Here is a 120,703-nt window from a genome sequence, read left to right as displayed (position 1 = left end):
GGGTGCAGGGGAAGACAGGGCGGGGGGAAGAGAGGGGGAGACCAGGGAGAGGGCGCCTCCCACAACCCGAGCCCCGGGAGCCGCCCCGGATCCCGGCCCCGCCCTGGACCGCCCACAGCGCGGGGGGGAGGGGGCAGTGGCGAGGCGCGGGGCTGAGTGGTAGAAAGGGGAAACTGGTGCTCACGCGCACGGGCGGGGACTGAGCACCGCCGAGCGACCTGCGGTCGAGACAGCTGGAAACTGGGGTAGGGGTGAAGAGCCGCGAATCAAAGAAAGGGGAGCTGGCGCTGAGACTGGAAGCTTAGGATGAAGGTGGAGAAAGACGGTTGCACAAAGAGAAGGCGACGCTGGATCCTGGCGAGAGGATAGAAGACGAGGCCAAGGGCCAGGAGGAGAAGTGAGACCAAGGGAGAGAAAGGAGAAGCCTGGGTCAGAAAGGATGCCGGGGACGAAGCGGGGCATCGGGAGCCAACTAAGCGCGAAAAGAGTTGGGTGGGGAAGAGAACTGGGAAACCAGAGCGACTCCATGGTACAACAGCGTTGCTGGTACTCAGCCTGCCTGCTCCGTGAAGGGAAACACGGGGCAGATTGGAGGGGGACATCAAGGAGAGAAAGTGAAATAGAGAAAAGCGGGAGGCGGGGGATCATGAGAAAAGGAACCTCCAGATGGGCAGAAGCCAGTATTCTCTACTCCAACAGGGCCTGGCAATCAGTAATTCTTGTCTAAGGTCCAATTGGAAGCTCTAAAGATGGTAGGGGAGTGCAGGCCTTTTGACAGCTCCTGAGGCTCCAGGCTGTTGTATGATAGTGAAGACGTGTGCAGTGTTGTTATGGTCGGGGTTGTTGATGGGTATGGACCTGAATTTGGGCAGAGTGGAGGGAAAAAAAAAGGAGAAAGAAAGAAAGAAAGCTTTCTGGCTGAATAATGAGAGACTGACCAGAACGTAGAACCCAGGCTCTCAACCTTCAACCTTTTTTTATAAGTATTTTGTAATGACCTCCTCCCATCATTAATTCAAATTCATAGATGGTATAACTTCCCTATATACATGACTTTTTAAAAAAAATCACGGTGCTTCTCTGGCTGAAATATAAAGGGGGACCAAAAGAACAGTTACTTGTAATAAAATAACAAACAGTATTTTAATATGTGAGTGCTGGGACTCAGCTTCACTAGATCCAGGGGGATGCTTGCACCCATCCATAGACTCTTGGAGATGTGACTGCTACCAACACAAGCTAATACAGGTGCAGAGACGGTGACTCAACTACCTCCAGCATGTTGCCATCAATGAAAAGACTTAATGAAATGTTGAGCAACTCTTGGTAGCGAAGTCAATCTTCTCTACATTCACACAGAACTGTAATTGCATTCCTAGAAAGTTCACTTATATTTAGATCTTTTTTTTTTTAAATTGTATTAAGTTCTAGGCTCAGATAATTAAACACAAGTTTTTACCTACATGAATGTCCTAGGAGATTTCTAAGAATTTGGATGAAGGACAACTCTTCATTGTGCAAACTGTACATTGAAAAATAGCTTATGCCCCTGCCCTGCCTATAAATGCCAATAGTGCCCCCCATCCACCATTGTAATTACAGAAAGGAAATGTTCTCTAGGGAGAGGTTGAGAGTCATTGAACTAGAAAAGAGCAGAAGAGAGTGGGAAGGATTTCTACTTGAAATGATAGCCACCCTCCTCTGAGTGGCCTGTCCTCTCAGCAGAACAGAACCAAAGAAATGAAGTTATCAACTAAGTTAAAATTATTAACACCAGGAAAAATGTCATGAAGATGAGAAGTTTCCCATGTGCTTGGGGAAGTTTCCTGACTGCTCACTCCGCATGCTGATCTGTCTGTCTGGCAGTACACCATTCCTCAGTGCTCCTGTGGGCTCAGTACCCGCTTCCTAGCCCAACAGGGTCCTTCTACAGGGGAGTATCTGAGCATGTGAACTCTCAGGAGCCACAAACCAGCTCTCAAGATCCTTATCTAGACAGGCACAGTGTTACACACCTGTAATCCCACACTTGGGAGACTGAGGCAGGAGTATCACAAGTTCAAGACCAGCCTGGGTAACTTAGACCTTGTCTTAAAATTAAAAAAGAAATAAAAGTCTAGGAATGTAGCCCAGTAGTAGAGTGTCCCTGGGTTCCACCCCCAATATCACAAACACACACAAAATCCTGATCTAGTCATTCATTCTTGCAACTTGATCTGGCTTCCCTGAAGTCCTGCCTGGAATGAGGGGTATAGAAAAGAATCCCCCTTGGAAAGAGAGTCCATGAAATTGAAAGTTCAGTGATATTCATTGCCATACTGCTGTTGCTAAATCAGAAAAGGAGACAACTTTAATGTCTAAATCACAAACGTTGACTCCATAATTAGAATGTGTCTATTCAAATGAACAGTTATGAAAACATGTCTGAAAGATGTCAAATGATATTGACATGAGGAAGTATGAGAATCTGAGGGGGAAAAAGATAAGATATGGGACGTGTACAACTGTGATAAATACAAATGTTAAAAAGCTGGAAGAGGGTTTTGGTGGAGAGGATCCAAGATGGCGAACTAGAGGGAAGCTGCATTCCTTGTCCCTCCATAACTCGGGTTTCAGGCAGAGGATATCTGTTTCTTGGTGAGGCAGTCTTTGCTGCTTATCAATCCCCTGCTATTTACCCTATTTATCCATTGTGATCACCTGCAGTCTGCCAGCATATCAACTACTTTTCGAGTCCAGTTTGCTCACTGACTGGCACCTATCATCCACCATTTGCTTGCCTCCTGCCTGCCACCTGCCTTTCACCTGCCCACCACCCTCCACCCCAGGTCCACTTTCAATCCTCCACTAGTAACCAGCAGACTGACTGCAGATGGTCAGTGGATCACCAGCTGCTTGCTGTTGCCTGGAAATCCACTGTCACAGAACCTGCAGGTTTGGTTACACGCAGCTGCTGCCATTTTGAGACAACAGCCAGGACCTGGAGGACACCTAGCCAGACTGACCAAGCCCCATCTCCAGGACCCCTCAGCTCAACCAACCACACCCCAAGCTGCAGCTCCCCATTTGCCAACATATTTGGAAGCCAGAGCAGTCATCTTGGATTATCCTGGAAGCAGAAGCTCCCATCTTTAGGTGGGGCAAATCCCATCCTGAGCTGCCTGCTGGAGACTGGAAGCTCACTGTCAGGTACCTCTCATGCATCCGGCTACTGAAGACTGGGAGGTTTGAATACTAAATGACTGTTAAGAGTGTAGATTTTTTTTTTCTTTTTTTTTTTTTTTTTTTCTCCTTTTTGAAAATTTTTAAGTTTTTAATTTCTCTACTTTTCTTGCTCTATTTTCTTTTTGTTTACCTGTTTCCTCAGAATCTTTTCTCATGCTAACAACCAACTTCTTTTGATTACACTTTCACTCTTTCTACAATCTAGAGCTTCTGTATACTCTTTTCCTATCCCACTAACAGCTACATCCTACACCCTTCTGCATCCTCTTTGTCCTCCATTAGAAACTGCAGACCTTATTGCAAATCTGTTTGTTATATTGTAGATAATTGAACTCCTCCTTAAAGAAGAGGTTTTGGAAACCTATAGGGTCACTATAAGCCTATAGGAGGGAAACTGCAATACCCCAGATCTGCACTGTTAGAGGGAAAGATATGTGAACAACATGAAAAAACAAGGGAAGAAAATGATCCAAACAAACCTAGATTCTATATTAATAGAACCCAATGACAGCATGGTATAAGAAATGTCAGAAAAGGAGTTCAGAATATACATAATTAAAATGATTCATGAAGCAAAGGATGAGATAAGAGAGCAAATGCAGGCAATGAATGATCACTCCAATAAGCAGTTGAAAGAGCAACTTCAGGAAGCAAAAGATCATTTCAACAAAGAGACAGATTTTCAAAAAAACAAACAAACAGAAATCCTTGAAATGAAGGAAACAATAAACCAAATAAAAATTCAATGGAAAGCATCACCAACAGAATAGATCACTTGGAAGGCAGAACTTTAGACAATGAAGATGAAATATTTAATCTTGAAAATAAAGTTGACCAAACAGAGAAGATGGTAATAAATCATGAAAAAAGCCTCCAAGAACTATGGAACATCATGAAAAGACCAAATTTAAGAATTATTGGGATTGAGGAAGGCTCAGAGATACAAACCAAAGGAATAAAAAGCTGGAAGAAAATATATCATTGCCTCTGGATCATGAATTATTTTGTTAACATTTTTGTGAAATTTTTGTTCAAAATTTTCACAAGTCTGAAAACGTCTAAATTTTTAAAAAAAATATTTTTTAAATTTTAAAACCTTCCCAAGCAAGGTGAATCATTGTAATCAAAATCTGTTATTCATTGGGACAGAGGCATCTGAAAGGCAGACAGGGACTCCAATTATGTTCACTGTACAAACTGCAAATCCACTAATAGCTGTAATTTTCTCCTTTCACACTTCTTCATCCTCCAATTTGGCGTCCAGGATTAGGGCATTTATTGAGGTCTTCTCCACCACCACCACCACCATATTACTTCAGTATACTATCTCCACCCTCCCCAAAGACAATTTGATTTTGGGGGGGATGGTGCTAGAGATGGAACCCAGGGCCTCTAACAACTAGGCAAGCGTTCTTCTACTGAGCTATACATCCAGTCCTCCACTTCCTTCATTTCATTCACATCAAACAAAACTGTTTTCCTCTATAAAGTTCCCTGGGCCTGATCCTATCCTTCTTCCCTCAATTGTGTGTATTTGCATTTGGCAGTGCCATCTGCTTTTACAGTTTTTGACTGTGGTGCATGGAAATGGTGGAGTTCCTACTAAGACTACTTGAGAATGGCTAATCTTGTTCATTTTATTTCCCATACTTTCCTTCTACTTTCTTTCCTGTTTTCTGTCTAATCTTCTGCGAATCCCTGAGAGCATATAGCCCAGAAATTAACATTGCAGAAGCCCTGAAAATATATTAACCAAAGTAGCTCAACATATTGATGATCAGCTAGATACTAGGTGCTCTTCAGGGACTATCTAATTTAATTTTCACACAAAGTAGATATTCATGTGCTGATTTTGGAGCTGAGTAAACTATAATTTAGAGAAAGAGGCAAATCAGAAGTTACACAGCTATTAAGTTGACAGACCCAATACCCAACCTCAAGTATATTAATCTATTTCTAAATTCTTTCCACTGAATTCAGAGATTTAATTTTAATACTCTCCTTTCACCCAATACCCACTGTTCTCTATCAAAGGTCATACTACTGTCTATACTTCCTGCTGCTTTCTCACTGGAGGTAACAGTGGCCAGTTTGTGAAAAGAAGATATACGTGTCCTCTTCTTTTGGGGCTCCTGTCTTCAGAAAGAGTTTTCTATCCTACTCAGCAACCACCATATGCACAACATGCTGGAGATCAAACCCAGGGTCTTGTGCATATTAGGCAGGCGTTCTACCACTGGGCAACATTCCCAGCTCTCCCACACAGCTCTTGCTATTTAGAAAAATGTATGAGGCAATGTGTTAGAGTCAAACATTGAGCCAATCCCAGAGTCTCAGGAAGCTGAGGCAGGAGAATCTCAAATTCAAAGCTAACCTAACAAATTAGCAAGGCCCTATCTCAAAATAAAGGGTTGGAGATGTAGCTCAGTGGTAGGGGTTCTAACCCCAGTACTGCAAAAAAAAAAAAAAAAAAAAAAAAAAAAAAAGAACACTGAGGTTATTAAGACTCCAGGTCACTCTGGCTTTATAATAAGGACTTGAACTCTTTGCATCATACTTTACTATCAATAACACTTTCCTGTTTAACCCTTCCCTCATTTTTCATTTGTGTGTTTTCTTTCTTCCTGTTTTGAAAGAAGTAGGCAGTCAGAATGACTGACCAGAAGAATGAAAGGAATTGAGGAAAATCCTTACCAAATCCTCTCAATTGCTCTTCATGCACAATTCTAGTTTGGTTGTTGTCTTGTTTGGTTGTTATCTTAAGTCTCTTTGGGTCACTATAACAAAATGCCTTAGATTGGGTATCTTAAACAACAGAAATTTATTGCTGACATTTCTAGATCAAGGCACCAGCAGATTCTGTCTGGTGAGGGTCCACTGCCTCAGATGGTGCCTTTTAACTCTATCCTCACAGGTGGAAGGGCCCACAAGCTCCCAGGGGCCTCTTTATAAGGGCACTGGTCACCTCCCCAATGCCCCACCTATTAATACCATCTCATTGGGAATTGGGTTTCGACATATTAATTTGGGGGATAGACACAAACATTCAAAGCATAGCAGATGTACACAAGGAGGTATCTATAATAATTGTTCATTTGTTCGATGTGCACTTTTGGCCTTGGTTCTTTATGCTAGTATAGGGAACAGGAAGTTACAAAGTTATTGCTATTATGTTTGTATGGGCATATAAAGGAGAACTTTGTCTGAAATTCACAAAATAAAAAAGCCACATTGTGAATACCTGTTCTAACAGTGACCTTCCCCCACTGACAAAATGCCCTGAGTTGGCAGGGATACTGTCACCATCTCAAGAGTACTCTGAGCTAATAACCAGATGGCAAAGTTGACCCTGAATTGCCTGTATAATTAATTTCTCCATAAGTAAATTTATTTATTTATTTATTTATTTACTTATTTGACACTGGGGCTGGCAGTGAACTTGCAATCCTCCCACCTCAGTGGCCCAAGTCCCTGGGATTATAGGTATATGCCACTGAGCCCAGCCATGAGTAAGCCCTTATATAATAAGTGAATGAACATAATGTAATTAAATGCTAGACTAACCTAAGCAATAAAAAGGAAAATAGAAAGCTTGTTTGTCTCTTCTTCTACAATGTATATGAGGTCAAGTTAACAGGAAAGGTTTAATTCTTACAAACAAAAATTAAGTGAATATTGCTACTCCAGGAACTATGAAAAATTAGATTATTTTAAGAATTCAAAATAAAAAAGTATTATGTTTAATTAAATAATTAATTATATTTAGATATAAATATACATAATTTTTCATGCCAATCTGAAAAGCATATGCATCATAGCAGGTGCAATTGGCTGGTAGACTTTTCATTTGTTTATTTTACTATAACAGATTTGTCTCTTTCATTGTGTTCAATGGAGGTATCTATAATAATTGTTCATTTGTTCAATGCACACTAGGCAAATAATAGCAAAAAGATTACTTTTACTAATTAAACAGATGCATCACCCAGATTTTTCTATGAGAAGCTTACAGGATGCTGAAAATCCATCATTTAATATAGGTATACAGATCTGAAGCCCACAATAAGCACAATTATATTTCTGTATTAAAGGCAAGACTTTTGGTGTACACAAAGACTGCAGTAGCTTCACATTTGGTTTTGCCACAAAAATCAGTGCAAGTTAGGCCAGGTTTTGTCACCAAATGAATTATAAACAAAACTTCTCCATTTAATTTTGAAATAGTTGACATATGGAGTTGGGTTTCTATATAGCTTAAGGTGATTCATTTCTAATGTAATAAATCATGCAGGAAACCCACTCTGTATGATTTCAATTTTTAAAAAGTAATAGAAATGCTTTTATATTGATTGTATTGGTTACAAACATGTCAAGACTGATTAAATTGCATACTTTAAATATGTTCATTTTATTGAAATTCAATTTTACCTCAATAAACCTATGGGAAAAAATACTTAGTTTTCAGCATATTGAGAATTTTAGAATTGCAGAAAAGGATGTGTGGACTGGGTGTGGTGACCTATCCCTGTAATTCCAGTTACTCCTGAGGCTGAGGCAGGAGTATCTAAACTTTCAGGCCAGCTTGGGCAATTTAGGAAGAACCTGTCTCAAAATAAACTCAAAAGGATTGAGGAAGTAGCTAAGCTAAGTAAAGCACTTACTTAGCATGTGCAAGGTCCTAGGTTCAATCCCCAGTACTGAAAAAAAAAAAAAAGTGTGGAACTAAGTTTACAAACATGAGAAGATATTTACAGATCAACACTTAGGCGTCAAATGAACAAATTTGAGGCAAAAGACTGGAAATTCTATTCATGAAAACCCCATAAAACTGCCAGCAAGGATTCCCTCAGGCCTTAAATGCAAATCTGTTTGCATCCATACCCATGACCCTATTACAACAGGGCAGATGGGTCCTGCACTATCCCAAAGAATAACATTAACTCCTCGGCCTATACCCAAAGGACTTAAAATCAGCATACTACAGAGATACAGCCACATCAATGTTCATAGCTGCTCAATTCACAATAGCCAGATTGTGGAACCAAACTAGATGTTCTTCAATTGATGAATAGATAAAGAAACTGTGGTATATATATACAATGGAATATTACTTAGCTATAAAGAATAATAAAATTATGGCATTTGCAGGCAAATGGATGAAATTGGAGAATATCATGCTAAGTGAGATAAGCCAATCTCAAAAAACCAAAGGACAAATGATCTCACTGATAAGCGGATGATGACACATAATGGGGCATGGGAGGGGGACAAGAACGGAGGAAGGAGGGACTGTATAGAGGGAAAAGAAGGGTGGGAGGGGTGTGGAGGGAGGAAAAAATATAAGAATGAATCAAACACCATTATCCTATGTAAATGTATGATTACACAAATGGTATGCCTTTACTCCATGTCCAAACAGAAACAACATGTGTCCCATTTGTTTACAATAAAAATAAAAAAAAGAATAACATAAACCATTCGAATTCTAGCAGAACAGAAAGCCAGGAACAGATGTGAAGCAAGGGCTGCTTCTAGCAATTGAGAGTAAACAAACACCTGCTGAATTTACTCTTCCTTCACTATCTTTCCAAACCATCACTCTGAAATTCTAAAAAGTCTGCATGACTCATACACACCTTCAGATGCTTTCAGTATTTGTTACACTTAGATCTGCACAGAAACAGAATACCTTAATGGTGCATAATTTACAAAGAACACTCACATTCTCCTCCTAATTGCTTCAGCTGTTTCTGTATGGTAATCTCCATTTTTCAGTCAAGAAGGCTAAAACTCAGAAAATTTAAAGGACATACCCAAGCTCCCACAGCCAATAAAATAGCAGAGCTGGATCTCAAAACCAGGTCTCCTCTGTCATTGTCCCCTTCATTGGCAATGGTCTAGCCATACTGGCCTGATTGCAGATTGTTTGTGTGTTTGCTGGGGTTTGAACCCAGAGGCATTCTACCACTAAGCTGCATCTCCATTCTTTTTCATTTCATATTTTGAGAGGTGTCACTAAATTGCCCAGGATGGTCCGGAACTTGTGAACCTCCTGCCTCAACCTTCCCCTAATCGCTGGGATTAGAGGTGTGTGCTACCAGGCCTGGCCTGATTGCAGTTCATTAGACTGGCTCAAATACTTTCAACTCAACAACCAAGCACTCTAGTTCTCTCTGTCTGGATATGCCCTCCTCAGCCTTCCCTCAGCCCATCTTCACGTTACTAATGGCTTAAATGCCACCTTCCCTGAATTCTCCAGGGAATTAGACCCCTGTTACCCCATATCTTTCTAGCCACCCTCCTAGTACATTGCTTTCATTGCTCAAAGCCTTTGTCTCAGGGAACAGGGATGTAGTTCAGTAGAATAGAGCACTTGCCCAGCAGGCACAAGGCCCTGGGTTTGATCCCCAGCATTACAAAAAAGCAAACAAACCAAAAAACTTATCTCAGTGGTTATTATAATAATTATAGAATAATTTATTTACTATCTTTCCTCCTGACTGGTGCTGAGTTCCACGAGGGCAAGAACTCTAGAACTAGCAAGAACTAGCAAGAACTGTGTGTTATCTGTCACCTGGTTAGAAGCTTAATAAAAGATCAACCAACCAATATGCTTTCAGACTCAAAGATGAGTTTTCACACCACTTTCCCAAACTATTAGCCTCCTATTAAACTTTCCGAGCTTTTGTATTCTTGTGTGACAAGTGGAGAAAGAGTTGAAAGAATTACAAGAGAAAATGAGAGAGTTCTTTGTAAATTATGCACCATTAAAGTATTTTGTTTCTGTGCAAATCTGCATGTAACAAATGCTACAACCAGGTAGTTCTTTGTCAGAGTTATTGTTTGTCAAAGTCCCATTAGGTGTTAGTGAAATGGAAAGCTTTGTTCTAAGGTCCTTAATAGTGACATATTCTGCATAAATTTAAGTCATTCTACCCTACAAGATACAATATAAAAATAATAAAATTTATTTTGCCATAACCTGTTTGGAGTTGTGTAGATTATTGTCTGACTCCTTATAACATTCTCTGACATCGATATTATTATTTCCATTTTATAAGTGGGTAGAATTGAACTCAACACGTTTAATAATCTGCCCTATGTCTTACATATAATAAGCAGAGATGAAGACACTGACTCCAGAGATCCTGCTTAGCCCAAAGGGCAGCTGTGGGAAGCATCCCAAAGTCATCCAGGGGGTCTGTCTTCCCAAGAGTCCTCTGTGTATATTCGATGCTGCTGTGGATGAATACACTGGGGTAATCATTACCTGGGTAAGAGTTTTGTTGGGAATAGATTCACCTGGCCATAGAGTAGGGACTTTGGCTGGGCTGCAGACAGACTCCTCTTCAGAAAGACTTCAGCATTTATCTGCATGTTCCTTTTAGCAATATCTTTAATTATTCACCCTATTTGTAGGTGCTGTCATTTTGCTGTCAATGATGTTCATATGCCCAATATCCTTAACTCAGCAAACGGAAGCTTCCTCACCAGCATTAGGCCCAGCAGGAATTCTGTGCATTCCCCACTGCCCATGAGTCCCCTGATAGCAATGCAGGTAAGATTTCTGGTGCATGCACAAGTTCTATTCCGTATGGCAACAGTAATGGTAACATAAGTTGGGCTACTAGTACAGCAAAATGTTACCAGGAAGAGGGCCTTATCACTCTTCTTGCTCTCTTAAAGTGTCCATCCAAGGACACCAAGCTCCTTGATCTTTTTTTTTTTTTTTTTAAGCTCCTTGATCTTTATCCCAAGATCCTACTATGAAATTGGGGACGCAAGTAGAGAATTTCCACCTGTGTCTAGAGCCAACCTTTATTCTGTCCGGGTAATTACAAGTAGGATAATGAATACAAAAAAGAAGGAGATCATAATCTGATGGACCATAAAAGGACTAGTTACCCTCTTGTCTCTGGTTGCTATCAAGTCACCAGAAAGGCAGGCTGGACAAGGAGTCTTCTTTCATCCTCTTCCTCTGCTCCCTACCCTGAGTCATAAAACTGAAGTCTCCCTCCCTATGCCTGACCCAAGTGAAGCCACCAAGGGGAAAACATAAAACAGCAGGGGGAATATACCAAGCAAGTGTCCCTGAAAGTGTTAGCTTCTTACCAACATTTTCCTAAGGAGATTGAGGGGTAATGTTGCCCCTAATTCTTGAGGCCTATGTCTCAAGAATATAAAGTGAGCTGAGGTTGGTGTGTAGGAGGGAGAATGACTGAGCACATGAGGGCAGAGAATGAAAACATTTCAAACTGCAATAAGCAGGCCTTCTGAAACTATTCTTAATTTTAACTCCTGAGTGGTTTTTCTCCTTCAGGCACTAAGGGGTCACACTATCTCCAAGTTCTATCTTGAAGTTATTTTGGTCTTAAAGAAGAAAAAGTTTGGGACTTTTTTCAGAGAATTAGTTTGCTTTTAATTTGGGGGTGGGATGGGATGTGTCTTTGAGTGAGCTCAATAAATGTTAGAATTTATTATAATAAAATAGAATTGCTTTATTTCAGAAAGATTTATAATAGAATAAATTCAGACTTAAGTTTTATCAGATGAGGTGTGGATTATTCAGTTTATAAAAACATAGTTTATAAGAACATTTTTATACCATATGGTAAGGTACACCTAGTCTATCCTATGTATTTAGAAATAGTCTTTTTCACATGTGTTTTGGGTGGAGAAGCGGAGTGCTGAGGGTTGTGTTTCCTTACTTGTAGGGGAGGTGGATGAACAACGGGTTACTGTCAGGTTCACTTTTCTCAGTTATGAGATTGTTTCATAGACAATGTAACTTAGGTAATTCTTCTAGAAGAATAAAAAATATCGGAGGGCTGCAGGAATAGCTCAGTGGTAGAGCACTTGCCTGGCATGATTGATATTCTGGGTTTGATCTGCAGCACCACAAAACAAACAAGCAAGCAAGCAAGCAAACAAACAAAACTAAGATTTAAAAATAAATAAATAAATAAATAAATAAATAAGGACCGGGGTTGTGGCTCATGGAGGAGCGCTTGCCTAGCATGTGTGAGGCACTGGGTTCGATTCTTGGCACCACATACAAAAAAATAAAGGTCCATCAACAACTAAAAAATATTTTAAAAAATAAAAATAAATAAATAAAAATAAAAACTAAAATCAGCTAGACAGAGTGGCACAGGCCTTGAATCTCAACAACTCAGGAGGCAGAGGTAGGAGGATCACAAGATTGAGGAACTTAGTGAGACCCTGTCTCAAAAAAGGGACTGGCAGGCAGTGCCCAGGGACGCAGCTCAGTGGTAAAGCACCTCTGGGTTCAATCCCCAGTACAAAAAACAGAACAAAATAAAACAAACAGACAAAAAAATCTATTAGAATCAAGTCTGCAACAGTTTCCTAGGAGCATTAGTCACTGTGAGTGAGCAACTTACTCTCTCTGATTCTCAGTTTCCTTACCTATTAAAAAATAAAAAAGACCAGGCCAAATGTCGCCTGCCTGTAACTGCATCTACTGGGAGTCTGAGGGGAGGCTGATGCTTATGCTGGAGGGTTGCAAATTCAAGGCCAGCCTGGGCAACTTAGCAAGACCCTATCTCAAAATAAAAAGTCCTGAGGGTATCATTCAGTAGCAAAGTATTGCCTTGGGTTCCATCCCCAGTGCCAAAAAAATAAAAATAAAAATAAAAAGTCCAATATCACAAGCCTTAACCACACAAGAAACACTGAAAAAATATTAGTACATTTTTATGGGAAAGAAATTCATAAAAGATGATCCAGGCCTCTAAGACACAAGGAAACCAAGAAAAAAAAAGTTTGTGTATGGTGTTACAAGTGTAAGAGGCACTCACTGAATTTTTATGGTTGGTTTAGAAACAGAAACATGGAGTCTATCAAATTTTCCAGCTTAGAATATATATTGTCTCACTTCCTTCCACCAATAACCAGGATGTCAGAAGGAGCAAGCTGAGAGATGCTGCCCCTTTTTCCTTCAGGAGCTTCTGCTCTAAATCCTTCACTCAGACTCTTGGGTCTTCACTATCTCTGAACCTGCTCCTGACCCCAGTGCTGTAATAGTCAAGAAGTACCCCAATACCAGCACTCCAAGATCTACCAAGTATTGCTTAGCCTCTCTGTGCCTCACTTTCCCCATTCTTAAATAGAAATAATGATCTATCCTTTCTGGTATTGCTGTAGGGATTACAGGAGATACTCATGTATGTAAACGTACCTAGCCCACAGAGGCTCTCAAAAATTGTTAGCTCTGACAAAATAAATGGGATACTATTTTACCAACTAAAGGTTTGCAAAATAAAATAAATCTGATAAAATCAAGTGTTGCAATGAGTTCTGATATATATGCTGTTAACATGAATATATATTAGTGCAACCATTCTGGGAAAGAAATTCACATTATAGTGCAGAGTTTAAATAAGGAAAAAATAGTTAAATCCCCTTCCCCTTGGATGAGTCTCTGGCACCTCACAATAGATATAGAAGAGATGTCCTATAGCAGAAACACCTGGAAAAGCAGGCCAGTCAGGTAAGCTTGGGTTCTGGATCTTGCCATAACAGTAATCACCTGGCTGACCTTAAACTCATTACATCCCCTCTGACCTTGGTTTTGTCTTGGTTTCTTAAAGTGAGAATAAAATTAGTTTATCTGATTATCTAACATACTGCTGTGAGAAACAGATACAATGGTAGAAACATGCTTTAAGAATATAAAAATTTGGGGCTGGGGAGATAGCTCAGTTGGTAGAGTGCTTGCCTCATAAGCATAAGGCCCTGGGTTCAATCCCCAGCAGCAAAAAGAAAAAAAAAAAAAAAAAGGAATGTAAAAATTCCAAATGAACAAACTACTAATTAGTACTCCTTCTACTGACAGGCATTCAAATGGTATGTTTTACCATCAAGTCTTTGGATGTCCTTGGAGGTGAAATAGTTGGTGTGTTACTATTTTAGTAATTATAAACTATGTACAATTTTAGGGAGTGATTTTTGTATGCTGTGTCTCCCCCTCCCCTTTGGCATATCACTGTTGAACTTTCTAGCATCCATCCTTCCCTGTGCCTGGGGACCAACTTCAGAGCAATAACTTAGCTTGACCATTAGATGGCACTAGTTACAAGGGAAGCTTAAGATCTCTGCTGAAATTGACCATTTCTAGGAGCAAATGCTTTTTCAAGTTTGTTTGTTTGTTTTAAAATAATTATTATAAAGGCCATATGTTCACTGTGAAAATGTATCAAGCAATGAATACAACAAAGAACTCCAGTTCTGGTGAGCCTCAAGGCAGTTTCCTGGCCTTGATTTGATTTGATTATAATAGTATACAGCCCTGAGTAACCTCAATTAGGCAGAAAACTGTGCTGGGCTAGTTGAAATGCCTGTAAACGTCTTAAGGCCACCCCAGAAAGATAACCATAACCAATTCAAAGTTATTATGCCCACCCCTAAACACCCACATAGCCACATCCAGCTCCATCCTCAAATTTTAAGATTTTGATCCCTTTAGAGTGTACCAAGCTCCTTACAAAGTTCTCCTGCATCTCTGAGTGACAATAGTAACAGACTAAACCAGTTCAAGCCTTATGGTATTACTACACCAGTAGCTGATCAACAGTGCCAAGAAACATATTAACAATCTTACAGGTAAGTATATGTTAACATAATAGAGGTTTTTCTGTCATCCACAAGAATTTTTCTGGGATAAACCTGTAACTACATGTCAGTTTTCTGTTTGTTTGTTTGTTTTTAAGAGGTTCTAGGGACCGAACCCAGGGCTTCATGCATGCTAGCCAGTGCTCTACCACAGGAATACATCCCCAACTTTTTAAATTTTGAGACACAGTCTCACAAAGTTGCCCAGGCTGGTCTGGAACTTGCCATTTTCTTGTGTCAGCCTCTAGAGTGGCTGGGACTACAGGTGTACCCCACCATAACTAGTTACACTCACATGCCTTCTTTATCCAATGACTTGGCAACACCAACCATTCAGAATGCTGCAGAGAATCAAGGGCAAATGGAAACCAAATTACTCTGGTTAATCAAAATGGCCAGTGTGAAGAATGACTAAGGGTGATTCAACTTGGTTGTGTTCAATTTTTAAAAATCTGAACCTCAGTTTTCTTGTCTGACACTGGGAAAATTATTGAGCAGCCCCCAGAGCTGGGTGCTGCAGGTCCAGAAGCATATAACAGATATAAAGAGATGATGGATTGCCACCAATGAAAAAAATTAATGTGTCCTCTTGGTGGAACAGAAAGGAAAATGACACAGGGAGAAGGATTCAGGTCCTGGCTTGTTAGAGTCTTAGAAGCTGTGGTGGTAGACATGAGTAATAACACTGAGGGAAAGGGAAAATAAGGAAAGATGGAGGAAAGGCATTAACTCAGCCAGTCACAGTGGCACACACCTATAATCCCAGCAACTCAGGAGGCAGAGGCAGGAGGACTCCAAGTTCGAGGTCAGACTAAGTTGCCCTAAGCAACTTAGCAAGACCCCATCTCAGAATAAAAAGGGCTGGGGATGTAGCACCCCTGGGTTAAATCCTCAGTGGGGGCGGGGGGGTGGGAGTCACTTTCTGACCTCTGAAAAGCAACCAAAGTTGTTTTATTGTGGTTCTCTCCTGACTCTTCAATAGCTCTCCAGAGGACTGGAGATATAGTTCAGTGGTAGAGCCCTTGCCATGCCAGAGTGAGGCCCTGCGTTTGAATCTCAGTACTAGGGAAAAAGAAAACTTTTGTACATACCTGAAGTTGCTCATTAGGTCTTAGAGTTCTTAATCAAGAATCAAGTGAAAAGTACAAACCTGACAGCTAACAGATTAGTGTGATCTAGATCAAGTGAAAGTGTAAATATTGACCTAGGGGCTCAGTGTTAGAGTGCTTGCCTAGCATTTGAGAGGCCCTGGATTCCAAACAATTAATACATATTGACCTCAAGGTGTTAGAATACAAGAAGATACCTGCTGGCAAAACCACAACATAGAGATTCAAAGGTGTAGGTTTTAATTTGTCATTCATTCTTTTAACAGACTATGCTATGTATCCCTCATTATTTTCATTATTCTATACCTGACAAGACATATGTATGCTTTTTGGGCTAACAGTCTATGCACAGTTTCTGTACAATAGGTGTTTTTTGCTTGCTTTGTTTGTTTTGGAGAATCAGACACAGGTCTGTGCACTTTATGTACCTCAACTCATTGAAACACTGAAATCTCATGAACAGAGTGAGTGGTATAATTCCCTTTTTAAAGAAATTGAGATTTCTTTAAACTATCTGCAGAAGTTCACCAGACTTTTTACAGGAGAGCTAATTAGTGTTCCTCCATCATCTAGGAAAGGGTGGAGCTGGTATTTGCATCTGAGCATTCCAGGCTATTATTCTATTATATAGGCAGATACCAGGTCCTCCATATTCTGAAATAAGGATATTGAGTCTTGAAAGAGCTCTAGAAATTCTAGATTACATAGTTGATCCCTTCATATAGTTTTCTCAGCTAGGGGGAAAAAAAACAAAAACAAAAACAAAAAAACCAAATGTGATTGCCAGGCTCCAAGATGATAAGAAAACGACAGTTGCGCAAAATGGCCACTACTGAACTCTCCTCGTGTCCGAGGGACTTCTAGTGACAGAAAGGGTCATTACTAAGTGGGTACTCCTCCCAGACTGGACTAGGGTGCCAAAATGGCCACCTGAGTCTTCCTGTTCCAATACTACAGGATCCAGGCTTCCTAGGTCCGGGTCGGATTAAAAGGGAGAAGGAAGTAGACAGCGGCGGAAAGGCCTGTAACCAAGGGCAGAGGGCATGAAGCAAAAGGAAAGGCTTTTCCTGCAGGAACTGAGGTCCTAGCGCCGCGCACAGGCACCTCACTCGAGCGGGTTTGCAATCGCCGCGTTCTTCTCCACCCCGGGCTCGGGGCAGCCTATTACTGCTGGTGAAGTTGTGACGTCAGCAGCCGCTGGGCGGACTTAGGGCACCTTCTCGTCCCTTACCTGCAAGATCCAGCAGTCGAAGTGGCGAAAAGTGAAGATGGCAGGGAAACGGAAAGGAGGCATGGAGGGGCAGAAAAAGAAGAGAAAGGATAAAAGCTCAGGGTATTCTAGACAAACTTCTTTCTGTTCTATGCTGGCGGGAACATCCAGGAATGGGAAGCTCACTCCTGAAGTCCATTCCCACTTTGGACAGCTCTGGTGGAGAAAGGCGGCTTTGGATTGGGCTGAAATTTGCCTTCCCGGCCTTCTCATATCCAACTGTTCTTCCCCCACGGGGACCTACAGAACAACCTAATGCCTCTTCCACACGAATTCCCATAGCCCTGGGGTTAAAATCCGCAAGACTTCATTCCCATTTACGGAGTAGAGGTGGGGAGGGAAGCAAACTGACTTCACCAGACTTATAACAAGCTGAACTCTTTTCCCTTGAAAATATGAAAATATTGATGAATTTCAGAATAATAACAGGGAACACACAAAAATGAAAAAACTGCCAGACATGGCGATGCACACGCCTGTAATTCCAGCAGCTCAGGAGGCTGAAGCAGGAGGGGTTGCAAGTTCAAGGAGCTTCAATGGGACCCTATCTGAAAATGAAAATAAAAAGAGTTGGAGATATAGCTCAGCTCCAAGATGATAAGCAAAATGACAGTTGCCCAGGTTCAAAATGGATAGTTCAGTCCTCAGTAGAATTTATTTATAAAAATAAATAAGTTTTAAAAATTAAATGGGGCTGGGAATGTGGTTCAGTGGTAGAGTGCCCTGGGTTAAATGCCCAGGACCACACCACCACCAAAAAACAGTCCCTGTTCTGATTTCTCTAGCACTCCTAAAGCATCAGGCTAAATGGAGACACTTTATAGTCTGTTATTGAGTCTCAGTGGACTAATCAGAATAACTTAAGTACACAACTATTATAAAGGCAGAGTAAACTTCATGGGTATGTGACCAGGGCAGTTATATAGGGTCCCATGCCTACAAGGGGACACTAGATTAAAATGCTCTGTGGTCACAGTCACATCTTGGAATTGTTTTTTTTTTCCCCTGGCACTGGAGATTGAACCAGGGGCACTCTGCCAATCACTAAGCTATAGTCCTAGCCCTTTTTTATTGTTTATTTTTTGAGACAGATTCTCCCTAAATTGCCCAGGCTGGCCTGGAACTTACTATCCTCCTATCTCAGTCTCCCAAGTTGCTGGGATTCTAGGTATGCTCTACTGTGCCCAGCTACACCCCAGATTCCTGCTAGCTTCGTTTTGCTCATGGTTTCTCTCCCTTCCCTTGTATACATCAACTGGTTGTTTCCCAACAACCATGACATCCAAAGGATTTCTCACCACAGTTCCAGGAATCCACTCTTTTCCAGAAGATGTGAGGTATCTGAGAGCACAGACAGAAGTACAGTGAACTCATCGGGTGCCGTGTAGTGTAATGACTACAAATGCCAATGCTGGGGCTAGAAAGCCTGGCTTGAAATCCCAATTCTGTTGCTCCCTAGTTGAGCAAGTTTCTTTACCTCTTCTGTTTCTCAATTTTTTAAGGAACAAAATATTTTAACATTTATTTTACTGTTATGAGGATTAAATGAGTTAATGTATATAAATTGATGGAAGCATTCAGTAAAATGGTTGGATTTTTGGTTTTGATTTTTTTCAGATATGTTGTGATTTCTCCAAAATGGTTTTGATTGACTTGCTAGTTCCTGATCCACTCTGCCCACCCAAACACTCTCTTCCATTCCTCCACCCCCATCCTTATCTCCCTTCCAACTTTTGACAGCTGGCCTGGTGCTGAACCATTACAAGCACCCTACCATCCCTGCCTAGGAAAGCATCTTCTGCATGACTCACCTCCTGAATATGCATCAGGGAGGCAGAGCATCCCAGGCCACTTAGATTCTGGAAAGAGAGAATTTCCACTTGAAAGGAAGTCAGGGACACATGGTGCCTCCTGTTCACATGGAGATTCACTCCCCTGACTTTCACTTTCACCTTCATGGTTCCAAATTAGCCAAACCCTGATTGTGCCCAAACTCCAGCTACCTTTCAGGGAGAAAAAATAAGCAAGCCCCAGATTCAGCTAACTATAATCCATCCTTCTAGCCTGGTATGTTTGTGTCAGACAAAAGCAAAAATGTATGCCCCACCCATGCTTCTACCCGTTACTTCCCAGTGTTACCCTTCTCTGTGCCTGACATAACTTTTTGTGATGATGGAAATGTTCTACATTTGTGTTGTCCAGTGTGGTAACCACTAGCTATAGTGCTATGAACATTTGAAACAGCTTATGCAATCAAGGAACTGAATTTTTAAAAATTTTATTTCATTTTAATTAATTCTAATTTTAATGACTCTTTGTGGCTAGCAATTACCATATTGGACAGCTTGGTTCTAAATTGTCCACCCTGCCCCTTTTTCTTATTTGATGAGGCATTCTTGCTTTAAGATTGGGAAATAGGCCTGGGGATGTAACTCAGTGCTAAAGCACTTGCCTCACATGCTTGCAGCCCTGGATTCTGTCCCCAGATTTAAAAAAAAAAAAAAAAAAAAAAAAAAAGATGGGAACTTAGTGTCAATGCTGGTCTCACTTGTGCAGTTCTCAGTTGAGTCTGAGGTAAGAAGAAAGCTCATATTTATTCCAGACCCACAGACACCAAGGAAATCAGAGAACTGTATAAGGCTGAAGGATGTGTCCTGCATGCTGGCTCTGTCCCTGGTGCCTGTGTTGATCATCAGTTGCTGATCCTCTTCCTCCATGTTTGCTCTCTGGGTAGAGATGATCATCAGTTCCTGATGTCTCCTTATAACTTTGTCAAGCACACTCTTTGGGGGTGAAAAACTAACTAAACTCAAGAATCCTGCCCCATATCTTAAGCATAAGGAAGGGAGTTTGGATTTGTAGTAGAATAGAGGGAGTCTGACATCAAGAAAAATGACCTGGTAATGACAGTTGTGAGACAATAGAAATAGGAAGACAAGGCCAAGTAGTCTTTTCCCACCCTTCTCCTCTTCCTCCTCCTCCTGCTGATGATCCTCTTCCTTTAAAGAATCAACAATAATCACACTCTCTTGACTGATTACAGGAGATGAGGGAGATCCAAAGAACCTTACAGGCTCCATGAACAAGCCTCTTCTGAGGTCCAGTAAATGATTGATCCCACTGGCCCCTCGATGCCCTCTCTAAGGCTGGGGTCACTGGGAGGTGGTAAGGGAGGAAGGTTCAGTACCAGGCAGCCACTGCTCCATTGCTCTGAGGGGGGTGGGGAAGGCAAACCCTGGTCATTCCCTTAGTCTGTAGCCCTTTTGTGTGTGTCTGGCAAGGGTGACGTGGAGTTCTTCCTAAGAGCACAGCTGCAGCAGTGGCCTGGGTGGAGGCAGGGCCCTGGGCAGTACTGCCTCCCAGATCCTCCCTTCAAGCTTCCCAGGGGTAAGGGACATGCAGCCCAAGGGTCTTTGCTTGGCCTGACTCCATCAAGGGGACTCTCTGTCCCCAGTAACAGCAGAGATGGCAGGTTTATCAAGCGTCTCTCTACCCAGCTATGTCCTCACCCTTCTCTTCCTCCAGCTGTCTTCCAGTTATGCAGGTAAGACTTGTTTATTCCTGTTGTGTGGAGACCCAAGAACAGAAAAGGTAGTTTCTCAGGGTTCACCTTCAGTCAGCCTCAAACAGCTATATGAATTATCTTTCTAAAAACTTAGATCTACTAACACAGTTCTCCTCCTCCACAACCTCTGTGGCTCCTTTCAGAATAAAATCCAAACTTTGTATGTGTGTGCGCGTGTGTGTGCGCACGTGCTTATGTGCGTGCTCACATGCACATGTATGGTTCTGGAGATTGAGCCTGGACCTCATACATGCTAGACAAGTGTTCCACACTGAGTTACACCCCAACTCAGGCTTTGATTTTTCACCTCTCAAATGAGGATAAAATAATAACAACTTCTTCGAGTTGTTGAGTTAAATAAGATGAGATATGTAACTTGCTTATCAGTGTCTTTTTATAATAGATTCCAATAAATGTTTGTTGAGTTATAACATCTTGTTTTATTTGAGAATTTGCGCTGCAGAATTAGGCACCAATAAGTTTTCATAGGGGAACCTTTTTACCCCATGTGGAGGAGAAATAAATGAAAGAAGGGCTGCTTGCTTTGGCAGCACATACACTAAAACTGGAGGGATTGAGATTATTAGCATGGCCCCCGAGCAAGTTTAACATGCAAGTTTGTGAAGCATTCCAAAAAGAAAGAAACAGAGGGCTAGGGAAGTATCTCAATGGTAGTGTAGCTATCTGGGACGCACAAGGTCCTAGGTTCAATTCCCAGCACCACAAAAGAAAAAATTCTGTTTTGGGGCTAAGGATGTAGTTCAGTGGCAGAGCACCTACCTAGTATTCATGAGGCCCTGGATTTAGTCCCCAGTACCATAAAGAAACACAAGACAGAGCCCCAACCTCCGGGAGCCACCTGACTGACAGAGGAGGCCCAGTCTAGACACTTCCAGGGAAAATCTTTTAGATTTAAGCTAGAAACTAGAACGATTCCCCAGGATCTAAGGAAGAAACCAGTCTTATCTGGTAGCTCAGAGTCTAGCTTGGAAACCTTGTTTTAATAAGAAAAAGACTTGGAAGACGTTAGGCACAGGGACCAGATCTGGAGTGTGGTGGAAGGTACAGAGAGTAAAAAAGAGTGAAATAGACCCACCCCCAGAAGGTCTCAGAGAGAATTTGAGGAACAGGGTGTGAACAAGGACAGAGGGCTGAGAAGTAATGGAGAGTGACAAAAGTAAAACCTCTACGGGAAAAGGGATCAGTGTAGCCAGGACATAACAGAGAGGTCCATAGAGAACTAAACTTCAAGATACTGGACCACATTCCAAGGTAGAACCTAAGGGCTGGCTGAAGAATCAGAGACAGATGCTGCTGGCAGAAAGGTGGGCAGCAGCCGTCAAGAGGATCACGTACTAGAATATTCTGTACAAGACACTCAGGACATCTCTATGACTGGAAACTGTTTTGTTGTTGCTCATTTGTTCTGGTATATGCTCAAGTGGAAAAAATGAGCTTCTCCCTGACTTTTGAATTCCACTTAACAATTGAGCATGTTTCTCCCTTTCTTGTTTGATGCAGTTCTTCCCATGATATGCCTATTTGTCAAGGCCCCCTCTGACCCTCAGTTTCTTCTCTTTGGTGTCTTGGACAGGACAGTTCAGAGTGATAGGACCAGGGCACCCCATTCGGGCTCTGGTGGGGGATGAAGTGGAACTGCCATGTCGCATATCTCCTGGGAAGAACGCTACAGGCATGGAGGTGGGGTGGTACCGTCCCCCCTTCTCTAGGGTGGTCCATCTCTACAGAAATGGCAAAGACCAAGATGCTGAGCAGGCACCTGAATATCGGGGCCGGACAGAGCTGCTGAAAGACACTATTGGTGAAGGAAAGGTGACTCTCAGGATCCGGAATGTAAGGTTTTCAGATGAAGGAGGTTTCACCTGCTTCTTCCGAGATCACTCTTACCAAGAGGAGGCAGCAATGGAATTGAAAGTGGAAGGTGAGTCATTCAGTGAAACACCACATACACACCTTCCAAGGAATTCATTGTAATAGGATTTGATCAATTACAATGCCTTAGGAATTATGTCTCTCTTTAGAACAAATAAAAGGACACTTCAAAGCAACATAGAAAAGTTCCACTTAGATACTTAGATTAACTTGCAGATTATTTATATTTCCCTCTAGTGGCACAAAACCAACAGAATTGGGTTATTCTGGATTTTTGCTGCCTCCATTTCTCATCTTTTCTATTTTGCTTTCTTTAAAAGTTTTTTCTCTAATTTTTTTCTCTACATGTATCCACAAATGTAGAGATTATAAAGACTTTTATATTCAATGAATAAGTACAATCATATAGGTAATTATGGGTTTTTCTTTTTCTAAATTTTTAGTTGTAGATGGACACAATACCTTTACTTTATTTATTTATTTTTATGTGGCGCTGAGGATATAACCCAGTGCCTCACACGTGCCAGGCAAGCGCTCTATCACTAAGCCACAACCACAGCCCTGAGCTTTTCTCTTTTTTTTTCTTTGGTAGGGTCATACTTCTATTCTCCCGTCTCTCCTATTTTCCACCACTGTGATTCATATTAACTTTCTTGTATATATACTTTCATATGTATATGTATGAAAACATATATATTTAATATAATATATAACATTATATAACATATTCATACATACATATGCATATATATGTGTGTAAACAAACCCAGGGTCACAGGGCTTTTGTTCCCCACATTCTGTAATTTGCTTTTATCATGAAATGCCTCCAAGTATAGCTCTGAAACAATCTCTCTCTCTCTCTGTGTGTGTGTGTGTGTGTGTGTGTGTGTGTGTGTGTGTTTCATTGGGTGAGAAACATTATTTAAAGCCACATTCCTGGTAAAACATAGTACAACCAAATGAACAAGTAAAGCAGATATCTGAATTACAGAAAGAGATATCACCTATGGTTTTTACCTTATTTGCTTCAATTCTCCAGAAATCCATTTTCAGTATGTTTTCTGAGATGAATGATTTTGAAGTTAGTTAATTACTTCAATCATTCATTCCATCTTAGGAAGGTTAAAATGTGGCAAGGTGAAGTGGACAGAGGGGGAACTTTGAAGATTAGTGGCCATTTGATTGAAGAACAAAAATGTTCTGAGTGCCTGAGCCTCTGGTCCTTTCCCCTCCTTCCTCCTCCATCCCACCCCCACCTGCAGGGCAAACATCAGACAATCCATCACTTTTTTGTCTGGGCTGGGGGTGACTGTTGCAGTGTTGGGACCTGAAGATGGCATTGTGTGCTGAATAACAATGCACTATTTCTAGAGATGAATTGCAGGGACATGAAAATAGCTCTGTGTGTCACAGAATGTTCTTCAGACAGCTGTTTTTACTGGGGAATTTTTACCCACAAAGAAGTCAAATAGGAAGGATTTCGGTGGTTACAGATTTTCATCCTTCCTGCTCAACAACTTCCTAGTTCTACCAAGGAACTGCCTCCCCAACACACTCCCTGAGGCCCACCACACAAAAAAAGAAAAGGGGAGAAAAGAACTAAGAGAAAATACCCTAAAGCTTTGCCTCAGGGGAGAAAGTTTTCCTTTGAGTTGGTTTCCACATTCCAAACCCCTCCTCCCATCTTCTGGTCTGCATGCCTAAGAATCTGAAAAAAGGCTTGTTTTACAACTAACCAAGAGTCCACTTGACTGCCCTGGGGAGCCCGGAAGCTGAAACAAATTTAGAAATGAAAGGCAGTAACCATATTTTTTAAATATGAAAAACTCCTTCTCTGAAGAGTTTCCCATCTTTCTTTTTGACTTTTTTGATGTCATTTTTATGATTTTATTACAGTCTCTAATCATTTCTTTAAACTCATCATGAAAACTTAAAAATATTTACAAAAGTATAGAGAATGTCATAATGGACCTCCAAGTACTGATCTCCTGGCTCAGCAGTTATCAAACCAACTACAACCTGATTTACCTGATTCCCATTCATTGCCACTCCCTACCAACTTGCTGAAGCAAATCCCAAGCAAGCAGCCTTATCATTTCATTGCTAAGTGCTTGAGAATGTATCACTCAAATATAAGAACTTATTTTTTAAAGGAGAACAACCACAATCCTATGATCATGTCTCTAAAAATCCACAAAAATTCCTTAGTATCATCAAATAGTCTGTGTTCAAGATTTCCTTTCATAAATGTATTTTTACAATTTGGTTTGTTTGAATAAGATACAAACAGGCTTTACACATTTGTGTTTGCCTATAGGGTTTCCCGTAGTCTGAATTTGCTGACTACATTCTCACATTTATGATTAACATGCCCTGTATTTTTGGTAAACTGAGAAATCTAGAGGCAAGATCAGACCCAGGTTTGATTTATTTTGGCATGTTTCATAGAGACTGATAATGTCTGCTTTTATCTCTTTCTTTCTAGTTAAAGGGTTATAGAAAACAATATTCCTATAACACAGTTCCCCAAGAAAAATAGAGGGACCCTATGACTCTGGAAGAGGGAGGGAAGATTGGCCAAACATTAAACCTCTCCCAGTGCATTGCTGATAACAATGGGCCCTAAAGGAAAGGGGCAGATATGGAATGGCAGGCCCTAAACCTTGACCTTCCCCAAGTTAAATTAGCTCTGAATGACGATGGGCAAGATTTGAGTACTCATCCCTCCATCCCTCGGAGTCTGGTTTTAACCTGTACAACTAGCCCCTGACGGTCAAAACTGCATGTGCACAGGTTTCTAATGATTACATCATCCTCATTGTACCCTATAAAACCAAAATCCCCTCTGTAACTGATGGCCATTTTCCCCCTCCGGAAAATGGGGCCCAGTGGTGCCCGAATCTGCAAAGGAACAAAGGCTTCTCTGAATTCGTGGAGGTCTGCTTCCCATCCTTTTGCACTTAAACTAATCTTTTGTGAAGGTGTAAGAAGTATGCAAAAAAAAAAAAAAAAAAGGTTAAGGATGTAGTTCATTAGTGGATCTCCCTGGGTTCAATTCATACATCATCCTCATCATCATAATGGTGGGTGTCAATACTGAACTTGTAGAATTTTTCTTGTCATTCTTCCCTAAACAATACAGTAGAACTATTTACATACTATTTACATTGTATTAGTTATTATAAATAATCTAGAGATGACTTAAAATCTATGGTAATGCACAAACACAAGATAAATAAAGTGTATGGGAGGGAACTGGGGGCATACTTCAGTAGTAGAGCACTTACCCAGCATGATGCATAGGGCCCTAGGTTTGACCTCCTGCACGGCCAAATAAATAAAATATTTGGGAAGATGTGCATAGGTAATATGCAAATACCATGCCATGTTATATAAGGGGTTTGAACATATGTAGATTTTGACATCCAAGAGGCTTCTGGGACAATTCCCCTGTGAATTCAAAGGGATGGTTGAACCTGCTTAATTATATCGCTACAGGTAACTTTCAAAAGGAACTTAAAAGTCAAGTGTGCTGCATATTTTTTATGAAGAATACAATAATAGACAAGAGTCTTGTTCTGCATTTCTTTTTCAAGGCTAAGCTCAGGTGTCACTTCTATGTCACCTTCTTTGAATCTTGGTGATATCCGTTCCTTTATTCAAAAAAGCTTATGGAGCCCCCAGATGCTGTGTTGGGAATTGAGGATGCAGCCTGGGTAGTGTCGATTGTGCCTTTCAGATCCCTTCTACTGGATCAACCCTGGAGTGCTGGTCCTCATCGCTGTGCTGCCTGTGCTCCTTCTGCAGATCACTGTGGGCCTCGTCTTCCTCTGCCTGCAGCACAGACTGAGAGGTACAGGGCAGAGGTTGGGCCCATCAGGATCCTTCCCTGTCAGGAGCTAGCCTCTTAGAGTCAGGTCAGTTAATGTTTCCTTTTGAGAGACTTCAGAGTTCAGAATTCTACCATGATAAATTTTACATCTTACTGAATGCTTTCACTTGTAAAATAGGAGCTTGCATTTCCCTACGAGGTTAGGCTGATAGGTAATGACCTCATTTACAGAGGCGGCAACTGAGGCCAAGAGTGATTCAGTGACTCACTCAAACTGACACAGATTGTAAATGGCAGAACTCAAATCCCTGTACCGTATCCAGTAGCTTCAAGCATCAGGGAGAGTGAGCTTCAAAGTCAAGCAGGTCTAAGCTGTTAGGAGTTTTAAATAAAAATTCTGAAATGAAAGTGCCTACCACATAGTATGTGTTCAAAAACAGTTTCCCCCATTTTTCCATTCAACCCTGAGGCCTTGGCTTCAGCTTCAGTGAGGTTCTTTGTGCCCAGTACTTCCATTCTGAGCCTTCTCCCCTCACTGTTCTCTCTCCTGCCAAAGCACAAGCAAGGACTTTCACCTCTTACCCTCTCCTGCTACTAAGAGGATAAAGTAGCAAAGAGGGTTTGGAGCATCTGAGGGAGAACAGGTATTAGTGAGATTTCATGGGATCTTTTCTCTCATCTTGAATTTATCCCAGATGCTCATTTACTTCTCCCACCTGAAAAAAAGGCCTAAATGGGGGCTGGAGAGATAGCTCAGTCGGGAGAGTGCTTGCCTTGCAAGCACAAGGCCCTGAGTTCGATCGCCAGCACCGCAAAAAAAAAAAAAAAAAAAAAAAAAAAAAAAAAAAAAAGAAAAGGCCTTCATCCATCTTAGCTGAATTAGAATGAGAATGATGGAATTGGGCAGCCTGGGACTGAATTCCATCTTGGGCTGGACTATGTCTAAAATTCTTCAGTTCTCCAGGCCTGTTGCCTCATCTGTCAAGTAAATATTCTCCCTCCAAAATTGTAAGGAGGATTAAAAGGGATAATGTCATGTAAAGTACCCAATAGAGTCAGTCACAAAGTAGCTGCTCACTAAATGTCTATCTCCTCCCTTCCTCATTCAGATTTAGAATGAGGTTTAGATTTACAAAGTGACAACCCAGTTGGGTGGGGTGGCAAGGTGAACTGAGAACTCCCCAAAAAGGAACAAAGAGCAGTGGGAGAGGTAATAAAGTCCTAGGATGATTTGGGGCATTGCCATTTACTGAGGGTTCTTTTTTGAGGTGGGGTCTGGCTAAGGCTGGCCTCAAACTTGTAATCCTTCTGCCTTAGCCTTCTGAGTCACCTGGTATCAGAGGCATGCGCCACTGTGCCTGGAAAGAGGTTCTTGAGAACTTATTTGAAAGTTCTAGCAGGGAAGCATAGCTACTAATGTACCCTTGACCAAAGAATGGTCAGGGAAGGTTCTCTTTGACCAAGGGTACAGCTTTGGAGGAAAGGGACATCTACCTAGCCAGCTAGATCAGCTGAGTCAACACTGGCAATCAATGGCGTGACAGATGTTTGCCCTCACCTCCTGTTTACTGAAGTTCTGTACTAAAGAAGCCTCTTGCATTCTTTCACTATTCAATCCAGACAATAGTCAGGGAAAGGGCCAGACCCTTGGTTTCAAATCTAGTGCTTTCCTGCTTCCTAAAGATGCTCAGGACTGCAGAGGAATAGCCTGCACTAAGGGCCAGGGCACTGAGTATGGAAGGGCTCCTATCTAGTTCCAGAGCAGGAACTAAAAATGTTGCCTTTTTCTGTTTTAGGAAAACTTCGAGCAGAAATAGGTAAGTTCCAGCTACCCTTCCTCCCCAATTCCTCTTTTTTGGCCTTTTGTCATAACCCAAATTGTCATTTTCTCAGACCATCTCTGCCTCTTCCGATACCCTTCAATTGGGAAATTCACTATTTATAAAACAATAACCAGCTAAGAACTGTAGAACATCTCCTTGCTGTCCTCTGCCTTTAGCCAGGGCAGAAGTAAAATCCTGTAGCTTCCTCTCCTGGGTCAGGACTAGAACAAATTTTAAGTGATTAAATAACAAAGACTCGGAGAAGAAGGGATCTTTTTTGAGTGCCCTACTAAATCCATTTTTATTTGTTCCTCTTTCAGAGAATCTCCACCGGACTTTCGGTAAGTACAGGTGTACCATGGCCCTCCCAAGTCAACTTGGTTTTTCACTCAGGTTCCAGTCACTTGGTGGAAAAAGAACCCTTGGCTTCTGATAGATATTGCCTCCTTCCTTTTTTTTGTCTTTGAATGTCATCATTTGCATCTAGGATTGGTTAAAATAGCAAATACTCTTATACCACATGCCAGGTACTATACCACCAACAACTTTACAAATTTTTTTTTCAATATTTTTATTTTTAGTTATACATGATAGTAGAATTACTTTGGCAGAATATACATACATAAAATATAACTTATTCTATTTAGTGTGGTTGCACATGATGTGGAGTTACCCTGGTTGTGTATACAAATATAAGGCTAAGGAAAGTTATGTTCAATCAATTCTACTGTCTTTCCTATTCCTTTACAAATGTTAAGTGTTAAATCCTTATACACTTTTCTTTTGGAAATTACAAAAGAAAGATAAACACATAAGTGGTGTATAGTTGGGGACGTGAAACATACTTGAACAAACAGAACGAAATAAAACATACACAAATCATCTACCACTCTTACGTGGTAGTTACATAGCAGAGTAAATTTTCATGAGTATAGACCAAGTAACCATTCTCAAGTACTCAGGGAAGGTTTTTTTGGGGGAGTAAAGCCACCAAGCCCCAACAGAAATTTGATCCCTGGAGGATATGGTCTCTGCTTTTTTCATTTACTACAGATTGCCCTGTGCCTAAGGACAATGCCAACAACAAAAGAGCACCCAAATATTTGAGCTGAAATAAATTCTGTAGAAATTAGAAGATGGCATTAGGCAGAGCACAGACATTCCTGTGTTGAGCAGCCTTTCCTGCTATAGCAGAGGTCCTGGTGCCTCACACACTTGTGGGAGCAATAGGATTTTTATTTTGAAGGATTTCAATATCAAAGGTCTGAATTCTTTTTGTATCATTAAAGGATCCCTTCCAGAATGTTTTTCTTTCTTTTTTTTCTGCCCAGTACTGAGGTTCAGTGTTGGGAATTAAACGCAGGGCCTTGCACTAAGCAAATGCTCTACCACAAAGGTACATTCCCATCCCCAGAATGTTTTTAAACGTACACATAAAATATAACACATAGGAATACAATGAAAATCTGTGTTGGAATACAGTTACCAACATGTAAACAAACTGATATATTAACAAATGTTCCTTTAAATAACAAAAGTAATGCATAAATAAAGTAGCAGCAACTCTCAATATAAACAGCACCTGGAGATTTCTGTAATCTCCATCCTAATGGGATGGAAAACAGCTGTGATTTCCACTGGCAAGAAAGTACAGGTACTGCTGATACTGTGGTGCGAATAAAGATGTGATGCTTCGCATCCAAATTCATGGACTCCCTGGATTCTGTCCCGAGTCCTTTGGTGTTCTTGGATCAGAAGCCCAAAAAGGAAAAGGGTGGGTGAGAATGAAGGGAAATATATATTAACCGTGTTTGTTCTGATGAACAATTCAGATCCCCACTTTCTGAGGGTGCCCTGCTGGAAGATAACCCTGTTTGTAATCGTGCCAGTTCTTGGACCCCTGGTTGCCTTGATCATCTGCTACAACTGGTTGCATCGAAGACTAGCAGGTGCCGCAGCGGGGAGCAGGCAGTAAAGAGGACCACTGAGCAATGGGGGACCCAGGCAACCCTGAGTGGGAAATAGTGGAACCAGGACTTAGGATTCCAGAGCCCTGGAATTCCTCCTCTGTCCTCATGCCCATCCCCAGGCTCCTCAGTGGAGCTGTGTTACTGAGATCTGTGGGGCCTCTCAATGGAAAGGAAGGGTGGGTCACTCTGATTGTCCACAGAGAGGGTGTGAGAGGGGGCAGCCATTTTCCACTGATCACCTATTTACTTCTCTTTGTTTGCAGGGCAGTTTCTTGAAGAGCTAAGTAAGTTCTTCTCTTTCTTATAAGCTGGGAACAAAAAGTCAGAAAGAGAAACTGAAGCAAAAAGAAGGGGTTAGTGAGGACAGGAGTGGCTGGAAAGCATGGAGGAGGACTCACCCTGTGAGGGAGGAGGGAAGGAGTTAGAGTCAGGTTTACAGGTGGCAGAGAGGGAAGCTGGGCTTCTCTCACCTATTGTCTCATCTGCTCCACCCTCAGTGCCCTGAGGTAGGAATCCTCTCTGGTTGGCCTACCTTCCTATTCTCAATAGCAGCTGCCCAGTGCTTCACCTCTGAGACCAACCACCAAGGCAGCCACAGAAATAAGATAACCCCAGGGGTCTTTTAATTCCTAGGTTCAGGGGTTTCATGATAAAAACTTCTGACAAGGATTTTTCAAGTTATTTTCTCCTCCTTCTAGGAAATCCCTTCTGAGTGCTGTGGCATCTTTGACAAGGGTGGAGGCGAGCCTGGTGGGTCCAGAGACTGATCCTTGGGGATGTCTCATCCATCAAGTTGCACACTCACTGGCCACTTTGCTACGGAGACATTCCAATCCATACTTCCAGGAATACTCTGAAATTCCAAATAGAATTGATTTCCCTTCTGTCATCTACCTTTTTTCTCCCTTTCCTCAGCTCCTTCCATCCTTTGCCATTGTTTGCTTCTCATGTCTTTCTCCTCCTCTGTCCTTCACTAGGAAGCCCTCTCTGGCTAAAGCAAGGTGGGTCTCTTTTCTCCATCAGAGGACACCTGTGCTGGAGCATAGCATAAAAACTGGAGACCAAGAGTCTCCTCACTGCAAATTACAGAACATCCAATTTGCAAATGGTGGTTGTTTTCTTCCAAGACTGAGCCCTTATTGAGCAGAGCTAGAGGGTAGAAAGAATCCAAAATATCAAAGAGGAAGCTGAATGAGCTTCAGAGTGAGGATGTAGGGAGCCCTAACCAAGACCTGGAGATGGGGAGAGACCACAGAATACCAGCCAGAGCTCTACCTTGTCTCAGCAGCCTGCGGAGGGCCTCAGGAAGCAATGGAAGGGAACCAAGCAGCGCAACTGCTTTAGAATGGTTTCCCTTCTACTTCCACATCTTCTCTGCATCCCTCACACTTTCTCTTCTCTAATCTTTTTTCTCCCATCTTCATACCTATCAGAGTAGCCATGGTTTTATTCAACAAATACTACTTGATGATCTATCAGACACAAAGAAACAAGTTAGGTGCTAATTAATAATATGAGTTTCTATATGCACACTTCTTTTCCCTTTTCTTTGTTGTATTTTCTTCATCATCCATTCACCTCTCTCTCTCTACTCAAGCCTCCTGACCCTGGAGGTCAGTCCTCAGGAAAACCAAACACAAAGACCTCTGTTGGAAAGGCCATTTATTTGTTTTGAGATCCTCACTGCCTACTTTGCCTTGTCTCCTTTGCATGCCTTTTCCCATACTGCCTCTCTCCTGGGAATATGGATTCTCGAAGATCTGTTTCCTCCATGCCTCCAGTCCTTCCCAGTCATGGAGAATCATGAAAGCACCCAAGCCTCTGGCCCAGGATTACCCAGCATTTATGGGGACTGCCTAGGCACTGATCCTTGCCTTTATAGCGTCTCCAGTGATTCAGAAGGTCCTCTTTGTCCCCAAAGCAGAGGTCACAGATGGGGCAACGGTAGATCTTTTGCTTCCAGTGAGTCTGCTGGTGCTTGGCGAGCCAGAAGGATGAGCTGAAGGACTTGCCACAATGGAAGCAGGAGATCAGCTGCTCTGTGAGGTGGACCTTCTGGTGGCTAGCGAGATAGGCTTTCTTGCTAAAAGTCAAGGGACAATGTGGGCAAGAGAAGACCTTGAGTCTTGAGGGCTGCACTAGAGAAGAGCTGAATCTGGTATTCGGGCAGGAGGATCTACTGTCCCGTGCTTGTGTCCTGGTCACAGGACTCTCATTTCTAAATATGGGTTCCTGGGTCCTAGTCACTGGTGCCTGGATGGACCTCTGTCTCCTTACAATGGGCTCCCGGAATCCAGCTGTGCCTGGAACCCTCACAATATGCTCCTGGTTTCCAGCCACTGGCTCCTGGTTTTGGTGTATCTTCTGGTGGCGTTTCAGCTCAGACTTGTCCCGGAAGCACTTCCCACACTCAGGGCATGAATGGGGTCGGTAACCCAAATGAACACGGCGGTGCCGACTCAGTCCAGAAGCATCACAGTAGGTCTTGTCACAGAGTGGGCAACAGAAGGGTCTCTCCCCATGATGTTTGCGCCTGTGGTAGCTGAGGGCCTTGGGGCTCCAGAACAACTTCCCACACTGGCTACAGATGTTAGTCTGCTTAGGGTTGTGAACAAACTGGTGGTTGTGGAGGTAGGAGCTCTTGCTGAAACACCTGCCACAGGCGTGGCAGAGAAAAGGTGGCCCAGCTTGGGATGTCTGGAATACTGAGGTCCTGCCAGAGCGTGGACTCTGGCCTGTCCCTCTGTGAACAAGAGAGACTTTCTTATCATCACTAGTCCCCTCATCTCTCAGATTCTGACCTGGCTCTTGAAATTCTTCCTTCTTGCCTCCTGCAGCAAACGAGGAAGTATTGATGATACAAGAGTCACAAGGAGAAGGCCAGTGCAAGCTTTCCCTTCAGAGCGAGCCACTTCCCTTTTGCCAACCCTTTCCCACCGGTGCATTTACCCTCACCCTTGGACTTCATAGGGTGGAGACAAGAAAAACTTTAGGCTTTTCAAATTATAAGCAAATAAAAATTTAACTGGAATCTTCCAACAGTGTCAGAGATTTTATATTTTAACTTATGGTCACATTTCTTAAAATTCATTTTCTCATTCCAGTATTGTTCACACTTTCACAGACACTCCAGAGATATCCACAACCACACCATGTATAGTCATCTCCCCATATTTGTGACTTCAATTTTCATGGTTTCAGTTATCCACAATCAACCGCAGTTCAAAAATATTAAATGGAAAATTCCAGAATTTGAGAGAGAAAAAGACCGTATTCACAGAACTTTTGTAAGTGTCCTATTTTACTGTTGTTGTTTAATGTCCTACTGTGCCTAATTTATAAATTAAATTTAGCTGGGCATGGTGGTACACACTGTCTCAAAATAAATAAAAAGGACTGATGATATAGCTCAGCAATAAAGTGCCCCTAATACCATTAAAAATAAAAATAAAAATAAAGTTTATTATAGGTGTGTATGTATAGGAGTATGCACACACACACACATACAAAATATGTTCAGAGTTCAGTGCTATCTGTGGTTGTGGTTTCAGGAGTCTATTGTCCACTCCCACCCCCATACTGAGGAGTGAACCCAGAGTCATTCTGTCACTGAGCCACATCTCCAGCCCTTTTTATTTTTTTTTTTAATCTGAGACAGGGTCTTGCTAAATTGCCCAGGCTGGGTTCAAACTTGCAATCCTCCTGTCTCAGCCTCCTAAGTAGCTAGGATTACAGGCAAATGCCACTGTGCCTGGTATCCACTGGGAGCTTTGGAAGATTTCCCTGTGGATAAGGGAACACTCTATCCCCAGCCCAAGGAGCACCACTGTATCATGCAAATTGGGAGTAAAGAGGTGTTATTACTAATTAAGTTGAAAACCAGGTATGGTTGCCGAGGCATGTAATCTTAGCTACTTTGGAAGCTGAAGCAGGACAATGGCAAATTAGAGGCCAGCCTCAGCAACTTAGGGAGATCCTGTCCCAATATAAAAATAAAAAGGACTGGAGTTATAGCTCAGTGATAGAGAGCCCCCTGGGTTCAATCCCCAGTACTGCTTAATTAATCAATTAATTAAATATAATAGGAATAAAAAGGGTTAGGGATGTAGCTCGGTGGTCAAGTGCTTGCCTAGCATGCATGGAGCCCTGGTTCAATCCCTAATACCTCCAAAAGAAAAGAAAAATAATCAAGTTGGATGAAATATAAACCAGGACAGTTCTAGCAAACGGGGAGGTGTGTCAGCCTGGCTTGACATCTTCTTCACTCCTTGGTCTATTCCCAGGAACAAGTTTCCTTTCTCCAGTCCACCATCAAGCTTTTTCTCTCCTGCTTCTCTTTTGTCTTAGAAAGAACTTTTTCATCAAAGGGGTATAACTGACATAAGCTATTCACATAGGATCTTTCCTATACTGAAGACATTCATTTGTCCTGAAAGGCTTACATATTCATCATGAAGTCAAAGACACCCTTTCATGTCCAGGTCTCTTCTAGCTTCAACTCTGATCAGGCTGGAAAAATGGATGACAGGAGAGAACACAGAGAACCTTGATTCTCTCAATCAGCTCTCCATCCTTCCACGGATAGTCCTGGGCCCTTTTGATTTTCTCTTCTTTGCAATTCTTACCTGAAAGGAGGCCTTGTCTGTTTGGGTGATGGAGATCTACTCTCCTCTGTCTCTCCTCTTGCTCAAGCTTGGTGATCAGATCTGGTTTAGGCAGAAATATTCTTGCTGGTAAGAGGGAATGAAAGAAAGAGTAAAGTTGGCCCCAGGCTTGGACCCTTCACATCTGTTGGGGACAACAGGTTACTTCTAGTATGCTTGCTTTAAGAACCTTAATCTGGAGGGCTCTGCACTTGATGAACAGAATGTGTCAGGGCTAATGATGTGCCACCTTGCAAGCTCAGGCTTTAATAGATCAGTAGCTACCATTTCCTGTCCTTTGAAACATCCTGCCAGGCACTTTGGCTCACACCTGTAATTCTAGTGACTCAGGAGTCTGAGGCAATAGGATTGCAAGTTCAAAGCTAGCCTTGGCAAATTTCCAAGACCCTGTCTCAAAATTAAAAATAAAAAGGGCTGGAGTTGTGACTCAGTGGTAAAGCACCCAAGAATTAAATCCCCAGAACAAAAACAATACTAAAAATACCCATTCTTGTAACCCTGCTTCCATGCTAGAAGGGAGCTCAAGCAGCCCTGTGGAAAGTTCTACAGGAAGAGGAACTCAGGTTCCTGTCCAAGCTTCCAGTCAAAAGCTATTGTGAATATATGATTACACAAATGGTGTGACTCTACATCATGGACAACCAGAGAACAACAGTTATACCTCATTTTTGTATAGTGAATCAAAATTTAAAAAATTAAAATGAATTTATCAGTCACATGAATGAGCCTTCTTCAAAATGAATCCTCGAGCCCCAGCAGCCACTCTAGCTGTCACCATATTAGACAGAAACAAAATTTCCTGTTGAACCCTGCCCAAACTATGGATTTGTGAGCCAAATAAACAATTATTGGTTTAAGTCCTTAAAAAAATAAAAACAAAACTTTCATCTGGACACTTAGATGCAGAAACACATTCCAAAAGGCCAGCTCCTAGAAAAGTGCCTAGCTCATGAGTGACAATAAATATGTTGGATGAATAGACAAATTTGCATATTTTGAGAACACTATCATCATGTTACAATGTTATGTCTGCCTTCATGCAGATTTTCATTTCTTTCTTTTTTTGGTTGTGCTGGGGATTGAACTCAAGACCTTGTGTTTGCAAGGCAAGCACTTTACCAACTGAGCTATCTCTCCCTAGCCTAGATTTTCATTTCTTCTGCTTTTACCCCTGAGCTCAATGACCCAGATTTTTCATATCTGGAAGGTACAGAACTAGGTCAGTGAAGTTAACTGTGCCCAGGTAATGACTGAGGTAATCTCTTACCCACAGACTCCAGGTTCTTGAAGGTTTCTGACATAACACCCTGGTAAAGGGCTCTCTGACTCGCATCTAGACATTCCCACTCTTGCTGGGTGAAATTCACTGCCACGTCCTCAAAGGTGACAGGCATCTGGAAGAGCAGGACAGATTCAGAGAGTGTGTATATACACAGACCGACATCCAGTATCAATATTCAGAGAACTGAAACCTAAGAGAAAATAAAACCATGGAAGGAATAGAGAAATTAAAAAAGACAGGTACTACACCAGCAATTGTGACCTACAGAAAGGAAAGGAAGGATACAGAGAAAGGAAAAGAAGATGTGGTGGGTAAGGAAGCAGGATACACAGAATATGAATAGGAAAGCACAGCAAAGGAAAAAGGCAGCCATTCTGACAAATTTCAGGAAGCACTCCCCAAAGGATCCACAGTGGTGTGGGAGACTAAGAAAGCCTGTGGCTCTTTTTTCTGTTGTTTAGCCTAGAACAATCTGAGACTCCATTAGACCCACAGGCAGAAGAATAGGTGAAAGAGCTCCTGGAGTCTAGGGCCTGGTCCCTCCCTCTTTCTAGCTTGTTCTCCTCACTCTCACCCGCCATCTCTCTTCGCCATTTCTCTTTGTGGCTTCCTGAGGGGCTGTTGTCACCCCACCCACCCAAGAGCACCATACCTTCTCTTCTGTGGTGTCTTTTTCTAGCTTTATCCACTCCTGGCCAAGCCCCCAAGGATGACTGGACTCCTTCTTGGAGCCCTCTACCTCCCAAAAACTGGGCAGATGGAGAGGTCCCACAAAGACTTGAAGGTTTGATATGGCTTCCTGTGACAAGCGAGTCTGCTCCAAATGGCTGTCTTCTTTGTCTGTTCCGCTGTCCAAATTCTCCTCCTTCACCCTTGAGAACACCTTTGGTTCCCTCAAAGTCTGGGCTACAGAGTTCAGGGACCTGGTCACCCTTCGCTCAGCTGCCATTGTCCAGTAATGCCAGGCTGGAGGTAGGTGTCTACTTTCTGTTCCAGCCTGCTTTATGCAACTGGCTGGTGCCTACCTCTAGGAACCTGAGGTCAGAGAGAAACAAAATATATGAGGAAGAGGGAGAGTAAGAAACAACAGCTTCCTTATTTGGTCAGTGAACACCAAGAGTTAGTAACCCTCTACTCTGTGACCAGGCCAAACTCTCTGTTCCGGCGAGGGGTGAAGGGGAATTAGAAAAATAAAGACTCACACAGATTTTAAAGATTAAGCTGGGATCAGATGAACTGCTGCTCTCTGACGGAGAAGCAGATCTAAAGAGTGACGCTAAGGATCTTTATTTATATATCTTATTATCAGGTTAAAAACTATGTAAGCATTATTCTTTGTATTCAGGAAAGTTACAAAAACTAGGACATCTATGTAGCTTTTCCACATTGCAAAGTGCAATGTTAGGAGCTTTGTGTAGCTCTTGGGAAAGTCTAGTGTTAAAAGTTACTGTAAAGTAGGCAAGTTCAGGAGTAGCAGAGCTAGTGAAACACTGTGGTTGTCTAGAATAAGAATTCCTCTATTCCCAGGAACTATGTGCCTGAGATCAAGGTCAGAGCTGATAGGACTCTTGCACAGAGCCTCCTCATGCAGGGCTTTACCACAGCCGCTAAGCATCCTGTGTCCTTGCACAGAAACATTCCCAGGCAATAGGCATGCCACAGCCATGAGGTCATCAGAGACCCTCAATCTCAATCACTGCTCTCCCACCCTCTGTCACCATTTTCCACAGTACCACTGAAACCTCTCAGCAGTACCCCATGAGGTAACAATTATTCGCCCTATTTTAAGGTGTGCAAAGTATAGAGATACTGAGTAACTTGTCCAAGACACTCTCAATCCGTGGGAAAGTTAGTGTTGAAACCCTAGACTCAGTATCACTGAAAAGCATGTGTCTAGGGCATCCAGACCTGAATCTGTCACAAATCACCTTGAGTTAGTCTCTTCATTTACTCTGACTTGGTTTCATGGGAAGTTGAAAATAAGACACTAAGATCTAAGATCCTTTCCAGAATAAATACACACACACACACACACACACACACACACACACACACACACATATTTACATTTAAAATGATTCTGTGACCTAGATTTTCTTCTTTTTTTGGGGGGGTGGGGTAGGGTTGGGGGGCTGGGTCTCAAATCCAGGGCCTAGCTATATGTTAAGCAAACATTCTACCACTGACTGAGCTACAACCCCAGCCTATGACTTGGATTTTTAATACAGTTGCTCCTCTATTCACAATGGGGTTATGATGGGGTTATATTCCAATGAGTCCATCGTAAGTTGAAAGTCAGAAATGCATTTAATGCACCTAACCTACAGAATGTCTTGGCTTAACAAAGCACACTGCAGAGTATCAGTTATTCTTCTCCTGATCTTGTGCCTTACAAGAAGCTGAAGCTCACTGCCACTACATAGCATCAAGAGAATATCAGAGGCCAGGCACAGTGGTGCATGCCTGTAATCCCAGAGGCTAAGGCAGGAGGATCATGACTTCAAAGCCAGCCTCAACTTAGAGAAGTCCTAAGCAACTTAGCAAGACCGGTCTCTAAATAAAATATAAAAAAAGGTTTAGGGATGTGGTTCGGTGGTTGAGCGCCCCTGGGTTCAATACCAAAAAGAGAGAGAGAGAGAGGGAGAGAGAGAGAGAGAATATCAGAGTATTATTATAGGTATATCACTAGCCTAGAAACAAGATCCAAATTTAAAATCCAAAGTACAATCTCAACTGAATGGGTAAGGTTTTCCTACCATTGTAAAGTCAAAATACATTAGTTGAACAATCATAAGTCATTGTAAGCCAGCAAGCATCTAAACAGTCCCATTTATAAAGATTAATACTGATAACAACCCAACAGCTCTCACTTACTCAGGGGTCACAATGAGCCAAGCACTGTAGCTCCCTCCCTGCTCACTTTGAAAAGTTCTTGCTCTGATGCAAACATGGCAGTTCACCCTGTTCCTGTTGACAACCACTCACCCACATCTTCCCTCCCATCAGTTGCTGACTTTTTTTCCTTTCACTTTTTTGGAAGGGTAATGGAATTACTAATATCAACAAGGAAAAAGACTTTTGAGGAAAAGTGAATTGGGTCCCCCCCAAAGATGTCATGACAACTGCTGTCCTAGGATCTGAAGTTGATTTTCTTCTTCTTCCTCTCTCCCTTTTCCTTTCTTTCTTTCAAGACTATTCAAGATCAGCTAGGTGTGGTACTGCAGGCCTGAAATCCCAGTGACTTAGGAGGCTGAGGCAGGAGGAATCCAAGTTCAAGGTCAGCCTAGCAAGACCCTGTCTCAAAATAAAAAAAAGGGCTGGGATGTAGCTCAGTGGTAGGGTGTTCCTGGGTTCAATTCCCAGTGTCAGGGGAGATAACAAGACTATTCATGGTCATTTCATTAAGTAAAGAGATCTCTTTCCCAGCCAATTGCACTTTAAAGGGCCTCAGTAATAATGTCCATAAAGACTTGCCTTTCCATTCACCAGCATGGAAGACCTTTGCTGCCATTAGTCCTCAAGATGGTTTCTGTTGAGTGGCAGGAAGAGGTCCTTGATAAGGATTCTAACTTCTGTGAGGGTTGACTCTCTGGCGGCCTACCTTCCTCTGCCTCCCCACCCTCTGCAATTTACCTCCAAGAGTACTTTCTTTGTTCACAGGACCCCGGAGCTCAACAGGGGTCGGGGGTGGAAGGAAGCTAGATATGACTCACCAGACTTTCGGCTATTAAGGGGCTGGAGGTCACAAGCGGGTTTACCTGTACCGGTTTGTCCCCACCCTTTCAGAATGCAATTCCCCCCCCCGTAAGGAATGTGTCGCCATTTTCCAGTCCTGAGTTGAAATCAATCGCTCTCCAAACCAAAATCATCTCATAGTTTTCCAGAGGAAATTCTGAGAAGACCCCCCAAGTCCCCAGCACACCTGCAAGGCTTTGTGAGATCTGCCCTTGCAGTCCCAAACCCAGGTATTCAGCCACGTGAATATTCTGTCCTTCAGCAAACCGCCCAACACTCGTCCCTCTAACTCAGCCTTCGGGTCGCTGCTCAGGCCTTCAAGGATCCTGTCCAGCCACTGTGCCTCCCAGGCCGACCAGATCACGGTTCCTGGCGGGCGCTTGTGGCCTGGACTGCGCACTCACAGTGTTTCATAGAGCATGCATGTACGGCACCCCAGCTGGAGCCAGGGCTGTTCGGCTCACCACTGCAGCGCACAGCAGGAGCTAACACTCACTGAACCGGCTTCGGGGCGCTGAAACAGTCTCACTGACTAGGACGCCACTGACGATGCCCGTCTGCCCTGAAACTTCCTTTCTGGGATCACAACTCAACACGTGCCAGGAGTCCTTGCTTGGCGCAAGTCCCCAACGTGGCGGGAGTGGACAGTGCACCAAGTCACACACCTGGCTAAGTCAGGGATCCCAGAAGCTGGAAGTTCCCCCAAGATTAGGGTCTCAGTCCCTCCTCGCCTACCAAGGTGAAGGACAAACCCTCCATCGGCCTCCATGGCAGTGAGCGTTAACTCCTCGTTGCCTTACTCACCAGTCCAGCCCCGGATGTGACTTCTGTGCGTAGAGTCTCGGTAGCTGATGGCTGAAGCGCTCCGCCCAAGCACAAAGTCCTGGGCTCTTGCAACCCCGCCCAAACCCCGCCTGCTTCCGCTCGCTCCCAGTGCGCGAGCCAAAGCAGCACGGTTGGTGGTCTAGGCAAGGTCAGGAGTTTGCAACTTAGCCTAACGCCAAGAGAGCACCGCCTTGCCCCATTAGCCCGCTCCTCCTACTAATTGATAACGACTGGTCCCACTTCGTGCTAAGATTTCCCTTTTACTCTTGGAAAAAATATGAACTAAATTACCTCGATCAAAACCACAAAACCACTAAAAACTTTTTGGGTTCACTTGGTGAGGGAAAATGAGAATTTCATAGACCCTCGAATACATAACATCTTAGAAGAGTAAAAGACACGGAGTGAACACAATGAAACTTGACTGATGCCCAGATACTAGATAAAGGTTGGGAGCATTGAGGATCTAGTCAAGATGAGTCCTAGTAGTTACTCCTCCTCAGGTACAGGAACCTAGTCCTCCGTGATCTTCTTCTTTTTTTAATCTCTTAATCAGCTCAACTGAAATCACAATTTTATTTTCATTAGCATTTTAATTATAATTCACTTTGTATTATTTATAATTGCTGTATTTTACATTAGTAGGAGGTTTTACAATTTGCACAACGTTTTTATAAAAAAAGACTCCTTAAATTCTGACAACTTCCCGTGAAGTAGGCATTACTATTATTATTATTATTATATCTTTTTTTTTTTTTTTTTTTTTAACAGAGCCAGAGATGTTGAGCATTTCGAAAGACCATGGACCCACACTGCACCAGGACTTGAACGCACACTCTGCTTTAGAATCTCCATGCTGATGTCTTGGCTTCATGGGAAAGCACTGAGTGACTGGCAGGTACAGGTTTTGAATCTCAGTGTTCTCAGGTTATGTGACACAGTGTTCTACCTACAGTGTTTCAGACAGACAGTGGATATCTGTAGTGTCAGGCAGAGTCAGAGCAAAATAGCTGATAGGGAAGGTTATGGGAAGCACCTTGAAGCATGTAGATTACCATTATTTTCAGACACACTGGAAAACAGGGAGGAGGTGTAAGCAGCAAAAATGCTTTCCATCAAATATGAAGAAACTAGACCAGCCTTTCAGTAAGGACAGAAGCTGGCACACTTGCATGCCCTTGCATCAATCTAATCCCAACCTGATTCCAAATCGCAGTATTTATAAACCTGGGCAGCCAGTCCCTAGACTATAATTAACTGATTCAACTTGATCCTTAATTCTTTTTTTTTTTATTCATTGTACACAAATGGGGTACAACTTTTCATTTCTCTGGTTGTACACAAAGTAGAGTCACACCGTTTGTGTGATCATACATGCACATAGGGTAATGATGTTTGTCTCATTCCATTATTTTTCCTTATGCCTGGCCCATTCTCTCCCTTCATATCCTTCTACACAATCCATCCTCCCTCCATTCTTTCCTTACACCCCACCCTCTACCGTTATGTATCATCATCCACTTATCAGAGAAAAGAATTAGCAAGGAGGTAAGTACTGTGGGGATCCAGCTCCTTATGATTAAAGCTATCATGGTGGTAACCTCCTTCTTGCCCACTAGGTGGCTCTGGCACATGTTCCAAACCCTATAGGATAAAACCATTAAGATAGCCAAGAATTTCTTGGTGTCTACTGGCCTATGGACCTTTTCCTAATTGACAATTGACATGTGGATATTTATTTATTTGTTTATTTATGTTACCAGGGATTGAACCCAGGGGCCCTACAGTACTAAGCTATGTCCCCAGTCCTTTATTTTTCATTTTCAGACAGAGTCTCCATAAACTGCCCAGGCTAGCCTAGAACTTGTAATCCTCTTGCATCAGCCTTGCAAATTGCTGGGATTACAGGCATGTGCCATCACACCCATGGCATTCTTTGCTCTTTTTACTACATGTTTTTTTGTGGGTGGGATTTTGTTGTTTTGGTACTGGGATTGAACCCAGGGGTGCTTAACCACTGAACCACATTCCCAGCCCTTTTGACTTTTTATTTTGAGACAGGGTCTCACTAAGTTGCTCAGGGCCTCAATAAATTGCTGAGGCTGGCTATGGACTTGAACTTGCCTCGGCCCCTGAGAACTGATATTGAACCTAGAGGTGCTCTACTACTGAGCTACATCCCCAGAACTTTTTATTTTTCATTTTGAGACAGGTGTGTATATATATATATATATATACATATATATATACATATATATATATATACACACACACATGACATATATACATATATAATGTGCATAAATATGTTAAAAATATGAATATTTTTTATTTTGACTTAGTGAAAACTAAGTTGCCAAGGCTGGTCATGAACTTACAATCCTCCTGCCTCAGCCTCATGAATTGCTGGGATTCCAGGCATGTGCCAGCACCCAGCTCCAAGATCCATTTTTATCCATTGCTTTCAGAGTGAAAAACTAAGTTCCAGAAAAGCGATGCTCACAAGGCTACATGGCAAAGCCCAGGTTCATGGTGAAATGACAAAAACTTGAATCTCTTAACTCTTAGTCCTTTACTCTTTGACTGAAGTGTGTCTGGTTGAAAACACTAACCTCAGATGGGAGACTGGGGGTCCAAAGATGTATGTAAGTGTCTGGATTCTAGTTCTGACACAAGAATGACCCTGAGGACAGTCAGCTAAGGGTAGGGCTCTAACTGGCTTCCTCACACCTCTTCATCCATGCTACAAAGTTAGCAAGGAGAAAATCCACAGTGTGGGAATTGCTAGTCCCTTGACCAAGGAAAATGGACCAAGAAAGATGTCTCTAGATCTTGACTCCCATCAAAGCATGCCCCATAGATGGTGAATTCAGTGGCTAAAACCAGGGTCACATACTCCTCCACCAACCTGTGTTGACTCTAATCACAACTTCCTTTTGCCTTAATTTTCTCTAAGAAATTACCATAATCTTCCTCACCTAATTCTAAAGAAAGTACAGTAGAGTTAAGATGGCATTGTAGATGTGGAAGGCTGTTATGATTTGGATGTGAGGTGTCCCCAAAAACTCATGTGTGAACCAATGCAAGAACATTTAGAGGAGAAACCATTCATTGGACTGTGAGTCTTAACATAATCAATGAACGAATCCCTGATGGGATTAACAGAGTAGTAACTGGAGGCAGGTGGCAACTAGAGAAAGTGGTGAATTGGGGGCATGGCTGTGGGGTATATATATATTTTGTATCTGGAGAGTGAAGTCTCTGTCTGCTTCCTGACCACCATGTGAGCTGCTTCCCTCTACCACACCCTTCCACCACATTGTTTTCTTCTCACCTCGAGCCCTGAGAAATGGAGCCAGCTGTATACTGATTGAGACCCCTGAAACCATGAGCCCTCAAATAAACTCTTCATCCTCTACAGTTGTGCTGGTCAGGTCATTAAGTCACAGCAGTGAAAAAGCTGACTAAAACAACGTCCCTTTGAAAAAGCTCCCTGTGGTTCTGAGAGCACAATGTGGCATCATTGTTAGAATCTCTAGCTACAACAATAGCATAACCCTCCTTATTGGCAAGTTTATACTAACATCCATCAACTTACCAGTTTTATTTGGAGGATTGAGTCTTAATGCTCCTAACTCCCTTTTCCTCTCAGTAATAAGTACATCAATAATCCTTCTGGAAGCTGGCTCTGTGAACTCCTCCCTAACCATGTCCATCTTTATCTCCCTGACAGACTCAGATTGAAAACAAGAAACAACAAGTAGAAACAACTTTCAAGAGACTACAGCAGGAACTGGAGGACCAGCGGCATCTCCTGCTGGCCAGGCTGAGGGAGCTAGAGCAGCAGGTCTGGAAGGAGAGAGATGAGTACGTCACAAAGGTCTCTGAGGAGGTCACCCGGCTTGCAGTCCAGGTCAAGGAGCTGGAGGAGAAGTGTCAGCAGCCAGCAAGTGAGCTTCTACAAGTGAGAGACACCCCACCACCTCTTGGGAGAGCAGAGGGATTCCACAGGAAGGGAGCACCATGTTGTGAGCTGGAACATGTGGAGAGAGGCAGAAAGGGAAGTGGAGATTTTCTCTAATGGGAGGGACACACGCTTATCTAGTTCCTCTAGCCCAGAGAGTCTAGCAACTTGCCCAAGGCATATACTGTGGTCTTGTTAAGAGCTGTGAGTTCAGACAGGCCTGGGTTTGAATGCTGGCTCTTCTAGTTGTATCACTAGAGGAGTCTCTTAACCTCTATGCATGGGAATAATACTAGCACCTCCTTTGTAGGACTGTTGCAAACATTATAAGAAAAAATCCACATAAAACACTCCACATAGGCCCTGACACACAGGGAGAATTCCAAAAATGGGGCCTGTTGTGGTTATCATGATCCTGTCTCCTATCAGGTCCAGATGAGAACTCAAGGCTGGTCCCTGCTCTCTACCAGCTCTTATCTTTGGAGGCAGAACTTACCCTGTAAGACTGAAACAGAGAAATTAGCACAAAAGAACTGGCAGCAGAGTCCACATTAGTAAGGGAACATGAGGTAACAGGACAGTTTAATGAATAGGTAATAAGTAGACACAACTCACTGGGGAAAAAGTGTTTTGAGCTGATATTTTAAGGAAGAAAGGAGGTACAGAGTCCCTGACAGGAATGATATGTGGAAATTAAATGCATGTTCTCTTCTTTCTTTTGTAGGATGTCAGAGTCAACCAGAGCAGGTAGGGCACACTCCCCAGTCCCAGCTCCTTCATATGCATCCCTGAGACACTGCCACTTACCTTCTCCCTCTGGATAGTGCCGCTACCAGTGCCCTCGAGGTTCCAGTGAGGGGCAAAGGGGGATTAGAAAATAAAGACTCACAAACACATATTTTGAAGATTAAGGTGGGATTAGATGGAGTGCTACTCTCTGATGAAGAAGCAGATCTAAAGAGTTACACCAGCAATATTTATTTATATATGTCTCATCAGGTTAAAGACTATGCAAGCATTATTCTTTGTATTCAGGAAAGTTATAGAAACTAGAACATCTTTGTAGCTTTTCTGCAGTTGCCATCTACAGTTGCAAAATGTAATGTTAGGAGCTTTGTGTAGCTCTCAAGAAAGTCCACTGTTAAAAGTTTCTGTAAAGCGGAACTGGTGAAACATTATGCTTGTCTAACATAAGAATTCCTCGGGTGATCCAAGATGGTGGACTAGAGGGAGGCTGCGTTCCTTGTCGCTCCATAACTCTGGTTTCAAGCAGAGGATATCTGTTTCTTGGCACCTATCATCCGCCATTTGCCTGCCTCTCGCCTGTCCATCACCTACCTTACACCTATCCATCACCCAACGCACGAGATTCACCTCCCGATCGATCGTCCGACAACAGCAAACTGATTGCCGACCGCCAGTGGAGCACCAGCTGCCTGCTGTTGTCTGGAAGTTCACTGTTACAGTACCTGCAGGTTTGATTACATGTGGCTGCTGCCATTTTGAGACAATAGCCAGACCCTGTAGGACCCCTGGCTGGACTGACTGAGCCCCATCTCCAGGATCCCTCAGCCCAAACGATCACTTCCTGCCTCTGGGACCCTCACATCGACTGACTGCTCCCTGCCTCCAGGACCCCCAAACCGACTGACTGTGCCCTATCACCGGGACCCCAGACCGACTGCACCTGGCCTCCAGGATCCCACAACCACACCAAACACACCTGACCTCCAGGACCCCTGCCTGACCAACTGCATGCTGCCTCCAGGGCCTCCTGCTGACCACGGCCACACCCTGAGCTGCAGGTCCCCATTTGCCAAACATTTCGAAGCCAGAGCAACCATCTTGGATAATCCTGGAAGCCGTAGCTCTGATCTTTAGGTGGGGCAAAACCCATCCTGACGCCTGCTGGAGGCTTGAAGCTCATTGTCAGGTACCTCTCATGCATCAGGCTACTGAACTCTGGGAGGTTTCATTACTATATGACTGTTATACTGTAGATTTTCTTTTTTCTCCTTATTGAAAACATTTTTTATTACTTTACTTTTCTTGCTCTCTTTTCCTTTTGTTTACCTGTTTCCTCAGAGTCTTTTTCTCCCTTTTTTGCATGCTAATATCCAATTTCTTTTGATTACACTCTCACCCTTTCTATTATCTAGAACTTCTATATATTCTTTTCTTATCCCATTAACAGCCACATTCTACATCCCTCTGCATCCTCTTTGTCCTCCATTAGAAACTGCAGACCTTATTGCAAATCTGTTTGTTTTATTGAAGATAATATTTGAACTCATTCAGTTTATTATGACAATTTTGTTATTGTCCTCATAGGGGCTATTTGGTCTAGGATTGCATAGTGTCTGAATTGGGCACTGTTAATATTGATCTCCCCTTCAAGAAAGGGTTTTGGAAACCTATATGGCCACTATAAGCCTCTAGGGGGAAATCTGCAATACCCCAGACCTGCACTGCTAGAGGGGAAGATACGTGAACAACATGAAAAAACAAGGGAAGAAAATGATCCAAACAAATCTAGATTCTATATTAACAGAATCCAATGACAGTATGTTAGAAGAAATGTCAGAAAAGGACTTCAGATTATACATGATTAAGATGATTCACGGGCTGGGGAGATAGCTCAGCTGGTAAAAGTGCTTGCCTCACAAGCACAAGGCCCTGAGTTCAATCCCCAGTACCGCAAAAAAAAAAAAAAAAAAAAAAAAAAAAAAACAATTCGTGAAGCAAAGGATGAGATAAGAGAGCAAATGCAGGCAATGAATGATAATACCAATAAGCTGAAAGAGCAACTGCAGGAAGCAAAAGATCATTTCAACAAAGAGATAGAGATTCTTAAAAAAAAAAAAAAAAATCCTTGAAATGAAGGAAACAATAAACCAAATAAAAAACTCAATGGAAAGCATCATCAAAAGACTAGACCGCTTGAAGACAGAACCTCAGACAATGAAGACAAAATATTTAATCTTGAAAATAAAGTTGCCCAAACAGAGAAGATGGTAAGAAATCATAAACAGAATCTCCAAGAACTATGGGATATCATGAAAAGACCAAATTTAAGAATTATTGGGATTGAGGAAGGCACAGAGATACAAACCAAAGGAATGAACAACCTATTCAATGAAATAATATCAGAAAATTTCCCAAGCCTGAAGAATGAAATGGAAAATCAAATACAAGAGGTTTACAGAACACCAAATGCACAAAATCATAACAGACCCACACCAAGGCACATTATAATGAAAATGCCTAACATTCAAAGTAAAGATAGGATTTTGAAGGCCACGAGAGAAAAGCATCAGATTACATATAGGGGGAGACCAATATGGATAGCAGCCAACTTCTCAACCCAGACTGTAAAAGCTAGAAGGGCCTGGAACAAGATACTTCAAGCTCTGAAAGAACATGGTTGCCAAGAACCCTATACCCAGCAAAACTAACCTTCAGATTGGAAAATGAAATAAAATCCTTCCATGATAAACAAAAGTTAAAAGAATTTACAAATAGAAAGCCTGCACTACAGAATGTTCTCAACAAAATATTCCATGAGGAGGAAATGAAAAACAACAATGGAGGTCAGCAAAGGGAGGAACTACCTTAGAGAAAAACCTCTCAAAGGAGAAACCAAGCCAACTTAAAAACCAAAAATAAGCCAAATGACTGGGAATACAAATCATATCTCAATCATAACCCTGAACGATAATGGCCTAAACTCATCAATCAAAAGACATAGACTGGCAGAATGGATTAAAAAGAAAGACCCAACAATATGCTGCCTGCAAGAGACTCATCTCATAGAAAAAGACATCCACAGACTGAAGGTGAAAGGATGGGAAAAAACTACCATGTACATGGACTCAGTAAAAAAGCGGGGGTTTCCATCCTTATATCAGATAAAGGGGACTTGAAGCCAAAGTTAGTCAGAAGGGATAAAGAAGGACATTTCATACTGCTTAAGGGAACCATAAATCAGGAAGACATAACAATAGTAAATATTTATGCCTCAAACAATAGTGCATCCATGTACATCAAACAAATCCTTCTCAATTTCAGGAATCACATAGACCACAACACAATAATTCTGGGTGACTTTAATGCACCACTGTCACCACTAGATAGCTCTTCCAAACAAAAACCAAAGAAACCATAGAACTCAATAACACAATCCATAACCTAGACTTAATAGACATCTACAGAATATTCCATCCATCAACGAGTGAATTCACTTTCTTCTCGGCAGCACATGGAACCTTCTTGAAAATAGACCATATGTTATGCCATAAAGCAGCCCTTAGGAAATGCAAAAAAATAGAGCTACTGCCTTGTGTTCTATCAGATCATAATGGACTGAGAGTAGAAATCAATGACAAAATAAAAAACAGAAATTACCCCAACACCTGGAGACTAAATAATATGCTATTGAATGAAACATGGATAACAAAAAAATATCAGGAAGAAGATAAAAAAGTCTTAGAGGTCAATGAGAACGACGATACAACATATCAAAATCTCTGGGACACTATGAAAGCCGTACTAAGAGGAAAATTCATTGTATGGATCACATTCCAGAAAAGAATGAAAAGTCAACAACTAAATGACCTAACATTACAGCTCAAAGCCCTAAAAAAAGAAGAACAGAATAACAGCAAAAGTAGTAGAAGACAGGAAATAATTAAAATCAGAGCTGAAATCAATGAAATTGAAACAAAAGAAACAATTCAAAAAATTGACAAAACAAAAAAGTTGGTTCTTTGAGAAAGTAAACAAAATAGACAAACCCTTAGCCACACTAACAGAGAAGGAGAGAGAAAACTCAAATTACTAAAATTCGTGATGAAAAAGGAAATATCACAACAGACACCACTGAGATACAGAACATAATGAGAAAGTACTTTGAAAATCTGTATTCCAACAAAATAGAAACTACCGAAGATATTGACAAATTTCTAGAGACATATGCTCCTCCCAAACTGAACCAGGAGGACATACACAATTTAAACAGATCAATATCAAGCAATGAAATAGAAGAAACCATTGAAAATCTACCATCCAAGAAAAGCTCAGGACCAGACGGATCCTCAGCTGAGTTCTACAAGACCCTCAAAGAAGAACTCATTCCAATACTTCTCAAAGTATTCCAGGAAATAGAAAAGGAGGGTACCCTACCAAACTCATTCTACGAAGCTAATATCACCCTCATACCCAAACCAGGCAAAGATACATCAAGGAAAGAAAATTTTAGACCAATATCCTTGATGAATATAGATGCAAAGATCCTTAACAAAATATTGGCAAACCGTATCCAAAAACATATTAAGAAAATTGTGCACCATGATCAAGTGGGGTTCATCCCTGGAATGCAAGGATGGTTTAACATCCATAAATCAATAAATATAATCCATCATGTCAATAGACATAAGGATAAAAATCATATGGTTATTTCAATTGACGCAGAAAAAGCGTTGGACAAAATACAACACCGCTTCATGCTCAAAACACTAGAAAAAATAGGGATAGTAGAAACATACCTGAACATTGTAAAGGCTATTTATGCTAAGCCCATGGCCAACGTATTCTTAATGGAGAAAAACTGAAACCATTTCCTTTAAAAACGGGAACAAGACAGGGATGTCCTCTTTCACCACTTCTATTCAACATTGTCCTCGAAACTCTAACCAGAGCAATTAGGCAGGCCAAAGAAATTAAAGGGATATGAATAGGAAAAGAGGAACTTAAGCTGTCACTATTTGCAGATGACATGATTCTATATTTAGAGGATCCAAAAACCTCCTCCAGAAAACTTCGAGACCTCATCAATGAATTCAGCAAAATAGCAGGCTATAAAATCAACACGCATAAATCTAAAGCATTTTTATATGCAAGCGACGAAACAGCTGAAAGGGAAATGAGGAAAACAACTCCATTTGCAATAGCCTCAAAAAAAAAAAAAAAAAAAAAAAAACTTGGGAATCAATCTAACCAAAGAGGTAAAAGATCTCTACAATGAAAAACTACAAAACATTGAAGAAAGAAATTGAGGAAGACCTTAGAAGATGGAAAGATCTCCCATTTTCTTGGATAGGCAGAATTAATATTGTCAAAATGGTCATACTACCATACTATAGCAAAAGTGCTATACAGATTCAATGCAATTCCAATTAAAATCCCAATGACGTACCTTACAGAAATAGAGCAAGCAATCATGAAATTCATCTGTAAGAATAAGAAACCCAGAATAGCTAAAGCAATCCTTAGCAGGAAGAATGAAACAGGGAGTTTCACAATACCAGAACTTCAACTATACTACCAAGCAATAGTAACAAAAACGGCATGGTATTGGCACCAAAATAGACAGGTAGATCAATGGTACAGAATAGAGGATACGGACACAAACCCAAATAAATACAGTTTTCTCATACTAGACAAAGGTGCCGAAAATATGCAATGGAGAAAAGATAGCCTCTTCAATAAATGGTGCTGGGAAAACTGGAAATCCATATGCAACAGAATGAAACTAAACCCCTATCTCTCACCCTGCCCAAAAATCAACTCACAATGGATCAAGGACCTTGAAATCAGACCAGAGACCCTGCATCTTATAGAAGAAAAAATAGGTCCAAATCTTCAACTTGTTGGCTTAGGATCAGACTTCCTTAACAGAACTCCCATAGCACAAGAAATAAAAGCAAGAATCAATAACTGGGATAGATTCAAACTAAAAAGCTTTCTCTCAGCAAAGGAAACTATCAGCAATGCGAAGAGAGAGCCTACAGAGTGGGAGAATATCTTTGCCACTCATACTTCTGATAGAGCACTAATTTACAGAATATATAAAGAACTCAAAAAACTCTACACTAAGAATACAAATAACCCAATCAACAAATGGGCTAAGGATATGAACAGATGCTTCACAGAAGATCTACAAGCAATCAACAAACATATGAAAAAATGTTCACCATCTTTAGTAATAAGAGAAATGCAAATCAAAACTACACTAAGATTCCATCTCACCCCAATTAGAATGGCGATTATCAAGAATACAAGCAACAATAGGTGTTGGAGAGGATGTGGGGAAAAAGGTACACTCATACATTGCTGGCAGGGTTGCAAATTAGTGCAGCCACTCTGGAAAGCAGTGTGGAGATTCCTTAGAAAACTTGGAATGGACCCACCATTTGATCCAGCTATCCCACTCCTTGGCCTATACCCAAAGGACTTAAAATCAGCATACTACAGAGATACAGCCACATCAATGTTCATAGCTGCTCAATTCACAATAGCCAGACTGTGGAACCAACCTAGATGTCCTTCAATTGCTGAATGGATAAAGAAACTGTGGTATATATATACAATGGAATATTACTCAGCTATAAAGAATAATAAAATTATGGCATTTGCAGGCAAATGGATGAAATTGGAGAATATCATGCTAAGTGAGATAAGCCAATCTCAAAAATCCAAAAGACGAATGATCTCACTGGTAAGCGGATGATGACACATAATGGGGCGTGGGGGGGCAAGAATGGAGGAAGGAGGGACTGCATAGTGGGAAAAGAGGGGTGGGAGGGGTGGGGGAAGGAAAAAATAACAGAATGAATCAACTCATTACCCTATGTGAATGTGTGATTACGCAATTGGTATGCTGTTACTCCGTGTACAAACAGAAACAACATGTATCCCATTTGTTTACAATAAAAATAAATTAAAAAAAAAAAAAGTATTCCTCTATTCTCAGGAACCTGAGACCAAGGTCAGAGCTGATAGGACAGAGCCTCCTCATGCAGGGTATTGCCACAGCAGCTAAGCATCCTGTGCCCTTGCACAGAAACATTCTCAGGCACCAGGCATGCCACAGCCATGAGGGCATCAGAGACCCCCAATCTCAGTCACTGCTCTCCCATCCTTACCACTCTCCATAGGATAACCACCCAGAAAGGCAAAAGCACTGACAGACAAAAGGGCCACTCACTCACACACCAAGTCTAAACTCCCTGAAGTTTTGTTTTCTAAAGGTTCACTTTTGAACTGGTAAGGGAACCTATTTTTGCCTCCTAGAAATGGAGGTATAAATAATAATCATGTTTTTAGCTTCAAATAGGAACATCTTTAATCCACACTATTAGTAGTACTCAAAGGGAAGGTATTTTCTGTAGGCATGGAACCTGGAAGACTAGCCTGTTCATTCCTTCATTTTCTCAAATACATTTCTTCTTCCTTTAGAGTCTTTCAAAGGTACCAAAATGGGTCACCTGGAAGGCTTTGTTTTCCTTTTCTCTCTGCTGTGTGCATTAGCAATCCTCACTAAGACTCAAAGACTAGGGAAATTTTGTCATATGCTGTGTGCCCACTTATGGGGAAGGGATAGGGATAATCCCATATGTCCATGAATCAGGAAGTGTCTCCAGACATGCTTTAAGAGTGTCAGAGTTTGAGATCTCAAAGGTCACTAGAGATCTTCCAGTCTGATGCAAAAGCTAAGACCCAGGATGGGGGGTGGTTAAAATGCTTCCTACTGCAATATGTATCATGTACTTCCTTTCATGTCCTTTATTTCTTTTCTTTTCTTTCTTTCTTTCATGTCCTTTATTTCTTTTCTTTTCTTTCTTTCTTTCATGTCCTTTATTTCTTTTCTTTTTCTTTCTTTCTTTCTTTTTTTTTAAGTACTGGTGATTGATCCCAGGGCCTCCGTGCATACTAGGTGCTCTACCAGCCCTCATCTCCTTTAGTCTTCCTTCTTAGTCCCTTTCTCTTTTTAAAGATCAGCACACGAATTAGAATAATTTATGCCAGGCATGGTGGTGCACACCTGTGATCCCAACAGCTCAGGAGGCTGAGGCAGGAAAATCACAGGTTCAAAGCCAACCTCAGCAATTTAGTGAGGCTATAAGCAACCTAGTGAGACCCTGTTCAAAATAAAAATAAAAAGGTCTGGGATGTGGCTCAGTGGTTTAGTGCCCTTGGGCTTAATCCCTGGTCCCTGGTACAAAAAAAAAAAAAAAGAAAAAAGAAAAAAAGAAAAAAAAAGGAATAAAGTTAAAACTACTAAGAATCTTTTTCTAAAAAACATAAGAATTTTTTTGTGAAATTAGGTTAGTCAAAAATTATTTATTGTCCCTATTATCATTATTTGCAGTACTAGAGACTGAACCCAGGGGGGCAATCTACCACTGAACTACATCCCAAGCCATTTTCATTTTTTAAAAGTTTGAGACAGGGTCTTACTAAGTTTTCCAGGCTGACTTTTCACTCGAATCCTCCTGTCTCAACCTCCCAAGTTGCTAGAGTTTCAGGTGTGGATCATTGCACCCAGCTCTTGTTTTATTTTATTTTTATTTTTCATTTTTGGGTACCAGGGATTGAACTTGGGAGTACTCAATCACTGAGCCACATTCCCAGCCCTATTGTATTTTATTTAGAGACAGGGTCTCACTGAGTTGCCTAGCGCCTTGCTTTTACTGAGGCTGGCATTGAACTGTGAGCCTCCTGCCTCAGCCTCCCGAGCTACTGAGATTACAGGTGTGTGCCACCGCACCTGACCTGTGTTATATTTTAAACTTTCTATTTTATTTTCTTAAAAGATAAAAGGTGGTTGGGGGGAACTGAGATGTAGCTCATTCGTAAAAAAAAGTCCTGAGTTCAATACCCAGTACCAAAAAATTAAAAAATTAAAGTAAATAAAATATAAAACAAAAAAGTGATGAAATGTATTTAATCAAGATTAAAAATGAACTTTTAAAAAAATGGTATTGGGGATTGAACCCAAGGGCCCTTAATCACTGAGCGGCATCCCCAGCTTTTAATATTTTATTTAGAGGCAGGGTCCCACTGAATTGCTTAAGGCCTAAGACTGGCTTTGAATTTGTGATCCTCCTGCTTCAGCCTCCAGAGTTGCTGGGATTACAGGAATGTCCCACCATGCACAAGAGAAACTAACTTTTGATAAACACAATTAAGGAAATAAAAATGCAATTCACAAAAGGGAGAAGAGTTTAGAAAACATATATATTTTCCAGAAGATATAAAGAATGCTTATAATTCAATAAAAAGGAAACAACAACCCTTCTGTTCATGCAAAAAATATTCAAAAAACACTTAGGAAAGAAGATATGCAAGTCACTAACAAGTACCTGAAAAGATACTTACCATCACTAGTTACCAAATAAATGCAAATTAAAGCCACAATGTATACCTACATCTAGAGTGGATAATACTAATAAGACTTGAAACAATACTAAATATTGACAGATGTGGAAATTACAAATTTTATATTTTAGCTGGGTGGGATGGCACATGCCTATAATCCCAGTGACTTCAGAGGCTAAGGCAGGAGGATCTCAAGTTCGAGCCCAGCCTTAGCAATTGAGCAAGGCCTCAAAACATTTAGTGAGGCCATATCTCATAAAAACAAACAAACGAAAAAACAAAACAACAACAAAAACAAAAACAAAAAGGTTAGGGAGGTATCTCATTGGTTGCCTAGGGTGGGAGAAATCAAATTCAGAGATGCATCAGGTAAATAAAATTAAGAATAAGGTAAAGAAAACTAATTTCTCCATTTTCCTTGTGGTGGTAGTAGCATGATTCTTAAAAAAAAAAAAAAAAAATACCCATATTGAGCTGGGTGTAGTGGTGCATACCTATAATCCCGGTGACTAGGGAGGCTAAGGCAGGAGGACTATCTCAGCAACTTAGCAAGGCCATCCCAAAATAAAAAATAAAATTAAATTTAAAAAAGTCTGGGGAATGTGGTTCAGTGGTTAAAGCACCCCTGGCTTCAATCCCCAGTACTCGTAAAAAAATTTTTACCAATATTCACCTGTGGAATTAAAATATATATGTATATATCGCTCTCTGCCGCCAAGTTTGTTCCGTCACCAATTCCAGTACAGAACTCCTAAAACCACAGTAATGTTTACGTATATGGTTTGTTTGTTTGTTTGTTTTGTATCAGGGACTGAACCGGGGGCGCTTAGCCACTGAGCTACATCTCCAGCCCTTTTTATTTTTATTTTTTATTTTTGAGACAGGGTCTCACTAAATTGCTTAGGACCTCATTAAGTGGTTAAGGCCTGCTTCAGGCTCCCAAATTGCTAGGATTACAGGTGTGCACCACAGCACCCAGCAGGACCCCTATTTTCTGAGCATTAAGTGTGCTAGGAAATTTTTTTGTTCTGATGGTTGATGTTTGACCCAGTTCCTGACACAGAGCTTCTAAGAACTTTGTAATTCATTCCTTCCTTCCTTCCTTTCCAGTATTGGAGTTTGAACCCAGGACCTCATGCATGCTAAGCAAGTGCTCTATCACTTTGTAATTTCTTTTGAATTTTTAGTTGTATATGGACACAATGCCTTTATTTATTTATGTGGTGCTAAGAATTGAACCCAGTGCCTGACACGCATGCCAGGCAAGTGCTCTACCACGGAGCCACATCCCAGCCTTCACTTTGTAATTTCTTAAGCAGCAGGAGTATCTGACATGGAGATCCTGTGTTCCTTAGAATTTCCTGAGTGATAGGGGTATCTTTTCCTCTAGTGAGGTGATTCTTGGATTGTGGCTGGTTCCAGGATGATGAAGTCATAATTAAAAGCTTGGAACTTTTATCCCTAACTTCCATTCTCTGGAAAGGGCAGAGGAGTTGAAAATTGAAGTTTTCATCATGCCTATGTGATGAAGCCTTCATAAAAATCCCTGAAGTATGGGGTTTAGAGAGATTTCTGCATGGTGAACAAGAACACATCCACAGGCTGGGAGGGTGACTTACCCCATCTCCATGGTAATCAGAGCTCCAGCGTTCCAGATTCTTCTGAACCTCCTGCTATGTCTTTCCTTATCTGTTCATTCATTTGCACCCTTTTCTAATAAATAGGTAACTCTTTATAGTTACCTTAGTTTTCTTAGCCATTCTGTAGTGGGTAAATGACCCAGACCTGGATATAAAGTAAACTAAGAACACTGTCTGTAAGAATTACTCCCCGGGAAAGAGAGAGTTCCCCTCCGCATTTCCACCAGGTGGGTTTCAGGAAAACTAATGAGCACCATTTACTCCTTCCTTTTGGGATGTAAAGGACTTTCCCTAGGATCTAGCTACTTCTCTTTGAAGTAAATGCCCCTGTGAAGGTTCCAGGCTGGGCAGAAGGCTAGGGATTTACTGAAGGCCTTGTAAGAGGAGCCAGTCTTCTTTATGGCATTCTGCTTTTGTAAACATGCTTCCCACTTGAAAACCCTTATACACAATCATATATCATTCTTTGAAACCTTGTGCCCGATTACGTACCGTTTTAGACTAGAAAATTTATGATACTAGATAGCCTATAATTGTTGTGAAAAATTGGTAAGGGGTGCTTAGTATTCGGAGTGTTAATCTCTGGGCCTGCTCATGTAAAATAAAGTTTGGTTTATCCCATTCTTGAGTGCCCTTGTGTGATTCCCATAACAATTCTAGCAAATAAATGAACCTGAGGAGGGAGATCTTGGAAACTTCCAATTTATGGTAGGAGTGCAGGTAAAACAGCCTGGGACTTGTGACTGGCATCTGAAGTAGGAGGCAGTCTTGAGGGAATAGTCTTTACCTGTGGGGTCTATACTAATTCCAGTTATTATTAGAATTGAATTGAGTTGAAGGATAGCCACCACCTGATGCCCTGAGAGTGAGCCAAGAGTGAACTAAACACTGCTATCACACTGCAAAAGCTGGTCCTGGAAACCCCAGAATCAGGGACTAGAGCTGGCCTATTCATGGGAAGCACAGACCTTACTCTCAGCTCCCCTATAGGGCTCTTCAATTTCCCTGCAGCCCCAGCATGATAAAACTGAGAAACCTGAATAAGAGGGAAAAGAACCTCCTAAATCTCCTCTCCTCCCTTCATCTTCTCTTTTTCCCTTTTTCTCTCTGTGTAAATTATACTATTCCTTTAATTATATAAAATTCAAGTGTAGTTTACCAATTGACTAATACTGACACTTCTGTAATTACTATTCATGAGAAAAACCCCAGCCAGAAACCCCTGAACCTTTTCTCAGCAGAATCCACCTCTCCTGAAAAGGTGTCCACTAAATGACCTTTACCCTGACCCTCTCTCTTAGGTTCCCCCCGACCCATGCCTTTCGGCCTCCCTAGCAGGTCCTATTTCTTCTCTATTTTTACTTCTCCAGGTGCTTCTCCATCTTCCTAAGCCAATGCCCTGGGGATGTCCTCATCCACCCCTCTTCCTAGGAATGGGGAATTCAGGGTTGGCTCCCAGAAGGAAGTGCCTTCATCCCTGGAAGCAGCAGCAGGAAAAATGGCAGTTTTTCTTGGGCTTAACTCTCAACCTAGGAATCAGCCGTTATAACCTGGAGACCTCTCTCTGCTTTGAGGTCAGAGTCCACCATTACTCTATGGAGAGGAAACGAATGTGAGCATAGATTTAGGACTATTTCAGTCTTTGAACCTGATGCAGAACTGGGACACCCCTTTGTGTACATGGCCCTGCCAGTTGTTGGAAGTCCAGTGTGACCCTGGGAAGGTCCCCACTTGAGGTGGGAGAGTTCTGGTCTTATGTACTCAACCCCATGGGCATACGTGTGTGCCACCACTCTGCCCTGCAGGATTCTGATTGAGGAGCCAGCGAGAGGACTGGGCTGTAGTCTGGCTGATGTGGAGGCAGGGCATCATCACGGGGGCAACCATGCTTCTGAGCAGCCCTGTACTACACAGGGAAGAAGAATTTCTGAAAGGAATCCTGCCCTATCTCTGAGGATTCCATCTCTTCTCTCAACAACCTCTCTCTCTAGCCCTTGATGACAATAATGTGTGGCTAGATACACACATGCACTCATGTATATATATATGTATATATATGTATACATATAAGTGTATATATACATATATATTACACTATATTTTTATGTGGACACTTATTATGGTATTATGGAACAAACCCAGGGCCTCTCATGAACTCTACCTCCACTGAGCTGCACCTCCCTGAGGGTTACTTTAAAAAAATTTTTTTTGAGTATTTTTTTTTAAATAACCTTAAATTTAGAATACTTTTTGTTTACAGAAATGTTGCAAAGCTATGACACTGGTCTTGTATATCCTACCCTCGATTTCTCCTATGGTAAACATCTTACTTTATCTATTTGTTAGAATCTTTAGGTTTGCATCATCCAGGCAATTGAAAATGTTTGGAATACACCCATAATCTTAAATCTCTAACAATATTTTTTCTTTGGCTTTATTTAGTCTGAAAAAATATGTTGTGTAAGCTAGCAGCATATTTTGGCATTAACCTACTAGACTCACAATACTCTAAGATTCATAGACTTTAAAAAAATTTTTATTTTTTATTGGCAAATTATGATTACACATGATAGTGGGATTCATTGTGACATATTCATATATGCACATGACATAATTTGATCAATCTCATTCACCACTATCTCCCCTTTCCTTTCCTCCCTTCCTCTAATCCACATTCTCCACTTTACTGGTCTCCCTTCTACTTTTTTTTTTTTTTTCTCCTCCCCTCTGAGGGGCCAGGGATTCAAACTGGGGTCCTTTCGTATGCTAGGTGAGTGCTCTCCAACATGAGCTATTTCTTCAGCTCCTCCCTTCCACTTTTATGAGATCCCTTGAACATTTCTTCTCTCTCTCTTACCTCCACATATTACCCTTGACTGAGTATGGTTTTTTTTAAAAAAATTTTAATTTGTTCCAATTGGTTATACATGACAGTAGAATGCACTTTGACACATCTGAGTATGGTTTATTTTGCTCACGTGATGTTATCTTGTTCCATCCATTTTCCTGCAAATGACATAATTTCATTCTTCTTTATGACCGAATAAAACTCCATTGTGTATATATACCACCTTTCCTTATCCATTTATCTATTGACAGACACTCAGGCTGATCCATAACTTGGTTACTGTGAATTGTGCTGCTACAAATAAATTAATGGGCTTTTTAAGAATTTATGCCTGGAGGAAAATAGGAATGGGGAGTAAAGGTGAGAGTGTTAATGGAGTTCCTTAGGTTTAAAATGGTGGCACATGCATGCAATCCCAGCTACTCTGGAGGTTGAGGCAGGAGGTTTGCAAGTTTCAGGTCAACCTGGTAACTTACTGAGATCTTTTCTCAAAATAAAAAAAATAATAAGGGCTGGGCACGTAGCTCAGTGGTAGAGTGCCCCTGGGTTCAATCCCAATACCAAAAAGAAAAAAAAAAAAAAAAAGAAGAGTTAAAACTAGTTTCATTTTCCTTCCGTGTTATTGTCCTTTATAACTATCCTTAATTTTTCTGTCCTACCTCAGTCCAGCATCCCCTCTCCAAAGAGGTAGAACAAGGTAATGAACCTATAACAGATTCTCTCTCTCTTTCTCTGTTGTGTGTATGTTACTGGGCATCAAACCTGGAGCCTCACCTGCTGAGCAAGTGCGCTACCACTGAGTTACATCCCCTACCCTTGGATTCCCTTTCTCAACAGCATGTTATTGTTTTCACTTCCTCACCCCATAACCCCAATCTTGCCAGTAAAGAAGAAAAATATGATTTGGACAAAAATCAAATCAATCAAATTGTGTAAGAATTAAGTGCCACCAAGGTCCATGCCTGTAATCCCAGTGGCTTGGGAGGCTGAGGCAGGAGGATCTCGAGTTCAAAGCCTGCCTCAGCAACTTAGTAAGGACTGGCAACATAGCCAGATCCTATCTCTAAATAAAATATAAAAAGTGAAAGCAAAAATAACTGAAATGGGGGACAGACCTCAACAAATCAGCAAGCTTTATTAAGCAGCGGAATGGCACATTTTCAGGAGAGAAAATGGCGATTGATTATAGGAGTGGTCTGATTTTTATAGGGTTTAAATGAGATTTGATTCATAACAAATAAGATTTGAATAATTTGTAAAATGCATCAGTTGGGCAGTCCGGGGTAACAGTTGTGCAAGTTCAAAGCCCAAATCAGGAAACAGTTGGTTATTAAGGGTGAATGAACATCCAGAGCCCATTATTTCCCTCCCCCTACCCCCTAATTCCTCACCCCCACCCCTGTCATATTGTCCTCCTTTCTCCCTGGGGGTTGTTATTTTTCATATCCTTCAAAAAGGGCCGGGGATGTTGCTTAGTGGTTAAGCACCCCGGGGTTCAATCCCTGGTACAAAAAAGAAAAAAAACAAACAAATAAACAAAAACAGACTTAAGTGCCATAAATTTCTTTGTATTCTATCCCTTCCCTGTGGTACCATATTCAGTTTCCACTCTCAACTCAACTTATGCTGATATATGGTATCCCCGTTTACAGTGATGTGTTGGTCAGCTTTTTCATCACTGTGACCATAAGACCTGACAAGAACATTTTTAGAGAAGAAAAAGTTTATTTGGTTCATGGTTTCACAGGTCTCAGTCCATAGATGGCTTGCTCCATTGCTCTGGAATTAAAGTGAGGCAGAATATCATGGCAGAAGACTGTGATGGAGGAAAGCAGCTCAGAATATGGTCACCAGGAAGCAGAGACACTTCACTCATCAGGGACAAAATATAAACCCCAAAAGGCAAGCCCCAGTGATCTATTTCGTCCAGCCATACCCTACTTGCCTGTTATCAACAGGTTAATCCATTCAAGCAGATCAACGCACTGATTGGGTTAAGGTGGCCAAATCATTTCACTTCTAAACTTTCTTGCATTGTCTCACACATGCGCTTTTGGGGAATATCTCATAAAAGTGATTAAACTCTGATCAATAATTTTTTCTTTTTTTCAGTACTGGGGATTGAACTCAGGGGCACTCTACCACTGAGCCACATCCCAATCCTTTTTATTTTTTATCTTAAGACAGGGTCTTTAAAAGTTGCAAGCGTTGTCCTTAAACTGGTGATCCTCCTGCCTCAGCGTTCCAAATCACTGGGATTCCAGGTGTGCAGTACCACACCCAGATGGAGTCCTAATTTTACTGCTCTTGTTAAATCACTATCTGCCCTCTTCCCCATGCCATTCCAGGGCATTATCTGGCCCTAAGAGGTATTAAATTCCTTTGAAATCCTGAAATTAGCATTGCCCACACCCCTGCTCTCAGGTTTACCTTATTTGGTAAAACTTTCATCTATATTGCCATGAAAACAATGGAATTGCGGATATTTCAGGATGGCCCTTTTCCTCTCCATCCAGAGGCACATTTTCATGCCAATTGAACCACCTGGCTGCAGGCATACCCGCTGCCTGTGTGCTGTGGCAGTGACTGCACCCTAACTTACAAAACCAGCACTGTTTTCTTCATTTACCCTTATGTTCTTCATGCTGTGTCTGCTCTCTTACAAGTTCCCATATGGCACTTCTCCACATAGCAGCCGTCACCCATGAACAAGGTCTATTGACCAATCCCTTTGTCATCTTGAACTCTTTAAAGTGTCATTGTAACACTAAGTCCAGCTATACTTCTATCCCTCCCTGATAATGGAGATCCCATTCCACTCCACTCCATAGGATTGACTCATAGTTATAGAAATGTTTTTTAAAAAAAATTTTGGTACTTGTAGATGGACAGAATGCCTTTATTTTTATGTGGTGCTAAGAATTGAACACAGTTCCTCACACATGCTAGGCAAAGTGCTCTGCCACTGAGCTACAACCCCAGGCCTAGAAATGGTGTTGAAGGAAGAGGATCGGGCTGGGGATATAGCTCAGTTGGTAGAGTGCTTGCCTAGCAAGCACAAGGCCCTAGGTTTGATCCCCAGCACCACGAGGGTTAAAAAAAAAAAAAAAAAAAAAAAAAAAAAAAAAAAGAAGAGGGTCTCTCATGATATCTTCGTAGATAACTCAGATTTATTTGAGGCATACTCTGCCCACTATAAAATCAACCCATGTTGTGGAACTTATTGCTCTTACTACAGCTTGCACTCTGGCAAAACAAAAAACTGACACTGCTTAACATTGGCTCCAAATCTGTCTTTGGAGTCTGCCAAGCAGTTGACAATTTGGAAATCCAGCATTCTTGTTAGGCTGATACTTCAATTACCAACCTGTAACAGTGGTCCACTTTATGCTTTGAATATAGCCCTTGCTGCTCAGTCACTGTGACATTTTAAAAATGGACATGTTTCTTTCTCCTCTCTCCCTGCTCCTTCCTAATCTCAGGGGAAACAGGATTACCCTTCTTCCCCATCCTAGGCAGATATATCTGTCCTTGAGCACATACCTACCACAGGAACAAAGTAATTCAAACTTTGGGAATGGCACCAGAAGATCTCAGAAATTGCTATCTCCCAAATTAAGTGAATTACAACTCAGAACAGAGAATACTTTGAATGTAGCCTTTGAAAACTCCCTGTTCCCCTGGATGCAAAGAATCACACACTCTAGGACAGGAGTTCCCCGTGTTTCTCCTTTGTTAGCAAAGCAATAAAACTGTGTTCTCAAAAGCACATCTTCACTATTGGATTGGCATTGGGGAAAAGCACCCAGCTTTTGGTAACAAATTTGGTACTCCAGGTGGAACCCAAGAGCAGCCCTGATGTGGCTTTCTGGGGCAGGCTTGACTCTCCAAGTAACCCCACTTACATGCTGAGGATGCAAGGTAGCTGGCAAACTTGAGAGTCTTAACTGAAGACGAGTTAGGGAGATGGGTGAGTTTGCCTTAGATTGAACTGTCCCAACAGCTACTGAAGCTTCTTTTGCTTTGGGGAACTCCCACCTCCTCTCCCTGAATGGCACAGGTTGCTCCATTTTGGTCCACTTTGAGAAAAAGGAAATTGAACTCAGTAAAGTTGAGACACTCTTGGTCATCTGGTGAGTCCCCCAGTGTGCACACCAAGACCCTTGATTCCACGTCTGGTTCCTCTTTGTGGTGCATCTGTGGTGCAACTGGTGTAGGAGTAATGGTTAAGTGGGACTTGAGAACCTAGATATTTGCTCCTTTCTGGTCTGTTTTAGGTTCTCATCTGTTTGTTAGCCTTTGGAATGAAAATCCCCTCTTGTGTTTTTTGTTTGTTTGTTTGTTTTTTGGTTTGTATCTGTTACTGCCATTTAAGAACTAGGCCAGTCAGGCACAGTGGCACACACCTGTAATCCCAGTGGCTCAGGAGCCTTAGGCAAGAGGATTGTGAGTTCAAAGCCAGCCTTAGCAACAGCAAGGTGCTAAGCAACTCAGTGAGATCCTGTCTATAAATAAAATACAAAATAGGGCTGGGGATGTGGCTCAGTGGTTGAGGGCCCCCGAGTTCAATTCCTGGCAAACTCCCCCACCCCCATCCCCACCAAAAACAACTAGGCCATGCTGCATTAATCTTACTGGTAGTCTCTTGAGAAGAGATATCTTGACTGAATGGACCATCTATAAGTCTAAGAAAAAGATGTTTTACTATAACAAAATCTGGTCTTTGAATGGTTTTCTGAATTATAGAATCTTGTAGTTGGAGTTGGTCTGTTGGAGGTAATGTAAGTGGGAGAAATTATGTGTAGGTCTGTCAGTTTTAAATGTTCTCATCTGTCAGTCTGGTCTCAGGGATCTTCTCTGGTTTGTTTGTCTCTGTGTTTTTTTTTTTTTTTTTCTTTTCTTTATTTAAAAAATGTGTTACTGGCCCTTTAAGACATGGCCATGCTATGTTGATCTTATCACGGTCTCCTAGGAAGAAAGATCTTGGCTGAATACACCACCTATAGGTATTATACTGTCTAAGAGGAAAATGAGGCCTTTGGTTTTTCTGAATCATTATACAATCTTGCAGTTGGAGTTGGTCTGTTGTAGGTAAAGTATATGGAAGAGATTTTATATAGGCATTTATGCAGTTGCATAGATGGCATGATAAGGAGTCTAAATAGTCAGAAATTAAATTGAAGGTGCAAAAGGGCACTGTCTCTCATGTGCAAGGATAGTAGGACACCAGAAGAAAGGATTAAAAAATATTTAAATCCTTTAAACCCAGTGCTGGCAGTCCCAGCACAGTTTCTCAGCCTGGTCCTAGGCAGCCACAGATCATCTTTCTATGGGCTAAGAACATTTCCCCCTCAAGGACTGGACCCGGAATCATAGGGAATAAGAGATGATGAAGTTCAATCAACAGCTACTTCCTGCTGATTAAGGGGATAGGCCTATAAGATAGGTATCTCCAATCCTTGTTATATGTCAGTGAAATGCTTCAGATTATAAGTGAGGTCTATCCAGGGGGCCATGGTAATTGTCTGGTTTAGTAGAAACAGACTGTAAAGCTATCTGGGAGGCAGATGCCCTATGAACAAAACAAGAAGACATTTGTATTGGACAAAGATTGATACAACAATAGACACAGCACCATCTAAATATACCAATGATATGATAATGACTATAGATATCAGCAGTTTCTTCCACCAGGAAGTGTCAGAAAACCATGAGCTAAAAAGTTGATCCCAGGACAAAAAAGGTTAGGATAGAGCATCTATTTGAAAATGTAAATCTTTAAGGATTTTAGTTACATTGTCATAGTGGTCAGGAATGTAAACACAACACTTAGTCTGGATAATGGCATAAATGCCACCCTGAGCTGTAGTGTGAACATCCAAAGTCATCTTTTTTTGTAATAGTGTCACTTCCGTGTTAAGAAAAAAAATCTGAGTTGTTCTTTCATATCCTCCAGTCTTACTTGTGTTGGGGCTGATACAAGTGTACATCTGAAGTTACACTAAAAGAATGATTGACTTTCCTTTTAAATGCCCAGATATGCTTATGCTTTGGTTATAATTTTCTTTCCAGGTACTTAAGACCAAGTTGACCAAAATTGACCTTGTTTCTATCTATGGTTAAGAGTCAGCTTAGTTTCCTTAGGGGTCATTCTTGGGAACTTGGGAGAAGTCTCTTGGCTTCTTTAGCTTTACCCTACCAGTTGAGCTACCTTGCCAGGCTGGGTCAGGGTCTTGCTTCCCTTGGATGTATTAGGGACAGATTCCTTTACAACACCCCTCCTCTTTGCAGGATGTGCAATGGTTAGCTTCCTGTTCTCTAGGGCTTCATTGATCCCTCTGGATCAGGAGGTCATGTGGACCGGAGTTGAAAAGCCCCTAAGTCTCCTCAATCCCTGGGCTCAAGTTGACCTTAGAGGGGAAGAGCCAAATATTGGCTATTTCTTTCTTGACCTTTCATTTCCTTAATTTTTCCTCCCAAGTTTTGGTTTTAAACATCTAGCAAGTCAGTATCACCAGTCTTAAAGTAGGAGTACTAGATTTTACAGTTATTTACCCCTTCCATTTAACTGAGGTCAGTATTAGTATTGAAAATCAGCTTTATATCTTGTCTAATAGGTGATGGCTTATTATCTTAAATTAACTTAGGTTGTAATATTAGAAGTTGTATTTCTGCAGGGCACTAATAGACAATGGTTATAAAGTTTAAAATGAAAATACAAAATGAACTTAACAACCATAAAAACATATTTAGTTTGCATAATAGCTATGAACCAAGAAATACAATTTTTATAACCCCAAACTTTAACTTCAAACTTTAGTTTGAAGAACAACAGTTTGGTAAAATGTTCTTTTAAGCCTTATGTTTTAAAGATTTGTATACCTGGAAGATATGAATACATCTAGTATACTAAGAAGCCAGGAACAGTACCACCATTATATTGATGTTCTTATATTAACCAAGTTTAGCTTTTAAAGAAAAATTAATAATCTGTTAGTATAGTGTAGTACTCTAAAATGACAGTTGTTTGTTTAACCAGAGTTGTACAAATGTTAATCTCTTTAAGAGTAATATCCTCAAATAAGAAAACTCAACAGACACAAGAAATTGTCTTGATAGATAAGAGCAGACTAATGTCTTAAGAAGCCCTTATTACTCTAACACATAGAGAATGAAATTCTGGCTCATATCAGTACATTAATATTTGACCCTAAAAAACTTAAATAACTTTAACTGGTTGTACTAATTATATCCAACTTAATCACACACAAACTTTTTGAGATTTACCCTCCACAAACCTGTGTAACTTACTTATATGTTCTACAACTTGTTTACATCCTTAGTTTTCCCTCTTTTTCATTTTGGACTTTTGCACAAGAATATTACTTTACCAGAAAAACACCCTCTCCATCTAAAACTGTTTCTTTCACCTTCTAATTTTTCATAGCAAAATATATTTCCATAGCTATAACTTTCTTTTATCTTTTTCAGTTTCAGACCCCTTTCTTAAATTTATATTCTGAAACAATCCTTATGAATGTTTTCTATGTATTTAATTTACACAACAAATTTCATTCTGGGAGAGGGATCAGACAATCTAGAATACACAAAAATTGTGCCTTAGTCTTTATCAGAGATTGCACTCAAGGGGTTGGAGCACAGGATATTTTGACCCTGACCTGTCTCCCTTATCATTATCATAATGTCATCAACTTTAAAGAGTTTTCCATGGTCAAATGTACCCAGTCTCCTTTTGGGCCTTTTTTTCTTATACTAGGCATATTGATATCAGTGAAGGAGGCCCCAGCGAGGTGATCTGTAGCTACCTGGGGCCAGGCTGAGAAACAGTGCTGGGACTGCCAGCATTGAATTAAAAGAATTTAACTTTTTTGTAACCCTTTCTTTTGGTCTCCTATTATCCTTGCATGTCTTTTGGTACCTTCAACTTAGTTCCTGACTGTTCAGACTCCTTATCATATAACTTTATAAATATCTATACATAACAGAATCTTCTATATACCTACCCCTGACAGATTAACTCTAACTGTAAGATTGCATAATTATCCAGAAAACTATTTAAAGGCCATCTTGTGTGACAGCAAAACGTCTTTTACTTAGACAGGTCCATACCTCTAGATGGCCCATTTGGCTAAGACTTTCCCCACCCCCAGACACTATCAGTAAGGTTAAATGTAGTATGGCCTATGTCTTAAAGGGCCAGTAACATCTGAAAAACAGATAAGAGCAGATCACCAAAACCAGGGCTGACAGATGGGAACCTTTAAAACAGACAAACCTGCACATACAAATTTTTCCATAGTTTGGATAGTGAAGGATACAGGGCAGGTGGAGGAGTGTGAGTCAGTGCAGCTGGCTCAGATTCTCCTTCATTATTGGCATCATTCTTAGAGTCAGAAGTCCTTGAGTGTTGGCTTTTAGGAAGCCTAAGGTTTGAGTCAGAATACTGAAGTCTTCTTGGATCCAACTAAAACAACAACAGTATTTTATCATCTTTTGAGCTTTTGTTTTTTTAATCCTTGTATGTAGAAAAATATATGAAAGGAGAATTTTAACTCTTAATAATCTTGCTTTTAGTGAAGACCCAGAAACAAAGCAATTTTCAACTATCTTTCCATTGGCCAATAATTTAAAAAATTTATAAATGTTTATCCCATTTATGTTAAATCTGATTTACCCATTTTTAACTTAAGTTACTCATGAAAACCAAGTTTAGTTAACATTTTAAGCCATCCTTTTCTGTGGAAGAAAAATTCTGGAAGCAATGAACATTATACTTTAAATGTTTTATAAAAAATGACACCATTCATTGGTTAATCACCTGGGGAAAAATGTGTGGCTCAGTAATTTCAAAGATGCTTTAAAATTTTTATCTCTTTAACCATTTTAAGTCATGTGAACTGAAAGGTATTTGAATCCATTCTTTTAATTTTATGAGTAATCTTCATCTATATGCCAATTTTTGGTATCATATACATGATATATAGACACAAGCACAATGTAGACACAGCATATAATACACAGGTATGTACACACATACATGAAAATCAGCAGAAAACAAAGATTTTATGCCAGGTATGACTTCTACAGGTAGGATACAAGAGCTATAAGAGTTTATTATAATAAAGACTGTCAGATTTAGCCCTTTAGAAATTAAAATAGTGCCTGTGAAGTTGGGAACATTAGGAATAGTCTTGTTAGTCATGGTAGACGCAGAAGTCAAAGGTTCAGGGGACCTTTCGTCCTTTGTGGAGGCAGATTTACTCCCACCACTACCACCATTTATTTTTCTGCTTTGGACTCTTCAAAGGAGAAGATCTCTTTCTTTTTCTAGTGTATTGGAGAGTTAATCCTTGAACAGCTGGCCTCTGAATAAAGACAGTAGAAAGAAAAACAGAGGGCAATAAACTTCAGTTAGATAACTAATTGGTTCAGGAGAAAGGGTGAATTCATTATTTTAAAAAAATGAGATCAGAAAAAGACAAAAACTGAAAAAAATGACAGGGCCATAATTACTCTAGAAAGGGAGTGCACAGAACAACATTATCAGACCAGAGTGTACTTTTGGATCAGATTAGAGTCAGCTTAGATATTTGAAGAATGTAGGGACCTGTGAAGTCCTCAGAAAAAGTTTTTAAGAAAAAAACAAACTTATACATTTGGGATTTTTCCATTTTTCTTCCCTGTGTCCATCTGGAGAGAAGAGAAAACCATTCAGGGAAGAACTTATTGAAAGAACAGAATCCTAGAATACAAGAAGAGAGAAAACAGTCTTGTACATCCCACAGCAGCTTGGATTTAAAGTGACACTTTATCCCCCCATGTTCTGCCCAGTGTCAGTGTTGCCAGACAGACAAGGAGCGCAGTCACACAAAATGCCGGCCAGCCTGGCTACATCCCTGAAGGAACTTAGGTGCTTCTTGGTTGAAGGTGTACCATACTGGTATAAACCCTGGGCCTGGTCAGAGGTTCTGTTACAGGATGTGAATTGCCATTATGCCATACAAAGTCATCATGGAATTGCAGGTTAGGCCTCCCTTGGATTCCATAGCACACCCCTGGAGCCACATATAGTTTCACACTCACTAGCACACGTATTCAGGAATTTATACATCACTTCGAAGAATTCTAACATTACTTTCCTTGTCTCCCACCTTTCCTGGGAGCTCAGCCTGAACAAATGCTGTTTTTCTCCCCCCAGCCCTCCTTTAGAGCTGCAGTTTCCACTCCAAACTGCTGAACTGCTGAACTGTTGTGCACACTAAGCTGCTGCCTTAAACCCTGCCTTTCTTTAGAGCGGCAGTTTCCACTCCAAACCATCATGGAGCTTACTTGTGCTGCTCTGAGAGTTGATCAGACTCTCCTTCCACCAATAGGGATAGCACGGACTCTGGTCCCAGGACCTACCTTATCCTGTAGCTGATGGTTCCTGATGAGTTGGTCTGTTCCTCCTGAGTCTGCTTAGGGCTCAGCCATTCTTGGGAGGCTGGAGCGTCAGCTGAAGGGAACCTGGAAAACCATCAGGTAGCCAGCTCTCTGATCCATCTTGGTGCTCTCTCCCTCCAGTTGGGTCAAGCCACCTGAAGGAGCAGCTTCAATGGGTGAGTATGCTGGGTCCTCCAGGAAATCACACTCAGGAAGAGACCAAGCACCACTGGAGGGTTGGAGAACTCAGGTTGATTTATGCCAGTGAACCTAGATAAGATAATGCTCTGAAGTTCTGGGCCCCGAGATGAGGTTACGTGGGGCTTTTATAGGAAATGTGACATCATTTCTTAACCATTATAACATTGGTGGGTTTTAATTCTTGGCCTATATGACCAAAGACCATGGACAAGGAGTTTATAATAAGTAGTTCACAGGTGTAGAACAAAAACAGTAAAACACTTCTGAGTGTTATTGCAAAGTGGCCTTTATCACAGGCAGTAGTTAACTCAAGATAACCTGAGTTTACCTCCCTAAGGGCTATATTTATAATAACAAAGCCTATAAGGTTATAGTTTAGACAGCAATTAATTGGCCTAGCAATTAAGTGTTGTAGCTACATTTCTATAGCATTCAGAAAGTTACAAAGTATAAGAAGAAATGACTCTTTTACAGGCATCTGTTGAATCTCTGGCTTCAAAAGCCTAGCACAGGGATGTTTACATTTCAAGAGGGAGTAGTCAGACTCCTAGAGACAGTTATTTATAATCAATCGGTAAGGAACCAAGGTTAATTAGGCTGACAGCAAAGAAGGGCAGTTAACCCTTTCCTCAGGCACTGATTCTTTATCATAATTTTCTTATAATTTCATTTTATAATTGGGTCACAATTCCTCATTATGGACTCTCAATTTGCCCCACCCCCAAATGGGGATAGAACTCAGGGGCACACCTATCACTAAGCTATATTTCCATCCCTCTTTATTTTTTATTTTGAGACAGGGTCTCACTAAATTGCCCAGGCTGGCCTCCAATTTGTGATCCTCAGCCTCGCAAGTCACTGGGATTACAGAGGCACAACACCATGCCAAGCTAATCATTTTAAATGAAAGGAATTTAGCAAAAATGCTGACAGGAGCTCTATTCTAATATCCCAACTCTGCCAAAATCTGGACCCACTGTTGTGAGCAAGTTATGCCATTAACATAGACCAAATATGTTGGTGTCTTTCCACGATGTCAGAATCCACTGAATAATCAATAAGATAGGATAGTTCAAGGGTCCCAGTTAAGGCTTTTTTAAATGTAAAGGCCACTTGAAGAAGTTAACCTGTAGAAACATCCAAAAATTCCAGCCAACTCCTGGTGATGGGAAAAAGGAGGTGGGACAGAAGGCTATAGACTAAAGGGCTAAACAATAGCCTTAATACTTTCCCACTGCCTGCTTAGCATAGATTTTGATCAGTGCCCCTAACCAGAAGTTATATAAGCCCCAAGACTAGTACATTTAAGTGATAACCTGCTACCAGGTCCCCTCTCACTTCCAGGAGTTCTCTTTTCTTTTCATTTAAATGAATCCTGCTTCTTTCACTCTCGCCTTCCATTGTTGTCTCTGGATTTCATTCTTCAAATTTGCAATAAAAGAACTAGGAAAGAAATTGTCCTTGAAGGGCTGGGGAGATAGCTCAGCTGGTAGAGTGCTTGCCTCAAGAGCACAAGGCCATGAGTTCGATCCCCAGTACCGCCAAAAAAAAAAAAGAAAGAAATTGTCCTTGAGCTGCTAGGGTCTTCCATCGAGAAGAATCTGGCTTTGTTGGCTGCGACCTGCAGCTAACACCAGCAGACAATCATTGCTGTGATTAGTTGCTAACACTGAAATGGGCTTTTTTGGCTGCAGAGGCCTACAATTTATGCAGATCCTACATACGAGCAAAGAATCTAGTTTCATCTCAAACTCTAGTTTTAGTAACAATAAGTCACAAGTTACACCATTTTCAGCAGTTGCATTTTACTGAATACTTTTGGGTCACCTAAAATTCAAAAGCTGGACAATCACAGGTCCTTCTTTCCCAATCTTCATTACTAATATCTGCAACACTCAAGTCACCCATCATACTTTGCACAATGATATACATACATGGGTTACAGAAAGTTTAGTAAGGGGTTAAGCAGCTTGAACTGAGAACAAAAGGCTGAAAGAAGATGCAAATGCGAAAGTCATTGCAAGAAGTCAGAAAAAATTATTAACCAGCAGAAGAACTTGTTCAGGATGCTGAGCTGTCAAAGCACAGATCTTATGCTAGGTCATGGTCCTGATGGACGACAGTTTCAGAGAGTCAATTTGAAGCATCAGCTTGAGGTGTCAGTTTGGAGTGGGCTGTGTGTGGTCATCACAGGCATGAGAAACTGCTGAGCTGAAGCTGGTGACAGAAGATTAGAGGTTCATCATTGTGGCAATGTTCCTGAACAAGTCTCCTGATGAGAGACTAGGTGATGGTGTTAGAGTGTCTCTGTGTCCAGTCTTGGGGTGCTGCTCCTTTTATGGGTCTTAGGTGAGGAAGTTGCTTTATTTGGTGGTCTGGTATGTTTGATAAGTTCATTGACCTGTTTTTTCTGAAATGAGTTTGACACATCCATGCACCCATGTACTTCTGACTTAATCTGATAAGTTCACAGATGGTCATTTTATTTACACAGTAAATTATTCATCAGTTTGTAGCTTACTAGGCAGATGATGTTGTACAAAGCAGATGATGGTTGTTTATTTGTACAAACAAGGAACAGGTATATGTCAGCACTTATGCTCAAAATGGAGTAGTCATGGCAAACTACTGTTTTATAAAGTGTAGTAACTCAAGGTTAGGCAAGCTTGAAATCCACAGTTCTACACATCATGGAGTAACTCAGAGCAGGGCGTAGCCTGCTGTTGGTATTAACCAAAGCAGAAAGCAATTACCTCTGATCCTTTCCTTGAGTTTCATTAACTGCCTTATATCACAGAAAGAAAGACTAAAACCTGTCAACACCCCTGAACAGACTTTTGTCACACACCACTATCATCTATTTTGGTCACATTCAATGTTCCAAAGAGAATCATTTATAAACCATTGTCTGTGGTCACTGTATGCTCTCCCAGCCCACTGAATTCTTCTAAAAATCATTAACTATCCCCTAATAATCTGTATTTTCCTCCTCCCCCATGGCAGAGGATAGATACATAAGTTTTTGAATTACACTTTGTAACTGTCCCCAAATGTGTTAATAAATTTGCTAATTCATTTCAGTGAAACTTGGAGAGTCAAGGGCCTTTTCTTTCATCTCTACATTAAACTACATTTTGTTTGTTTGTTGGTGGTGCGGAGGATTGAACCCAGGGTCCCCAAAATGCTAGGCAAGTGCTCTACCACTGAATTACATCCCTGGTCCTTAAACTACAATTTAACTTAGGGACTTTCTAGGCAATTTGGACTTTCTCTGAAACCAATTTGGTTTCAACTGTTTATTTTGTGTTTTCTGGGGCTTTTTAGCCAATTCAAGGTTTCTCTGAAATCAACCCTAATGTAAACTCCTTATTTACTCACTTATAGTATATAGTATACTATTTCTCCAGAACACAAGCTCAAAACTGGTAGGGTAGCTGGTACAAATATCCATAAGAGACACAACTGAGTCAAGCAGAGAATATTTGCCAGGCTGCCCTTACTGCAGAAACCTGGGAGAGGGTCCATGGTCATTGCCTGCTGGCAATCCTTTCACAGGGATCTGAGCCATCTTGACCATGCCCTGTCCTCCCTGGCCAATATCCATGATAGGGCGTTTCTGCCTCTTGCCATTGCTGACCTCCTTGCCCATCACAGAACTTGACTCTCAACAGCCTTCCCTATCTACTGGCAGTGAGTTCTCTTTCTCCCTCAAAATCCTGATGCTGGGTCAGAGCCTCCTTTGGTTTTTGCAGAGGACCTGTCAGGGACAGTGATGACACTCACTGATGGTCTGCTCCTACTTGGGAAGTCAGAGAGGTTGTGGGAACACTCCTTCCTCTCCTGCTTCCCTTCTCTGGGCTCCTGAGAACTCTTTGCCATGGGCTCTGCCCAATCCAAGATTCCCTGCAATTCCCCGCTTCGCTGTCTCCTCAAATATTTTTGGCCTCTCCATTTGACTCCAGATCTCAAATCTCACAAGTTCATTTTCTATTGTAACACAGTGTGGCCCCAATACAAATTAGATAATGAAATGCCCTATGTTAAAATCTTCTCTTTTCTTCACTCTCACGCTTCTGTGTCAATCCTGCTCCCCTGTGCAGGTCCTCCTAGCTTGCTCTCCCTTAACCCTTCCACTTCCCAATCCTAACGATTTTCCCTCTTTCCACCCACAAGATCACTCTTCACTTCCTTGACCTCCACTCCATGCTTCTTTGTGGCCTTGCCCAGTCACACCTCCATCACCTCACTCGGACATACCTTCACTAAATAGGGACCAGTCTTCTCTGTCTGGGCCCCATCCTTTACCCCTTTCCCTTCTCTTGACCTCAACACCACATCTCCTACTCCCACTCCTCCTTCTCCTTCTTTCTCCCTTCCTCATACCTGCTCTTATGGGCCCCACCCAGTGGCTTCAACAGCCCACCTCCTACCATGGCAGGAGGTAACTGGAGCCGAAGGCATCATACATGTTCATGTTCCTGTCTCACCCACTGATCTCTCTCAGATTGAGAAATGTTTAGGTTCCTATTCTACTGATCCTGACTCCTATACTAAAGAATTCCAATACCTTACCCAGTCCTACGATCTGACATGGCACAATATCTATATCATTCTCTCTTCTACCCTCCTCCCAGAGGAGACAGAGGATTTAGGCTGCTGACCAAGCATATGCAGATGAGAGACACAGAGTCAATCCTGCTTATCCCATTGGAGCTACTGCAGTTCCCTCAGAAGAGCCTAACTGGGATTATCAAACCAATGGGCCACACACTAAGAAACCAGATGGTTGTTTACTGGCAGATCTCAAAAAGGCCACGTAGAAAATGGTTAATTTTGACAAGCTGAGGGAAATTACCCAAGAAACTAATGAGAATCCAGCCCAATTTCTCTCTCATCTTATAGAAGCTCTTCAATGCTATATTAAAGTAGACCCACAATCCCCAGATGGTACTGTCATTCTAATGACTCATTTTATTTACCAATCTGTCCTGGACATTTGGAAAAAAAACTTAAGAGCTTAGAGGAAGGCTTCCAAACCCCCAAATCAACCATTCTTTTTTTTTTTTTCACCTGGGTACCAGGGCTTGAACTTAGGGGCACTTGGCCACTGAACCACATCCCCAGTCCTATTTTGTATTTATTCTTTTTTTTCCCCCCTTTTTGTAGTGCTGGGAATTGAACCCAGGCCCTTAAGCTTGCTAGGCAAGCACTCTACAAATTGAGCTATATCCCCAGCCCTGTATTTTATTTAGAGACAGGGTCTCATTGAATTGCTTAGTGCCTTGCTCTTGCTGAGGCTAGCTTTGAACTCATGATCCTCTTGTCTCAGCCTCTCCAGTCCCTGCAATTACAGGGGTGTGCCTGGCTCCAATCAACCATTCTTAATGATGCCTTTAAGGTTTTTAATTATAAAGAAGAACAACAAAAAATAAAGAGAAAAAGGATAAAGCTAAATTTCAACTTTGGGCACAGGCCCTGAAAGGTAAACCCAAGGGTACAACTTCCAACTAAGGGCACTACAAGACACTGGGCCTTTGCATGCACTAATCCCTGGCTGCCACCCGACCCTTGCCCTAAATGCAAAAGGGACAGACATTGGGGAGTCGATTGTCCCTTCACCCAAAGAAGTGTTTGGCCAAACCTTCCCTTTTCATCCTCCCTAATTAACCTCATAGGGCTGGCCTCTGAGGATTGAAGATGCCCAGGACACTCTGCCCCAATGACCATCCCCACCGGGTGATGCCAGGGTAAATGCCACTGTTGAAGGTAGGTCAATCTCTTTCCTCATTGATACAGGAGCAGCTTTTAAAGATTTGCCCAAATTCTGGCAACCAACTTGGCCTTCCAAACCCTCTATAGTCAGGGTAGAGGGAATAACTTCACTGAGAGGACTCCTTCCAGTTCATCCAGTAGTTCCCAACCCATACACTCTATTGTCTCTCATCCCTAACGACACCTCTTACTTTACAATCTTAGAGACACCTTTTTCTCTATCCCCACAGACATCCTAACTCACAAGATATCTTTGCCTTTACATGAACTGACCCAGATACTCATTCCCAACAGCTCACCTGGATAGTCTTCCCCGAGGAATTTCGAGATATCCCCATTTCTCTGGCCAAGCACTCACTAAGGATCTCTCTTCTATTTCCCTCACCTAGTCTTCTCCTATAATATATGGATGATCTCCTTCTCTGCAGTTCCACCTTTCAGGACTCTCAAAATCACACCATTACCCTCCTTAACTTCCTGGGGAAGAAAGGGTATTATGTTTCTCCAGCAAAAGCACAAATATCTAAAACCTCTGTCATCTACCTTGGGGTCCATCTCACTCCTCACAGGGAGAAATCACCACCCACCACAATCAGCTATTTCCCATCTACCCATTCCCACCACAAGGCAGACATACTTTCCTGCCTGGGTATTGCCAGTTTTCTTGGCCTTTGGGTTCCCAATTTTGGCCTGCTGGCCAAACCTTTATATGAGGCAGCAAAGGGAGATCCTAAAGAGCCCTTTGATCCTTCTAAATCCATCTCTGCCCGACTTGAAGCCCTAAAGAAAGTCCTCCTTACCACACCTGTACTTAGTCTCCCCAATCTCTCCTAACCTTTTCTTCTCTATGTTACTGAGAGACGGGACTTAGTCCTGGGTATTTTGGGACAACAGAAGGAAGCCTCCTTTGCCCCATAGCATATCTCTCCAAACAAACTGACCCTACTACCAGGGGCTGGGTTCCCTGTCTCTGCACTCTTGAGGCTGTTGCTCTCTTAGCCTAAGAGAGCAAGAAACTCACCTCTGACAACACACCACCATTCTCTCCCTCTATCACCTTTCTGACCTCCTGACCCACAGGGCTCTTCAGTGTATGGCCCTCTTCCACATTCTACTCCTTCAGGTCTCCTTCATTGACCCTACACTGTCCTTACGCTCTTAAACCCCGCTACCCTTCTTTCTAATCCTCAACTACCAGTTAGACATTCATGCTGGTTAGTCCCAGATGATTTTCCCCCTCATTCCTCCCACATATAGGAAGGACCCCTACTTGACCCTGACCTCTCATGGTTCACTGATGGGCGATCCTTCGTCCATCAAACAGCAGGTTATGTTATTGTCTCCTTCACTGACATCACAGAGTAACAATCTCTTTCCCTGGGCACATCTTCCCAAAAGAGTGAACTTATAGCCCTCACCCCAGTCTTAAAATTGGCAAAAGGAAAATCCATCAACATTTACACTGATTTGAAGTATGCCTTTCACATTCTCCTATCACATTCTGCTATATGGAAGGAAAGATGTTTCCTATCAACCAAAAACACTCCCATAGTTAATGGGCCACTAATCCTTGAGCTGCTTAAAGTGACTCACCTTCCTCCAAAATAGGGATCATTCACTGTAAAAGTCACCAAACTGACTCCTTTTTTATTACACAAGGGAACAATAAAGGTGATCCAGAAGCCATAGCTGTGGCATTTTCCGATCCACCCAACTCCTTCGTACCTCTTTAATTACCCTCATTACATGCAGGAGGAACACAATTGATACAAACAACAGGGTACCACAACAGAAGGCCCCTGTTAAAGATTAATGGAAAATATGTGCTCCCACAGAAACAGCTGCTCACTATCTTCACTCAGATCCCTAACTCCCTTCATATTGGATTAAAACCTCTCCTCTACTTCTTTTAGCCTCTTTTCTTTCACCCTCAACTACTCCCAACTCTCGGTTAGGTCACTCAAAAATGCTCCCTCACATCACCACAATGTGGCTCCCGACCTCTGCACTTTCCCACCCATCAAGTCTGAGTCCATACTCCTGGAGAGGACTGGCAATTCAATTTTACTCACATGCTCTCATACAAAAAGACCAAATACCTCCTCACTTTAGTCTGTACTTTCTCAGGATGGATAGAAGCTTTCCCTAGGTAGTGATATTTTAGAAATAGTGTTAGGCCAGCCTGGTGCTTGACCAGAGTATGCTTATCTATCTACCCCTATGCTGGACACCATGGGTGTGGATGAACAGACAAGCCAAGGCTAAGCCCAGCTCATAGCTACATACCTAGGACACCAAATGGGTGTAACCATTGGGTGGGAACCCACAACCAGAACTTATACACTGAACTGAACCCCAAAGCCTTTGGAGCAGCAGAACCAGAGCAGAACTGGACACCAGAGAGAACGCCTGATGCTGTGCTCCCCTGTGATCCCCACCATGGCCAAGGAGGAACCCAACTAAAGCTCCTCGACTAAAACACACCATGGTGTGTTGTGGGTTCAGCACTGGGAGAAATAGGTTAGGCTTAGAATAGGTTTGAAGTGATGTGTGATACTCTTTGTGATGCATAATAAAATTAGTTAAACTCCCCAACCATCTCCTAGTCAGTAAGATGCTCTCAACACTTGGCATAGTTGGCAGGTTTGGGCAGGATTTATGATTGATTTAGTTTTCAAATTCTTCAAGATTTTCAAATTTTCAAATTCACTAAAATTTTCAATCTTGAAAAGGAAGTACAGCAGGGACATAGTAGAAGATCAGGTGTTAAGAGGCCACGGGTTCCAGAGTACTGCCAGGGTCAACCTCCACAAAAGCACAGGCGAAACCAGATAGTGGAGGCTAGAGCACAGCCCAGAGAACAGCAGAAGGAGTTCGAATTACCTAAGCCACAATTTTCAGTGCCTCTGTGTACAAGGTCCCAGGGTCTAAGAGCAAATGGTTAAGAGAACTCACCGTTGTGACTCTGGGTGATGCAAGGCAGGGTAATGAAAGAATATATAGACATTGCGAGAAAAGGATAGACATACAAATAAGAAATATCCATAAGTGGAGTAATATTAGATGGTATATACAGAAAATAACTAAGAGATTACTTGGTTGGACAATTAAAGCTTAGATATGTTCCATATATGGAGAGTATGGAATAGACTAAAACAGGCCTGTTCTAAAACTAGAAAGGAACTCTGTCCACAATCAAATTGGAGAATGTGTGAATAGATAGTGCAAAGAAATACCCTCGTGCAGCAAAGGGGATAACTATAGAAATTCCATTAAATAGTGCAGAAATAGTAGAACCAATTTTGGCCAGGGCAGAGAAAATCTAAGTGCCAGCAATATTATGCAAGGTAATTAATGATGCTGATGAAGACAGGCTGAAAGGGAAAAGGTTAGCTAAACAAATGGTGTCCAGAGGATGAAATAACCTGTTTTTGCAGGATTTGATAGAGGGAAATGAAAAATAGAGCTTCCCTTTTAGCACAATCAGTCATACCTCTATCCCGAATAGAATATTAACCCCAGGGGAAAGAACAGAAAGCTTGGTAGAGGTAAGAAACTTGACATGTGCAGAAATACAGCAGTACAGGCAAGATTTCTCACAAAAACAATCTAAGGATGGAGATTTTATTCTGAAACTTTGGAATAAAGGAGGAAATGGTGCGCAATTATTGGTGGAGGAGATGGCTAGCCTAGTGTGGATAGTAGAAAACCCATATATATACAACATTAACCACTGTGGTGGTATCCCGCCCTGGAGAGGTATTATCCTTATTCAAATGGGTGTCAGAAGCATGGCGCCTACCATTCCCACACATATATTTATCTACTTTTGAAAGTCAGTGTTCATGAAACTCCACTGAACAAGCGCCTGAATTATGCAGGAAAATAAGAGTCATTAATATGATATATGGTGACTGTAACACCCTATTATGTTATAGGTTATCCCCAGTTATCATAGGATTATTATTTTGGGAGCTCTGACTAATTTGAGGATGACACTTAGACTCTTTTAGAGGCAGTGGAATACTTTAAACAAGCAAGGGAATTGCAAGGGAAAGAAGCCTATAGCACAGAAACCTAAACCTACAGCAAACTGGAAAAATAGTGGTAAATTACGTAGGCTGTCATCTATAGTCAATCAACAATGGCTCCCATGGAAGAGAGTACTTTACAGCCCAGCTGTATTCAGTGTCTGAATAACCTGTGTCAATGCCCCCAAAACAGGAATGGGCCCCGTTGTCCAGGGCCCACGCAGAACCATAATTCCAAAATATAATAAGGCAACTCTACAGGGGAAACCAAATACCAAGATCCAGGATGAATGCCAGAAATCTGACAGGAACTCCACCAAAGGTGGGAGCAATGACCTCCGTTCATATCTAGAGGAACATAGATATTCTGCAGACAATAGAAAGTTAGGGAGAAAATAGGCCATATCATGTAGAATATGTAATATGTAATAGTGTAATATGATGTAATATATGTAATGTGTAATAATACACACGATTTACCTTTTTTAGTTGACCCCAGAAGCGAAATAACTATTATAGCTGATATCCCTCCTATATCTAGAGTGTTGAAATCTATAGATATAATAGGAGTGAATGGTGACAGCACCAAAGGGTATTTGGAAACTATTGAGATTTTATTATGGAAGGACAGCCCATTGGAAAGTGAAGCTACTTTTATGCCTGCACCTGCTAATATTCTTGGTATGGATATAATACCTACATTATTTCCTTGGTGGTTACCATGAAAGTGGCCAGCATAAAGGTACAACCTGTAATGTTACTCCTTATTCCCCCATCTTTTACTAAACAATACCCATTGAAAGGAGGCCATCAAGAAGTTAAGGAAATGACTGATAAATGATTACAGGAAGGAATTATAGCAAGAACACAATCCTTCAATTTTAATAGTCCAATATGGTCAGTCAAAAAACCTAATGGGGGGGCTGGGGTTGTGGCTCAGTGGTAGTATGCTCGCCTAGCATACGTGAGGTCCTGGGTTTGATCCTCAGCACCACATTAAATAAATAAAGGTATTGTATCCACTTACAACTAAAAAAAAAAAAAAAAGTCTAACAGGAAGTATCAGTTTACAGTGGATTATAGGAATATCAACAAATTGTCACCCCAAATGCCAGGTAGCCTACCTGAAGTAGAAGGTATTTTTAACAAGTTTAAACAAATGGCACCTTCTGTTTTCACATCCATTGATCTGTCAGATATGTTCTCTGGTATTTCTTTATACCCTGATTTGAGAAAGAGATAACCACATTTATGTGGGATAATTTATAATACCGTTTTACAAGGGTACCCCAGGGATATAAAAATAACCCAATTATTGCACATGCGACCCTTTCAGTATGCTACCATGAGACAAAATTCCAAAGGATGTGTTAATATTATCTTACGTTGATGATATTTTAATATGTGATGAATCTGAAGATGTGGTAAAACATGCCTTCGATATTGTATCCAACGAATTAACTAATATGGGATGGACTATTAACCCCTAGAAAATAAAAGGATCAGGAACCTCTGTGATATTTCTGGGGGTGGTTTAGTCAGCAGTAGGACTCAAGGTCCCTGAGGGTGCTTTACAAAAAATAGAAGCAATTAAGGCACCCACCAATAAAACAAGGGTCAGCATCTCATAGGACATTTTGGGTACTGGAGGAATCATGTGACTTATTTACAGCTCATATTGAAACCATTATATGCTGTCACCAGAAAGGCAAAAGACTTTGTGTGGGGACAGGCCCAGGAAGAAGTCTTTAAAACGGCATTGAACTATTTAAAAACTGATGCTCAATTATATGTTCCCTTACCTGGGGATGTTTTAACGTCAGACATTCTTTTCTGTAATGAGTATGGTAATTGGGGGGTTTATGCATCATATGGGGGTAGTACAGTGTGACCTGTTTCTATTGCAAATGCTTTCCATACTCGGATAATAGATATTCTCTTTTTGAAAAGACAGCATGGACTTTGTATGTAGCATTATGAACATTCCTACCCAGCATTCAGAACCAATGTCTCAAAGTCTGTACACCTATCCCATTATTGGCATGGATAAAGATGCCTGGGGAGGAATTACAGGGACCACTGATGGAACCTAGGGTCCTGCAGTGGAAATGGTATCCAATAATTTCTGGAAGCAAAACTGGTTAAATCGTTCAGTGTTCCTATTAAGTTTTCAGAAGAAATGGCATCCATACCACAGGTGCCTAACCCCATCCCAGATATTAAACAGATCCTTATAGGGAAATGGGGAACCACTGCATAAGAGGACAAGCAAAGCAATGCTTGGTTCACTGACAGGTCCTCTGTATCCACTAATGGAAAGCTGCATTTTAAAGCAGCAGCCTATAGACCCTCTTACAGTTTTTGTTACACATGGGGATGCATATACAGGCTGTAAAACTCAGCTTTACCTAATGAAAAGGTAGACAAATTATCTAAATGTACTGCCTTAATTATATGCAATACCAACACATGGAAATGTGAACAGAAGGGACCAACAAAAATCAAACTGTCATGAACACCATGGACTATAAGCTCACCCATTTCCACAGATGAATTGGTACAATTACTTAAAACACTATAGGACACATCAGTACCCATTCTCTATATCAGTGAATATCTATGCGGAATATAAAGGTTATTTGGCAACAATGTAAACTGGTGTGTAAGGCCTGTCTGGACTGCCTGGTGGCACCCTTGTGCTTCTGCTGAAAGACACCATTGACCTAAGGTCACTGAGAATATTCAACTTTTTGATACAAATTGACTTTATTGGTCCATTAGCAGCATTTAAGCATTGTATGTATGCACAGTAGTAGACTGCCATTCCAGATTGGGGATGGCAATGGCAATGTCATCTCCCAACCAAACAGCCACCATCTCTACATTGTGGCGATGGATTTCATCATTCGGGATGCCGAGAATAGTAACTTCAGACCAAGGAACATATTGCATGGGCCCACATGTACAACACTTTCCGGAAACCATGGATATCGAATGGGACTTCCACGTCAACTACAACCCTACTGCTGCGGGATATGTAGAGCATTTCAATGGGTTGATTAAGACCAAACTGAGGTTGTTAACAGACTATCCATTAGACCATGCTTTGACTATTGCTACCTTTGAACTAATTCCAGACCTAGATACCACAGAACATTCCCTTTTGAAGAAGTTTTTGGGAATGAATTACCTAACCCATCCAACATTAATGACCCACCTCTAAAATCAATGCCTGCTAAATGTTTGGTTCAACACCATAACTCTGACACTATAACATATCAGGATGCAGTAGCCTACAGGACAGGACACAGTGTAGACAACAGGAGCCAAAAGGAGAGCTATGGCTAACAAAGCTCAAGGATCTGTCTCCCATGAATTGATGGGTCATGAACTCGATCCACTGAGTCTGGTGGTGACTACACTAACAATTGCAATACTTAGTATTTTGTTGTTAGTATTTGTTACACATTTTATCAACACAGAAAATATAACAATAACACCTTGTCCTGACAAATGCTTACCCATTCTCTGGTGATGAATTATTCAGTTTGTCTCACTGAGACTCTCACTTAAGAATAGATGAGCTTTAGCCAGCCATTGGACTGTGGCAGGCAAAAGTGAAGAGTCTAAGTGTCTGTTACATGCTGGTGACAACCCTTTCCGATATTTCTCCTTTGTCAGTTTTAAAGGTGGGAGACCAGTGACGAAGCAAGTGGTCTGGACCTTGGAATGCTGATAGTGATTATCACTGAAGATACATCGTGTTAGGGCTGGTCTTTCAAGGAGGCCTTGCCACAGGTGCAGGAAAAGGTGAAGTTCAAAGGAAGGTAATTTCATCACTGACTTCTTATCAGTCTCACCCCCTTCCCCCGAGATTTAAATTTTCTACAAAGTTTTTTTTTAAGCTTTCAAAATCCAACATTAAGCTCTTTTAAGTTATTTCCAATGAAATAACTTCCAGTCTTGAAAGGGATGAGGACAGAATTTCCTGTATAATCCCCAATGGCTCTTCCGCAACGCAAAGGGGAAAGTAGAGCTTCCTCTGGTGCCAAATATAAAGATTCAAAAAAGGAAACCCATGGGCAGTGGCTTTGTGGAGAGAGAGGCATCAGAGACTTAGGGGAGGGGCTTGGCAAGGCAGGTCTTTACACGCCAGGAGCTAATTAATAGGACATTAGCCTGATAGGGGGCGGTGCCTGCCTCCTCTCGCTGCGCTCCTCCACGCAGTGTTCCCGTGCCCAGCCACCTGCACAGCCTTGCAGACCTCGGCCTCCGCGGAGTCGCTAGCAAAATTGAAAAATGGCCGATCTCACACAGCTACTGGAAAATGAAATATTCACGGCTTTTGCCTCCTATACAACGATTGTCCTTTCAAAAATGATATTTATGAGTACTGCAACTGCATTCTATAGACTAACAAGAAAGGTTTTTGCCAGCCAGAAGACTGTGAGAGCTTTGGCAAGGGAGAGAATGCCAAGAAGTACCTTCGGATTGATGACAAGTAGAATGTGTACGAAGAGCCCACCTGAATGACCTTGAAAACATTGTTCCATTTGTTGGTATTGGCCTGCTATATTCGTTGAGTGGTCCAGACCTGTCTACGGCTCTCCTGCACTTCAGGCTCTTTGTTGGAGCATAGATCTACCACACAATTGCATATTTGGCACCCCTTCCCCAACCAAAGAGAGCTATGGCTTATTTTGTTGGATATGGAGTTACTTTTTCAATGGCCTACAGGTTGCTGAAGACTAGATTGTACCTGTAAAGAAAATCAGGTACCTCCTTGTGCAATTGGTTTTTAAGAATTCTATAGTTCCAGTATATAGTGAAAATTTTCTTACGGCTTCAATTAGGAGGGGAACAGAGAAGTTAGGTGTGTGGGAGGGAACCCCATTTTTGTTTTTACACTTTTTTTAAAATTTATTTTTATTGTAAACAAATGGGATACATGTTGTTTCTGTTTGTACATCGAGTAACAGCATACCATTTGCATATTCATACATTTACATAGAGTAATGATGTTTGATTCATTCCGTTATTTTTTCCTCCCCCCCCACCCCTCCCACCTCTCTTTTCCCTCTATACAGTCCCTCCTTCCTCCATTCTTGCCCCCCTCCTACCCCACATTATGTGTCATCATCTGCTTATCAGTGAGATCATTCACCTTTTGGATTTTTGAGATTGGCTTATCTCACTTAACATGATATTCTCCAATTTCATCCATTTGCCTGCAAAATGCCATAATTTTATTATTCTTTATAGCTGAGTAATATTCCATTGTATATATATACCACAGTTTCTTTAACCATTCATCAATCAAAGGGCATCTAGGTTGGGGGAACCCCATTTTAAAGATTGGCATTGCTAATATCCTTTTATTCTTGTTTTGTATTTTGCTGTAGACATTCAACAATAAGTCTTTTGTGTGATTCTTGTAAATTATGGTTGTTATAATTTGCAACATTCATCAGCATTTCGTATTATGAATCTATAAAAAACTGCATGTGTGCGAAATCTGTATTTCAATACTGCTGAAACAGGCATATGAAATAAAGAATTTAAAGAAAAAAAAGAATAGATAATAGATAATGCCCTCTATTAAGACCCAAATTCTTTGAGAATATTGGCCTACCTTCCTTGACTTACTATCTATTCTTACGCATATTAGCTCTAAAGAGAAGAGACAATGGGTTCTACATACCTTGCTCAACTCTTTGGAATAATATTGTTCCTGAGTGTGGGATACCCTTCTGACACTAATAGCATTGAATTCATAATACTAGATACTTCTGATACTAAGGAATATGAAAATGAAGATTCTGGCATGTCATTTATGTCTCCAATACCACCTAAATGGGGACATGCATGTTCGTTATACATTAATCTTACAGGTAATGTGCAAAATATTTGGATCATTTACCATGGTTATAAAATACCACTGCCAATGCTAGAGTCTTTTGGGCCAAATATGCCTTTTGCTTTAGCAAAAGTAAGTTGGTTTATGGCAGTGCACATGAGGAATTTTATAAGGCAACAGCACAGTGGTCACCCATATTCCATTCCATGGCACAAAACTCAACAATACTAATATCTATGATGAGGAACCACATACTGTCATGCAATGGTACTGGTACAACAAATTACAGCTTCATCTGCTATTTATGTGTATTACTTTCGTAAAATCGTGATTCAATATAAAGTGGTCAGCCTGACTTACGACTCCAATCTTACACAAATAACTATAACTAAATCAAGCAGAGATGAAGACCAGATTCTTTATTATAGAAATACCTGGAGCTTAGTAATATCAATTACACCGTCCTTTGTGCAGCTAACTTTTCGAACTTACCACATTAAGGTAAAATGGAAATTTGGAATGCATACAAACATTCTGATGGATTACACAACACTAGTGATCCAGAAAATCTTAGCACTAGGAACTAATCAATATTGCTTTTCAATCATTCTCATGGACCCAGTACCCCAACCTTACCCAGCTATACTGGACACCTGTGAAAACCTGGCAGATGCATCCCTCTTGATTCCAGCGTTTGTGGACTTGAATATGTTTGTTTTTGTATACTATTCTTGCGTAACTCTTCTATTGTCAATACCTCTGCCATCAATGCTGTGGCAGTCGATTATTGTTTTCCAACCCCACTTAGTAGAGACTATTTAGGTAAAAGTGTGAACGACTAGTTGTATCCCAGTATGAAACCAATTCCCAAGATGAACAGGTTCCACATTAGACAAGGAAGGCCTTCACCTTTTGTTGTGACAGGACAATAGTTTCCAAGTAACTTCTCTGGTAAGAGTTCTCATTACTATTACCACCGTGGTAATGATTCATATTGGAACTTGACCGAGAAACATACTTTGGGACAAGGTAGACACTTTTTGCAAATAGACTTCTTCCTTCCTGGTAATTACAGAAAATTTTTCTTGGAATGCCACTCATATGGCATTTTACAATGCGACTAATGCTTCCAATCTGAGAATACACTGGACCCACCAGAAACCCATGAAGATGCTTGTATACATTGTTAATGACAACCCAATTTGTGCACTAATGTATCTTGGATGGTTATTCCCAACATTACTTCGGACAATGGTAAAAATCTACCCCTTCACTTAGGACATAGGCTGGTGGTGAATTCGATGAATAATTCATCATTAGTTGATTCTGTAAATGTGGTTTCGTTGCCAAAAGTATCTGTGGATGTGTAGGACAGTGAAGAAATCAGTGAACAGTTCTTTGAAGTAAAATATGTACCAGAATCTGTAGTTGAAGAGCCCACAGATTGAGGCATAGTGTAATGGGTTGTATTCTTGGTTCCAGTAATATTTGTATTGGTAAATCCACTTGATGAATAAATGCAGGAACTGTAACAGTATTTGGAGGGTCTAACAGTGGAAATAATATGGCAGGCTTATAATGTGAGGTGAAAAATCTGTGTGTTGATTTATAACTCTATTCAACCTGCATGTTACAGTTCTACAACAGGAAAACATAAGGGGTTTGCCTAGAAAACCTGGAGGCAGAATGCTCAGATGTTGGGGGCAGAGTGGGAATGATGAAAAGAGAAAATACCGAGAGTTTCATGGAAATTCATTCGTGCATTTGCTCAGAAAACTGTGTTAGGTTGCAGCTTTACTCTGTGTGCATAGGGAAAGCTCAATTCTAGGAACCAGAGCAGAACTGGACATCAGAGAGAACGCCTGATGCTGTGCTCCCCTGCAATCACCGCCATGGCCAAGGAGGAACTTGACTAAGACACATCATGGTAAGCGTGCTCTGGGTTCAGCACTAGGAAAAAATAGGTTAGGCTTAGAATAGGTTTGAAGTGATGTTTGATACTCTTTGTGATGCATAATAAAATTAGTTAAACTCCCCAACCATCTCCTAGTCAATAAAATGCTTACAACACCCTATAAATGAAAATTCGGCCACCATCACTAAAGTTCTTCTGGAAGAATTATTCCTAGATTTGGCCTCCCCTGCTCACTTCAGCCCGACAATTGTCCCTCCTTCATTTCCCAAGAGTTAGCATTCGCCCTTAACATTTTCTAGAAGCTACACGTTCCCTATCATTCTCAATCCTCAGGAAAAGTAGAAAGAGCTAATTTTCTCCTTAAATTCCAACTCACTAAACTGTCCCTAGACTTAAAGCAACCCTGGAGTGTCCTTCTACCTTTGGCCCTAATGTTTTTGAAAGCCACTCCATGTTCTCCTTCCTTCATCAGCCTTTTTGAACTTATGTATGTCTGCCCTTTCCTCCTGGGATTGGTCCCTGTTTCCCCAAGTCCTCTCAGAAACTACTTTCCCACTCTTTCTCTAATGAGGCATCTGTTCCGTGAATATGCATGAATATGCAGACAGGCTTCTATACCAACCACAACCCTCCTCTTCACCACCTACCTATCACCCTCATCCCGGGGACTGGTGTATCTCAAGAATCTTCATTCTTCTCTATCCCCCAAACGTACAGCTCCATTCCAAGTTCTCCTAATTTCACTGATGGCCATCGAAGTTGCCAGAAGATTCTTGTGGTTTCATCTCAGCAAGGTTAAACTGGTCCCTAGCAATGGCCTGCCTCCTCTGCCTCCTCCTCCCGCTCTAGGTCCTAGGTACTCCTGCAAGCTAAAAAAAAAAAGCCCCCTACAATCAGTTTAACAAGGATCTCAGAGGAACTGTTAAGTCCATGCACTCTTGGTATCATTACAAGTCTTTTGTTTATACCCTGCCCATGGAACAATAGAATTTCCCTTGTGCCATATCTTTCTCAGCCCAATTTCAGGCATGGATCTCATCCCTTCACCTACAAGGCACCCTTCTCCAACTTCTTTCCAAAAGAAATCTCTCATTTCTCTTTTTCTCTCCTATGCACTCCAAAACATTAGGCTATTGGCAATTCCAGGTTCACAAAACCTGGGGCACACCAACTGTTCTTAACTCCACCTGCTGGGATGGCACACCCAACACTCATATTGTTTTCCAATTTGATGCCTACATAATCACCACTACACAAGGTTTCATCACAGGATGCTACTCCCTTGGTTGGGAATGAGAATATGCTTCCCAACACAAACACATATGCTTCAAACACAAACAAATGCTTTCAGTTTGTAAAGGTAGCCCTGATGAGGCTTACTGTCCCTGGTGGTCCTGCAATCACATTCACACAGGAGATCCAAGATGGCAGACTAGAGGGAGGCTGCGTTCCTTGTGGCTCCATAACTCCGGTTTCAAGCAAAGGATATCTGTTTCTTGGTGAGGCAGTTTTTGCAGCTTATTGATCCCCTGCTGTTTATCCCATTTGTCTACTGTCATCACCTGCAGTCTGCCAGCATATCGACTACTTTTTTGAGTGCAGACTGCTCACTGTCTGGCGCCTACCATCTGCCATTTGCCTGCCTCTTGCCTGTCCATCGCCTGCTTTTCACCTACCCATCACCCACCACCTGAGGTTCACCTCCCGATCATCCAACAGCAGTCAGCAGACTGACCACAGACAACCAGTGGAGCACCAGCTGCCTGCTGTTGCCTGGAAATTCACTATCACAGTACCTGCAGGTTTGGATACACGTGGCTGCCGCCATTTTGAGACAACAGCCAGAACTTGTAGGACCCCTGGCTGGACTGACTTGAGTCTGTCTCCAGGATCCCTCAGCCCCACCAATCACTCCCTGCCTCCAGGGCCCTCACATCGACTGACTGCTCCCCGCCACCAGGACCCCTAGAGACCCACTGACTGTGCCCTACCATCAGGACCACCAGACCCACTGATTGCACTCTGCCTCCAGGATCCCGCAACCAGACTGACAACACCCACCGCTAGGACCCCTGCCTGACCAACTGCACCCCGCTTCCAGGACCTCCAGCCAACCACGCCCACACCCAGAGCTGTAGCTCCCCATTTGCCAACACATTTCGAAGCCAGAGCAGCCATTTTGGATAATCCTGAAGTTGTATCTCCCATCTTTAGGTGGGGCAAATCCCATCCTGAGATGCCTGCTGGAGATTGGAAGCTCATTGTCCGGTACCTCTCATACATCAGGCTACTAAAGACTGGGAGATTTGAATATTATATGACTGTTAGAGTGTAGATTTTCTTTTTTCTCCTTATTGAAAAATTTTAAGTTTCTATTTCTTTACTTTTCTCACTTTCTTTTCCTTTTGTTTACCTGTTCCCTCAGAGTCTCTTTCTCCCTTTTCCCATGTTAACAACCAATTTCTTTTGATTACACTCTCACTCTTTCTGTAATCTAGAACTTCTATATATTCTTTTCTTATCCCATTAACAGCTACTTCCTACATCCCTCTGCATCCTCTTTGTCCTCCATTAGAAACTAGACCTTATTGCAAATATATTTGTTACACTGAAGATAATAATTGAACTCATTCTGTTTATTATGACAATATTTGTTAATGTCCTCATAGGGGCTATTTGGTTTCGGGTTGCATACTGTCTGAACTGGGCACTGCTAATGTTGATCTCCCCCTTAAAGAAAAGGTTTTGGAAACTTATAGGGTCACTATAAGCCTATAGGGGGGAAACTGCAATACCCCAGATCCACACTGCTAGAGGGGAAGATACATGAACAACATGAAAAAAACAAGGGAAGAAAATGATCCAAACAAATCTAGATTCTATATTAATAGAATCCAGTGACAGTATAATAGAAGAAATGTCAGAAAAGGACTTCAGATTATACATGATTAAAATGATTTGTGAAGCAAAGGATGGGATGAGAGAGCAAATGCAGGCAATGAATGATCATACCAATAAGCAGTTGAAAGAGCAAACTGCAGGAAACAAAAGATCATTTCAACAAAGAGAGATTCTCAAAAAAAAAAAAAAAAAAACCAAACAGAAATTCTTGAAATGAAGGAAATAATAAACCAAATAAAAAACACATTCACACAGCTACCCCAGAAATTTACTTTCTCAAACTTTGTCCCCCTACCAACTGTAAAAGTAACCAATGTAACCCTGACCTTCAAAATCCACTCTGGGACTCTACCGTCAAGGCCGGGGTCTAGACAGATGGGCAGGAAAGATCCAGCAGGAATAATCTAAATTATTAAGGCCTACATACAACCAGTTGACAAGCCAATACACAATGTAGCTTAAACCACCACAAACACTACTAAACCCACACCTAGACTTCCTCTACTCATATTTCTCAACACAATCTTATAACTTTTCAACAATCTAACCCATCCTATATTTCTGACGGCTGGCTTTGCATTCCTCTTACCCATGGCTCATTGATAGCAAATCCTATCCCTTCTCCATGCACTTCCAATTTAACCTTTCTCTTCACCAATTCCTCATGTAATTCCTTGCAGCCACTTTATTCCAATGTTTCCTACTTTGCTGCACCCTCCCTCACCCTATGTCTCTATTCCACTATGTTACCTAACAGTTCCCTGTGCAACACAACCTACAATGTCACCCAGTCACTCCAGAGCCAATCTGGCACTTCCTTCCTCTGCAGAAGCTCCATTCTTTGCTGCCTGATACACCCTATTTCTACCTTCTGCCTCCTTGTCCTCCTCACACCAATATAACCATATACTCTGAAGGGGAGGTTGAACTGGCCCTTTCCTCCCGCTCCTGGACTCCACTTCAACGTCCCAGACACAAAAGAGCAATTCTTGTCCCAGTCCTTATTGGATCAGGCATACTGGCAGCAGCTGGCAAGGGGGTAGCAGGAATAGATACAGCCACCCATCTTAACTATAAACTCCCAAGAACTGAGTGAGGACTTTGAGTGGGTGGCAGACTCCCTAGAGTCTCTTCAAATCCCAGTCATCTCTTTAGCCAATGTAGTTCTCCAAAAGAGAAGAGCCATTGACTTGGTAAAGGCCAAGAAGAGAGGCACTTGTGTCTTTTTAGGAGAGGAATGGTATTATTTCATTAACAAATCCTGAACAGTAAAAGAAAAAAATAGCTGAACTTTGGGAGAGCATCAAGAAATGCTCCTGGGAACAGCAGCAGTCATCTCCCTGGAACCTTTTGGGCCAGACTCTTCTTTGGCTGTTCTCATTGATGGGCCCTCTCCTTACACTCATCACACTGTTCTTAATAGGACATTGTCCGATAAATTGCCTGAAAATGTTTTTACAAGATCAAGTAAAGGCACTCACCAATCAGACTGTATGTAAACCAGCTCTTCACAAGCCACTATAGCCTTCTCCCTGAAGTTCCAGCCTAAACCCTTCTTTGTCCCCATTCAGCTCAAAAAAGTTGGAATGAATGATGCCCCCCTTATCATTATAAGGCAAAAGGCGGCCAGAATGTTAGGTCCTTAGGCCAAAGTAACTCCATTTTGAAAATCAGCACCCACCATCTTAAGAAGCACACCCAAGGAGTCCCTAACTACCAAAACCACAACAAAGATGCCAAGTAGTGATCACAGGACCAGATTTTTTTTATTTTAACTACTTCCTTGTACACGACTATACAGTTAAGAAGTTTTTTTTCACCAGGTTGCTGCACCTTACAGAATGGCAGCCTGGCAGATATTCTCTGTCAATAAACCATTGCTTGACTCAGCTGTCTCTCTCATAATATTTGTGCCAGCTACCCTAACAAAAACAACTGGCAAGTTTTGTCAGTTTTTAATCCACTGATCTTCCTGATTGCAAAAAGTGTGTGCCATGTAACCAGTATCCAAACAATGTTAGCTGAATGAATGATTGACATAAAGCACCTACCTATTTTACAGACAGTATCTTTATTAATGGAACCTCAGACCAAAGGCTGCTATGTGGCAGCTGCAGTACAATGTCCTCTCACACTGACATCAGGGATACTTGGGCTTTTCTCACAAATGAGTTTTGATTGGTCATGAGTGTCTAACAAATGACATCTTTCCACTCAATCCTTTGATAATCTATTTTGAGGCATAGCTCTTGTCTATACCATTTTATACTCACCAAAGAAATAAGAATGGTATTGTTGGGCTAGTGAAATGATTATTTAAAACTACTGTCTTGCTGGGATTAAAAGATCCTATAAGTCTTCAGAAGAGGCTAGGAGCCCTGGTACACACCTGTAATCCCAGTGACTCTGAGGCAGGAGGATCACAAGTTGGAGGCCAGCCTTAGCAAGATCCTGTCTCAAAAAACAAAAAACAAGAAACAAACAAACAAACAAAAAGCCAAACAAACAAACAAACAAAAAGGGCTAGGGATGTAGCTTAGTCGTAAAGCGTCCCTGGGCTTAATCCCTACTTATAAAAAAAAAAAAAAAATCAAGTTCAAGTCCAGCCTGACCAAGATAATAAGACCTCATTTCAAAATAAAAAATAAAATGGCCTGGGGATGTAGGTCAGTGGTAGAGTGCCTCTGGATTCAAACAAAAATTTTGCAGGATCTGTGTGTGAAGGAAAAAAAATTATGTATATCTCCTACCCCAGCAATATTGCGGATTGAACCTGGGGGAAACTCTACCACTAAGGTACATCCCCAGCTCTTAAGTTTTTTACTTTATTTATTTATTCATTTATTTTTTGGTACTGAGGATTGAACCCAGGGGTGCTTAACCACTGAGCCACATCCCCAACACCTTTTTATATTTTATTTAGGGACAGGGTTTCACTGAGTTGCTAAGTGCCTCACTAAGTTGCTGAAACTGGCTTTGAGCTCTCGATCCTCCTTCCTCAGCCTCCTGAGTCACTGGGATTACAGGTATGTGCCACCGCGCCCAGCTAAAATTTTTACTTTGAGACAGGGTCTTGCTAAATTGCCAAGGTTGGCCTCAAACTTGTGATTCTGTAGAGTTGCCTGGAGTTCATGTGGATATATTGCCACAGAGTAGAAGGCCATGTTTTACACATACCCCTCCCCCGGTGACCTAAGCTACTATAGCTTGGTGCCATTTTAAAACCAGACCCACAGCTAAAGTGTATCCTTCCCTAGTAGTCAGAGTGTATCTCTATTCTTGAGACTCACTCTTAATGCACCATGGTCACAAGGGTGGCTGCAGCACCATAACCTCGGCTGCTCAAGAGTGTAGGCCCAGCAGAAAGGTCAAGGCCCTGAATTCCCTTGCACAGAAGGGAACCAGACACACCGTTGTTGGTCTGCATGCACCTGTACCCAGCCCTATAGCAAGCCAGGTTGGCCCCATACCCCTGCAGCTGGTTGATCCAACAGAGTCAAGGGTACCTGTGAGTGACCTGACAGCCAGTTAGGGGTGGCCCTTCCCCACCTGAGAACCCAACAAATAATTGGTTAGCTCACAGCACCTGTATGCCTGAGTCAGGCCTGATAGCCATTTAGAATGCAACTCCATACTTGATGAGTTTGCCATAGAGCTGAATGACCTGAAGCATCTCTATGTACCTGAGCCCATTTGACAGCCATCTTGGTGACAGCCCTAACCCCCTCACCATGAATCTGCCTCACAACCAGCTAGTCCAACATGCCCTCATGCACTCAGAACTGCCCAACAGACAGCTAGGTGATGCCCCTCCCTCTAAGAGTGCACCAGATAGCCAGGCAGCTTGCAGCACCACATGTCCTGCGTGTTAGCCCCATTACCCAGAAGATGGTCACCCTTCCCTCCAGAGAACCCATCATACCCACAGTGCCTGCAGTTGCCCACACTCAGCCTGAAAGTCAGCCAGATGGTGGCCCTACCCTCAGCAAAACTTCACCATGCCAAGCCAGTCATAAACTCCCACACTCTGTGCCATTGACACAACTGAGGATTACAACTGAAGAAACTGAACAGACATGACACTACTGAATCTACTCAAAATCAAACCTAATACACCACACACACTCTAGCACTCATTCACAAAAAAAAAGTTTCTCTTTACCACCCAGTGGAGGGAAAAGGTAGCTGTTGCACTACAATCATAGATATCAATGTTGGGAACAAGAAATATGAGAAGCAAGGAATACAATAATGTTCCAGTAACAGAATGCCCCCCAAAAATGAAATTTATGAAATGTCTGAAAAGGAATTAAAAATAATTATCTAAAGGAAACTCAGTGAGATACAAGAGATAATTCAGAGAAGTCAGGAAAACAATTCATGATCTGAATGAGAAATTCAACAAGAAGATAGATTATAAAAAAGAACCAAACAAAAATCTTGAAAATGAAAAACTCGGTGAATGAAAATTAAAAAAAAAATATATGTCAGAGCCCTAACAACAGACTAGATAAAGCAGCAGAGAAAACATTTATCGTATTGAGGTGTGAACTTAGGGGTGCTCTAACATTGAACTACATCCCCAGTCCTTTCAATTTTTTTAGATTTTGAGATAGGGTCCAAGTTGCCCAGGTTGACTTCAAACTTGTGATTCTCCTACCTTAGCCTCTAGAATAGCTGGGATTACCGGCATGAAGAAAGAAAATCTGAACCTAATGATAGTTCTTTTGCTTTCTGAGCTCAGTCAAAAGGAAAAAGATAAAGAAGAAAGAACAACTAAAAGATAAAGAATAAAGAACAACTAAAGAAGAAAGAGAGTCTGAGGCCTATTATTGGGCACTATTAAATAGACATCTGAATTTTGAGAACTCCAGAGAAAAAGAGTTGTAGAAAGATAACAGAAAACATATGTAATGAAATAAGACTTGGAACTGCTCAAGTCTTGAGAGATATGTACATCCAGGCCCATAAAGCTCAAAAGATCCCAATTATAGACTCAACCTGAAGAGGTCCTCTTCAAGGCATATTATAAGCAAGCTGTCAAAAGTCAAAGGCAGGGACTGGAGTTACAGCTCAGTGGTAGGGCACTTGCCTACTCTCACTCAATCTAGGTCTTCCTAAGGGGAAACTGACATATATGAAACAACACATATTAATGCTTCACAAAAATCACAATCCACCCATAAATTCTATGAAATATTATCTTCACTTTATAAATGAGGAAATTGAACATCAAAAAGGATAAGCAACTTTAACAAATACAAAGCAAGTAAAATAGCTAAGTAAATTTTCAAGTTCAGAGCTTTCTTATACTTATATATGTGATACGAATGAGAACAATGACCATACCCTTAGGAAAGACAACTCTTGAGAAATTAAGGTTCATTTAAGACATGATTTCATCATAAAAGCATTGAAACTTTACTCTTTTATTTTTCTTATTTGACTTTTCAAAAAGGGTGGCACAACCAAGAATTTCCGTTGATGTTGCTTTATTACTGTCTCCACTTCCTCTTTATTCTGAGACTTTTCCATAAGAATATTCACCTTAATTCGACTTCTACTGCGAGGCTGGAAAAGTGGATATGCAACAACTCTTTCAAACTCTTTTATCTCTTTCTGTATTCTCTCTTGTTTCTCATATGTAGGTAGTTGGCTCTGACTTTTCCTCAAGATTCTTTCCTTGAGTCTTTGCTCTATAAGTTCTCTCCCTCGAATCATACGTTCCTGATGATCTTTAATTTGCATTTGTTCTCTCTCATTTACCTGCTTTCTTCTCTGTGCTTTTGGGATGCCATGCTTTTCTGGCTTAATTTTTGGTAATGTTGTTGTACTTAGGAGTCTTGGTTGTCTAAATGCTTTGTTTTTAAATTCCCTGGCCTGGCCTGTTCGATGCATGTGCCTTTGTATCTGTTTCCTCTCTCTCTCAGGTACCCAAGAGTACTGTTTTTGTCCCTCTCTGCTTTGGGTTGTTTTCTCCTCCATTTCTGTATTCATTTCATTGCCTGTCTTCTCTTCTTTCAACATTTTCACTAATCTTTTATTATAATAAGACTCTGCTTTGGCAAGCCAGTAGTCAAGAGAAAGAGTTTGCTCCCTACAGAGTGTTTCATACTCCTCTTGACATTTTCTAGTCATCAACTGTCTTGCTGCTGTTGTATGTACGCCACCTAGATTCTGTTAAAGTGAGGTTCAGAATTTTATAATGTGATCATTTTTTTTCCTTTGAACATATTTAAATTGGAGCTTACCTTTCTTATCAGCACATGCTTTTCTATTTACTTTAGTGTAATAATTTTAATATTACTCCCTTCACTCCCAGGAAAGCCTGGCAGCTCCAAAAGTAAAGTACCCACAAATGATCAATAACTAGTTTTAAAAATATATAATGCTGGCAGTTGTCAAAATGATATTTCACTTTGCAACTATGGAGATGTCTGGGAAACACTGCCAGTGTGTATATGATACCTGAAGGTTCGTTGGGTGCCTAAAGTTCCTTCTCTGAGTAGTTCCGAACTGTATGATATGAATATAGTTTATTTACCAAAATCTTTTTCTCCAGTGGAGACTGTTGATCTGCAGCAATCCTAGGGTCTTTAGATGCTTTTGCCCAAGCCAATCTGGAAGGTTAAAAAGCAAGGGTGGATTAGAATGTGGGTGATGTCAACATAACTTTGTACATATTGTCTGGGTCAAAGACCCCAAGTATTTTGGCCCAGACTAAGAACATTTCTCCCACAAAGAGAAAACCTGCTAATAGGCAAGACTATACAGGCAATGGGGAACCACTGCATTCCTAAAGTAGAGACTAATGAATGCTCTTTTAATAAGAAGAGGATCTTTCCCTTCATATGAATTAAAAGCATACTTCTCTCGTGGACTCAATGTGAACCATTCTGAATCTTGTAATGGGGGTTTCAAGAGGGAAGAAACGGGCTCCTTGGTGAAGTATTGTCCAAGTACACTTATACCAGATCGCCCAGTCCCCTGGACTCTTTTGTCTTCTGATATCATTCTAGACTCCAGTTTTATCAGTTCATTATCTTTCTGTAGTTTCTTGAGCCGGTCCCTCTGTGCCTCTATCAGTACATACAGCATCTCTGCTCTCTAATGTTTTGTTCTAAAATTCTGTTTTTATTTGATGGCCCACCCCTCTGCTTGGCTGCCTTATGCTGGTAATCATCTTTCACCCTAAATGCATTATGAGACCACTCTCTGTTGAACCCCTCACGATGGGAATTTATGGTTACTTTGGGTTTATTTATAGGGCAGGCTTATACCAACACAAGTGAAGACTACCAACTTTTTATGTGTTGTCCTTGAGTTTATGTGTCTAACCTGAGTTTACTGTGAGGTCATACTTAAGCCATTGAGGATGCCTGACATATGTCTCTGGGCCTTTTATACCATTGATGGTTAAAAGCATGGATATTAGAGGCTGGGACAAGGCTAAAAATAAATCCCAATTCCATTACTTTCTAGGTATGTAATTCAGGACAATTCACTTAACTTCTCTCTGGTCGAATTCCTCATTTATAAAAGATATAAGACAAAAAACTACCTCTCGGGGTTATAAAGAACAAATGTAAGTTAGATATAGAGATTATAACACAATGCTTGATGTACAGGAAGTTCTCAGTAAATGGAAGCTATCTGTCCTTCACAAGTCAAGCTCTTGATTCTCTGTGAAGTCTTTCCAGTCTTTGTCAGTAATTTTGCCCTCCTCTAAACACTTAACAATATTTCTACAGCTCATCTGAAAATCAACCATGGTTTACATGATGTTTGTATATAACTTAATATTTGGATATTGAAATTTAGGCTTGTAAAAAATGGGAGCTATAATTTATATATAAAAATATAATGATTTATCTATATTATTGGAGGGGATCTGGTATCTAATATTTGGTCTCGCTGACATCTTTTGGTACTGGGATTGAACCCAGGGGCACTTAACCACAGAGTCATGTACCAGTCATTTTTTATATTTCATTTAGAGTTACGATCTCACTGAGTTGCTCAGGGCCTTGCTAAGTTGCTAAGGCTGCCTTTGAACTTGCCATCCTCCTGCCTTAGCCTCCCAAGCTGCTGGAGGCAGGCATATGCCACCACACCTGGTGTTCTCATAGACAAATTCTTATTTGTCTATGTACACCTAGCTTGAGATTTTTTAAAAAAATGACCATCTTTCATTTTTTTGCACATACTATCTAATATAGTACTTAACTTTAGAGTCTGTAATTCCAAATTGTCAAAACTAATGATTTGATTGCTGATTATCCTCACCATGTAATATCTAAGCATCTTTCTCTTATATTCACCATAACATTGTATCTATCTATTTATTAAAGCATTTATCAGTCTTCCTTAAGGTTTATAGACATGTTTGTTTTACATGTCTGACCCAGGAGGCTCCCATTTTGTACTTACTAATGCACTTTCATTGTGTTCTAATTATTCTTTTGTGGATCAAAGAACACATATTTCAACTTTGTAGTCCCAGCCTCACTCTAAGTCTGACATAGGTCTTCAATATTCACCATAACATTGTCTATATCTTTTTATGAAAGCATTTAGCAGTCTTCCCTGAAGTTTATGGGTGTTTTATATGTCTGACCCAAACTCTCACATTTCATATTTAGTAATGCACTTTCATTGTGTTCTTCTTATTTATTTTTGTGGTACTGGGGATTGAACCCAGGGGCACTTTATCATGAATTACATCCTCAGTTCTTTGTATTTTTTATTATGAGACAAGGTCTCAATAATTTGCCCAAGTTGGCCTTAAACTTGCAATCTTCTACCTCAGCTTCCCAAATTACTGGGATTAGGCACATGCCACAGCACCGGGTTTCCCCTGTATTCTAATTACTCAGATTTCGACTTTGCAGCCTCAACTTCAGCTCAAAGCCTGGCATAGGTGTTTAACAAATATTTATTAAACAGACTGTAAGCTTTTGTTTGGAAAAGGGATGTCTTATAATGTTTGTATTCTTTTATTGTATTTTGTTAGTAATACACTGGTGGGTGCTTGCTGAATATCAAACTATAAAGGGCAAGTTGGTGAGCAAGGATGACTAATTTCAATTTCTACTTTGAAAGGAAAAAGATACACAGAAAAGTGAAAATAAAGACTGCCTACCATTGGATGCGGTGGTCGCTCGCCTGTGATACCATCTATTCTGGAGGCTCAGGTGGGAGAATTGCAAGTTCAAGGCCAACATGGGCAATTTAGCAAGACCCTATTCTCAAAATAAAAAATAAAAAGGACCGGTTACTGTACTTCAGTGACAGACACCCTTGGGTTCAATCTCCAATGTCATCAAAAAAAGAAAACAGAAAAAAAGAACAAAAACACCTGCTCATCATCATGGGCAAAAGACCTTTTTTGTAAGACAAACAAAATGACACCTAATTCCAGAGTTAAGTGAATATGGGGCTTGTCACTCCATAGTAGCTTGCTCACAGTCTTAACTCCTTCACCATAAAGTCATATTTATTGCAGCAAAATGTAGCTAGATATCTTTCCCAAGGAAAGACCACGGCTTGAATCCTTCTGAAAATATTGATGACTCCAGAACTTTTATATGAAGGAGCTTAACACAGCTATCAGATTGGATGATGCTAAGAGGGCTGAAATGGAACTAGAAAACTCATTTAGAAGCTGCCTCTTTGGGACAAGTTTCTATTTACACTCTAGCCTACAAATTTTCTACAGAGACTTATTCTCGTGTTTTATAAAAAAAGAGAGGTATGTCAGCTGCCACCTAATGAATGAGAACAATGATTCAGAGGAGTTGGACAAAAGGGAGGTAGGGGAAGATGGAAGACAGTCATAACTTAAAGCAAAACTCGACCTAAGTCTTATGAAATCCTACCTAAGGGGAGTTCTTGACTAATGGTAGCCTCCCTTAGCTGGCAGGACCCTAGGAGAAACGGGCCCCCATCTCATCTGTTCACCATCTCCAAATTCCGAGCTCCTTCCCAAGCGACCCATTCCATCCCTGATTCCTTTCGCCGCTCGGGGACCGGACAGCTTCCTCTTTCTTAACACTCATCACTTCCTGACCCTTAAAAAAGGGTTGACTCACCCCTTCCAAGTGCCCTGAACTGTCCCCAAAGAACGCGATGCAAGCTGGCTTCCGGAGGGAGTTCATGCTAGAATCGGAGGGACCAGGCAACACTACAGATCCCAGAACGCTTAGCTTTGTTTTCAACAACTGCGCAGCCGCAAAAGAGAAAGCCCGCTGAGGAACGGTAGGAGTTGTAGTTCACAAATCCGACCGTACAGTATTCGGTTAAAAAATTTTTTTTAAATTACGTTTTTCATGGGGATCGCTCCCACCTCGTGACTATGTCTCTGTAGGGTATGATACAGGAAAAAAAAAATCTCAGGACTGGATCCTAGAGGTCCTGATTACTCGTGATTCTTACTCGACTAATCAGTATCGGGCCAAACGTGGAGTGGGACAGATACCTGTCAGAAGTTCCGCTTCTTCCCTAACTCCGGAGAAGGTTCGCGATTAATTATGACATCCGCGACTGATTATGACGTCACGGCCAAGCGAAACTCAAACGTGTTGACGCTCTAGCGCACCAAGTGCTCGCTGCCCCTCAGTGGGCGCAAAGCCGGCGCTCTAGCCGACTGGAGTCGGAGTCGGCTCTCTGGTCCCAAGAAGGGCCCCAACTCCCTCAGTTCCTGACAGCCTGGGAATTTCGGGCTTCGGCTCCTTAGTCGCAGAGCTAGGAGGCATGCGTGAGGGAAGGGCGAGAGTTATCTACCTTCTGGGGCAGAACAGGAATGATCCCTAAATTGGAAGGCGTTTCCGCTTTATCATTTGCCTATTAATAAACTTTTTGTTCCTTCCTAGCCCTCCGACGCTTGTCCGGCATGGATCACGCCAGTACCTGCCCTAGCTTTCAGTCGGACTTGGATTTCTGCCCGGATTGCGGCTCGGTCCTGCCTCTGCCCGGGCCTCAGGATACGGTCACCTGTATTCGCTGTGGCTTCTCCATCAACGTGCGGGGTGAGGAGCTCCTACGCAGTGGTTCCAGCTGAGGGTCCAACATGGAAGGGTTGGAGGCTGGGAATCTTAAGAGTGGTTGGACTGGGGAGGGGAACCCTAGAGCCGAAGTCAGGGGCTCGTACATTTAGTCAAGGGAGGAAACATAAAGGGAAGAAATGTAGTGCCTCCTGGGCTAATTGGGAGGGTAATGCGGACCCTCTGCTCATTTCTACAATGAGTTTTTACTGCCTGTACAGACTTTGAAGGGAAAGTCGTGAAGACCTCAGTTGTATTTAACAAACTGGGGACAGCCTTGCCTAGATCGATGGAGGAAGGACCTGAGATCCAGGGACCTGTGGTAAGTTGCTGAGATTAAAGACTGGCGCCAAAAGGAGAGTGGGAAAGTTATGGAGGTGTGATTACAAAGATCTGGAGTTTTGTTCTCAATTCCATGAGATCCCACCCTTCTTTCCTTTAACCTCTCTAGCTTCTACCTATGAGAGAAAATATAATCACTCTTGATTTTTTGAGTGTGACTTATTTTGTTTAACATAATACCCTCAAGTTCCATCCATTTTCCTACAAGTGACATAATTTCATCTTATTTATGACTTGAATGAGTAAAACTCCGTTGTGTACATTTACCATATTTTCTTCCTTCATTTCTCCATTGAGCCACACCTAGGCTAGTTCCAAAATTTCACTATTGTGAGCTGCACTGCTAAAAACAGGTATGCATATGTAGCTATAGTATGATATCTTTAATTATTTAGGATAGACACCAAGGAGTGGGACAGCTGGGTCATATGGTGGTTCCAATTCCTAGTCTTTTGAGGAAACTGCACATTGATTTACATAGTGGTTGAATTAATTTACATTCCCACAAACAGTGTAAAATGTTCCTTTACCCCCTCATTCTCATCAACCTATTGTTTGTATTCTTTTTTAAAAATGTATTCTAATTAGTTATACATGACAGTAGAATGCATTTTGACACGTTGTATACAAATGGAACGACCTCTGACTGTACATGGTGCTGTCACACCAGTAGTGTAATCGTACATGTATATAAGGTAATAGTGTCTGTCTCATTCAATGATCCTTTCTATCCCCACTGCCCACCCCTCCTCTCACTCCCCTCTGCACAAAGTTCCTTTATTCTTCCCTACACCCTCCCCCACCACCACTATGGATCAGCATCTGCTTATCAAAGAAAACATTCAGCCTTTTGGTTTTTTCGGGATTGGCTTATTTCACTTAGCATGATGCAAATGCCCTAATTTCATTATTCTTTAAGGCTGAGTAATATTCCATTGTGTATATGTACCACATTTTCTTTATCTATTCATCTGTTGAAGGGCATGTAGGTTGGTTTCATAGTTAAGTATTGTGCACTACTGTTTGTATTCCTTTTTTTTTTTTTTTTTTTTTTTTTTTTGCGGTGCTGGGGATCGAACCCAGGGCCTTGTGCATGCAAGGCAAGCACTCTACCGACTGAGCTATCTCCCCAGCCCCTACTGTTTGTATTCTTGATGGCTTCCATTCTAACTGAACTGAGATGAAATCTGAAGTGTAGTTTTGATTTGCATTTCCCTAATTACTAAACCACTGTTGAACATTTTTTCACAGATTTGTTGGCCATGTATTTCTTCTTTTGAGAAGTGTCTGTTTTAGTTCATTTACTCATTTATTAATTGGGTTATTTGGTTTTTTGATTTTTTTTTTTTAACTTCTAAATGTATTCTGGATTTTAATCCTCTGTCAGAAGAATAGCTGGCAAACATTTTTGTCCTGTTCTGTAGGCTCGCTCTTCACATTCTTGTTTCCTTTGCTGTGCGGAAGTTTTGTAATTTGATGTCATGCCATTTATTATTTCTTGGTATTATTTCCTGAGCTTTAGGGAGTTTTGTACCCAATTCTAAGAGAGAACAGGTTGGGAGAAGGTTTTTAGATGAAGGGTGTCTGAGGAATGTGATAGCTTGATGTGAAAAAGTAGGGGGTATGATGAGGCCTCCCTAATCTGCCAGTTTCTCTCTAGGTTGACAGGCGCTGCTCTCAGTGTGGTCACGAGGGAATGGCGTACCACACCAGACAGATGCGCTCAGCAGATGAAGGGCAGACTGTCTTCTACACATGTACCAACTGCAAGTAGGTATCCTTTCCTCTCCCTCTGCCCTTTCTCAGTTTGTTTACTAACTTACAAGCTAAAGTGAGACTTGTACTAAACAATTGTTTTCTTTGACTCCATCCCAATAGGTAAATTTATGGCCTTTTTAATATTTTTTTAAATGACACTTACACCCCTTTTTATAGTCAGTGAACTGGATCTTGTAAGATATTTAAAAGGAAATTTTAAAACCCAGGCAGGTATTGATTAGTGATCAGCATGTTATGCTGGAGTCTTCAAATGCAATCAAAGTAGTTTTCCTTTGATGAGAGAGTCATGCATGAAGTAAAGAACATGGGCCTGGCGCATTGGCACTCACCCATAATCCCTGCTACTCTGGAGGTCTGGAGACTAAGGCAGGAGGATTGAAGTTCTAGGTCAGCCTTGGCAACTTAACAAGACCCTAACTCAAAATAAAAAAGGACTGGGGGTGTAGCTCAGTAGTTAAGAGCTCCTGGGTTCAGTCCCCAGTACCAAAAAAAAAAAGGTATAATAAAAAGAACATGGGCTTTCTACACGGTTTTAAGAAGTCCTTTTTGTCTTTGGTGTTCTGCAGTTTTAATACAGTATATCAGATATGGCTTTCTTTTATTTATCCTGAATAACTTGGAATTTATTAGACTTTCTGAAGCTAAGAATTTTTTCTTCAACCTTGGAAATTTTTCAGCTGTTATCTCCTTTAACATTATTTTTCTACCATGTTTTCAATTCTCACTTCCTGCAGGTATAATTTGTTGTTTATTAAATTTTCCCTGTATCATCCATTTTTATCACCATTTCATATTTTCTATCTCATTTCTCTTTATGCTACCTTCTGGGTAATTTCTTTAGGTCCTTCTTCTAGGTCACTAATTCCATCTTCAATTTATTTCAGTTATTATTACTTGTTATTATTGATTTCCACTTAATTATTTTTTCAAATATCCTGATTTTTAAAAATTCTCACTCCTTAATCATATTTAAACTGCTCCTTTTATTCTTGTTTTTCTTTCTTTTTTGACCCCCTTCTATCAGAAACCCTGCTCCTTTTTTTCTTTTTCTTTTTCCTTTTGGTACCCGGTATTGAACTCAGGGACACTCAACCAACTGAGACACAGCCCTGTTTTGTATTTTATTTAGAGACAGGGTCTCACTGAATTGCTTAGCACCTTGGTATTGCTGAGGTTGGCTTTGAACTTGGGATCCTCCTGCTTCGGCCTTCTGAGTCACTGGGATTGTAGGTGTACACCACCACACCCAGCTGTTCTTTAAGTGTATATTAAATAACATTAAACTTGTTTTTTATGTGTCTGATAACCACTTGTGGGTCTGATGCTGCTATCTGTTATTTCTGCTGGTTCTCTCAGGGATTTTTTTGTTTTGTGATTTTGGAATATAAGATCAAGTTTTTTAAACTTCAAGTCCAGGGGTGAATGTTGTATTCTTAGCATTTGTTCTTGTTCAAGTGCTTTGAGGAATTACCAAGCTGGGATAACCACTTTCTTTGTTGTGGCAGTGCTGGGAATCAAACTCAGGATCTTGCCCATGCTAGGCAAGTGCTCTTATCACTAAGCTACATGTACCCAGCCCCTAGAATCACTGTAATAAATTCTTGGCTTCATATTTTTAGGATCATGCAGGTAATATGAATTTTAGCAGCAAATTCATGTAAAGGCCAGCTTATAGAAGAAATTCTCACAGTATTTTCTCTCCTCTACCTATTGAGGCAGTGAAATTCTTTTTTTATGAGCTGTAGTATTTAATTTTTTCCCCCTTTGGTTATACTGGGGACAGAACTCAGGGCGTAGCACATACTGAACATACTCTCTAGCACAGACCTACCCCAGCCTGAAGTTTTAAATTTTTTATGAGGTCCAGTTTATTCATTTTTTTTTCCTTTTATGGATAGTGCTAAGAAAATATTCACATTTTTTGGGTAATAATTATATATAATATTAATCCCAGCATTTTCAGTTGTTTTGAAGTTGGAATTGGAGGATTGTTTAAGGGAAGTCCTCTATAATGCATAAAAAAAAGTCCTTTCTTGATTATTTTATTGATTATCTCATCTTAAGTTGCTAGAAACTCTTCCTTTTGATTGAATATTACAAGTCCTTTCTTTTTCCATAGGTTTCAGGAAAAGGAAGATTCTTGATATTTTTTTCTGGGCAACTCTACAATACATCCCTCCTCTTCCTTGGAAGGTGAAGGATATTGGTTCTTAGATGCCTTCCATCTCCTCTGCAGTGTTTTGCTCCCAGAGAAGAATCAAATCTTACATGGGACTACCATTGGTCCCCCACCTACTACTTTCCCAGTTGAATTTATTAAAGTTACATTTTTCTAAAAAACTTGAACATGTATGTAATTTTTAATTTGTCTTATTCCAAAAGGAACTTAAATTAGCTTATTAAGAAGAAAAATATAAAGGCAGAATAATGAAACTCCAGGAGTGAGGCTAATGTAAAAAAGCCCAGCACAGAGGCACATACCTGTAATCCCAGGGACTTGGAAGGCTGAGGCAGAAGTATTGTAAGTTTGAGGTCAGCCTGGGTAACTTAGCAAGACCCTGTCTCAAAAAATAAAAAGGGATGAGGATGTAGCTCAGTGGTACAGTGTCCCTGGGTTCAATCTCCAGTATTATAAAAAAAGAAAAAAAGTAATTTTAAGTATTCCCTCACTTGTCTAAATATGTTTGGTTCCTGATTATAAGGAAACAACAACTGGGGATTTGGATAGTGAGAGATTCAACATAAGGGGTTTAACCAGATCTATTTGGTATATAAATTTAGACAACAAAAAATTAGATACCCAGGGGTGGTCACAGTGGCATACATACAATCCCAGGGACCCAGGAGGCTGGGGCAGGAGGATTGCAAATTTGAGGCTAGCCTTAACAACTGAGTCCCTAAGCAACTAAGCAAGACCCTGTCTTAGAATTAAAAATGAAAGGGCTGGGGATGTGGTTCAGTGGTAGAGTTCCCCTGGGTTCAATTCTGAATACAGCTCCCCCCCTGCCCCCACCACACACACACAAGATACCAAGGGATGCATAGACATTTTGGAAGTTTTAGTTCAGTTACTCTTGGGATTAATATATACTCATTGTAATAGACTCTCATAGAAAGAAACAAAAAGTCAAAGGAATCCCACCTCCCAGAGATAACCAAAATATATATGCTTGTGTAAGTATGTGGAGATCACATCTTTAAAAATGGGCTGTGTAGTATACATACTGATTTTATTTTTCTTTTCCCAAAACTTTCTGGGGAAACAAATGCTATATCCATTGTAATAGACTCTCGTATAGAAAGAAACAAAAAATGGAAGGAATCCCACCCCCAAGATATATGTGCTTGTATAAGTATGTGTGGAGATCACATTTTTAAAAATGGGCTATGTAGTATACATGCTGATTTTTTTTCTTTTCCCCAAAACTTTCCAGGGAAACAAATGCTCTACCAGGCACAATACAAAACATTCAAATTTTTATTTCTGGGAACCAGCATCTATGCATTCTTTGATTTAAACTATGATCAAGGGATGAGAATAACAATGATTATCTTGTAGTTTTATAGCCCTTGATATATTCAGAGCTCTTAAACATTACACTATATTGTTTGATTTATCCTCACAACTTGCAGATGGGCAGGGCATTCTTCCCCACTGTATGTTTGACTGTTCTGGCAGTTGACCCCTTAACCCTTTCTGGAAATCATTTACATTTGCTTATGTTTCTACCTATTTTAAGCCTTTCTCTGTCTCCTAACAACTGGCTGGATAAAGTCCAAGTCTCTTATCAAAGCATGTAGGACCTTCCATGAAACCACTGCTTCGCTGTCAAGCCTAATCTGGCACTCCCCCTATGTCCCAATAGTATAAAACCACAGCTAAATCAATGCACACACCTACCACTTTGTAAGCTCTCTACCTAAAAACAAACAAAATATGTCTGCTTTCCTGGTTTTCCTTTTAACACTTTCTTTCGCTCCCTTAAAAAAGTGCACGTATTTGTATAAAATGGCCTATATTTCAATTTATGACTTTTTCTGCTTAATCTACTCTTTTCCACCCCAAAGAATGTTAGCAGTATGTAGCTAAATTCAGTTCATTGATCAGATTCACTTCTATGTTAATGCCTCTTTCAGCGTCTTATATTTTAGTTAGTTTTGAGCATGCCTGTCTTTTTCACCAGACTGGGAGCGAAAAGGTAGGGTCTGAGTGTCTTATGCACCTCCATCTTCAAGGCCCAGTAGAGTGACTGGAAAAATCCAACTTGAAGGTGCATTAAGTGCCCTCTGTTGGAACACCTACAGGCACAAGGCGAGAACTAGAACCCCGATTGCTTCTTAATTGAGCGTTTCCAACCGCTCCCTGGTCCGGTTTTTCGTTAAAGAAACCGGGAGGGAACAATGATTAGACGAAAATTGGCCCAAATTGACTACTGCACCTATTCCCCCGGTCTCTCACCCATCCACTCAAGGTTGAGTGGGGAGTGGGGGTCAGCTACTGGCATCTCAATTTGGTGCACCTGCTCCCACGCAATCCGCTTTGCCGCACCAGGTCCGCTGCGTGTGACCTAGCCCTACACCTCTAGGCGACCCTTCCCGCTTTAATTCGGCTGTCGGAGTTCGTGCACCTTTGATTTCCCTCCTCCCACACCCGCAGTGACGCCCCTTCCGCTGAATTTGCTTCTCCTTCTTGCAGCGCCTGCGCTCTGTCATATTACGGCGGAACTAAACAGGCGGACGCCTGCGCTTTGACGCATTTGGTTCTGGGGAAGGGAAACGCGGGACTGCAGAATGCGTCACACCCGGAAGTGGAGAGCCGGAAGTGGGGTTGAACAGGTTATCCCCAGGGGTGGAGAAACGGAGGCCCTGGAGGAGGGGAAAAAAAGGAGGCCGAGGATCCTTGCTACTACTCTGAATCAGATACCGATTCTCTTAGAACCTAGAGAAACAGAAAAAGGGAAGGGTGTATCATCCCCTTTCCTCCCCTCCTCTTTTTCCTCAGCCTTAGCCATGGCCGAGGCAGGGGCCGGGCTGAGTGAGACCGTCACTGAGACAACGGTTACCGTGACAACCGAGCCCGTGAGAAAGGCGGGGGGCGGTGCTCTTTAGGGGTCTGGGAGATACTGGGAGGGAGGGCACAGGGCTTTGGAAAGTTGCTGGAGCTACAGGGCATGGGGATCTGGGAGGTCTGGGATTGAATATCTGGCGTTGCGAGATTCGCAAGGGAGTGGGGATATTTGGAGTGACAGCGATGGTGCAGGAGGCTGGTGCAGAGACAGCTGGGATATAAGAGTTGCCGCTTGGGGTAGTGGTCTGTAATAAAACGTATAAATAATAAAAAGGAAATTGAGGATTAAGGAACAAGAAAAGTGCTGGGAGGAAATGAAAGGTCAATGTAAGAAAGCATGGTTGGAGACCAGCTGTAAGGGAATTTGACCAGAAGCAAATTTATCAGTTCAGAGCTATTAAATGCATGAGTGTAAAAGGAAATCACGGAAATGAAGATGAAGGTATTATTTTGAGAAATCAGAGGAGGGGGGAATGTAAATGGGGAAGTAAGTAGTATATTTGCAATAACAAGTTGCTTTCAAAGGACGATGATTGCACTGGGTTTAATCTCTGAAGAAAGGAACTTAGTAATAATTGTTACTAAGGATGCGAGGGAATAGGTGAATAAGAGATGGGGAAGGTGGACTTGGGGATGAGTGAGGTAAGAATGAAGGTCTTCCTTTAATAAGAAAGGGAATAGGGGAGTCTGGAGAAAGGAGACCAAAGATTAGTCACTGGGGACTGAAAATAATTTTCATGTACTAATACCATTAAGGATGATGTGGGCAGGAAGATGGAGAAGCAACGAGGATTGTATTTTCCTTTGAAGATTTATGCTGGGATCTTCCTTAGGTTAGGAATTGTGTCTTCTCTGTATACTAGTGGTTATTGAGAACAGGAAATTAAACTCCTCAAGGACTCTCTGAGGGCAAAGACCTGTTCTATTTTATCTTCTTCCAGTACTTGGTTTCTCTGGTGCTATATCTGTGGAACTGATTGAGCTGGGGAAGAAAGAAAGGAGATGCCCTGGGAGTGAATGGGAAGTCAGTAGGAGACTAAATAGATATGCCCATGACTCTCAACCTTAGGAGAACCGGAGCCTAACTATCAAACTTCGGAAAAGGAAGCCAGAAAAAAAAGTGGAATGGACGAGTGACACAGTGGACAATGAACACATGGGGCGCCGTTCATCAAAATGTGAGTTATTATGGGCCCACAGGAACCCTAGAGTTCTGATTTCTTCCTGTTTATTTTCTACCTTCTAACATCCACTGGCTCAAGATGCTCACAATTCTGTCACTTTTTGGTGGTTCTTTTGGTGGTTCTCAGAGAAAAGCGGTTAAAGTTAGAAGGAAAAAGGCAGGGAGGGGCTGGAACAGTGATATATTAAGGTCTGATGGCAAAAGGTGTTAGAGGTGGGAGAAGTAGGGCTTCAGATTCTTGTCTGTCTAAAGGGACAAAAGGGCCAGGGTTAGTGGGGGTGCACCTGTTTTCCCAGCAACTCAGGAGACTGAGAGGCAGGAGGGTTATAAGTTTGAGGACAACCTCTATAACTTTAAGTAAAACCTTGTCTCAAAATAAAAAATAAAAAAAGGTTGGGAATGCAGCTCAGTGATACTGGGTTCAATCTCCAGTACACAAAAATAAAAGGGGTTGGTGCCTGAGTCCCAGGGAATGGGCCTGGGGATACTGGATCCTAAAAGGTAGGAGGAAATGGTGGAAGTAGGAATTTTCAAAGATTCAGTAGGAATGGCCCTGATTGAACATCTTATTCTTCCTCTTTTTTTGACTTGAGTTCCTCCCTCCAAATGCAGGCTGCTGTATTTATGAGAAACCTCGGGCCTTTGGTGAGAGCTCCACTGAGAGTGAGGAAGAGGAAGAGGAAGGCTGTGGTCATACACATTGTGTACGGGGCCACCGCAAAGGACGGAGTCATGCAATCCCAGGACCGACCCCCACCACCCCTCCCCAACCTCCCGACCCCTCCCAGCCCCCTCCAGGGCCAATGCAGCACTAAATTCCTCTCTCCCCCATCATTCCTGTGTCTGTCTGGCCCTGAATGTATCCATGTGGCTACCTGGGGGCTAAACCCATGGTTTGATTCCTTCTTCACGCTCCTCCTTCCCTCTTCTTTGCCTCATAGAGGGAAGAAGTAGAGGAGGGTGGACAGAGATCCTGGAATTCTGACTTGCTGCTATTCCAGAACCCAGTCTTCTGGGTTCTCCCAGCCCTCATTTCTCCTCCCAGTTCTTGTTCTTACCAGGGATCTAGGCATCTTGGTCCCAGTCTCTTTCCTTTGCTCTTACTGCCAAACTGCCTGTCCTGGGATCCCGTTATCTTGGCCCCTTGCACCCTCGATTTGAGTCCCAAACACTTAAACTGGGTTTTCAGTAGTCCCAGCTTTCACTGCCAGGGTCCCAGTTAGATTCCAGGCAATCTCACCCCAGCTGTGCTTGTTAATCCTGGCTTAGAGCTCTTCCATTTATGCATTTATATAATCCTTATTCTTAGTCATTGCCTGTAGGATAAGAGGTCTTATGGGACACCCTGGGCTCCCAGCCTTTCCCCTCCTTCCCATCCTTTCATGCCCTCGAAAGGAGTTAGAGAAAGAGGTCTTTGTCATTCTCATGTCTAAGGGAAAGTGGAACAAAAAAGTCATGCCCACCCTTTTCATTTGATACAGGATTTTTGACAAAGATAATTTGAGACTGGTCACTAGAGCCAACTATCTTTTCAGCCTTTCATCTTTCAGCTTCAGAGCCATCCAACATAACCCAGGGGCCTTGGATCTTGGGAGAGGAAGGAAAAGGGAAAGAGCAAACAGATGGGGGTATGTACCCTGTACTACACTCCTATCCCTTCCTTCCTAGGCTTTGATGTATCTCCCAACCCAGATATCCAGCTCTCTCAGCCCTCCCCACCCCTTACTGGGACCTGGTTATCATTTTCCAGGTCTCTTGCCATGCACAGTTGCAGAGATCAGTCAAATTCATACCACCACTGAGATCTCATTTATTGCCACAGATGCACAAAATAAATAACCCAACATCACAAAACGTGTTAAATACGGGCCCATTTATACATGGGGTGGAATGATGTGAGACTATATACAAGGATGCATTTGGGAATGTCTGGGTCTTTCCCAGGTTGAGGAAAGGAGGGGTAGCACCATTCATTCCTTTTTGTGAGTATGTGCAGGGGAAAGTTTTATGAGGGGTTTTAATGGGCAAAATTTGTGAGCACAGAAAACAGTCACAGAAGGAAGGTAGAATAGAACTGGCTAACATTCTACCCTGAAAAAAAGAGTGGGTGCACTATTAAGCTTCTTAGAAGTCCCTGTCGAGCTTCTTGTTTTAGGAAGAGGCTTTTGGTTCTCATGAGGAGAACCCTCAAAATGGACAGGACCAGGAAGCACAAGCCTTCCAGCAGTGGAGAAGGCACTGAGCCCTTTAAAATTAGGAAAGCCAGGGCCTCTGTTCACCAGTACTGACCGGGCTGAGCCTGTTTCCCAGTTGAGGCCTGGAATAGTAATAGAAAGAACTGTTGGGAAGTACTGGAATAGTGTGGGGGAGAAAATATTCCCGGGAGGAAGGGGGCAGGAACGTATTGAATTTGGGGCCTGGATGTGAAAGCCGAGAGGCCAGGTAAAGTCGTATTATTTGGGGAGAGGGAAGATAATGTGGATTGGTGATGGGTGCTTATTAATACTATTGCATAGGTTTATGAACGGGTCCCTGAAATGAGTGGGGATTTCAGCAACCAAGAGGAAACAGCCTCCAAGCGGCTGTGCCAAACTAAGAGAGATGGGGCCTGGGAGTGAGGCTTTCAGCCCTCTCCTGGCACGATGCGCAGCGGGGCCCGGGGGTCACAAGTGCAAAGCAGAGGGAATACACGCTCCCCCAGGGGTCCGGGCGCCTGGAAGGCAAAAAGCAAGTCCAGCGAGCGGCCGTCGTAGAAGGCCACGCGGCCCCGCTCCCAGTCCAAGTCTACACGGATACGATTTGGCGGTGGTCTGGCGCCACTGAGTAGGGTGGGCTCAGGTGCGGTGAGGGCCCACAGGCGGCCGCCGCGACCCTCCACAGCCCACACTGCCTCCGCTGGGCACAACCTGATGCGGCCTTTGCGTTGCACCGACTCCCCTGCGGCGCCCACCGCATAGCAGCTCTCCCGGTCGTCCTCATCTTCCCCAGAAGAGTCTCCGTAAGAGGCAGCATCCGCGGTCTCCACTTCCCAGCAGTGGCGGCCGGCCCCAAAGCCCTGTGCGCCTAGTACTGCTGGGAGCTGATCAAAGCGCGCGGGGCCGTCCAGGGGCACTGGGGTGCCTGGTGGGGCCAGTCGGACACTGCGGCGGTCGGGGGAGATGAGCAGGCGGCGGTGTGCGGTGCCAGGGTCCAGGGTCAGGTCGGCTGGGAAGGAGGAAGCAAGGAGAGGACCGTTGTGAGAGGGATTTCTGAATCCGGCAGGGTAGGGAGCGCAAGACTGTTGAAAACCCTACAAACGAGGGCAAAAGGAAGCTGCAGGACCAAAAAGGATAAAGGCCTGTGAAGAGCAGGCCTGGACAGGATAGGGTGGAATTGGACATGAGGAAGAACTTGCTAGTCCAAGGAAGGAGGCAGAGCTCAAAGAGCAAAGTTTTGCCTCTGGCTTGAGGTGTTACAGAAGTAAGGGTGAGACTGACCCAACTTCATGGGAAATGAGGACTAATACTTCAATCTGCAGCATCTGGAGTGGGGCGTGGGAGCTGGGTCAGCAGGATAGGGAAGGTGGATCTAAAGAGAAAGGCTGATACTTGATACCGGAACCCCAATAGACAAAGGGGAGGGGCAAAACAAGGAATCCAAGGTATCCTGCAAAACCAGGCCACCCACCTACAACCATAGGTGGGGGTGGACAGGCCTATTTCTATGGGAAGTGTGAGGCCGAGGAGAGAGAGGGTGGAGATAGCCAAAAGGGATCAGGAAAAAACAACAACAACAAAAGAACAACAACAACAACAGCCCACATTGTCTTGTATGTATGGGGTGCTTTGAGCAAAGATTTCTGGATTGGGGTGCTAGAAGTAATCTGGATTAGGTGGGATGATGGGTGACTAAAAGGATGGAACATCTTCTACAGCAATTTAAAGAAAGGGAGAGAGCAAGGAAGGAAGAGACTCCAGTCCTGGGACCCTTGTAGAGAAGAATGATATGAATAGTAGAAGCAGGGGTTCCTGAGATGTACTGATTTCCAGGGTTTGAAGGAATGAAAAAGGAAGAAGGAAAACGACTGGAATATGAAGAATTGAGGACAGATACTATTCTGGGTTAAATTGTGCCTCCAAAAATGTATGTTGAAGTCCTCCAATATCTTGGAATTAACCTTATATGAAAAGAGGCTTTTTGCAGAGGTAATAAAGTTAAAATTAGAATGGGTCCTACTTCAATATGACTTCTGCCTTATAAAAAAGGGAAGGAATTTGGTCTCAAACAAATGCAGACAAAAGGAAGATAATGTGACGACGAAGAAATTGGAAAAGCCATGAGAAGCTAGGAGAGACGCATGGAACGGATTCTTCCCCAGCCCTTAGAAGAAACCAATACTGCTGACACCTTGATTTCAGATTTCTACCTCTAGAGCTTAGAATAAATGTTGGGTAAGCTGCCTAGATTGTGGTACTTTGTTACAGCAATCCTAAGAAACTTGACCGTTTTTAAGAACTTTGTTAACAAAGTTATCACAGATCTTATTCAGTTCCCTCCCTACATCCTTCCTTACCTGTCAGTCTGTGAAGCATGTTTTTGACCACTGGGTAATCATCAGGGAGATCTTCCTCTAAGTTAGACAACTTGGGTGCTGGGGCATCAAATCTGGGCAGATAAGAGGAAGAGTCAGGAAATCATTAGACACCCCTCTGCCTTCTGATGCTGATTCTGAAGTCCCTACTTCTAACCCACTCAGTTCTCTGGAGCAGAAATAGATGAGGCTAACACCCCAGAAACACTGCCTATAAGTGGGGACAAAGATATAGACCCAGTGGTAAGGTGATGGCTATGACTGATGGTAGTGGAAAGGAAAAAAGAGTAAAAGTGAAACTCACCGCCTCCACGTCTTCCTTATATCCTGGGATGGGCAGAAGAAAACATGGATGTGATTCTGAGTTTCATACTGTGGGGAGTCCTCTCCCTTCTCCTGCCTCCTCAGGGGAACTCTTAAGTGGGTGATATTCCTCCCCACCTCTCAGAGTGAGCTCCTTCTTTTCCCCCTGTGCTCCTTTTTCCCTCTCATTCTCCCCCTTCCCTTTTCATGACCCTTCTCTGCTCTCACCCCATCACCACCACTTATTCCTCATCTAAACTCCACCCCCACTGCTCCCTTCCCCCTCCCTATTCCCCAAAGTTTCTCAATTCCCCTTCTCCAACCTCATCTATGACTATTTCTTGTTCCAAGAGACCTTACCTTCCTCATTTGCCTTCTCAGTCCCATTCTCTTTCAGTAGTGCTATCCTTATCACCTTCCCCACCGTATCCCAGACAAATGTCCACCTCCATCCCCATCATACAGATCAAATACACACCCAAAGCCTTTGAGTTAAGAGTTGGTATATAAAAACCTTACAATAAAGCTGCTTCCCATCTTGCTATAAAAGCCCGGTGGCGTTTATTGGGCCCTTTGCTTTGTGTCTCTACTGTGGCCAGGGAGGCAACTGGACTTGGATGTGTCCCAAGAGGCCCAACAGATCTTGCAGAGAACCATAGGAGCCAGAAGAGGGCGCTGGATCCCCTCCAAAGAGTGGGACCCCAATCCCCTGCCCCACTTCACTGTCCCTCGAGAATGGCTGGAGCAGGCCGGTGTGGTGGCGAGAGAGAAAGAGGAGAGGAAAGGCAATTTGCCTAATTATGCCAATTACACCAAGACTTATTAGGTCTATGAAGACTTCAAAGGGCGGAAGCAAGACCCAAGACCGGCGGGCCTGCTGGGGAGAAGCCAGTACCCTGGGGGTCGAGCAAGGGAATGGGGTTGTTTGGTGGTCAAGGCGTACGGAGATAGGAGGGGTCGAGGTGTGGAGGCGACTAATAAAGTTCGTACGTGGAGAGAACCCAGAGGCCCCAACAGCTGTTCTCCCGGACCTCGCCTCCACCTGTCGCCACCCCTGCCTGGGGACCTGGGAGGAGCTGAAAACAATAACAACACATAGCTCGGCTAAGGTCTGAGTCCGGGGACCAACCCGCACCCCTGACGCCACAGGGGCTACTGGATCTGCTCCCTTCCTTACTCCGTCCTTTCTCCTCCTTTGCCGCCCCCTCACCCCGCCACTCCTGCGTTTTCTCCGCCCTCTACAGTCCCTTCTCCCGCTGTCCTATGCTCGTTCTGACATCTCTTACCATCATCCCGGGCCTCCTACTCGCGCTAGCCCGGGTCACTCGCCCTTCCGCGCGCAGGATCCCTCCCCTCAGTCAGCTCTGCTCCTCCTGGACGACTTGGGGCTGCCCAGTCCAAGTTCCCGCAGTTCCCGTGTTCTCTGCGGAGTCTCCAGGGGTCCCGTGTGCTGTGTACTACCCAACTGTCTCTGCCTGTCCAACCTCTTCTCTCCAGCTCCTCTCACAGCATCTGTCCAGACTCCTTCTTCCTGAACAATGTCAATCCTTTCCCCTTGTCCTTCCCAGCGCCTCTCACCTTGAGAGCCGGGTCAGACCCCGCCTCCTCGTTCTTTGCTTTTTTCCCCCAACTTCATCCCTTACCTAAACTTCCACAAGAACTTTGGGGTGCGAAGTACCGTTCCAGTCTTCCCCAGGGAACTTACGAGCCCTCCTCCACCCCATTAACAGCTGGTGACCCTCGATGGCATCTCCACCTACCTCTCCGTGCGGGTCCAGGCAACCCATGGTTGGGATACGGCCCCCTCGGCGTCTTCCCGAGCGGGAGCCGGGCTCGGCCAGCTTCTCCCGCAGCCCGCGGCTGATCCGTACCTCCACCGCTAGCCGTACATTAGACCTCAGGCTGCGGCGGGGACACGGCAGGCCGCAGCAGGGGCAGGTGGTGGGGGGCGCCTCGGTGCCGGTGGGCGGCGGGTTCCCCCAGCAGCGGGCCAGGCACGCGCGACAGAAGCTGTGCTCACACGCCAGAAGCACTGGGTCCTCGAAGGGGCCCCCACAAAGCGGACACGTCGCCAGCTGCTCCAGACGCTCCACCAGCCCCGGGCCCAGCTCAGGCGCCTCCATGGGAAGCCAGGGTCTGGGCGCCACCCCTTGAGGGACCACCGCGACCTCCTACGTGCGTGCAGATGGCGGGTGGCCCCTGCTGCTTGCTGACTCGATGCCCCTCTCTTCGTCTCCCTCATTAACTTTATGCCACTTTTCTTCCCCTCTCCTGGGATTACCTCTCACTTCAACCAGTCTCAGTCTTGACGAGTCTCCCCACCACACCACGTCAGGTTTTATAGGGAGGGAGGAGGCTCCTGCGGGAGGTAAACAGCAGGCCTTGCGTAACACCTCATCAGGTTCTCCCGCTTCCCCTGTAAGGTTTGGGGGAGGAGGGCAGGGAGAATAGGCCACCTGGATCCTGGAGCCTACGAGGTAGTCACTAGGGGGCGCTGTTGGGGGGGCAGGTAGCCTTGTGGAGGGAGGGTAGCCCCCTTCCCCTCCTTGAAGAGCACGAACAAATATTACTTCCCTCCAACCCCCCGCCTGTGATGTGCGGGTGGGCAGGGTGCCCAGGCTCACTCTTGGCATGTGTGCCCACATCGCCAGGGTGTGAGTCATTCCAGGTGGCTGGCACACCTACATATGGGGGCTGGGGACCGGAAGCTGGGATCCTGGTTTGTGTGGCTTTAGGAAGCCTCTCAGTGTTGGTCTGTGACTGTCATTCCTGTATCGTCCTACCTTGCCTATTAAGGGCTTAAGAACACTGAAACCCTGGGATAAGGGGTGGGAGCAGGTGCCCACACTTGTGCCTCTAGGAGTCTGTATGGTGCTGTCTCAGTTCTACTCTGACTTCCAGGATCTCTCCTTATATCTCTCTCTGTCTCTCCTGTTTTTTTCCCTACTTTTCCCTATACGTGTTCTTATTTCCATTTTTCTCTTTCCCTCCTTTGGAACCGATTCGAGGATTATCTATTCACTGAGATCTAGAGAGTTGGGATAGCCAAATTTACACAGCAAGAAGACCAGAAGTGGAGCCCCCAGATCTTCTCCTTTTTTTTTTTTTTTCTTTAAACTAACTGCAGATCCCTGGAATTCCCTCCTGCTTTCTGATTTGTCCTCTCCATGATCTTTTCTTGTGCCTTCTTCCCTCACCTTTAGCTCTCTCTTCTTTCTTCCCTTTCCTCCTTCCTCCTCTCTTTTCTTCCCTTCTCTCTCCTCTTCCTGGTTTCTCTGTCTCTCTCATGCAAGGTCTTTCTGTCTGGATACCCTGGAAGTTTGTGAATGAGTAAATATCTAGATGCACATATCTGTGATCATGCACTGTGGTACAACATGTGTGTGCATTCATTGATGTTCATATACCCAAATGTGCACAAACTTATAGACACAGGCTCATGTATAGTCCAAACATCACAGATATACATTAAATATCACTAGGTTGGACACCCAGGATTATTTAGAGACAGAGGGGCATACTCAAACAAAACATGCAAAGAGACACTGTCATTAGTTTTATAGTCAATAATAACAACAATACAATAGCAGCAAGTCTTTGTGGAGCAGCAACACTTTATTAGGTACCCCCTCCAGGCACCCTTCTTCCTCCTCCCCCATACCTATTAGGGAGATACTCAAATATGACACCATGATAAACAAACCTACACAAACAAACACATGCACATTCATTGTGGAATAATTCTCCTAGCTCAATGCTCATACAACACATAGACAAAACTCAAGCAAAAGACTACAGATATGATTGAAATCTGTTTTGTAAAAGATATATTGCTAAGCTACAATAGAAAAATGGCCCTCCAAAGATGCCATGTCCTAATTCCTGGAAACTGTGAATGTTAGATGGGATTGTGTTTGATAATCAGTTGAACTTAAAGTAGGGAGACTATTTTCAGAATATCCAGGTGGGTCAGAGGTAATGATAAAAGTCCTTAAAAGTGGAGGATGGAAACAGAAAGAAGGCCCAGAGAGATAGCAGCATGAGACGTATTTGGCCAGGGCTGGGCTGTAGCTCAGTGGCAGAGCTCTTGCCTAGCACATGTGAGGTACAGGGTTTGATCCTCAGCACCACATAAAGACAGATAAATTAAATAAAGGCATCGACAACCACACACAAAAATTTTTTTAAAAAAGTACTTGGCCTGACATTGCTAACTTTTAAGATTGAGGAAGGGAGCCAAGAGCTAAGGAAGTGGGTGGCCTTTAGAAACTGCAGAAGCCAAGGGAAATGGCTTCTGCACTAGAGCATCCCAAAGGAACCAAGTCCTGCTGACACCTTGATTTTACCCCAGTAAGACCCTTTCCAGATTTGTGAACTGCTGAACTATAAGATAATAAATGTATGTTGTGTCAAGTCAATGTTTGTGGTAATTTGTTATAGCAGCATTGGAAAACTAATACAAGTTTGCCATTTCTCTCTCAGCCTCTGGCCTTTCTGGGTCTGTCTGTACCTGTCTATTTTCATGCCTTCAAATATGTCCTGTTTCTAGATTTTGCAGACTCCGTTGGCCTTTTTGTCAGTTCCCTTTAGTCTCTTTTTCTTTGGATTACTTCATTTTCCTGGCTCCATCCCCACCTTCAAAGCCTCTTAGACAATGAGTTCTTTCTAGATCTGCGCCTGGACACTGGGAAAATGCCTCTTCAGAAAGCTCCTCTCTACTATCACCAATCCAAGTGCCGTGTCTTGTCAGTGGTTCAACACTTTGGTGGCACCTTAGAATCATCAGAGAAACTTTTAAATTCCTAATGTCCAGGTGATAACCCAGACCAATTAAACAGAACCTCCTGTGGTGGGTTCCAGGCCTCGGTAGTTTTAAAGCTCTCCAGGTGGTTCCAGTGTTTAGCCAAGGGGAAGCCATTGTATTGCATGATGGGGTGTGTAGGTGGCCCTGCCCCTCCCATTTCATTCTTTCTGCTCTAGCTATAGTGCCTTATATTTTCTGTTCCTTGAGCATGCCAAGGCTGATCTCATAGCACAGCCTTTGCCTTCTTTTTACTTGGGCCCCTCCTCCTCCAGAGCTTCACCTGGCTGTTTATCTTCTCATTTTAGTCTCAATCTGAAGGTAGCATATTCACGAGAGAACTTTTTTTTTTTTTTTTTGCAGGGCTGGGGTTTTGAACCAGGGCCTTTTGCTTCTTAACTGAGCCCTCTACCACTAACTCTTACCCTCAGCCCCCTGAGAGGACTCCTTTACAACTTATATCTCAAGTAATTTTCCTCAAAGGCATTCACTATCTCTTTCCTGAGACTTATTGTCTTCACCACCTTTGTGAGTGTCTGTGATGATCTATTTATTATTTCTATCCAGCAGATGGTAAGCAACATAAGAACAGGAACCTAACGTTCACGTTCTCTGCTGTTTGACATGCACAGGGAACAGTACCCGGCATGGTGTCCTGGTAAACCTATTCTTAATTGTTGAATTATTCATCACTGATTGGGCAAAGTGAGAGGATCCTTTGACTCTGTTTACACCCCCTAAATTCCAGACAAGGACCGTCTTATCTTTTGCAGTCAATAGTCTTTCCTCATTGGGTGTGGTTGCGCAAACCTGTAATCCCAGTGACTTGGGAGGCTGAGGCAGGAGGATTGAAAATTGGAGGCCAGATTCAACAACTGCTCAAGGCTCTAAGAAACTTAGCAAGAACCTGTCTCAAAATACAATGGACTAGAGTTGTGGCTCAGTGGTGAAGCACCCCTGAATTTAATCCCCAGTACAAAAACAAAACAAAACAAAAAATCCTTCTTTACTGGCCAGAGCCAGGCATGGTGCTTAGGGAATGCTCATGTGATATGAGA

The 120,703-nt window shown here is 42.1% G+C and overlaps 5 protein-coding genes, 1 non-coding gene and 1 pseudogene across 11 annotated transcripts; 5 read left to right on the top strand and 2 right to left on the bottom strand.

Annotated features, from left to right (window-relative positions):
• The first annotated feature begins 13,934 nt into the window (after nt 1–13,934).
• Trnam-cau (transfer RNA methionine (anticodon CAU)) lies at nt 13,935–14,008 on the top strand. The gene has a single exon. It is a non-coding gene; the product is annotated as a tRNA-Met (tRNA).
• A 6,478-nt stretch (nt 14,009–20,486) lies between these two features.
• On the top strand, nt 20,487–33,353 carry Mog (myelin oligodendrocyte glycoprotein). Of its 4 annotated transcripts, XM_047557462.1 has the most exons (9): nt 20,511–20,782; nt 22,398–22,745; nt 26,436–26,549; nt 28,325–28,345; nt 28,672–28,692; nt 30,184–30,300; nt 30,585–30,605; nt 31,020–31,071; nt 33,159–33,353. In XM_047557462.1, exons 1-8 carry the CDS (start codon nt 20,704–20,706, stop codon nt 31,031–31,033), a joined length of 735 nt encoding a protein of 244 aa, XP_047413418.1. In that variant the 5' UTR covers nt 20,511–20,703; the 3' UTR covers nt 31,034–31,071; nt 33,159–33,353. The 4 variants fall into 4 exon arrangements, with proteins under 4 accessions (XP_047413420.1, XP_047413419.1, XP_047413418.1 ...); XM_047557464.1 differs by lacking the exon at nt 30,184–30,300 and having other exon boundaries at nt 20,487–20,782; XM_047557461.1 differs by having other exon boundaries at nt 20,513–20,782; nt 31,020–33,353.
• On the bottom strand, nt 28,971–101,014 carry Zfp57 (ZFP57 zinc finger protein). Its single transcript, XM_047557460.1, has 8 exons — nt 100,649–101,014; nt 99,700–99,799; nt 97,102–97,177; nt 69,863–70,150; nt 36,920–37,302; nt 36,253–36,379; nt 34,947–35,051; nt 28,971–33,152 (listed from the first exon to the last, which is right to left on the bottom strand). Exons 5-8 carry the CDS (start codon nt 37,214–37,216, stop codon nt 32,113–32,115), a joined length of 1,569 nt encoding a protein of 522 aa, XP_047413416.1. The 5' UTR covers nt 37,217–37,302; nt 69,863–70,150; nt 97,102–97,177; nt 99,700–99,799; nt 100,649–101,014; the 3' UTR covers nt 28,971–32,112.
• On the top strand, nt 84,184–84,743 carry LOC124988191 (microsomal glutathione S-transferase 1-like; annotated as a pseudogene).
• Polr1h (RNA polymerase I subunit H) lies at nt 100,906–106,060 on the top strand. 3 transcript variants are annotated; one of them, XM_047557467.1, is made up of 5 exons: nt 100,906–101,072; nt 101,429–101,584; nt 101,821–101,921; nt 103,602–103,711; nt 105,840–106,060. In XM_047557467.1, the coding sequence occupies exons 2-5, from the start codon at nt 101,449–101,451 to the stop codon at nt 105,862–105,864; spliced, it is 372 nt and encodes a 123-aa protein (XP_047413423.1). In that variant the 5' UTR covers nt 100,906–101,072; nt 101,429–101,448; the 3' UTR covers nt 105,865–106,060. The 3 variants fall into 3 exon arrangements, with proteins under 3 accessions (XP_047413423.1, XP_047413421.1, XP_047413422.1); XM_047557465.1 differs by lacking the exon at nt 100,906–101,072 and adding an exon at nt 101,136–101,313; XM_047557466.1 differs by lacking the exon at nt 100,906–101,072 and adding an exon at nt 101,139–101,307.
• A 2,502-nt stretch (nt 106,061–108,562) lies between these two features.
• Ppp1r11 (protein phosphatase 1 regulatory inhibitor subunit 11) lies at nt 108,563–111,846 on the top strand. Its single transcript, XM_047559048.1, has 3 exons — nt 108,563–108,799; nt 109,858–109,966; nt 110,584–111,846. The coding sequence occupies exons 1-3, from the start codon at nt 108,731–108,733 to the stop codon at nt 110,784–110,786; spliced, it is 381 nt and encodes a 126-aa protein (XP_047415004.1). The 5' UTR covers nt 108,563–108,730; the 3' UTR covers nt 110,787–111,846.
• On the bottom strand, nt 111,762–117,167 carry Rnf39 (ring finger protein 39). Its single transcript, XM_047559047.1, has 4 exons — nt 116,605–117,167; nt 114,846–114,868; nt 114,524–114,615; nt 111,762–113,175 (listed from the first exon to the last, which is right to left on the bottom strand). The coding sequence occupies exons 1-4, from the start codon at nt 116,965–116,967 to the stop codon at nt 112,595–112,597; spliced, it is 1,059 nt and encodes a 352-aa protein (XP_047415003.1). The 5' UTR covers nt 116,968–117,167; the 3' UTR covers nt 111,762–112,594.
• Between the last annotated feature and the right edge of the window lie 3,536 nt (nt 117,168–120,703).

The sequence above is a fragment of the Sciurus carolinensis genome, chromosome 7, assembly GCF_902686445.1.
Source record: "Sciurus carolinensis chromosome 7, mSciCar1.2, whole genome shotgun sequence".
NCBI classification, from domain to species: domain Eukaryota; kingdom Metazoa; phylum Chordata; class Mammalia; order Rodentia; family Sciuridae; genus Sciurus; species Sciurus carolinensis.
This window is presented reverse-complemented; position numbering and strand designations above follow the sequence as displayed.

What these genes read in the sequence shown, in the direction of transcription:
- Mog (XM_047557462.1), top strand. Translation starts at nt 20,704, where the DNA reads ATGGCAGGTTTATCAAGCGTCTCTCTACCCAGCTATGTCCTCACCCTT. An exon ending in CCTGCAGCACAGACTGAGAG is followed by an intron (nt 26,550 to 28,324) that starts GTACAGGGCAGA and finishes TTTCTGTTTTAG; the next exon opens with GAAAACTTCGAGCAGAAATA. An exon ending in GAATCTCCACCGGACTTTCG is followed by an intron (nt 28,693 to 30,183) that starts GTAAGTACAGGT and finishes TGAACAATTCAG; the next exon opens with ATCCCCACTTTCTGAGGGTG.
- Zfp57 (XM_047557460.1), bottom strand. Translation starts at nt 37,216, where the DNA reads ATGGCAGCTGAGCGAAGGGTGACCAGGTCCCTGAACTCTGTAGCCCAG. An exon ending in AAGACACCACAGAAGAGAAG is followed by an intron (nt 36,380 to 36,919) that starts GTATGGTGCTCT and finishes CTGCTCTTCCAG; the next exon opens with ATGCCTGTCACCTTTGAGGA. An exon ending in CAAGAACCTGGAGTCTGTGG is followed by an intron (nt 35,052 to 36,252) that starts GTAAGAGATTAC and finishes CCCTCTTACCAG; the next exon opens with CAAGAATATTTCTGCCTAAA.
- Polr1h (XM_047557465.1), top strand. An exon ending in CTTCTCCATCAACGTGCGGG is followed by an intron (nt 101,585 to 101,820) that starts GTGAGGAGCTCC and finishes CTGCCTGTACAG; the next exon opens with ACTTTGAAGGGAAAGTCGTG. An exon ending in CTGAGATCCAGGGACCTGTG is followed by an intron (nt 101,922 to 103,601) that starts GTAAGTTGCTGA and finishes GTTTCTCTCTAG; the next exon opens with GTTGACAGGCGCTGCTCTCA.
- Ppp1r11 (XM_047559048.1), top strand. Translation starts at nt 108,731, where the DNA reads ATGGCCGAGGCAGGGGCCGGGCTGAGTGAGACCGTCACTGAGACAACG. An exon ending in TTACCGTGACAACCGAGCCC is followed by an intron (nt 108,800 to 109,857) that starts GTGAGAAAGGCG and finishes TCTCAACCTTAG; the next exon opens with GAGAACCGGAGCCTAACTAT. An exon ending in GGGGCGCCGTTCATCAAAAT is followed by an intron (nt 109,967 to 110,583) that starts GTGAGTTATTAT and finishes CTCCAAATGCAG; the next exon opens with GCTGCTGTATTTATGAGAAA.
- Rnf39 (XM_047559047.1), bottom strand. Translation starts at nt 116,967, where the DNA reads ATGGAGGCGCCTGAGCTGGGCCCGGGGCTGGTGGAGCGTCTGGAGCAG. An exon ending in GCCTGGACCCGCACGGAGAG is followed by an intron (nt 114,869 to 116,604) that starts GTAGGTGGAGAT and finishes TGCCCATCCCAG; the next exon opens with GATATAAGGAAGACGTGGAG. An exon ending in CATGCTTCACAGACTGACAG is followed by an intron (nt 113,176 to 114,523) that starts GTAAGGAAGGAT and finishes CCTCCTTCCCAG; the next exon opens with CCGACCTGACCCTGGACCCT.